The sequence below is a fragment of the Pinus tabuliformis genome, chromosome 5_1 (assembly GCF_031772625.1).
Source record: "Pinus tabuliformis cultivar Carrire ecotype Pingquan chromosome 5_1, CPIR1, whole genome shotgun sequence".
Taxonomy (NCBI): domain Eukaryota; kingdom Viridiplantae; phylum Streptophyta; class Pinopsida; order Pinales; family Pinaceae; genus Pinus; species Pinus tabuliformis.
In genome coordinates this window covers 837,023,708-837,167,886 of record NC_142305.1, presented here as the reverse complement: position 1 = coordinate 837,167,886, position 144,179 = coordinate 837,023,708, and positions in this window count along the sequence as shown.

Sequence of the window (144,179 nt, the reverse complement as noted above, 5' to 3'; positions counted from 1 at the left end):
CTTGCGGTGGGGTACACACCCTCCGAGTTAGACGCAGTGCGTGGGTACGCACTTTGTCTACACGGAAGGTGCGGACCCCGAGCTTTTTCCCAATGGAGAAAAAGTCGGGGTCCGCGGGTCCGCAATGGTAAACCTGCGGACCCCCGCGCGCGGGTTTTGCGCCTAAAAACCCTCCCAAGAAATGAAATGAGGGACTAAATAAAAAAACTAAATAGTTGAAAATGAAGAGTAGGATGATGTGGGTTACCTGGAGAAGACGACGCTCGATTCCGACGGTTGGATTTTCCACAATCTTCACGGGAAGTTTTCTAAGCAAAAGCACTATTTTCTCACCCAAACTCGAATGGTAAAAATGAATTGACAAAGGCCCTTTTTATAAGTTTTTTGAGTAAATAAATCGCAAATTTGTTTATGTTTCACTTTGAAAAGGTATTTTGCAACGCTTTTATCCATTTCAAATAGGTATGAGTAATGTTTGTGTTTCTGTACAGAATAAAGGATTATTCAGGTGAAATCTATCATTTTCAACGAAAAAACAAGTAGAGTCATCTTTAAACCCTTTTCTGACTCCTAAAATACGAAAAGATTGCCGAGCATTTCTTTTACACTCGTTAAAACAGAATTAAAAGACGGTCCACTTACAGCTCTTTTCCGACCGTAAAAACATGAAAAGATTGCTGGATTTTTGTCGTTTCGAATTCGATATTGGTTATAAAACGACGTGTTGTTGATCACTTTTTTACTTTTTCGGATCAGTGACACTAATAACGAAAAGTACTCCTTGGTCGTAAAAGATCAAGCAGTTCTCTCAAGTATTATTTTATACTTTTTCGGACTTGGGAGACACAAATTTACGAAAAAGGTCAACCCTGGAGTCTTCTTAAGTTTTTTCAGACTCTCTAAAAATGAAAAACGCCGAGTTTCTCCTATACTGGACTCGTTAAAATTTCACAGTAAAGGACCTGTTCAATTACAAACAGGAACGAACCACTCCTTCTTAGGGTTCGAATCTAAACTATGTTGGACTCATCCGAAGGATGAGCTTATAATCAAGCAAATGTTATCCTCCTCAAGCTTGTCAAAAATAAAGAGGTACTTGCCAGAAATGGTGGGGGAAAAGAGAGGAAAATGAGTCTGTTTGTCATACCTTTTAACCACTCTTGAACACGACACTTTTATTCACCTGGGTTGGGAAATCCTTTGCCTAACAGTTGATCAAACCACATTGAAAGTCTTCAGCTAGTTTCTGGGTATTAACTTTGGGTCAATTGTCACCAAGCCATCTGTCGTGTTGTTATGTGTTCAAGAGGTCACTGCCAATAAGCCATTCATCTGCAAAATATCTGTCATCCATCTTGACCATCCCTGAGTCAGTCCTTGCAACTAAATTTCTTCAACTTGATCTATGATTTCGTGTTGTGGGCTTGCCTACGACGGATCCCTTTCTATCGACATCAGCTCATTATCTAGAAATATGATCTAGAAATCGTCAGTACCTTGAGATCTGCATGCCTTAATGGCAGGTTTCTCACCTTTGACGACAATTTACATCATTGACTTTCGATCAAAGGATTCCGTGATATGTTCGACATCAACACATTTACTCACATCTCATGGATTGTACTGGGTACTTTGAGAGCCATTGACATCACTGGTGGTTTCTCTCACACTTATTAACAGTTTACATCATTGACTGGTAATCAAGTGGTTTCTACCATGTTTGACATCAACACATTTATTCGCATGGATAGAATCGTACTATTTCGGGAAGTAGAAATGAAGACCCTGGATCTAGTTTCCACCATCCAGGCTGCGAGGAATTTTGTATTCATTATGTTGTGGACTATTCATAAACAAATGGCTGCGTCCATACTGTGTTCACACGAGTCTATACTTATGATGTTACAAGATCATTCCTATATCAGAGCAGTAGATAGTTTTCTAGTTAGTTTTGATCTGAGTATCGGAATGCCTACCTCAACGATGATATGATCTCATATATATATCTTGCATTGAATGTTTTTACAGGTTCTGACCGGGCTCTCCACAAGATGATCCTCGAAATGATAAATTACTTCACTCTTCCTATATGATAAATGAAATCCTCATCTACTACAGACTTCGCACTTTAGGGGGAAATCTGTTACACTAAAATATCGTCACCATGATTATTTGCAGTCAGTATGGGTCTATCATCACTTGTACTGTCCTCCTAAGAAAGTCTAAGACCTCAGCTCTTCAAATCAAGCTTTAGAAGTGGGAGAAAGACATTAAATATCAATGTAACTCTGGTTCCGCACTTTCTCTCATGGTCACCTGCGGTCCCGCACCTTCTGTGTACAAAAGATGTGTACCTACCCGCTTTGTTCCTAACGGTGTAGGTGTGGACCCCTGTGAAAGTCAAAAGGCGCAAGTTTTATCTTAAAAAACTCACTTTGGGTTAATTCTAGAGTTTTCTAGAAGGAATTTTGACGTGGATTGTTTGCTCTGAGGTGGTTCATGCATCCCAAAAGAGAAGGAGCTAATCCCTTGACTAAAGGAGCTATCCCTTTGAAGGAGGGCTTTATCCCTTTGAAGGAGGACCTAGTAACTTCCGTCCATTGCACTATAAATACAGGCATTGGGGTGAGGACTAGAGGGGTTAGAAGCTGAACATTTTGAGGGTAAACGCTGGTGAAATTGAGACTCTTTGGTTGAGCTTGAGAGGAGAGATCACATACCTCTTGGTTCCATTAGAGAGTGAGTGAAACTTGTCAAAGTAGAGGAGACATCTTGTTGGACACTGGGAGGAGCTTGTACAGCGTCAAGGCAAAGGTTGTAAGGTTCTTCTTCTTTTGAATTAATACAATCAAACTCATTTTTCTCAACAAGTATCTTATGTTATTTGTTTCATGGACTCCTTGACTTTCATGTTAAATATGTTTTATGCAATTGGCTTTTCAGGTGCTATTTAATTTGTTTGCCTTGTTTGTGTTTGCAGATTCGCGAAGAGGAGCTCATTTGGATCAAAGGAGCGAGGGCATCCACAAGCTTGCGTTGGACCAAAGGTAGGCCCTAAAAACACTTGTTTTCTATTGTTTATTAAAGCATATTTAGAGAAAGATAGTGTCTGGTTGGTTTGCTTGTCGTTAGGTCTTCTTTAGATTCTAGGAAGGTCTATCTTGTCCACAAGATCGACACTTTCCGTGCGACAAGGGGGGTTCCAAACCACCCCCAAAAGTGGTTTTTTGGGGGCGGTTTGGAACTACCCCAAAAAATATACTTTGGAGGTGGTTTGTATCCCTTAAAAACATACCCCTAAAGGTTTGAAGTTTAGAAGTGATTCTTTTAGGGAGGGGGAGGGGGGAATTCAAAAACCACCCCTAATGCTAAAACCGCTTCGAATTCCCACTTTTAGAGGAAGATAACGACCCCCCCTAAAAGTATTTTTTGTAGTAGTTAGTTATAATTTTTGTCTCCAATTGTCATTTTTTTAATCATTAACTATGCTTTTCTTCTTTCTATGATTTCCTCTCAATAATATGTTTCAACCAATTATCAATTTCATTCTTCAAATTACTTTTATAGCCATTTTTGAGATTTATACTTCTCTGATATTCGATAAGAAAATGTCTTTCATTTTATATAGGCTAGGTGATTCCTTGAGATAGAGGAAAGGAATAACTTTCCCTCACTAGTAAAGGGATTTCCCTATAGAAAAGGAAAAGGATTTCATTTCTTAAGAGAGTGATTGGAAAGAGAATGACATCATTAATATTCTTCCTCATTCATCTCATCATATGCATCATCCAGTTCAGAATTCATGTATACGGGATTCACCATATCATCATCATCATCATCGTCGTCGTTGTCTATATCATCATCTGGAACATTCTCTTGTACATTTGGTTCAACTTCTTCAAGTTCTTCATCCGACACAATTTCAATATCATATAGTTCATCCAAATTAACATTGTCTCGATTAACATATATTCCTTGAACTTCTTTGACATCTTTGTTTGACACTACATGAACCCCTTACTCCTCTACATCATCTTCATCTTCAATTTCATCTTCTTTTGCTACATTATACTTTATGGTCCTTCCTCTAAGATCATATCCAAAAACATATGACCAACTCGTGTTACTTGGAATGTCTACATAAAGTACATGTTCACATTGGCTTGGAAGAACATATTGCTTTGATCCTGGCTCAAGATGTTAGGTCACTATAATACTAATGTATTCCCTTATTATTATTGTAGCACCTTATTGTTATTGTTGTGCCAATATTGTCCCCATATTGTTATTATTGTGCCCCATAGAAACCCACTATTGTTATTGTTGTGCCCTTACATTATTATTGTTATGTCGGCTCTGATTATATTGTGACCCCTTAGACTCCTATATATAGAAAGGAGGTCTTGTCTTTGTATCATCCAAGAATTATTCATTTGTGTAATGTAAAGGAGGTTTCTCCCTCGAATAGGATACTTTTGAAGTCACTGATCTATCTCATTCTTCTATTTTGTGAGCTGGCTGCATAACAATTGGTAAAAAGCTTTAGATTCTAGGGTTTCACTGCTTCAAATAGGCCATCGTGGAATTTTCGCTATAATTTTTTTCTCTGATGCTTCAGAAGCTGAAATTAAAACCCATTTGAGCCAAAATTGTGATGAACCTCAAGACTGAATTTCCGATCTTGTCTTGCTATATTTTTGGAGATATGAACTGAGGAAATTAGGGTTTTTATAGGCTCCCGAATTCGATCTCAAATAGGTCACCTTGGGAAAATTGTCATAACTGAGCATCAGATTGAAATTTCATAAACAATTGTAGAAAGAGGATAGACTTTAGTTTTCTGTGTATCGTTTTCAGGTCTGAAGGTCGAAACAATGACTCGTGGCACTTCATATAAGTTCGCTCTACTGAGCTAGTCTATAATCAAGTCATCGTGGGAGATTTGAAAGAACTATTTCTTGGAGAATAAAATCTAGATTAGTCATGTGGGGTTTGAAGGAGGATGTAGAGGGCTATCACAGGACAAAATTTCAGACCTTGGAGATCCAAAATTACAGATCTACAACAAATTCAATATCGAGCTCCTACAAAGGGAAAAACAATGTGTAGTATTTTTAAAATTTTTGCATAGGTTTGGTTTGAAAAATTTGCTTGAAGTGATTCAAAGGGAACAATGAAGCATTTTTATTATTAATTGATGCCCTGAAGAAAGAAAATGGAAACACCTAGTAAGCAACCTAAAAGCTCTAGCATGACTCATGAAGAAGAGGAAGAAATGCAACATGATATATCAAAATTATGAGACCAAGTGCAACAAATTTCACTCTCACAAAAAATAACAAAAGCTAAGATGGATGGTTTAAAGAAAGGCGTGGAAGCTAAGATGAATGGCGTGGAAGCTAATATGGATGGTGTGGAAGCTAATATGGATGGTTTAGAAGTAAACATTGAATATTTGAAGAAATACATGGAAGGTTTGAAAGGAGGTTTGGAAAAGTTTCTACAAGAAATGCTTCCTAATGGTGAAAAGGTAGTAGAGGAAACTCATGATGAGAACAAAAAATATGTTAGTCATGATTTAATAGACTCTAACATTGGATTAAAGACCCACCATGTTCCAAAGATCAATATAAGGAAGTTTGATGGCAAGGATCCTGTAACATGGATACTACAGATGGATCAATATTTCGATCTCCATAATGTGAAAAACACACAAAAGGTACGCATTTTGAATTTATATTTGGAACCCAATCACTTTGTATGGTATCAATGGATTTTATCTCGTAAATAAATTGTCACTTGGGAAATTTTTACGGAAGAAATGATAGCACATTATGAGGATACAAAAAGCAACACCTTTTTTAGCCAATTGATAAATCTCAAACAAAAGGGTTCAATGGTGGAGCACATTGAGGACTTCCAAAAATTGCATGTAAGGGTAAAATATATTCCAGAGGAACATATGATTGATGTGTTCATAGGTACTTTAAAGGATAACATCCAACATGAGGTTTGCCTTTGGGAACCTGATTCATTGGAGAAGGCATTCAGGTTGGGAAGAAAAAATGAAAGCAAAATTATGGCAACAAGGAAGCCTAGCAATCACAACTATAAAGATGGAAGTGTTGTTGCCCCTAGCCTTCCACAACCTACAAGGCTGACACAACAACAATTGGAAGAAAAAAGAGCAAAAGGGCTTTGTTAAAGTTGTGATAGAAAATACACTAAAGGTCATACGTGTGTTGAGAAGAAATTATTTTACATAGATTGTGAAGAGGAAGAAGAAAAGGAACAAGAAACATCAAACGAAGAGGATACACACCAGGAAAACACCCTAGAGAAAAAATAAATGAATCTGACCATATCTTTTAATGCATTGGTCAGAATTAACACTCCTCAACTATCAAGATAGAAGGACATATCAAGAAGAAAAAGGTAATAGTGTTGGTTGATTCAGGCAGTACCAATAATTTTATTCATTGTAAGATAACGAAGGAATTGAATTGCTTCCTCTATCCAACACCAGAGTGTCGAGTGATGGTTGTAAATGGAGGAACCATAAATTTCTCTGGAAAGTGCCTTAATATCAAGCTATCCATGGGAGAATATGTGTTTAATAGTCCAATTCTTTCCATTCCAATGGGTGGTGCTGATGTTGTACTAGGAGTCCAATGGCTACAATCTTTGGGTACGATAGCTTTTAATTTTCAAGAACTTTTCTTGATTTTTTTTTCATAAGGAAAGGAAGTTGATTTAAGGGGTATCACAGGGAAACTGAGAAAGATAATCAACTCTAACGACATGACAAAGATTCTAAAGAAAGAACAATGTGGCGTAATTGCACAATTATGTTCGCTAGAGGTTCCCATATCGAAATCATCTATTTCTCCAGATCTCCAAAAAGTCTTGGACAATCATTCCAAGGTATTTGAGACTCCCAAAGGCCTCCCACCTATTCATGATCGTGATCATGCTATTCATTTGATTCCAAGAAGTTTTCCTCCAAACATCAAGCCTTACAGATATCCCTATGCCCAAAAGATTGAAATTGAACATATGGTTGCAGAAATGCTAGAGGCTGGTATAATTCAACCTAGTCAAAGTTCTTTCTCTACTCAACTAGTATTTGTGCACAAGAAGGATGGATTGTGGAGTGTGTGTCTAGATTATAGGGAGCTCAACAAGCTCACTATTAAAGATAAATTTCCCATTCCTGTCATTGATGAATTATTGGATGAATTGCATGGAGCAATTTAGTTCACTGAGTTGGACCTTCGTTCAGGATATCATCAAATCAGAATGAAGACTAAAGACATTTTGAAAACAACATTTAGAACTCATGAGGGTCATTATGAGTTTTTGGTCATGCCTTTTGGCCTTACCAATGCACCTTCTACATTTCAAGGTTTGATGAATTCAATTTTCAAACCCTTATAAAATTTGTGTTAGTATTTTTTGATGATATAATAATCTACAACAAATCTTGGAATGATCATGTTCAACATGTTTATAGAGTGCTCAAACTATTGGAGGAGAAACAATTACATGCAAAAACCTCCAAATGCTTCTTTGGAGTACAAGAGGTGGAATATAGGGGTCATATTGTATCTCATGAAGGTGTTAAGGTAGACCCTAGAAAAATTAAAGCCATTAAGGAATGGAAAATCCACACATCCATAAAGAATCTGCGAGGATTTCTCAGGTTGATAGGGTATTATCACAAGTTTGTTAAGAATTATGGGAGAATAGCAACACCTCTAACAATATCACTGAAGAAAGATGCATTTTCTTGGACTCCGAAAGAAACGAAAGCCTTTGAACATCTTAAAGAGGCAATGTGCCAAGCACTGGTCTTAGCTATGCCAGACTTCACAAAAACCTTTATTGTGGAATGTGATGCCTCAAGAAATGGAATTGGTGTTGTTTTAAGGCGAGAATAAAGAGCCATTTATTTTGAAATTCATCTAATCAAAGGAAAGTATTTACATAAAGCTATTTATGAGAAGGAAATGTTGGCAATACTACATGCACTTAAGAAATAGTGACCTTAACTAATGGGAAGACACTTCAAGGTAAAAACAGATCATGATAGCCTTAAATGCTTTTTAGAACAGAGATTATCTTCAGAAGAACAACAAAAATGGGTCACAAAGATGTTGGGTTATGACTTTGAAATCATCTACAAAAAAGGGAAGAAAAATGTGGTTGCAGATGCACTCTCAAGAAAGGATGAGGATGTGGAAGCATTGCTTTGTGCCATTTATATTATCTAACCAGATTCGATAAACCAAGCAAGGGATGAATGGAAGAATGACGAAGAAGTGTGGTAACTCATTCAAAAGTTGTAGCAAGATCCCAATACATGTGGTACATTTAGTTGGAAAAATGATTCATTATGGTACAAAGATCGCTTATACCTCTGTAAGAATTTCCAATTCAAACAAAATATTCTTCTGGAATTACAAACTTGTCCCTTAGGAGGGCATTCAGGATTTTTTAAAACTTAAGATAGGGTTAAGAAGGAATTTTTTCGTATGGCCTTAAATTTTATATTTAAAAGTTTGTGGCGGAATGTTTGTTTTTCCAAAAAAATAAAGTTGAGACAATTAAGAGCCCAGGTCTATTACAACCTTTATCCATTCCAAGTCAATGTTGGGAGGAGGTTTCAATGGATTTTATCACAGGTTTACCCAAGTTCAAAGGAAAGAGTGCCATCATGGTGGTAGTTGATAGACTTACCAAGTATGCACACTTTTGTGCATTATCCCATCCACTTAAAGACAATACAGTTGCTATTGCATTTATGGAAACAATTCGAAAGCTACATGGAAACAAAGGTTATTGTAAGCGGAAGAGATCTTATTTTCACTCTAAAAATTTGGACTGAATTATTTTCTTGTCTAGGTACTCAGTTAGCTCATAACTCATCTTATCATCCTCAATCTAATGGGAAAACTGAGACAGTGAACAAATTTTTGGAAGGATATCTTCGTTGCTTTGTATCTTATAAATAGACACAATGGGTCAAATGGTTGCCTTTGGTTGAATGGCAATATAACACTTCCTTCCATACTGCAGCAAAAATGACCCCATTTATGGCACTTTATGGATATCATCCACCATCCATCACATCATATTTAAGATAAAATTCTAAGGTTCAAGTAGTGTAAGATCACATCGAGCATCAACAAAAAGTTCTCCAACTCTTAAAGGATAACTTGACTTTGGCGTAGAATAGAATGAAACAACAAGAAGATCAACATCGTAGCAAAAGAAGTTTTGATGTAGGTGACTGGGTATTTCTATGACTACAACCATACAAACAAATGTCCCTCAAGCAAGCTAAGAAGGATAATAAATTATCACCAAAGTATTATGGTCCGTACAAGGTGTTGCAAGAGATTGGTACTATGGCATACAAATTAAAACTTCCTGCATCTTCCCGAGTGCACCCAATTTTCCATGTTTCATGCTTAAAGAAGGTTATAGGTGACTAGCTCCCAGTTCAAACAATATTTCCAGAACTTGACGAGGAAGGAAAAATAATATTGGAACCTGAAGCAGTCACTGAAACAATAACTCGACAACTACGAAATTGATCAATTTCAGAGCATCTCATCAAGTGGAAGAAATTACCCGCTGAAGATTCCACATGGGAGGATGATAATTTTATACAGAAGCATCTAGAACTACTCAAGCATTGAGGACAACACTTTTTTTGAAGGAGAGGGGCATGTTAGGTCCATATAATACTAGTGTATTCCCTTATTATTATTGTATCCCCTTATTTTTATTGTTGTGCCCATGTTGTCCCCATATTGTTATTATTATGCCCCATAGAAGCCCACTATTGTTATTGTTGTTCCCTTACATTATTATTGTTATGTCGGCTCTAACTATATTGTGACCCCTTAGACTCTTATATATAGAAAGGAGGTCTTGTCATTTCTATCATCCAATAATTATTCATTTGTGTTATGTAAAGGAGGTTGCCCCCTCGAAGAGGCTACTTTTGAAGTCGTTGATCTATCTCATTTTTCTATTTTGTGAGCTGGTTGCATAACACAAGATTCCTTGTATCAACCATGGTAAATCCATTAGCATGCTCAATAACAGTTCTATTAGGGTCACGTTCATGGATTCGTAGCCTAAACCATTTGACATCGAACACAACTATTTTGAAGGATTCAAAGTCACACTCAATTATATCATGCAGATACCCATAGTATCGATTCTCAGAGAGTTCTGGATGTCTGTCACCTTTAGAGGAAACATTGATAACTTGAAATATTGCAGTTATCCCACTATCATAAGTTTTCATCTTTTCATCCAACCTTTTGATGCGAAATTTGCGGCCATTGCACCACATTTTGTTGTGGTGTTTCAACTGCAATACATAAAACACATAAAAAAATGCATTTTCAATTGATAAGCATGCATATTTACAACTGAAAAATTTGAAAATTAAGAAAAAAATCACACCATATGCATCAATATAATTGTAAAAAAACTTAGTATGGGTGAATATGCTTGCTTGATAATCTTTTAAACCATATGCTAAATCAATTTCCCTCTATGTAAGATTGGTATCTCCACTACATTGAGCTTCTTTGACCAATGAAGACACAACATACCATGATAACCTACCATTATTAGCTTGTTTTCATCGTTGAATCCATACCTTCATTCAATATTTATTGTTCACAATGTATAAATGTATTGCATCCCACTCTCGATCAACTATATTAAAATAAAGTAATTCACACATATATAAGTAGTTACCATGTTATACCTTCATAATAATGGATTATGCAGGAAGACTAAAAATTAAATAAGTATGATACACATAAAAACAAAAAAGTCAAATTTGCTATAAATCTCAACTATCTACATAAATCTCACTTTTCTCATTCTACCTTTCCCCAATATGTTCTCCCCTTCAAAATCGTCTACAGAGTTGACATCCCAAATGTGATTGAATACATTATTACTTTTTGTTATTTCATCGCTATATTAACAAATATAAACCATGGTTTGATATACCATATATCCCTCTACCATAGAACCCTCAGGACGCGCTCTTTGTCTGACCAAAGCCTTCAATGATTTCAAGTGCCTCTCAACCATCCACATTAATCTTGTGTGTACAAGTCTACACTTTTCAACCTCCTCGATTTGGTGTATGAAGTAGTGTTCTTGTGCATTGAAATTTTTTGAAGGTAGATACTTTTTAATTTCACACATTAGACGAGGAAATTGTTTTCTCCAATACCTTATATCTTATTTATCGATTTGTTTAGATGACAACCATCTACAAATGAAGCAAGCAAATCATAGGTTTCAACAAAAGAGAATAATATAGTACATGATGACAAAAAAAACATATGCAGTGAAAAATATGTGACACAACAACTTATTGAACAAATCACACTTTGCACATAAATCTGCACTTACCTCATGTATTTTCCAAGATCACATATAACTTGTTTGAAATTTTTGTCAAAGTTTTCTGGGAGAGAAAAAGGTAGAACAAACTGTAAAAACAATAATGATCGATCATTATTTTTTCCCAAATTAGTAGAAAAAAAACATCAATTAACAAGATGTTTCACCAATGTATGAAATATATATACATCAAAATAATTACCTTAATGAATGTATGCCAATCATGCATTTTTATCCCACTTAATTCACCTTTCTTTGTTAGGATATTATTTATGTTTGAGGAAAATCCAGTTGGATTTTTTTTTTTAATAACCTCTTTAACATGCTTTCTTTGTTGCTCTATCAATAACCATGGAAGGGTGCTTATATTTTGGCCATCTCCACTGCTATTTGAATGAATCACACCTTTCAATGCATGGTCGGTCTCCTTAATGTCATTACAAATCTTGACAATTTTTTCTTTATCTCTCCTTAAATCTAGGATTCGCCTTAAGGTCTATGTTACATTATTCTTATTGTGAATTGTATCAAACAAATGAACAATTTCTATGTGCTCACAGCAGGGGAGTCTATTGAATTTATTAGGATAACTTTTTCATTCCTCGTGGAAGTTCCCTGTTATTAATTCCTTCACAACGTACAACGTGAATCATAGTTAAAGATATTATAACAACAATATAACCTGTCAATTAGTACAATGAAGAAAATGCCATAAAAAGATAAAATAATCCAAACATATCATGTATATTGATACATAGACAATTCGATCCATACCTTGAGAGACTCTATTATATTGCAACTTCCATGCATGAGGTGTCATTCTCCGTGGTCTTAATCTAGTCTCTTCTTTCCCATTGAAAAATATGTTTTTCAGTACTTTAGTACCTATGGTTCTTAGAAAGGAAGCACCTATACTCATCAAACACCTCCTTTCCTAAGCTTCTTGAACAACGAGATTTCATCTTAGGACCACAAATTGGATAAGAAAATTTATCCTTTGTTTGAAGACCTGCAAGAAATGGAATAATTTTTATATCAATTATTTTAAGTATGTACAATGAAGTTCGAACTATTTAAAAAGCGTACTTGAAATGAACTTCGTAAAATTAAACACTATTAAAGTGAAAAGTAACATTATAACGTACCACATAAATGTGTTAGCCTCGGGGCATCGTGAATTGTCCATACAAGCATTGCATGGAATTCAAATTCCCTTTGTGAAACTACTGGTCTAAAGATATCATATTGGCATTATGATATAGGTGTTGTCCTTGATGGCAACTCACTCAGATGAAAGATCATAGTGTAGCATGTCAACAACAAAGAATTATAGATTAGACTATAGAGAATGAAGAAAGAGATGTATATGCAGGTTCACCTTGACCAAGCTGCGTATACACGCAGGTTCACTGAACACAAGTAACGTATACGTACACACGCACTTTCACAGAAGGAAAGGTGCGTATATGTTGGAAAACTAAGTTTTTGGTCTAAGGTATTTGGTCCAAGGTATTTTGATCCATGGTATTGGTCCAAGGTATTTGGTCCGAGTTATTGACCCTAGGTATTTGGTCCAAGGTATTTGTCCTAAGTGGTTTTGATCCATGGTATTGAGAAAGGCCTAAAACTATATAAGGAGGAGAAGATCATTAGGCCAAGGTGTGCACGTATCGAATATCTGATGAAGTGTGAGACCTAGTATGCAGGTTATTGGCTTAAAGTGCTTTGCTTGATCTAAACCAAGGATGAACCTTAGCGGTTGATGAGGGATAAGATCTAATGATGGATCAGGATATTAAGACTTGAAATGAATTATCATTATGTGGTTTTATCTTGTATAGTCTAGATCTGAATACTGACGCATGTGTTATTCTGTAAATGTTATGATCTGGGTATAATTGAAGTCTGGAATAGCTGCAAAATTATGAATTAATATTTATAGATGTGTACGCTGGTTGGCTTTGATAAAAGCGTGTATACACGCTAGTTCGACACATGGAAGTAGCATATACCTTATGAAGTATGTTTCAGTTGTTTCTGTTTGCTGTTGCAGAGTTTTGGGTTCTGGTGACTGGGTTCTGGTGACTGTGTTTTGAATGATCAGATTCAGGTTATGGTGATTGAGTTTCAGTGATTGGTTGATGTAGATGTACTTGATGATTGTTTTGCAGTTATGATGCTGTTCATGGGTCCAGTATGAAAATTGAATGAAACGTGGCCTTAAAATTGTGGTGTTGTGTTCCAGGAGTATCCAGTCTGAAAATTCATGAAATGTGGTCCCTGGTAGAAGAGTGGTATTTTCTGTAGGCTAGCACCTACATACTAGTAAACATATTGGCTAGTACAAGAGCTAGGGGGTTGTAGTTCCTTCCAGTAGTAGCTGGAGAACGAGAGAAGGTTGTAGCCTTCTGTAGGTGGGTGCCTGCGTACTGGTATGAGTCTGCACCAGTACAAGATTGTAAACAGATTTTCTTATTATTAAAAGAAGACAGAGACGACAACAGAAGGTGGTTTTTACCCACATTGGGTTTCCACCTTATATCTTGGTGTTCATGTGTGTTGCTTATGTGTGATGCTTTATTCTGCTTTTACTGCACTGTCTAATACATCTCTGATATACTAGTTAAAGTTCAATACAATATAAACTGGAAAATCAAAAGTTCTCTGCATATACGCTGGTTTCTTTAAGTACAGTCGCGTGTACACGCTAGTTCACTTAGCTGAAGTAGCGTATATAAATTTGTTTGGGAAATTAATTATTGATCTGATAATACTGATTCACCCCCCTCTCAATATTATTTCCAACATATCATACATAGTGACACCGTTCCATAACTCCACTAACTCATTCATAAGAGGCTCGATATATACATTCATACCTTTGACCTTGTACTTACTTAATTGATTTACCATACAATACATAATTACTATATACGAGTAAATAAAAAAAATTATAAGACATAATTATAAGGCATAATTGAACATATATGAGAAAATTAACAAAAAAATATAGGACATAATTATGAAACAAACAAGACAAATGAGATATTATTGTGCTATTTTTTTTTATTCAAAACAAATTAATACCTGGAACAATCATTGTCAACATGATGTCATCCCTCTTTATTGACGTCCACCAAGGAATGCTATTGTTGATAACAAAAACAGACCACACCAAGTAAGTAGATATGGCCTCTCCAAATGGATTGACACCTTCAGCTGCAAATGAAATCCGAAGATTACGAGGTTTTCTTTTAGACTCTGGCAACTTTTCCTTTATATTCCTAAATGCAGATCCATATGTAGGCATTCAAAGAACACCATATTCACTTCTATCCCTTGAATGGTAATCCATAAGTTTTGTTACGCTTTTCCTCCTGAACAATTGTCGCAGACGTGGAATTATGGGAATATACCGAAGAACCTTGTGAGACACCTTTTTTTTACTTTATCAGTTTGATATATACTCTCATCACATTTTGGGAATTTTCCTTTCAACGCATGTTCTTTATAAAAAATAATATCATCATTAGGGCATGCATGAATAACTTGATACTCCATTCCAATATATTTCATAACGACATGTAAATCTCGGTATGTACGAGGTCAAACATTTGATGGTGGTAACAAAAATTCATCTAATAATCTAAAACATAAAAACAATTAGTATTGGTTAATGTACTAAACAATATTAATCATACACATTGCATCCAAATGCTACAAATTAATGAAATGGTGCAGATGAACACACTAACATTAGAAACAACAGAAAAAATAATTGCTTTATCATGTATATAGTACTAAAAGTTACAAAATATATTACATACCTTAGGAGTTGTGTCATACATGTGTTTGACAAACCATTTAGCACCTTTAAGTTGACCAACAACAATACAACAAAGATAAGAGATTTTTTTGAGCCTTCATAAAGAGGTTTAGTTACCATCTCAAGTACAGGTAAATCAAAAGCAAGATCATCATACTAGTTTTCAACATCCATTCCAACATTACTAAATGTCTTATGGATCAATCTGTTTGTCTCATCTTCTTCAACTATGTTATCAACATCATTATCTTCTTCCATAGGATCATTAGCTTGATCCTCAATATTAATCGCCCCATTTTCTTGAACATGTGTTGATACGAATTGGGTCATTATATTGATTGTCATCCATCTCGATGCATTTGGAGTGGAAAAAAGTGGAGGAATCATCTCATGGGACCATTTTTACTGGTGGGACTAGCCACAAAAAAGGGGTTATCCATGTGTTTATGATGTAAAAGACTCTAGAAGAGCCTATTTTGTAACTCTAGTTAAGAGTTGATGTAGTCAAAATTAACCACTAGTAAGCTATCGGGCTGTGTTATAACTGGGCCACTAGGAGGAATAGGCATTCCATTCTTTCGAGAGCATTTTGTTCCATAGTTGAGAAAAGATAGCCAAGAGAGATAGGAGGTAGAGTACACCTGTGCATTGTAGCAGCCCATGGGCCACATGCATTTCACCTTCTAGCTAGGTTTTCTCCCGAAAAGGTTTCCGAGAGAGCATATCTAGTGTCTTGTGTGTGTGTTTATTTTTTTGTTCTCTACTTTTTTGCATAATTTCCATTCACATGCATGCACTAATTACAGTTAAATCCATAGATGTTAAAGTTTAATAAATTGTAATAGTGTAGAATTTTTAGAGTTTTAATATAATATTATTAGATCTGTTGTGATGAACTATCCAGTGGAATATACACGATAGTTTACGGATCAGGCACTTGTACTACAACCACCTCTTCCTCATCGAGCAATACCCTAGGGGGGTGATACTATACAATTACAATCAATAAAATAATATTAGTATATATATCAAAAATTGAAACATCGATATAACAATAGTTTACAAATATAATATAGAAGGAAAACAAAGAAAACAAAGACAAAGAGAAAGATAAGTAATTAGGTGAGATCAAGAAACAAAGAAAACATATCAATGATTTGCAATTTATCAAGATATTGAAGAATATGTTGAAAAAATCTAAGAAAGATGTTACTTTTCTTGACATGTAGGAAGTGAGACACTTTCTGAGATATATAGTCACAACCATGATAAAAAAACATATTGATCTTATTTTTCATTCATCATTATAATGTAATATTCTTTCTCAATGTAATATTTTGCATAATATACTTTAAAAACTTATTAATAGTGCTCCATAAAAACCCATGATTAACCTCTCAATCCTCTAGGTCCAAATTAACTGCCTAAACATACATTAACCCCTTAACCCTATTCCCCTAAGCCCTTAAACCCTAACCCCTATCCATTAACCCCTAACCCCTAAACCCGTAAACATTAATAACCCCTTATCCCTAAGCCCATAAAGTAATTAACCCTAACTTGACCTAACCCCTTAATTGACCCTAATGAAAATAATCAAATAATATTTCTAGTCCACATCAAGAAGACAACATAGTTCAAACACCTCCCAAAACAATATTATAAAATACATTTACAATAGAAAGATAATACAATTTACAATACAAAGACATACAATGTAAAATATAATATACATATTATAAACATTTACAAAACAATCTACAATAAAAAGACATATAATAAAAAACTTATAAATGGATGATATTCATGTCCGTGTTCAACGTGTCCATAGTCTCTACAATGCTTTTTAGCTAATTTTATTAGAATTCTCCTTGGCTTCAAGCCATTGCAGTTTATACAAGGGAAGTAACATTTTCGATCCTCAATAGAAGCCCTTGACGTTGACCCCTGCATGTATTCTTAGTCTCCATGAGGAATGTTATGCGACTTTTTGTCACCAAACTTTTAGTGATGATTTTATTCAAAAATTAACCTCAAAATAAGCCTACAACCTTTCAAAACAATCACAACTAATATATATATATATATATATATATATCAATTATGTCAAACTTATATGATGTTAGGGCCTCTCTGTGTCTGTGTCTCTCTCTCTATATATATATGTTAGGTCCCTATAATATTAGTGATTCCCCCATTACTATTGTCATTGTATCCCTTATTGTTATTATTGTGTCCCTATTGTCCCCATATTGTTATTATTGTGCCCCATAGAATCCCTCTATTGTTATTTTTGTGCCTTTATATTATTATTGTTAGGTCGGCTTGGTTATATTGTGACCTCGTAGACTCCTATATATAGAAAGGAGGTTTTGTCATTTGAATCATCTAAGAATTGTTCATTTGTGTAATGTAAAAGGAACAATTTGTGTAATGTAAAGGAGGTTTCCCCCTCGAAGAGGCTTATTTCAAGGGCGTTGATCTATATTTTCTATCTTTTTGTGAGATGGTTTCATAAGATTTGGTATCAGAGCTTTGGATTCTAGGGTTTCGCTGCTCCAAATAGGTCATTGTGCCATTTTCAATATAGCTTTTTTTCTGCGATGTTTCAAAAGCTAAAAAAAAAAGCCATTTGGGCCGAACTAGTTCTAAACTTCGGATACATATTTCAGAGCTTTTCTCTCTATATTTGTGGAAATATGATCTGAGGAAGTTGGAATTTTTGCAGACTCCCGAATTACATTCCAAACAGGTGACCTAGGGAAAATTGTCATAACTTTTGTTTTGAGCATCAGATTGAAATCTCGTAAGAAGTTTCAGAAAGAGGACAACCTCTAGTTTTCTGTGTATCAGTTTCAGGTACTAAGGTCGAAACAGTGACACGTGGCACGTCGTACAAGTTCTCTCTACTAAACTAGTCTATAATCAGGTCACTGTGGGAGATTTCACATAACTCTTCCTTGGAGAATCCAATTTTGATCAGACTAGTGGCATTGGAAAGAGGACACAGAGGGCTACTGCAGGTCACGATTTCAGAACTGGGAGATCCAAAATTACAGAGGTACATCAAATTCAATATCGAGCTCCTACAAGTGAAAAAAGGTGTGTATTTTTTAAATTTTGCATAAGCTTGGTTTGAAAAATTAGTTTGAAGGAATTAAAAGGGCATAATGAAGCATTATTATCGGTAATTGATGCCTCGAAGAAAGGAAATGGAAACACCTAGTAAGCAACCTAAAAGCTCTAGCATGACTCATGAAGAAGAGGAAGAAATGCAACATGATATATCAATATTACAAAACCAAGTGCAACAAATTTCACTCACACAAAGGTAACAAAAAATAAGATAGATGGTTTAAAGAAAGACGTAGAAGCTAAGATGGATGATTTAAAGAAAGGCGTAGAAGTTAATATGAATGACTTGGAAGCTAAGATGGACGACGTGGAAACTAAGATGGATGGCGTGGAAGCTAAGATGGATGGCATGGTTGCTAAGATGGAAGCTAAGATGAATGGCATAGATGCTAAGATGGAAGCTAAGATGAATGGCATGGACACTAATATGAATGGCATGGACGATAAGATGGAAGAATTGAAGATAAATTTGAATAAGTTGCTACAAGAAATGGTCACTAATGGTGAAAGGGTAGTAAAGGAAACTCATGATGAAAAAAAAATAAATGTTAATCATGATTTCATAGACTCTAATGTTGGATTGAAGACCCACAATGTTCCAAAAATCGATATGAGGAAGTTTGATGGCAAGGATCCCAGAACATGGATACTACAGATGGAGCAATTTTTCGATCTCCATAATGTGAAAAACACACAAAAGGTAAGTATTGCAACTTTATATTTGGAACCAAATCAGTTTGTATGGTATCGATGGCTTTGCTCTCATAAACAAATTGTCACTTGGGAAATTTTTACGGAAGAAATGATAGAACATTATGAGGATACAAAAAGCAACACTTTTTTTAGCCAATTGATAAATCTCAAACAAAAGGATTCAATGATGGAGCACATTGAGGACTTCCAAAAATTGAACATAAGGGTAAACTATATTCCATAGGAGCATAGTATTGATGTGTTCATAGGGACTTTAAAGGATAATATCCAACATGAGGTTCGCCTTTGGGAACCTGATTCATTGGAGAAGGCATTCAAGTTAGCAAGAAAAATGGAAAGCAAAATTATGGCAACTAGGAAGCCTACCACTCACAACTATAAAGATGGAAGTGTTGTTGCCCCTAGCCTTCCACAACCTACAAGGTTGACACCACAACAATTGTAAGAAAAAAGAGAAAAAGGGCTTTGTTACAGTTGTGATAGCAAATACACTAAAGGTCATAAGTGTGTTGAGAAGAAATTATTCTACATAGATTGTGAAGAGGAGGAAGAAAAGGAACAAGAAATGTCAAAAGAAGAGGATATACTCCAGGAACAAACCCTAGATAAAGAAGAAATGAATCTGACCATATCTTGTAATGCATTGGATGGAATTACCACTCCTCAAACTACTAAGATAGAAGGAAATATCAAGAAGAAAAAGGTAATAGTGTTGATTGATTCGGGAAGTACCTATAATTTTATTCATTGTAAGATAGCAAAGGAATTGAATTGCTTCTTATATCCAGCACCGGAGCGTCAAGTGATGGTTGCAAGTGGAGGAACCATAAATTTCTTTGGAAAGTTTCATAATATCAAGTTATCCATGGGAGAATATGTATTGAATAGCCCAATGCTTTCCATTCCAATGGGTGGTGCTGATGTTGTACTAGGAGTCCAATGGCTACAATCCTTGGGTACAAGAGATTTTAATTTTCAAGAAATTTTCATGAAATTTTCTGCTGAAGGAAATGAAGTTGAATTAAGGGGTATTGCAGGGAAACCGGGAAAGATAATTAGCTCTAACTGTATGAAAAAGCTTCTAAAGAAGGAACAACAAGGTGTAATTGCACAATTATGTTCGCTAGAGGTTCCCACATCGAAATCTTCTATTTCTCCAGAACATCCAAAAAGTCTTGGACAATCATTCCAAGGTATTTGAGACTCCCAAAGGTCTCCCACCTATTCGTGATCATGATCATGCTATTCATTTGATTCCAGGAAGTGTTCCTCCAAACATCATGCCGTACAGGTATCCCTATGCCCAAAAGAGTGAAATTGAACGTATGGTTGCAGAAATGCTAGAGGCTGGTATAATTCAACCTAGTCTAATTTCTTTCTCTGCTCCAATAGTATTAGTTCATAAGAAGGATGGATCATGGTGCATGTGTCCAGATTATAGGGAGCTCAATAAGCTCACTATTAAAGATAAATTTCCCATTCCTATCATTGATGAATTATTGGATGAATTGCATGGATCAATTTACTTCACCGAGTTGGATCTTCATTCAGGATATCATCAAATCAAAATGAAGACTGAAGACATTCCAAAAACAACATTTAGAACTCATGAGGGTCATTATGAATTTTTGGTCATGCCTTTTGGCCTTACTAGTGCACCTTCTACATTTCAAGGTTTGATGAATTCCATTTTCAAACCCTTCCTTGGAAAATTTGTGTTAGTATTTTTTGTTGATATACTAATCTACAACAAGTCTTGGAAGGATCATGTCCAACATGTTGACATGGTGCTCAAACTATTGGAGGAGAAACAATTATATGCAAAAATCTCCAAATTTTTCTTTGGAGTACAAGAGGTGGAATACCTGGGTCATATTGTATCTCATTAAGGTGTTAAGGTAGACCCTAGCAAAATTAAAACCATTAAGGAATGGAAAATCCCCACATCCATAAAGCATCTACGAGGATTTCTCAGGTTGATAGGGTATTATCGCAAGTTTGTTAAGAATTATGGGAGAATAACAACACCTCTAACAACATTATTGAAGAAAGATGCATTTTCATGGACTTTAGAAGCAATGAAGGCATTTGAACATCTTAAAGAGGCAATGTGCCAAGCACCAGTCTTAGCTACACCAGACTTCACAAAAACCTTTATTGTGGAATGTGATGCCTCAGGAAATGGAATCGGTGCTGTTTTAATGCAAGAAGAAAGACCCATTGCTTTCGAAAGTCGTCCAATCAAAGGAAAGTATTTACACAAAGATATTTATGAGAAGGAAATGTTGGAAATACTACATGCACTTAAGAAATGGCGACCCTACCTAATGGGAAGACACTTCAAGGTAAAAACAGATCATGATAGTCTTAAATACTTTTTAGAACAAATATTATCTTTAGAAGAGCAGCAAAAATGGGTCACAATGATGTTGGGTTATGACTTTGAAATCATCTACAAAAAAGGGAAGCAAAATGTAGTTGCAGATGCACTCTCAAGAAAGGATGAGGATGTGGAAGCATTTCTTTGCGCCATTTCTATTATCCAACTAGATTGGATAAACGAAGCAAGGGATAAATGGAAGAATGACGAGGAAGTGTGGGCACTCATTCATTATGGTAAATCTGATACATTTATCTGGAAAAATGATTCGTTATGGTACAAGGATCGGGTATACCTATGTAAGAATTCCCAACTCAAACAAAATATTCTTAGGGAATTGCACAACTCTCCCTTATGAGGGCACTCAGGATTTCTAAAAACCTACCACATGTTTAAGAAGGATTTTTTTGGGATGGCCTTAAATTGGATATTCAAAAGTTTGTGGCGGAATGTTTGGTTTGCCAACAAAATAAAGTTGAAACAATTAAGACTCCAGGACTATTACAACCTTTATCCATTCCAAGCCAACGTTCAGAGGAGTTTTCAATGGATTTTATCACAGGTTTACCCAAGTCTGAAGGAAAGAGTGTTATCATGGTGGTAGTGGACAAACTTACCAAGTATGCACACTTTTGTGCATTATCTCATCCATTTAAAGCGAGTACAATTTCTATTGCATTTACGGAAACAATTCAAAAGCTACATGGAAACCCAAAGATTATTGGAAGTGACAGAGATCCTATTTTCACTGGAAATTTTTTGACATAATTATTTTCTTGTCTTGGTACTCAGTTAGCACATAGCTCATCTTATCATCCTCAATTTGATAGGCAAACTGAGATAGTAAACAAATGTTTGGAAGGATATCTTCGTTGCTTTGTATATGATAAATAGACACAATGGGTCAAATGGTTGCCTCTGGCTGAATGGTGGTATAACACTTCCTTCCATATTGCAATAAAAATGACCTCATTTATGGCACTTTCTGGATATCATCCACCATCCATCACATCATATTTAAGAGAAAATTCTAAGATTCAAGCAGTGGAAGATCACATCGAACATCAGCAACAAGTTCTCCAACTCTTAAAGGATAACCTCACCTTGGCACAGAATAGAATGAAACAACAGGCAGATCAACATCGCAGCGAAAGAAGTTTTGATATAGGTGATTGGGTATTCCTACGGCTACAGCCATATAAACAAATGTCCCTCAAGCAAGCTAAGAAGGATAAAAAATTATCACCAAAGTATTATGGTTCATACAAGGTGTTGCAAAAGATAGGTACTATGGCATACAAATTGGAGCTTCCTGCAGCTTCTCGAGTGCACCCAGTTTTCCATGTTTCATGCTTAAAGAAGGTTATAGGTGACAAGCTTCCAGTTCAGACAATATTGCCAGAACTTGATGAGGAAGGAAAAATCATATTGGAACCTGAAGCAGTCAAAGAAACAAGAACTCGACAGCTACGAAATAGATCAATTTCAAAGTATCTCATCAAGTGGAAGAACTTACCCATTGAAGATTCCACATGGGAGGATGAGAATTTTATACAGAAGCATCTAGAACTACTCAAGCGTTGAGGACAACACTTTTTTGAAGGAGAGGGGCATGTTAGGTCCCTATAATATTAGTGATCCCCCCATTACTATTGTTGTTGTATCCCTTATTGTTATTATTGTGCCCCTATTGTCCCCATATTGTTATTATTGTGCCCCATAGAATCCCTCTATTGTTATTTTTGTGCCTTTATATTATTATTGTTAGGTCGGCTTGGTTATATTGTGACCCCGTAGACTCCTATATATAGAAAGGAGGTTTTGTCATTTGAATCATCTAAGAATTGTTCATTTGTGTAATGTAAAGGAGGTTGCCCCCTCGAAGAGGCTTATTTCTAAGGCGTTGATCTATCTTTTCTATCTTTTTGTGAGCTGGTTTCATAACAATATATATATCTATATATATATTAATATATATATATATATATTATAATTATAATAATATATTGATAAATTTCTATATATAATTTATATTATAATCATTTAATATTATATTGATATTAATATATTATAAGATATTAATATTAATTAGATATTAATAATATTATATTTAATTATAATATTATTGTTATATTTATTGTAATTAGCTAAACTGATCAACGTAAAGCAGTCCCATATTATACATTGTCAACAAAAAAATCCATTAATGGTGTAATTGAACATTATGCAATGTTTTTTTTCCATTTATTGGAAATTGGACAACACATTTTCAAATTGGATATAACATCGGATATCCGACGGTAAAATAACGCTCGTCGGATATTCGACAATAGAAAGGATTATAGGAAACCATCGGATAATCAATGGGATAGGGAAATCCGTCAAATATTTGATGGTTAAAGAACTCACGTGAGATATTCTATGAGCATCTAGATTTTAGAAAAAAAAAAGCAAAAAATACATTTAACTTCCGACACTTTTTTCCGATTTTATCTGTTCCGTCGGATTCCGCCATTGGAATTCCTCCCAAAAGTAGTATTGTGTATAGGTCAAAGGAAGAGGAGAACATAATGTTGATATTAGGCAGAGTGGCTGCCAAGTACAAAGAACATTAGTTCCTTATTGAGTGTGAGTAGGAGCCTTCATACATGACGTTGGTGCTTCCATCTCTAGTGGGTGTCTGAGGAAGGCTTGGAGGTTGTTGTCTCCTCCAAGATGGTGCTTGCATAAATCCAAGTAGCTACAAGTTGGTGCTTGCAACAAATACATGAAGGTTGTGCTTCATATGGTGCTTGTGGTAAGATGATCAGGTGTCTACAAAAGGAGGGAGTTGGTGCTTCCTGTGAGTGGTGTTTCACAAACAAAATTTGATGTAATAGAGTAGGTGCTCTTATTTACATCATAACAACAAGCTTTGGTGGTTTTTCTCCCAGAAGGGTTTCCATGTTAAACCTCCGTGTCTCATGTGTTTGTTGCTCATGATGCATATGCTTGTATTGGTTGATATATATGTTGTTATGTTTGGTTAATGGTTGCTCACACAATCATTACCAAGTATGAATGTTAAATATAAATTGGCAGAAAATCTTGAATTAGCCTTAAAAATGATTCACCCCCCTCTCAGTATTAAACATTGTTTCCAACAATTGGTATCAGAGCCAAGTTCCTTCAGGATTAGCTTAATCGTTAGAAGGTAGATCAAAGGAAACAATGGCTAATCAAGTTTGGATAACAACATAAGGAGTTCCATTTTTAAATGGATCAGACTATGAGCTCTGGAAGATTAGAATGGAATCATATTAGATGATAATCAATGAAGACATTTGGTTATATGTGATAGATGGAGACAAGAATGTGTTTAATACAAAATCCAAGGAAATCACCATTAAAGGGTTATCTAAGAGAGATGCTGATAAGATGATGCATTGTGAGACAACAAAGTAAATGTTGAACGGATTGTAATGTCTATATGGAGGAAAAATATACGCAGCAACAAAGGAGGTTGATGAACCCTGTTGCTCAAGTAGTGAACCAAAACCTACAAATTTCATTGGGAATGAAAGAAGGAAGAAGATGTAGAAAGAATATCAGAAAAGAGATGCTGAGAATATTTAAGAATATCCTTCTAACATGCAAGCTCCTGCTCACTAGTCTCGATATGATGATGGAGAATCAGGTGCTAAGCTAATTCTTAGTGATAAATGTATGGACAAAGGTCATTTATCTTCTAGACGTTCATTTGAAGTTTCTAAAGAAAGATATACAAGTTCATCTAGTTGTAGTAATGAAGATAGACCTACTTTAGTAGCAGTAGAAAATGAGGGATCCACTCAAGAAGAAGAGAGTATATCCATAGAAGATAATAATAGAATCCTTGGGAGTGATATAGATGGGATACTTCTGAGGCCTATGTGTAGAAAATCCTGTAGATTCACAAGCTCATGCAATTTACTAAAGCACGGGACAAGAATCTACTTCTACTTTCAAATAGCGGAAGCCAATAGATCGATGAAAACAATATGAACAAGAAGAAGATAAATCAATGGCACATAACACACTATATATATATGAGGAAATCCACTGCTCAAAACCTCGCTATCTGTATTGCATATATCAGAAATATGAGTGAAGATACAAAGCTTGTTCTCACTAGAACAATTCCGCACAAGTATGCTCAACTCTCTCAGCTCACAAGATAGCTCTTGGCCAACACTTAGCCAATTCTGTAGCTCTCCAAGCTCCTAATCTCTTGCGTAATTCCTAGGATGAATAGCCCGTATTTAAAGGGAATTCATGCTTCCAAAACTGCACAATCTAAACATAGGATCAATCTCTGATGCGTGCATGATATTTACACTCCAGTAAATAATACAATTGATAGTACATTGTCCCTACACTCTAGTCTCAATTGGGTCTTTCTCTGAATTGACATGCATGAGTTTCTCATGAAGGAATCTTCAGTTAACTGGAGTAGCACTAGTGGATGCACTAGTGCACCAACTGACTGTTAGTCCTCTATTAGTTCCACAAACAGTTTGGAACTAATTTAACTCAACTTAACTCAGTAAAATGAGTGATCTAATTTGAAACTCAATTTAAACTCATACTAGACCCCTAAAATTTAGGAAGAACATATACATGACTACAGAAAGACTTCCAACTCGAAATTCCTAAGCTAATTAAGTTAATTAAACTTAATTAACTATTTACAAGTTTCTATGAGAATATAATTCGATTTTAATTCTCAGTTTAATTCAAGGACAAATTAAACTAGAATTTCTTGTTTCCATTTCTCAACACTCCCTCTCAACAAGAAAGGGATTATCAGCTACCCCGATCCTGTCTCTGTGAAACTCGAATTTACATCTTGACAATGCCTTTGTCAAAATGTCAACATCTTGCTCCTCCATGGGAATGTACTCTAACAACATAATCCACCTCAATACACAATCTCTAAGATGATGATATCAAATATCAATATGCTTGGACCGATCATGAAAAACTGAATTTTCAGAGAGTTTGATACAACTTTGCTTATCACAGTAAATCACAGTTTGATCCATCTGCTGACCAAACAAACCAACCAGGATCTTCCTCATCCAGATGGCCTCACATGCTGCCTAACTCGTAGTCATGTACTCTGCCTTGACTGAAATGACTGCAACCAATCTCTGTTTCCTGTTGTACCAAGAAACTACTGCTGGCCCAATACTGAATATCCCTCCCGATGTGCTCTTCTGTTCGGATGGACTCCCTACCAAATCTGCATTGGTGAAGCCTTGAAGCTTCACTCCCTCTGTCCGTCTGTACCATAATCCATACTGAGAAGTGCCCTTGAGGTATCTCAACACATGCTTTCCTGCCTTCCAATATAGCTTGGTAGGACTAACCATCACTTGACAAAGCTGGTTAATTGCATAGCACATATCTGGTCATGTGTTCACCAAGTACATGAGTGAACACACAAGTTTCCTGTAAACATTAACTTCCACTACTTCCCTTGAAGTAGCATCCTCCTTCCTCCAGTTACTTGCTAAAGGAGTCTCCATGGGTTTTCTGCTCTCCATGTGGAATCTCATTAGTATCTTGTTGGCATACTTTCCCTGAGACACATATAACTTCCCATCTCCCTACCATACCTCCATGCCAATAAAGTAATGCATGAGCCGCATGTCCTTCATCTAAAAATCTCTTGCAAGGTATTCTTTGCAAGACTTGACCAACTGATCATCACTTGTCAGTATGAGATCATCAACACAAAGTACAATGATCAACAACTTACCTTCCACCACTATGTGGTACAGGTTCACATCCGCTTCACTCTTCGTGAAGCCCAACCCAGTGAAGTAGCTATCTATCCTAGTGTACCAAGCACGGGATGCTTGCTTCAGCCCATACAACTCTCTCTTGAGCCGACACACATGCGACTCACGGTTAAAGGTCTCAAAACCTTTAGGCTGCTCTATGTACACCTTTTCCTCAATAATGCCATTAAGGAAGGTTTTCTTCATGTCCATCTAATGTATCTTCCAACCAATTCGTGCTGATAGTGCCAATATTGATATGATCGACGAGTACCTTGCAATAGGAGCAAAGGTCTCATCATAGTCAATCCCCTCTAACTGTGAAAAGCCACGGGCCACAAATCTAGCCTTATGCTTCTCCACACTACCATCTAAAACTTGATTTACCTTATAAAGCCAACAAGAGCTCACCACTAACTTGTCCTCCGGTCTCGGGACCACATCCCAAACATTGTTATGAACTATGGAGTCACACTCCTCTACCATGGCATCCACCCAAACCAACTGCTACACTACTTCCTTAAAGGAAGATGGCTCTGTCACAACACATTCGCCCATAAGAGCCATGTATCCAGTGTACCTCCCAGGTGACCTCTTCTGCCTGAGCTAAGAAATGGGTGCCCCCACATTATCCCATGCATCATCCAACAATGTGTCAGCCTCTCTGGTGTGCTTTATTCCCTCTCTAGAAGACTCTTCCTGAGTGGATGTCTCCATTCTCGAATTCTCTGCATGTGGCTGCTCCGCATGAATCTGAGGCTCCTCAACCTTAGGAGCTAAAAGCTCCTCAACCGCATGTAGCTAAAGCTCCCTCTTAAGGGAAACTCACATGGCCTTCTCCTCATTGAATCTGACATCCTTGCGAACCACTGTCATCCTGTTGGTCAACTAGTACACCTGATAGTTGTGAGGTGTATCAGTGTAGCCCACAAATATCCCCAAATCTCCTGTTGGATCAAGCTTCTTCGGTGCATCTTCATGTCAAGTATTCGATGTGGGCTACAGTTCTAAACATAAACTGTTTTTTTGCATGCCTTAGCCCACAAGTTTAGAGGTAGGACCTGATCATGAAACATCACCTTCACTGCCCCTACTATGCTTCTATTCTTCCTCTCGTCCACCCCATTCTGCTGAGGGTTATGGGGTGCCTCCAACTCCTGTTTAATTCATTCCGTTGCATAGAAGTTCTTGAACTCGTTTAAGACATACTCACCATTGTTATCACTCCGTAGGGATTTAACCTTATTGCCTGACTCTTTCTCCACCAATGATTTAAACTCACAAAACTTTGTGAAAGTTTGATCCTTTTTCTGCATGAAAAATATCCAACATTTATGAGAATAGTCATCAATAAATATAACATAATACTTGTGTTTGGCCATGGATGCTATCGAGAATGGTCCACACACATCTAAATGGACTCACTCTAGAATACCCTCTGCTTGACTATCTCTGTCTGAAAGGAAGACTTGGTGTATTTTATCAAAGTACACCCCTTGCATGTATCAACTTTCTCAAGCATACCTTTGGGAAGACCGGTAGAGATATGCTACAACATCTTCAAAGCCCCATGATGCAAGTGGCCCAATCGCCTGTGCCACAACTCTCCAATGTTTTGGCTCTGACCCTTTCTTCTTCTGTGCTCAAATCAACACACTCCTTTACCTCCATCTTATAGAGATTCCTCACCCGAATCCCTATCTTCTTTACTTGACCTGTGGATATTTGTCGAAGGAACACCTTTCCTTTCAAGAAGATCACATCATAGCCTTTATCCTCAAGCATGGAAATGGATACCAAGTTCTTCTTCAGCCCAGGCACATACATAAAATTCTTCAAGGTGAGTGGAGCCCCATTCTCCCTCTAAAAAGTAATTGTTCCCAATCCAGTAACACTATACATCCCATCGTCACCCATCTCAATATGCATCTAGAGATATTTCTCCTCCAAGTCATTGAATAACTCTTTGTCACCAGTCATGTGGAATGAAGCTCCACTGTCTAAGTATCATACACTTCCCATCATTAATGACACCATGCATGTAATGAGGGAAAATTCCAATTCAAATTGAGAGGCCAAAGCCTCACCCACTGCTCCTCCTGAGGAATTCTTCTTAGACTTCTTCAGTGGGCAATTTGTAGCAAAATGGCCCAACTCATGACAATGAAAGCACTTAACTTTCGTCATGTCTTTCTTCCCACCTCCAACATAAGAATCTGATTTGGAATGGGAAGCTTTCCATTTCCCCTTCTTCGCCTTAATCGCTAAGGCATAGTTCTCTTCATCATCAATATTTGATGAAGAGCCATCCCTGGCGTTCCTCTTAATCTCCTCCTGCGTCAAATCCGACCACAGTCGTTCCCAATCCAGCAGCTTCTCCCAACCATTGACAAAGTCTTGATAACTATGCCAACTCTTTAGGAGTCCTAGAAGAGCAAGACTCACCATATCATCCTCGGCAATCATGATTCCAAAAATTCCAAGTTCATCACGACATTGAGTGAAGTTGGTTAAGTATTTTGGAATAGTCTTGCCTTTCTCCATTTTGATTTTTCAAAATTTGTCCTTTAGAGCCAATTTCCTTTGGTCACTCCTATTCTGATACAAGTCTGTCAATGTTTTCCACATAGCATACAAAGTTTCCTTTCCATGGAGACTCGAGAAAATGTGGTCTTGAACTCCCTCAAGGATTATCCGCCTCGCCTTCGCCACACACTTCTTCCATTTGGCCAAATTCTGTGCATCCGATGCTGCTAGCTTAGGAATTTCTTGATCAACGAATTCCTTGAAGCTATTATCCTCTAGCACAGCCTCCATTCGGTCCCTCCAAGCTATAAAATTCAAGCTTCCTTCCAAGGCATATTCGAGGCACAAACCGTAGAACGCCATCTTCTGATCCTAAAGTATGTATTGCAAATTCAAATTTCACCTCTAACAAAAAACTAAAAAATTCGAAATCTCCTTTAGTATACTGTCTTCAGCTCTGATACCATGTAGAAAATCCCATAGATTCACAAGCTCATGCAATTTACTAAAGAAAAGGAAAAGAATCTACTTCTACTTTCAACCAGCGGAACCCAATAGATCGATGAAAACAATATGAACAAGAAGAAGATAAATCAATGGCACATAAAACAAGATGTATATGGGGAAAGTGACTGCTCAAAACCCTGCTATATGTATTGCATATATGATCCAGGTGGATATTGGTGGCCACCTGCCAAGTCCACCTGGACCCCCACCATTGTTTCTCTCAGCATTTTCAGTTTCCTTAATTGTAGCACAACTTACTATTTTTAGCAGTTTTTCGGGTCCTAAACTTCCAGAGCCGTTTTGAGGCCCTAAACGACGTTTTTTTGGAAATCTGGGGCAACATGGGTCCATGGACCCATGTTTCCTGTTGCCTCCCAAAGTGGTAGTGCTCGGATAGATCTTTCTAACGAGCTATTGTACGCGTCAAACGGAGATCGTATGCCAAAGTTACGACTCCGGGAAGTTGGTGTACCAATTTACCCAAACGGGGCCCATAATTTGGCGTTTCATCTTCTAGGGTTAGGTTTTGGAATGTTAAGGGTTTTCCATTGTTTCTCAACAATAAATAGGCCTTCGAGCCTCATTGTAACACAGTTCAGAGGCATGTAGCCACCACATCTCTTCTCAGAGATAAGCTACCATCGCCCTAGCTAGTTTATTTCCATTACTGTTTGTAAGCATTTTTAAGTATTTTACATTAATGAAATGAAGTATTATTTCCACTGCATATCTGTGTTTATGGTTATCTCTGTAATTTGTTGCGTTCCTGTTTAAGTCCGGAAAAGTGGTATCAGAGCGGTCTGTTTTTTCTCTGTTTTTCTTCGCATGTCCCCAACAAGGTCGGGATATAAGGAGTTAGGGCTTGAACTGGTCGAACCTTTGCAAGACCAGCCTCGCAAATCCCGACGGCCTCCCATGGCGGATGAGAAGAAAGACGAGGGGGCAGGAGATCCTATCAAAATCTTGCTCGAAGAAGCCCTCGTGCGACAACGGAATGTGATGATGGACAACTTTGCCCAGATCCTTCAGCGGCTACCCAGAAGCGACGCATCGTCTTCCAACAACTACTCTGGAAACGCAACACCCTTTAAGGTACAAGTTAATTTTGAAATCCCCATATTTGAGGGTCAGATAGACGCAGATGCCGTAGATAAATGGTTAAATCAGCTAGAGGGTTATTTTTCTGTTCATGAATTTTCGAGTCGGGAAAAGATTGTTTTCGCTCTTCTCAAAGCAGCCCCCCACGTCAAGGACTGGTGGGAAACCTACTGCGAGCAGAAGGATGAAAGTACTGGCTCACTATTTTCAGCCGCACCCACCTGGAATTCATTCCGGGATGCCATCAAGGAGCAGTACTACCCTGTCGGAAGCTATGAGGATGAATACATAAAGTGGACCACGCTGCGGCAGGGAAGGGACCAAGACGTGTCGGAGTTCACCAATATTTTCCATACCCGTCGCACAAAGTTGGGTATCAAGGATTCAGAGCAGCATTTGATACTCAAATACCGCGACTGCCTGCACAAGTACATCCAAGAAGAAATACAATTCCTGAACATCTCCTCACTCAGCACAGCATACCGATATGCCTTCAAGGTCGAGCAGAAGTTTAAACAAAAGAAGCGAGACTTTGGATCTGCGAATCCAAAGCAGGGGAAGGTGCCCCTAAACCACAGACCAAAGGACAAAGCCAAGGCGGGGCAGCCCAAGACAACCTGTCGAAGCTGCAAGCAAAGAACAGCGCCGCGAAGCCGAAAAAGGACACCGGAAAATGGTGTGAGTTCCATAAGAGCTCCACTCACAACACAAGTGAGTGTCGGGCCAAGCAGTCACTGGTGGCTGAGCTAATGGTTTCAGAATTAGATGCATGTTCCGACTCTGAGTCAGAACCCGACAAGGGGAATGACAAAGGGAAGAAGATCATTGATGCGGATCCCAACGCCACTGTTGCTACCGCCAAGATCCAATAAATGAACCCGAAGATCCAGAGGAGGAGGAGCGTCTCTTCCACTCCCAGATGTGGGTAAAGGGCTCAGCGTTGTAGTTCATTGTTGATAGTAGGAGCCAAAAGAACCTCATTTCGGTAGAGGTCGTGAAGCAGTTGGGCTTACCGACCACAACACATCCACAACCATACACCGTCGGGTGGCTTCACCAAGGACGAGATCTTCACATGAGCTAGCAGTGTCGCCTTCCATACAACATCAAGCCCTTCACGGATGAGGTATTGTGTGACATTGCTCCCCTTGAAGTTTGTGATGTATTATTAGGACAACCATACTTGTGGAAGCGACATGCTGTGTATGAATCAAGGCTCCGTGCTGTTATTATTACATTGGGAAATAAGTTGTACAGGATACCAAAGGTAGCACCACCTACCGCCATCTCTTTGATTACTGCAAAACAATGTAGTAAGCTCATTTCCAAAACCAGGAAATTTGTTTTCCTGATGATATGCCCTCAAGGAAAGAAGAAGACAATGGCCGCGGCCTCCAGACAGCGCCCCTCCGCACGACAATTACAGATGGACAAGGTCGTGGAGGAGTACGAGGACATCTTCACCTCCCCCGCAGGGGTTCCACTGCACTGTCAGGTCAAGCACTCCATCAATCTGACCCCAGGTGCACTGCTACACAATGGACCAATTTATTGCCGCTCTGTTCTAGAGAACGATGAAATCAAGAGGCAGATTCAGGAGCTCCTGCAGAAAGGTCACATTCGTCCGAGTTCATCGCCTTGTGGGAGCCCGATCGTGTTGGTATAGAAGAAGGATGGGACATGGAGACTCTGTATTGACTATCGCGCGCTGAACAAGATCACTGTCCGTAATAGGTACCCGATCTCGCGGATTGATGACCTCCTAGACCAACTATAGGGGGCGAAATATTTCAGCAAGATCGATCTGAAGTCAGGATATCACCAGGTACCAATCGAACCCTCTGATGTGTGGAAGACTGCCTTCAAATCCAAGGAGGGCCTTTTCGAATGGTTGGTTATGCCTTTCAGATTGATGAATGCTCGTGCAACCTTCATGAGGCTAATGGATGACATCTTGCGGCCATTCACCAACTCATTTGTAGTAGTATACTTGGATGACATTCTGATCTTCAGCCAGAGTTGGGAAGAGCACCTCCACCACATCCGACAGGTTCTCCAAACACTGCGGCAACACAAGCTATGTGCTAATTTGGAGAAATGCACTTTTGGCATGACCCAGGTTCAGTATCTGGGATACATCATTGATGAACAGGGGGTGCATGTGGATCCAGCCAAGATCCAAGTCATTCAGGATTTGCCATCTCCAACCACTCTAATAGAGCTCCGCAACTTTCTAGGTCTTGCCAACTTCTACCGCAGGTTTGTGTTGGGGTTTTCTCATATTACTTGGCCCTTGAGTCAAGTCACCAAGGGAGGAGCGAAAGAAAAATTCTTTTCGTCTGAATCTCAACAAAAGGCATTCATAGAGTTGAAGGATCGCCTTTGCACGGCACCAGTGATCGCATTACCAGATTTACAACAACCATTTGAGGTCGAGACAGATGCCTCTGACTATGCGATTGGGGCAGTCCTTACTCAACATGGACATCCAGTGGCATATCACAGTGAAACACTTTCAGACACAGTCTAGAAGTACCCCACTTATGATAAAGAGATGTATTCCATTGTGCAGGCCTGCCGACAATGGAAGCATTACATTTTGGGGAAGGAAACGGTCATCCACACCGACCACCGACCCCTGCAGTTCATACAGACCCAAGGGAAATTGCAGAATGATCGCCATCAGAAGTGGTTTACACACCTGCAATAGTTCCACTTGAATATCAAGTATAAGAAGGGTAGCACCAACAATGTTGCAGATTGCCTCAGTCGACCACCGATCATGGCATTAACCACCGTGCTCAACTCTTGTGGGCACGAGACTTCTGATTGGCCACTTCTCTACAAAAGTGACCCAGAATTCGGCCACACATACCAGACACTCTTGGAGGGTCGGCATGTTCCAGATTTTCACCTCCAGGATGCCCTGTTATGCCACCTGGGTCACCTTTGTGTTCCTTCAAGCGAGCATGCCAAGATGATTTGGGAAGCACACTACAGTCGGGCTGCTGGGCATTTTGGGGTCGAGAAAACAGTGGCAGTACTAAATTATTTGTAGTGGCCGAATCTTCGACAGGATGTTGGGAAGTACATCAGATCATGTACTGCTTGTGCCATCGCCAAACCGACCATCAAGAAGCATGGCCTCTATACCCCGTTGCCTACCCCTAGTCGACCTTGGGAATCCATCTCCATGGATTACATGTCAGGCCTTCCTTCCACTAAGCATGGAAATGACTGTGTTTTTGTGGTCGTCGACAGGTTCTTGAAGATGGCCATTATGGTGGCCTGCAAGAAGAGTATCACAACAGAAGCCACTGCTAAACTCTTCTTTGAACGAGTGTGGGTGCACTTTGGGATCCCACAGTCTATCATCTCAGATCGGGACAGTCGGTTCCTCAGCACATTTTGGTCCAGTCTCTGGTCAATGCTAGAAACCAAACTCACGAAGTCCACAGCCTTCCATCCTCAAACTGATGGCCAGACAGAGCTTGTCAATAGGATGAGTGTGCACATTCTGCGCATATATAACTCAAAGCATCCACGCACATGGGACGAGAGCCTCCCCTATGTTCAGCACAGCTACAACCGAGCTCTTCACAACTCCACTGGCCATAGCCCTTTTCAGGTGGGTTTGGGATTCCAGCCACTATGCCCCATTGATGTGGCCATGCCACTTGCAGCTACTCACATAAATTCAGCTCATGTCCAGTCCGAAATAGATAAGGCCACTAGCTTCATTGAGTGCATCCAACATATTCGCCAGCAGGTCCATGACATTCTGGAGAAATCAAATGCCAAGTACAAGCAGCGACATGATCAACATTGGGTGCCACACAAGTTTCAGGTGGGCGACAAAGTCTGGTTTCATTTGCAAAAGGAACGCCTTACTGGAGCCTATCGGAAACTGAGGCCACTCCGATATGGTCCTTACACCATTACTAAGGCTATGGGAGACAATGCATTTGAGCTCAGCATTCCCCCATTCCTTGGCCTGCACCCAGTGTTCAATGTGGACTGCCTTCGACCATACTTTCCACCATTGCTAGACACATCCGACATTGCAGAACAGCTCACACCCACAGAATTAAATCCAGATTGCATGGAAAAAGCTGCAACTGATCAGATCATGGACACACAGATCAAGAACACTTGCCAACAGAATATCCAACTGTATCGAGTTGTCAAAGCAGGCCAACTCCTTCACCAGGGCAAGTGGCTCACCAGGGAACAAGTTCAGCAAAAGTTTCCTCATCTCATGGAGGAACTCAATGCAATGGGGACCATTGCTTCCTAAGGGGGGAGGAATGATCCAGGTGGATATTGGTGGCCACCTGCCAAGTCCACTTGGACCCCCGCCATTGTTTCTCTCAGCATTTTCAGTTTCCTTAATTGTAGCACAACTTACTATTTTTAGCAATTTTTAGGGTCCTGAACTTCTGGAGCCGTTTTGAAGCCCTAAACGACGTTTTTTAGGAAATCTGGGGCAAAATGGGTCCATGTGTTGGCATTATGAGACAAGTGTTGTCCTTGATGGCAAATCACACTGATGACAAATCATAGTGCATAAGGATAGCAGCAAGGAATTGATGATCAGACTATAAGAAGAAGAGAAAATTCATATACGCAGGTTCATTAAGCCCAAGTCGCGTATACATGCAGGTTCGCTATATACCAAGTCGCGTATACGCAGGTTCGCTATATACAACGTAGGGTATACACGCTGGTTCATGAATGGAAAAGAGCGTACGTGTCGGAAAGCTTACTTTTGGTCCGTGGTAGTTAGTCCTCGGTACTTGAGCCTATGTTTTTGGACCAAAGTATCTCGATAGACGTGTTGATCCCTAGTATTGAGTTGATGGTATTGTTTTACTATGGTTTTGGACCGTGGTATTATGAAAGGCCTAAACCTATATAAGGAGAAGATCATTAGGCCAAATGTGTGAGTGAGTAATGAATATCTGATGAAGTGTGAGACCCAAATGCTGGTTATGGGTTGGTGATCTGAACCATGGTTTCACTCATGTGGAGGATGATGAACTATGGAACGGGATCTCAAGGCTTGGAATGATTATATTCATATGGTTTGACTGTGGATAGACTAGATCTATTGACGCATGTTTATTGTTATGATCTGGGTATGTTTTGATGTCTGATATAGCTGCGGAATTATAAGTTAGGATTTGCAGATCTGTACGCAGGTTGTCTTTGGCAAAAGAGCGTATACACGCAGGTTGGGTTGGTCCAAGTAGCGTATACAATGTGATGTATGATATTTGAAGATGAAGTTGGATCTGGTTATTGTTATGTTGTCTATGTTGTTGACAGGGTTTCAGTGATTCAGTATTGGGTGATTCAGAGATTGATGATGCAGGTTGTTTTATGGATCCAGTATGAAAATGTATGAAACGTGGTCCCGGGAAGATCGTAGAGTTCAGTAGGCTGGTGCCTATGTATTGGTAAACATATCAGCCAGTACAAGAGCCAGGGGGTTGTAGCTCCCTTCCAGGAGCAGCTGGAGAACGAGTAAAGGTTGGAGCATTTTGTAGGCAGGCACCTACGTACTAGTAAATGGATCGGCTAGTACAAGAGCTAAGAGGGTTGTAGCCCTCTGCAGGTTGTAGCCGGCGTGCTGGTAAAGGACTGCACCAGTACATTGTAAAAGAAGTTTCTTATTAAAGGAAGATAGAAACAAATTGCAGCAGGTGGTTTTCACCCACATTGGGTTTCCACCTTATATCATGGTGTTCATGTGTGTGGCTTTTGTGTGATGATCTGTTCTGTTATACTGCACCTGTTTACTGTTAAAATGGTTAATAATGTTCTGATGCATTTACTGAAGATAAGCTAACTAAATCCTAAGATCTCTGGATATACGCTAGTTGCTTTAGACACAGTAGCGTGTACACGCGGGTTCACTTAACTGAAGTAGTGTATATGTTTCTGAGCATGAAATTTGAAAAGTTTTATTGATCTGATAATACTGATTCACCCCCCCCTCTCAGTATTATTTCCAACAATTGGTATCAGAGCCAGGTTCTTTGATAGAAGCTTGATCGCTTGAAGGAGATCCGTGGAACAATGGGAAAGAAGCTTAAGAAGAAAGCTCATAAGAAGAAGAAAACATCTCAGAAGGACTTTGACAGTGGGAGAATCGATTGGGGATTAGGTATAAGAAGATCTTCAGATTCAGAATCATTATCAGGTATGAATGTGTTATCCTCTGATGTTCCAGCTATATTTCCTTGTGAAAGAGATGGAAGTGATAGTGAAACTACTGAACTTTCTCTTATGGGCGAACAAGAAAGATATCAAATAGAGGCAGAATTTAAAAGGCTGACAGACAAAATTAGAGATCAACAAGATCTATTGAACAAAAGGGAATGTGACTTCAAAGAAGAAGCTACCAAACTAAAGGCCCAACTTGAAGAAGGAAACAAGGTAAGAAAACTACTCAAGGACAAGGAAGCCCAATGTCAAAAATTGCAGCATGAAGTGACATCATTAAGAAAAGAAGTCAACGAAAGAAGCACAACCATCAAGAAACTCAAAGATAGATCCAGCTACTATGAAAATCTTGAAGCTACAATCCTCTCACTAAAGGGAGATCTTGAAGAATCAAGGAAGCAGAATGAAGATCTACATCAAGCAATTGAAAAACAAGACAATGAAGTCATCAGCTTAAAATCCCAGCTGGAATGTGCCTTACAAGTTCGTCAAATGCAGCAGGATCTGAATGAAGAACAAGAAAAGGAGATTCTCAAACTAAGGAAACAAATGGAAGAAGGAAGAAAAGCTGAAGAAGATTTGAAAAAGCAATCTCTTGAAAAGGAAGAATAGCTTCAGGATGAGGTAAATATCTTGAAAAGTAAAATAGAAGAAAAGGATAAGCTTTTACGATTTCAAGATAGCTCTAAAGTCTTGGATGATATTCTTAGTAGTCAAAGATCTCCTGCTATAAAGACTGGTCTTGGTTTCCATGAATCTATTGAAGGTGAATCTAGTTCACAAGGTAAGGCAAGGAACTCTAAAGAGAAATCTAAAGTGATCAATGAAGAAATGAAAGATCCATCTCATCATCAACCAAGGAAAGAGATTCTTCAAAGAAAATCTTTTACTTCTCCTATGAATAATGTTGAATGTTATGTATGTCATAATCTTGGACATGTTGCAGCCAGATGTGGAAGAAGAAGAGTTCAAGACCATCATGCAGAAATATCATCACATTCAAGGTACTTTAATGGATATTGCTTTGCTTGCAATAAGTTTGGTCACAAAGCTGCTGATTGCTACAGGAGGAATATGAAACATGTAAGATGTTATGCATGTAACAATCTTGGACATATAGCAAAGGAATGCAGGAACAAAGGACGGACATCACACCAAAAGGAGAAAACATCATCACACTTGAAGATATGGAAGAAGAAGGAAGTTCAGCCAGAAAGATGTGGCACAGCACAAAATACTCAGGTTCAGCACAACACAGACATAATAAACTCAGAGGGAGCTGAAGGTGTAAAACTTCAGTGTCCTGAAACTCATACGCAAGTTTCATAAATTGAAGTCGCGTATATACGCGAGTTATACACTGTAAAGTCACGTATATGTCAGTCTGTGGAAATGCAGTGGGGACAGGCTCAGAAAAGGGGTCTGATATGATTCAATCCAGTATCTGCTCTATTGGTTAATAGTTACAGTCTGCTGAGAATGTCTAGAAATGACTTGATACTTGTAAGATGCTAGAAGTGTTTTTAATCCTAACTTGATGATGATGATGTCTTGATGCTTACTACTGATGTATGTATGTTCAGATCTAACAGAAAACAGATGGCACAGGTTGAGGGGGAGAATATGCCTTTAATATTGCATTGTTGGCATTATGGATTAATAGTCCTTGGTGATGTTACTTATATGGCTAAATGATATATCTTGCTATGATGTGGTTGTGAGTAGTCCATGATAAAATCTCATATGATTCTTTTGGGTTTCATAGTTGATGTTCAGATCAGATTTATGGTTGACTCATTGATGATGCATATATGGTGCTTACATGGTGATCTTCATAAGGATAAGGAGAAGTACAAAGCTTGAATACACATCTTCCTCACTTGATGATGAGTCACTCATATGCTGTTGTCGTCATATGCATAAAGATCATACAGTTATGATGCAGGCACTCATGGGGATAAGGATTGTTGTTGTTGATGATATCAAGAAGTTTTGTCAAAAGAGTTTGAGCTCAAGATACATAGGGCTGATACATGGATGACTCCTCAAAGTCACTTTGTTGGAGACATGATGATGAGCTCATATCTATATGATGATAGGTTGATACTTACATATGTTGGTTGATGCAGATGTTCCCAAGTAATGATACTTGGATCATGTAGAGCTTGATGAAATGGCTATGGTGGTTTCACACATGATATAATGTGAATGACTTTGAATTCTGGTCAAAGGAATGAATTGATGCAGACATACCTTGTTATAGGTTGATGACTTATTCTCTACTGGACATTTACAGGTTGCTGATATGGAAATTTGTGTACGCGAGTTGGATAAGGACTATCCGCGTATATATGCATGTTTATGTAGATACAGTCGTGTATATGATAATTTGAAGGAAATCAGTGGGTCAAACTCAGAATGAGAAGATTCTGATATGGATCTAACAGAGACCATCTGGCACAGGTTCAGGGGGAGCAAATTAACATCTAATAATGCATTGTTGGCTTTTGGTTCTAGTTCACAGCTGTTGCTGGTTTCAGGTGGAACAGAGGTAGATGGAGAACAGAAGGAGAACATGATTGCTGATATATACAGTGATTGACAGATGCTACTAATAGTAGTTATTAATGATTTGCATAGTCTTGATATTTCATCTCTATGTCATATATCTCTTTTATGTGGTATCTCTTTCATGGTGTCAAGGTCATGTAATGGCCTATATTGGTTTCCCCACTATGCCTGGGATGAAGATGTAATGTAATTGGTTGTCATATGTAAACTTCTGATGTATCCCCACTTAGTTGGGAGGTTGATCCCCACTTGGTTGGGTGAAGGATGTATGTATGAGTCTTTGGTGTTAGGAAGGTCACTTATGATGTATAGAGTTGTGTTCTTTCTTGTAGAACATCTTTTTGCAGATCTTGCCTTCAGTCAGGAAGAGCACACTTTAGCAGTACAGAGACTTGGCATGGACAGATTGGTACACTTTGGCATATACAAAGGGGGAGCACATTTGGAGATTTCAGTAGGTACTCAGGGGGAGTATGGACAGCAGAATGTTTATCAAGGAAAGAGAATATCTTGGTCCACCCTTTGCCCTTGATGTCAAAGGCGGAGAGTGATTTGGTGTTGTTGCCATCAAGTCCAAAGGGGGAGATTGTTGGCATTATGAGACAAGTGTTGTACTTGATGGCAACCCTCTCATAGAAGAACATCTCAATTACATATAACTAGATCAATCTACAGATGTGACTAAATGCATGGGATGCAGGACAGCTCAAAGGAACAAGAAGATCAAGTTCTAAGTGTGACAAGTTAGCTTTGCCATCAAGTCCAAAGGGGGAGATTGTTGGCATTATGAGACAAGTGTTGTCCTTGATGGCAAATCACACTGATGACAAATCATAGTGCAGAAGGATAGCAGCAAGGAATTGATGATCAGACTATAAGAAGAAGAGAAAATTCATATACGCAGGTTCATTAAGCCCAAGTCGCGTATACACGCAGGTTCGCTATATACCAAGTCGCGTATACGCAGGTTCGCTATATACCAAGTAGGCTATACACGCTGGTTCATGAATGGAAAAGAGCGTACGTGTTGGAAAGCTTACTTTTGGTCTGTGGTAGTTAGTCCTCGGTACTTGAGCCTATGTTTTTGGACCAAAGTATCTCGACAGACATGTTGATCCCTAGTATTGAGTTGATGGTATTGTTTTACTATGGTTTTGGACCGTGGTATTATGAAAGGCCTAAACCTATATAAGGAGAAGTTCATTAGGCCAAATGTGTGTGTGAGTAATGAATATCTGATGAAGTGTGAGATCCAAATGCTGGTTATGGGTTGGTGATCTGAACCATGGTTTCACTCATGTGGAGGATGATGAACTATGGAACAGGATCTCAAGGCTTGGAATGATTATCTTCATATGGTTTGACTGTGGATAGACTAGATCTATTGACGCATGTTTATTGTTATGATCTGGGTATGTTTTGATGTCTGATATAGCTGCGGAATTATAAGTTAGGATTTGCAGATCTGTACGCAGGTTGTCTTTGGCAAAAGAGCGTATACACGCAGGTTGGGTTGGTCCAAGTAGCGTATACAATGTGATGTATGATATTTGAAGATGAAGTTGGATCTGGTTATTGTTATGTTGTCTATGTTGTTGACAGGGTTTCAGTGATTCAGTATTGGGTGATTCAGAGATTGATGATGCAGGTTGTTTTATGGATCCAGTATGAAAATGTATGAAACGTGGTCCCGGGAAGATCGTAGAGTTCAGTAGGCTGGTGCCTACGTATTGGTAAACATATCAGCCAGTACAAGAGCCAGGGGGTTGTAGCTCCCTTCCAGGAGCAGCTGGAGAACGAGTAAAGGTTGGAGCATTCTGTTATAGACATTTTTGTGCCTTACAGCATGAAGCATGAAATGTCCATAATCTAAGGGATCCAAAGTCCCTAAACATGTTGTTCCTAGCCCTAGAGGAACAAGGTCAGCAAACCACAGCACTGAATAACAGTTCTCCACCTGAAAACACTCAAAAACAAGGCAATTCTGGATCATGTCAACTACTCCACTGTCTACCTGCGTTGAATGTCAACTGCAAAGAAGGCTACCTGCGCTGGGCAAGTTTGGACATGTGGCACAGTCATTCCTCAAGGTGTCAATGCCCAGGAAGCTTCCAAAATGACACTTGGATCAGGGAATTCGACTGGTGATGAGTAAGAGGGTCTAGATCTCCAAGTGGAAGCAAGAACCTCCAAGTGGACTCAAGAACTGAAGAATAACTGAAGTGAGAGAGGACACTAGTCAGCTTCATGCCAGCCTCAAGCTGACTCATCCTTTCTCCAAAACTCCTATATATAGGTCTCTCTCATGAGGTCTAGGGAGGCTGGAATCTTGTGAATGTAAAGAATTGCTGTTGGTTTGAGTTTAGAACTATTGGGTGATTTGCTTTGAAGGAGGTGAAGAGGAGATTTCTTTCTGCTGGGAAGGTGATGCTGGATTGGGCCTCTTATGGTTGTATCACTTCCTGAACTTTACTTCTTCCATTAATAAAGCATTTGAGGTTCTTCTATATGCATGTGTCTCAATGATGTATTGTTATACTTGTGTATTTGATTTATTCTAATCCTTGAATCAATTATGAATGTATGCTTCTTGTAGTTTCCCTCTCTTGCCATTTTGCAGGATCTTGGTGTAGCTGGGGCCAGTGAAAGAGCAAGGAGCTGGGAGCAAGCAGCAAGGAGAGAAGATTGGATCAACCATTAGCGAAAGACATCGGTTAGTGGACCTCTTTCTCCCCTATTTTACTTTCATAAAGAAGAAATCTTAGATAGCTTTGCTTTGATTGTTGCTGAGGTACTATCACCCTTAGAGTGGGATAGGGTCATTCCGTATTGGATACTTTTCCAAACAACAAATTGTTTGTGTTTTTGCTATTCATTTCCTAAACACAGGGAGTACCGAATCGAACTGCATTTGGATCTTTCAAATGCAAAGTAGAGGGCAGCTACTCTAGCTCAGTTTCTGGGCATGTTTATGATTTGAAGAGCTGATCCACAAGGACTCTGAACAGATCTTAGTGATAGATTTTCATCCTCCTTCTCATCCTTTAGTGTGTACTAGATTGATAGCTTTGATTTGGCCAAAAACTGTTGATTTTTGAGCAATCTGTAACCCAGAACCTGAGGGAAACGAGAGTTTCTCTCTTCATTGCAGGCACTGTGAAGGCAGTTTGCATTTCATCGCAGGTCCCGAAGGGGCTACCTGCGCTGAATGTCAAACTGACAGTGTTCTACCTGCGCTGAACCAGTTAGGCCTTGTGCAACTGGGGTTCTCTGCTTTCTGTTGCCCTGTTTTCATCCTTGTTTTTGCAGCCTGTTATCAGTCAATGTACCTATCTGAAACCACCTTTCTTTGCCACTATTCCGCCTCAGTTGTATAAAGAAATTGTATTTGTTCTTTGTGTATTTCTTACATCATTTGCAGTTTCCCATAACGAAAGTGAACTAGTCTTGCTGTGGCCTCTTAGATCTAGACCCGTGATAAGTGTCGTTCTGATCTTAAGAGTTAGTTTGTTTGCTGTTCATAGTTGATTGAGCTTTTGCTTTCGTCATATGGTTTGAATTTATGTATTTCTAGTGTTGAAACAAGTAAATCTTAAGGTGTCTTTTGATTTTGGACAAAAGCTTGTTTGCTTTCACTTGAAATTGAATTCAAAGTTATACAACAGCTTTCTTTTTGTAGTACATCAACATTAAGAAAGAGAAAAGAAATACCTGCATTGTGCATGTGCATTTTGACAGCTTGCATGTTGATTTAGGAAAAAGTGCATTAGTGTGTGCTCTATGATCTGTGTGAAAATATGATGTCTTTCTTTTCCCTCAGTAGTTAAGATTTTCAAAGTTGAAAGATTGAAAAGCTTGCTTATCATCTTAGACTGCATTTAGGAGTTGTACCATACATCTCGTGGTGATCCATAAAGGCAAACTGCTAAACAAGATCAACCTAAAATAAATTGAATTTACATAACAACGCATTGAAACATAACGCAAACACATAGAGGTCTAAGCTAGAGAAGTGTTCTGGCGTCGTTAAACGTGATATCTTAGCGTTGAGTGGTTGGGTGATTCCTCCACGGTGAAGCGATAAGTATCAATACAGACTTGTGCTCCCACGTACCGTCGCGTATATATTGGGAGACCCCTATAGGAACAAAGCCTTTATCCATAGGAAGCCGTGTCGGCCGCCCTACTGATCGCAATGCAGTGAACACAGCATTCACGAAGATCGACCACCCGTACCGTAAAACGTATTCTGTGGTTTTGCGAAAAGTTTGGCACACCCTCTGCCTAGAACTCCAGAGTAGTTTCTTTTGGCCTTTTTCAAACTCTATAACTGAAAAATTCCATCCGAGCATTTGTCACTTCGGGCTCGTTAAAGCATCGAAGGAGACTAGAGTCATCTTTAGCTTTTTCTCGACTCTTAAAAAGTGAAAAAGCAAGTTGTGTCTAAAGCGTCGTTATAAAATTTATTTTAAACAGAACATAATCACCTCCTATTCCTGCGTTGATATGTAGGTTGAGAACATGGAACGCCCCAACCAAGGAATTCCCCATGATGGAAATCCTAGTCCTTTCTCCTCTTGGGGAGAAGTTGGTGCGCCCCACATGGCCACATTGTTGCTTCCAGGACTGACAATTGGCCTGCCAATTTGGCTATTCTCAACCAATGTAGTTCAGAACACCATGGTTCCTGAACAGTCGAGTCAACAGTTAGATCAGTCTAGAGCTACCCACCCGCCTTCTACTTCCTATAACTCTTCCTCCAATCCTTCATCTTCGCAAGGTAGAGCCGGCAAAAGCCAAGCTCCCATGGAGAGGAAGGAGAAGAAGAAAAGAGAGAAGAAGAAGAAGGAGCCTAAGGCGACTGGGGGCAAGCAAAAGACATCTGACAAAAATCCACACACAGCATAGACCGAGCCTAAATCGCCATGTGTCATATGTAGAGGAGACCACTTCCATAGAGATTGTCCCTGTATTCCCCGGATACTAAGGGACTGGTCCCCTCGTTTGCACAATTCGGGAGCATCAACCTCTGATAGCCATGTTGAATGCTTACCGTCAACCAGCGAAAGTGAAGGTTCAAGACAAAGAGGGGGAGCAAGATTCCCCTGCAGACTGTGTGAAGGCGATCACGCCATCCACCGTTGTCCCTTCTTAGACGAAGCGAAGAGAGTTTTGGAAGATCGTCCGATTTCACCGTTGAGACTTCCTCCTGGATACAAAAAACTCGTGCCAAGTCCTTCGTTGGTTGAGAATACAGCTGGCCCGCTCAAGTGGTCAGCTGAAGCGTCAGTCATTGAAAATGAACCTACTGAATCCAGACCGAATGAAAGTCCAAAGGTCGATACGGCAGTTGACCCGGTTCTCCCTTAAGAAGTTTCGTCTTCAAATGGCACCGTCACTGAAGATTCATCTTCAAATGACAGCCTCACTGAAGAGAATAAGGATGACACCATCCAGATTCTTTTCATCAACACAGACTCTGACGAGCGTCAGGGCAATGCGCCCATTCCTTTATCGCAGGAAGGAACATCGTCAGGGTCATATCCGGCCGTGTATTCGGTCCCACCACCAAGCAACCTGGTTGTGTCCTTTGATTGGAACCAACTAGGCAGACCCCGGTTGCCAGCCAGTATACCATTCAGAATTATGGTCCAAATATACATAATGGTAATGGCTGGAACTATCATTGATGAAGGGGCATCTGTGAGTATCCTTTCCTCTATTGCTTGGAAAGCACTGGGTTCCCCGGCGCTTTTGCCTGAGATAAGAAATCTCTCGGGTTTCGATAAAGGAACCAGTCGACCATTAGGGATCCTCCCCAATGTGCCTATTACATTGAAAGGGAAGGCCGTTCAAATGAACGCGATGGTCATTCAAGGACCCTTGGATTATAACCTACTCCTTGGACGAGACTATATATATTGCATGGGAGCAATAGTCTCCTCACTCTTTAGAGTAATGTGTTTTCCACACGAAGGAAGAATGGTCAAGCTCGTAGACTAACTTTCATTTCCGGGATCACGCATCGCAAATAGTCACTTACCAATCCTGAATGGTCTATTCAATCAAGAAATGTCTCCACCCCCAGTCCTCCTTCCCGATGAGTGCGAGTGATTCAGAAAGATGGGACTGGAACCGAGGGGGCATGCATCCTGGTCTGCGTTGGGCAGAAAGAACTCTGGGTATAAGATAGAATTTCCGCGGGAGAATATGACTAGTCCGTACCCCATCCGTGGATGGAAGAGGGGTTGTTCTGGAATAGGATTCTTTTGTCAAAGTTATGTGTTTGACGGAACAGGGTCATTCACCATTGTCTATTTAGGTAGACATCGCCGAAGAAGTGTTCAGTTTGAAAGATTAACAGAACAATCTTTGGGTAACCTGAAAGAGGTAAGCCTCACCCTTTAAAACAAATGTTTTGATGGATAAGTAGGGGCAGCCTTGAAATTGTATTTTATACCTGGGGGCATGCAACCTTTTGGAGTGCAAGCAAGGGGCGACTATTTATTTTTTAAAATTTTTAGGTCCTCCCCTTTAAACCTGTAGGTCTAACCCTTTAAACTCGTAGGATTAGCCGTTTCCGAACTTGCATAAAGAAAGGAGCGGAGCATAGCTTCGTGAGATAAAGCTCCATTAAAAATAGCTATCTCACAGGAGACATTCTTATCTTATGACTGGTATAATCGAGCAGTTTTACCGCGGAATTTATGCTCGTTAAAAAATAGAAAAGCGAAGATCCGAGCAGTTTTAGCACATAGTTCATGCTCGTTAAAAAATAAACATAAGATTGAGCAGTGTTTTGGCGCATTCGAGCTCTTTAAAAAATGAACCCAGTACCGGTAAATAACCATTTGAGACTGTAAATTTATCAGCCATAAAAGCCTTGGTCATATGTGCACCTACTACCTTCACTTTCATTTGGCCGATCGTTCACCTCCATATGATTGTTTACCCATTTTGAGGAACAGCTGCGAAGAGTGATTTCACCTAGCCATCCTTGTGACACTGCCGTGATTGGAAAATTCCAACCTGTACCTGGAATCTGCTGCTATCCCTGTTTATCACTCGTTCCTCAAAAGACGAGTCTTCTTTGAGCTCTTTTCAACTGACTCGTAAAATATGAAAAGTTTGCCGAGTTTTGGCCTTCCAGCTCGTTAAAAGGACCGGAAGAGCTATCCCTCCTCTAGATTTTAATCTTTTTGGACCTGAGGGATTATTGCACAAAAAGGTCGAGCGCTTGTTTTATTCGGCTCGTTAAAGTTATCGAAAACTCATCCCTTTCATATTGTTTTATACTTTTTCGGACTTAAGGGATTAGATGACGAAAAAGGAATTGTGGAGTTGAATTTATGTACCTTTTCAGACTCTCTAAAATTGAAAAGGACCGAGTTTTCCTTGTCGTTAGACTCGTTAAAATGATTAAATAGCGACAAACTTGTCGTTAGACGAGAACGAGTTTCCCTATCGCTAGGCTCGTTAAAACATAGCGATGGGCTTGCCTGAAGGGCAGGTTATAGAACAAGCATATGTTATCCTCATCAAGCTTGACAAAAATAAAGAGGTACTGGTCAGAAATGACTGGGGAAAAATTGGGAGAACCTCAAAGCTTTAATGGTAGCAAGTCGCTCTTGAACATGACACTTTTCCTCCGTACCACATCGGGTTGGGTTGTTTCATTCACCGGTCTCATCACCATGGTCTCGCCAAACCATCCACATTTGGGGTAATGCTACCGATCCATCGTATCAGTGTCGTTATATGTTCAAGAGATGTTGTTCAGAAAGAGTCAACCGTGTCCCATCCACTACCATACATCATCTTTCATCCTTTCATGACCGCCACCCTGAATCATATTTCACAGATTGTTTTCACCTCCATTAAAATCATTAGCTCCGTTCCGTGTCACTGATGTGGGATTCATTAAGGCCCTCCTTTTATGGATCGCTTCTTGTCGACTTCAGCTCATTATCCAAGAAGTTGATCTAGGAACACCCCCCTCAGTACTTTGAAGCTTGCATGCCTCAATGGAAAGTTTCTCACTTCCGGCGACAGGTATACATCAATGACCTTCGACCGAAAGATTTTGCGTGGTGTTCGACGCCAAGTCCCTTATTCACACCACGTGAATTGTACTGCAGTACCTTGAGGGTCATTATCATTATCGGTGATTCCTCTCGCGCTTGTTAACGGTTTACGTCATTGACCAGTAATCAAGCGATGTCTTTCCATGTTCGACTTCAGCGCAATTCTCACATGGATCGACTTGTACTTAGAGTGAAGATCGAACGAGTTTGAAGACCCCGGATCTAGTTTCATCCATCCGGGCTGCGATATATATTCAGGAAATAAAGACATTGACATGTGCAGAAGATGATCATCCTACTCAAAGGATGATAATTTCAGCAGAGAATTATCAGTCTACCATCAGACGATCGTCTGTTCTATGTACAGAAAAATGTATTTATAAAGCTGAGCATGGGAATGCCCGCCTCAGCTAGATCATGAAAGCAGTATGAAAAATAATGTATTGTATTGTATCTTATTACAGGTCACCTCTCAGCGATTGAATGAACTTCGGATCCTCCTGATAAAGCATTTCACCCGATAAACAACCTCATACTTTAGGGGGCAACTGTTATAGACATTTTTTGTGCCTTACAGCATGAAGCATGAAATGTCCATAATATAAGGGATCCAAAGTCCCTAAACATGTTGTTCCTACCCCTAGAGGAACAAGGTCAGCAAACCACAGCACTGAATAACAGTTCTCCACCTGAAAACACTCAAAAACAAGGCAATTCTGGATCATGTCAACTGCTCCACTAAGCATCTGTGCTGAATGTCAACTGCTCCACTGTCTACCTGCGTTGAATGTCAACTGCAAAGAAGGCTACCTGCACTGGGCGAGTTTGGACATGTGGCACAGTCATTCCTCAAGGTGTCAATGCCCAGGAAGCTTCCAAAATGACACTTGGATCAGGGAATTCGACTGGTGATGAGTAAGAGGGTCTAGATCTCCAAGTGGAAGCAAGAACCTCCAAGTGGACTCAAGAACTGAAGAATAACTGAAGTGAGAGAGGACACTAGTTAGCTTCATGCCAGCCTCAAGCTGACTCATCCTTTCTCCAAAACTCCTATATATAGATCTCTCTCATGAGGTCTAGGGAGGCTGGAATCTTGTGAATGTAAAGAATTGCTGTTGGTTTGAGTTTAGAACTATTGGGTGATTTGCTTTGAAGGAGGTGAAGAGGAGATTTCTTTCTGCTGGGAAGGTGATGCTGGATTGGGCCTCTTATGGTTGTATCACTTCCTGAACTTTACTTCTTCCATTAATAAAGCATTTGAGGTTCTTCTATATGCATGTGTCTCAATGATGTATTGTTATACTTGTGTATTTGATTTATTCTAATCCTTGAATCAATTATGAATGTATGCTTCTTGTAGTTTCCCTCTCTTGCCATTTTGCAGGATCTTGGTGTAGCTGGGGCCAGTGAAAGAGCAAGGAGCTGGGAGCAAGCAGCAAGGAGAGAAGATTGGATCAACCATTAGCGAAAGACATCGGTTAGTGGACCTCTTTCTCCCCTATTTTACTTTCATAAAGAAGAAATCTTAGATAGCTTTGCTTTGATTGTTGCTGAGGTACTATCACCCTTAGAGTGGGATAGGGTCATTCCGTATTGGATACTTTTCCCAACAACAAATTGGCAACTTTATGGATCACCACGAGATGTATGGTACAACTCCTAAATGCAGTCTAAGATGATAAGCAAGCTTTTCAATCTTTCAACTTTGAAAATCTTAACTACTGAGGGAAAAGAAAGACATCATCTTTTCACACAGATCATAGAGCACACACTAATGCACTTTTTCCTAAATCAAAATGCAAGCTATCAAAATGCACATGCACAATGCAAGTATTTCTTTTCTCTTTCTTAATGTTGATGTACTACAAAAAGAAAGCTGTTGTATAACTTTGAATTCAATTTCAAGTGAAAGCAAACAAGCTTTTGTCCAAAATCAAAAGACACCTTAAGATTTACTTGTTTCAACACTAGAAATACATAAATTCAAACCATATGACGAAAGCAAAAGCTCAATCAGCTATGAATAGCAAACAAACTAACTCTTAAGATCAGAACGACACTTATCACGGGTCTAGATCTAAGAGGCCACAGCAAGACTAGTTCACTTTCGTTATGGGAAACTGCAAATGATGTAAGAAATACACAAAGAACAAATACAGTTTCTTTATACAACCGAGGTGGAATAGTGGCAAAGAAAGGTGGTTTCAGATAGGTACATTGACTGATAACAGGCTGCAAAAACAAGGATGAAAACAGGGCAACAGAAAGCAGAGAACCCCAGTTGCACAAGGCCTAACTGGTTCAGCGCAGGTAGAACACTGTCAGTTTGACATTCAGCGCAAGTAGCCCCTTCGGGACCTGCGATGAAATGCAGACTGCCTTCACAGTGCCTGCAATGAAGAGAGAAACTCTCGTTTCCCTCAGGTTCTGGGTTACAGATTGCTCAAAAATCAACAGTTTTTGGCCAAATCAAAGCTATCAATCTAGTACACACTAAAGGATGAGAAGGAGGATGAAAAGCTATCACTAAGAGCTGTTCAGAGTCCTTGTGGATCAGCTCTTCAAATCATAAACATGCCCAGAAACTGAGCTAGAGTAGCTGCCCTCTACTTTGCATTTGAAAGATCCAAATGCAGTTCGATTCGGTACTCCCTGTGTTTAGGAAATGAATAGCAAAAACACAAACAACCAACAAGATACGTTCCCCAGCGGAGTCGCCAATTTGTTGTTGGGAAAAGTATCCAATACGGAATGACCCTATCCCACTCTAAGGGTGATAGTACCTCAGCAACAATCAAAGCAAAGCTATCTAAGATTTCTTATTTATGAAAGTAAAATAGGGGAGAAAGAGGTCCACTAACCGATGTCTTTCGCTAATGGTTGATCCAATCTTCTCTCCTTGCTGCTTGCTCCCAGCTCCTTGCTCTTTCACTGGCCCCAGCTACACCAAGATCCTGCAAAATGGCAAGAGAGGGAAACTACAAGAAGCATACATTCATAATTGATTCAAGGATTAGAATAAATCAAATACACAAGTATAACAATACATCATTGAGACACATGCATATAGAAGAACCTCAAATGCTTTATTAATGGAAGAAGTAAAGTTCAGGAAGTGATACAACCATAAGAGGCCCAATCCAGCATCACCTTCCCAGCAGAAAGAAATCTCCTCTTCACCTCCTTCAAAGCAAATCACCCAATAGTTCTAAACTCAAACCAACATCAATTCTTTACATTCACAAGATTCCAGCCTCCCTAGACCTCATGAGAGAGATCTATATATAGGAGTTTTGGAGAAAGGATGAGTCAACTTGAGGCTGGCATGAAGCTGACTAGTGTCCTCTCTCACTTCAGTTATTCTTCAGTTCTTGAGTCCACTTGGAGGTTCTTGCTTCCACTTGGAGATCTGGACCCTCTTACTCATCACCAGTCGAATTCCCTGATCCAAGTGTCATTTTGGAAGCTTCCTGGGCATTGACACCTTCAGGAATGACTGTGCCACATGTCCAAACTCGCCCAGCGCAGGTAGCCTTCTTTGCAGTTGACATTCAACGCAGGTAGACAGTGGAGCAGTTGACATTCAGCGCAGATGCTCAGTGGAGCAGTTGACATGATCCAGAATTGCCTTGTTTTTGAGTGTTTTCAGGTGGAGAACTGTTATTCAGTGCTGTGGTTTGCTGACCTTGTTCCTCTAGGGGTAGGAACAACATGTTTAGGGACTTTGGATCCCTTAGATTATGGACATTTCATGCTTCATGCTGTAAGGCACAAAAATGTCTATAACACATTCTGTAGGCAGGCACCTACGTACTAGTAAATGGATCGGCTAGTACAAGAGCTAAGAGGGTTGTAGCCCTTTGCAGGTTGTAGCCTGCGTGCTGGTAAAGGACTGCACAATAACATTGTAAAAGAAGTTTCTTATTAAAAGAAGATAGAAACAAATTGTACCAGGTGGTTTTCACCCACATTGGGTTTCCACCTTATATCATGGTGTTCATGCGTGTGGCTTTTGTGTGATGATCTGTTCTGTTATACTGCACCTGTTTACTGTTAAAATGGTTAATAATGTTTTGATGCATTTACTGAAGATAAGCTAACTAAATCATAAGATCTCTGGATATACGCTAGTTGCTTTAGACACAGTAGCGTGTACACGCGGGTTCACTTAACTGAAGTAGCGTATATGTTTCTGAGCATGAAATTTGAAAAGTTTTATTGATCTGATAATACTGATTCACCCCCCCCCCTCTCAGTATTATTTCCAACACCATGGACCAATGTTGCCTCCCAAAGTGGTAGTGCTTGGATAGATCTTTCTAACGAGCTATTGTACGCGTCAAACGAAGATCGTATGGCAAAGTTACGACCCCGGGAAGTTGGTGTACCAATTTACCCAAACAGGGCCCACAGTTTGGCATTTCATCTTCTAGGGTTAGGTTTTGGAATGTTAAGGGTTTTCCATTGTTTCTCAACAATAAATAGGCCTTTGAGCCTCATTGTAACACAATTTAGAGGCATGTAGCCACCACATCTCTTCTCAGAGATAAGCTACCATCGCCCTAGCTAGTTTATTTCCATTACTGTTTGTAAGCATTTTTCAGTATTTTACATTAATGAAATGAAGTATTATTTCCGCTGCATATCTGTGTTTATGGTTATCTCTGTAATTTGTTGCGTTCATGTTTAAGTCCGGATCAATATATTAGAAATATGAGTGAAGATACAAAGCTTGTTCTCACTAGAACAATTCTGCACAAGTATGTTCAACTCTCTTAGCTCACAAGCTAGCTCTTGGCCAACACTTAGCCAATTTTGCAGCTCTCCAAGCTCCTAATCTCTTACATATTCCTAGGATGAATAGCCCGTATTTAAAGGGAATTCATGCTTGCAAAACTGCACAATCCAAACATAGGATCAATCTCTGATGCATGCATGATATTTACACCCCAGTAAATAATACAATTGATAGTACTCTGTCCTTGCACACTAGTCTCAATTGGGTCTTTCTCTGAACTGACATGCATGATTTTCTCATGAGGGAATATTTAGTTAACTGGAGTAGCACTAGTGGATGAACTAGTGCACCAACTGATTGTTAGTCCTCTATTAGTTCCACAAACAGTTTGGAACTAATTTAACTCAACTTAACTCAGTAAAATGAGTGATCTAATTTCCAACTCAATTTAAACTCATACTAGACCCCTAAAATTTAGGGAGAACATATACATGACTACAGAAAGACTTCCAACTCGAAATTCCTAAGCTAATCAAGTTAATTAAACTTAATTAATTATTTACAAGTTGCTATGAGAATAGAATTCGATTTTAATTCTTAGTCTAATTCAAGGACAAATTAAATTGGAATTTTTTGTTGCCATTTCTCAACACTGTGGAAGACTCCATGGACACAGAGATAAATCTAGATCTCTGTGGTGGCTCAGCTAACACCTATGATAACAAAGAAAATGATTTGAATGAAAGGAACTACTTTAGAAAGAAGTTAATCTCTACTCTAAAGGAGATCAATGACCTATCAGAGGTAACTCTCAAGCAAGAGGAACAATTAAAAATTTATGAGTTTGAGAATGAAAAGTTGAGCAAGACAGTCATAGATTTAAATTCTCAACAAGAAGAGGTTAGCAGATTGAATGGGAGGTTAACCAATCAGTTGAATGAAAGATAAGCCCTTTGAGAGGGATTACAGGCTGAAGTAGTCTCATTAAGACAAGATCTTGAAAATATAGATAAAATATTATCTCAATACTAGAAGCTTGAGGAGATAAAGAAGGCTTTGGATGAGATGCTTGCTAAGAAAAGATCACCTCTCATCAAGGTTGGTTTGGGCTTCATAGAAGAATCATGCTCCAAGAAAGAAAAGGTTGAAGGGTCAACTACCCAAACAAAGGAAGTTCGAGGTTCCAACAACAACAAAGGAAAATAAGTTGTTGAACTTCATCAACAGAATGGTGAGCAGCAGCGGCAAGGAGAACAATAGAAGATAACCAAACAATAGCAAGAAAGAATGCAAAGCACTAATGCAAACTACCATGGGAGGCACATGAAGAACCGGCAAAGGTCCTTTCCCCATCAAGGAAAAATCCCTTAAAAAAAGGCATTTACAGTCCTCAAAAGCCTTTTTATGGCTATAATTTTTCTTACAACAATTCTGGCCATAAAGTCATGGATTGTAGATGGCTTGCAAGAAAATAGAGTTTATTTAGAAGCAACAAGGGAAAGCATGTTGGTACTAGTAATGGATTTAATAAGAATGTTTTCAGTTATGGCAATTCCTCCGCCCCATTCTTAAGAAAAGTCGAATGCTACAACTATGGTAAGTTTGGGCACAAAATAACGAGCTGTAAATATAAGAAGATGAAGCATGCCTCTCAGCATGTGCATGCAAATATAGCAGCTTAGGCTTTGAAGACAAAAAGGAACAATATAACAAAGGATTATGAGTATGTCTTCAATTGTCTGTGTCAAAAGAGCAAGCTGGAAAAGGAGGAAGAAATCAAAATAAAACTAGGAATAATGATTGTTATCGGGAAAACTAGTGTCCATTCAGAGCTGCTAGTCCCACTAAGACGAGTAGCTATCTTAGAAACAAACAAACTAAAGTTACCTATGTTTTCCTTTATGAGAGATAGATGAGAGAGAAGCAGAGAGTACCAAGCTCAGTCTTTCGCTGGTCTACTTGCTTGTTTCCTCCCCCCTTTGATAGAGCTTTTGCCACTCCTTTCTCACTTGTCCCGCTTCAAAGAACACCTGTAGAGTCAAAGCAGCAAAATACCATCAAAGCATAGAGATCTATAACCATAAACAATGTAGGATCAAATGTACATTAACCATATAAATGCATATACAAATACAAGATTCAGAAATATACAAACATATGGAGAAAAACTCAAACAACTTTATTGATAGAAGTAGTAGAAGAGAGGATTACAACCAAGCTATCTGATCCAACATCATCCTCCCAGCATGAAAGCCCTCTTCACCTCATATAAAGCAAGATCACCCAACAATGTCTTCAAATAGAAACCAACAACACTTCCTTGCAAATCACAAAATTCCAGCCTCTGGATCTCTAGGATGAGGGATCCATATACAGATGTTTGCAGGAGAGTGAGTCAGCTTTTGGGATTTTGATTAGTGTCATTTCGCTAATAGTTCTTGGTTCCACTTGGAGATTTCATGATCTCTTACTCATCCCTGGGCAAATTCAGAGAGGCAAGTGTCATATGAGCAGTTTCTAGAAGATTCTTTGAGTTTCCACCTAGAAAACTGCTTCTGCCATTTGTCTGCTCTCACTCATCGCACCCTACAGAAGGGCTTTTCAGTATGCATCGCATCCCCTATGTGTAACAGGTGAGATGCATCGCACCCTCAGCATGGAGCAGTCTGTATGGTCCAGTTTTGACCAGTTCTAAGCAGTTTTTCAGGGAGAACTTCTGGGAAATGATGTAATCAGCTGACCTTGTTCCTTTAGGGTATGAAACAACACTTTTAGGGGTTTAGAAGCCCTTGGTTTATGGACATATGTGATTGGGGTTGCAGTGCCCAAATATGTCTATAACAGTTGCCCCCTAAAGCATGAGGTCGTAAATCTTCTGATGTCGGGTGAAATGTTTTATAATGAGGATCTGAGGTTTTTCGAACTGGAAGGTGACCTGTAATAAGATACAATACAATACATTATCTTCATAATATTTTCATGATATAGCTGAGGCGGGCATTCCCATGCTCAACTTTATAAATTCATTTTCATGTACATAGGACAGACAATCGTCTGTGTGGCAGACTGATGATTCTGGTAGAGCCATCATCCCTTAGTTTGGATGATTATCTGTGCAGCAATGATGTACATTTGATGTCTTTATTTTCCTGAATATATCGCAGCCCGGATGGATGAAACTAGATCCGGTGTCTTCAAACTCGTTCAATCTTCGCTCGAAGTACAAGTCGATCCATGTGAAAAGATGTTCTGATGTCGAACATGGAAATACATCACTTGATTACTAGCCAATGATGTAAACTGTTAATAGGCACTAGAGGAATCACCGATAATGATAATGACCCTCAAGGTACTGCAGTACAATTCACATGGTGTGAATACATGAGTTGATGTCGAACACCACACAAAATCTTTCGGTCAAAGGCCATTGATGTAAACCTATCGCCGGAAGTGAGAAACTTGCCATTGAGGCATGCAAGCTTCAAAGTACTGAAAGGGTTGTTCCTAAGTCAAAATATTGGATAATGAGCTGATGTCGAAAAGAAGTGACCCATCGCAGGAGGGCCTTAATGAATCCCACATCTACGACACAGAACGGAGCAAATGATTTTGTGGAGGTGAAAACGATATGATGATACAAGGTTCAGGGTGGCGGTCATGAAAAATGGAGAGTGAAGGTATTGCAGCAGATGAGACGTTAGCTGGGTTGGTGAATTCTCTGAGCGACTTCTCTTGAACCGACACACTAGTAGTCTCTTGGTGCTTATACTGATGAGAAGGTTCACCTTCATGCTTAACTTCTGATACTCTTCGTGAAGCTCTGAAGAAGTCACGAGAGATGAAATCATCCCAAGTGATGCCTTGCAATCCAAGCTGATGAACCACCAAAATCTTAATAAGAGCAAAATGATAGACATTGTTAAGTTGCTGCTGAGGGGTTTTATGTTGTATAAAGGTGGTCATCCTCTCTATGTTCCGGCAAATGAAATACGGAATGTTCATCATCCGTACCCTGGTGAAATGCATGAGCAACCTGATGTGATAAGCATAAAGACGAGAGAACCGTCCCTCACAGCTGAAATATTTCATAATCATTAGTGAAGCATATTCATCTTTCAGATACCGGAATGGGAACACTCTCTTGAGCTACCTCAAGAAACTGGTTTTGATGTAGGGCTCATAATGCTGCTGGTCAATATTTTATTTCTTGTGCCATGGTTCACCAATATTCGGTATACTGATTGCTAATGAGACAGATTCTGGTGTAAGTGTGAAGGTGACACCAGCCAAGATAGCTTGATCTCCATGCAAGTGCAGCACAAAAAGACGAGCCAGCTCATGATGAAATTGGACACTAGCCACCTTTTGACAAAACTCATAGCATGACTGATGCTGAAAACACTGCATAGCAAGAGGGCAGGCCTGCAATTCTGTAAGGGTAGTTGGTTCTTCCCTAACATGTTTGCCACTGCTATGAGGTCTACGGGGTGCCTGTTCTTCCAAGGGAGAGTCACTTTGGGTTTCTACCTCATAGTCCGATGAATGCTCAGATGCCATGACTGCTGTACAAAATACCTTGAAGACAAGATGCTACTGTATATAAAATGTACTTGGAATGCTCTTTTTGATGTAAGTAACTGCTGTGTTGTGATTTTGCCACCAAGGGGAAAAACAAATGCAACCAGGGAATGTTAGGAAGGGGAAAAAAGTAGGGGATTAGGGAATATTGAAATAAATTTAATTAGGGAGAGGAGGGGGATTTCATATATGGGAATAAGGTTTAGGGTTTGGGATTAGTTGTATAGGGTTGAGGAGATTTTCATAAGGGCTAGGGTTTTGGGTTTTTGGGATTTAAATGTAATGTAGGATTGATCAGCTTCATGGGGGGGGGGGTAGGAAATGAGGAAACAAGGAAAAAATGGGGAAAAAGGAGAATCCTTGGTGAGAAATCAAAGATTAAAGAACCTACAACAAACTTCCTTTGAAGAAACTTTAGAGGGAGGTTTTGGATTTTTGTTTTGACCGCTACCACCCATAAACCACCAACACTTATCACAAAATTTGAAGCAATGTCAAAATAGCAGCCTTACCTGACAAATTCACGCAAGGAGTGAGGAATTTGGTGAAGTTTCATGTAATAGTGGCCTTTGGACTATATGCGCCGTGCTAAGAACCCAGTGCACTGCTCCCATTCAAATTAACACTGGGCTAAACCTCCCAGTGTGCCGCACGCTTCCAGTGCGCCGCGCCACCTGTTATATGCGCCGCGCTGGTTGGTTGCAATCATTTTCGTCCCAAAACACGCACAACTCACCCAAATTCGTTTTGAAATGTTTTTCTTCGACCATGGCATGCAAAAATGACTTTGATCTTCATAGCAAAAGCTTATAAAGACATTATTTTGATTTTTGGTTCTTCAAAACCCATTTTGTAATGTTATGAATTTGACACTTTTTGACAATTAATAGAACTCTGACTTTTTGTTTCCTCATTGATTTTTGGTTGAAATGATGAATTTCTTGGCAAATTTTTGTAGGAATAGCTGACATGGGATTTGGCAAAGGAGACCAGGGCTGCGCCTAAAGAATTCCAGAACTAAAAATTTTGGAAAATTATTACAAAAAACAAAATGTCGACTTGTCTTCAAAACAGAGTTTTGAAGAAAAGTCATAATCCATCCGTATGACGATAAAGATCTTTGAAATAACAACTTATCAAGAACCTCCCTCTGGCCTGCTGGCTTTATTAGACCTTGTGAAGACACAACTTGACTAACCCTAGACCTAATGACTAAAATAACTGTAATGACCTAGAAACTGAAACAGGACAACAAATGACCTTTAAGATTTGATTTTGATGAACATACCTGAGCCAGTAGTGCAAAGCATGAGGAGAATGAACGGAAAAAGTCTTTCCATCAGATTTATGGCATGCTCCTAACGGGATGCAACTGATCGAGAGAGATGGGACACCTAAACATGAAATGCAAAAAGAGTTTTGATCTCTGACGGAGGGATGACCAGACCGGCTCTAACACAGTGTACTTTGGGTAAATACACCAAGTCTTCCTTTCATGACAAAGATAGTCGAGTAGAGGCTATTATAGAGTGATTCCATTCCGATGTGTGTGGACCATTCTTGACAACATCCACGACCAAACACAGGTATTAGGTTCTATTTGTTGATGACTTTTCTCGTAAATGCTGGATATTTTTCATGTAGAAGAAGGATCAAACTTTCACAAAGTTTTGTGAGTTTAAAGCATTGGTGGAGAAAAATTTAGGTAATAAGGTTAAACCTCTATGGAGTGATAACGGTGGTGAGTATGTCTCAAACAAGTTTAAGAACTTTTGTGCAGTGAAAGGGATTAAACGGGAGTTGACGACACCCCATAACCCTCAGCAGAATGGGGTGGTCGAGAGGAAGAAAATTAGCATAGTATGGGCAGCGAGGGTGATGTTGCATGATCAACGTCTCGCACTACACTTGTGGGTTGAGGCATGCAACACAACAGTTTATGTTCAGAACCGTAGCCCACATCAAATAATTGGGATGAAGACACTAGAGGAGGCTTATTCCGGTAAGAGGCCAAATGTTTGTCACTTCAAGATTTTTGGGTCATCGATATATTGCCATGTGAAGAAAGATGCATAGAAGAACCTTGAGCTGACAGGAGAGTTGGGGATATTTGTGGGGTAGATTGATACACCTCACAACTATCGAGTGTACTTTCCAACCAACAGGATGACAATGGTTTACAGGGATGTCAGATTCGATGAGGAGAAGGCCATGCAAGTTTCCCTTGAGAAGGAGGTTTCAACTACATGTGGTTGAGGAGATTTTAGCTCATAAGGTTGAGGATCCTCAAATTGATGTGGAGCAGCCATATGCAGAGGAACCAGGAGTGGAGACATCCACTTAGGCAGAGTCTTCCAGATATGGGAGAAATTGCACCAGAGAGGCGGATAGATTGCTGTCCGATGCTAGAGAGAATGTGGGAGAACCCACATCATAATGAAAATAGAGGAGGTCACCTAACAGGGACACTGGATACATGGATCTTATGAGCGGATGTGTTGTGACAGAGCCATCTTCCTTTGAGGAAACAATGAAACAACCGATTTAGGTTGATGCCGTGGTGGAGGAGTATGACTCCATAGTTCGTAACCATGTTTGGGATATGGTCCCGAGACCAGAGGATAAGTTCGTGGTGAGCTCCCGTTGGCTTTACAAGGTAAAGCATGTTGCAGATGGTATTGTGGAGAAGAATAAGGCTAGATTTATGGCCTGTGACTTTTCATAGGTAGAGGTGATTGATTATGATGAGACCTTTTCTCCTGTTGCAAGCCACTTGTTGATTAGATCTATATTGGCACTATCAGCGCAAATGGGTTGGAAGATACATCATATGGATGTAAAGACAACCTTCCTTAATGACATGATTGAGAAAGAGGTGTACATAGAGCATACTGAAGGTTTTGAAACCTTCGACCATGAGTTGCATGTGTGCTGACTCAAGAGAGCGTTGTATGGGCTGAAGCAAGCACCTCGTGCTTGGTACACCAGGATAGATAACTACTTCACTGGGTTGGGTTTCACGAAGAGTGAAGCAGATGCAAACCTATACCACATAGTGGTGGAAGGTAAACTGTTGATCATTGTACTTTATGTTGATGATCTCATACTGACAGGTGATGATCAACTGATCAAATCTTGCAAGGAGGACCTTGCAAGAGAGTTTGAGATGAAGGACTTGGGGCTCATGCATTACTTTCTAGGCATGGAAGTATGGCAGGGTGATGGGGAGTTGTTTGTGTCTCAAGGAAAGTATGCCAACGAGATACTCAGGAGGTTCCACATGGAGAGTTGCAAGCCTACAAAGACTCCTCTAGCTGGTAACTAGAGGAAGGAGGATGCTACTTTGGGAGAGGTAGTGGAAGCTACTGTTTACATGCAACTTGTGGGTTCACTCATGTACTTGGTGAACACATGATTAGATTTATGCTATGTAGTTAACCAACTTAGTCAAGCGATGGTTAGGCCTACCAAGTTGTATTGGAAGGCGAAAAAGCATGTATTGAGATACCTCAGGGGCACTACTTAGTACGGATTATGGTACAGAGGGACAGAAGCAGTGGAGCTTGAAGGCTTCTCGGATGCAGATTGAGTGGGGAGTCCATTCGACCAGAAAAGCACATAAGGAGGGATTTTCAGTATTGGGTTAGCAACAATTTATTGGCACAGCAGGAAACAAAGATCGGTTGCACTCAGTTCGGCAGAGGCATAGTACATGGCTGTAAGTCAGGCAACATGTGAGGTAACCTGGATGAGGAAGATCCTGGTTGGTTTGTTTGGTTAGCAAATGGATCCAACAGTGATTTACTGCGATAATCAGAGTTGTATCAAACTCTCTGAAAATATAGTTTTTCATGATAGGTCCAAGAACATTGATATCTGATATCATCATCTTAGAGATTGTGTATTGAGGTAGATCATGTCGTTAGAGTACATTCCCATGGAGGAGCAAGATGCTGACATTTTGACAAAGGCATTATCAAGATGTAAATTCGAGTTTCACAGAGACAAGATTGGGGTAGAAGATAATCCCTTTCTTGTTGAGAGGGAGTGTTGAGAATTGGCAACAAGAAATTCCAGTTTATTTTTTCCTTGAACTGTGAATTAAAATCGAATTCTATTCTCATAGAAACTTGTAAATAGTTAATTAAGTTTAATTAACTTAATTAGATTAGGAATTCCGAGTTGGAAGTCTTTCTATAGTCATGTATATGTTATCCCTAAGTTTTAGGGGTCTAGGATGATTTTATTTGAGTTGTAATTAGATAACTCAATTTACTGAGTTATGGTAAGTTAAATTAGTTCTAACTGTTTGTGGAACTAATAGAGGACTAACAGTCAGTTGGTGCACTGGTGCATCCACAAGTGTTACTCCAGTTAACTGAAGATTCCCTCATGAGAAACTCATGCATGTCAGTTCAGAGAAAGACCCAGTTGAGACTAGAGTGCAGGGACAATGTACTATCAATTGTATGATTTAATGAGCTATAAATATCATGCATGCAATCAGAGAATAACCTATGTTTAGATTCTACAGTTTTGGAAGCATGAATTCCCTTTAAATACAAGTTATTCATCCTAGGAATTGCATAAGGAAATAGGGGCTTGGCAAGCAGTGGAAATTGGATAAGTGTTGGCTAATAGCAGGCTTGTGAGGTAGAGAGTTGAGTATACTTGTGTGAAATTGTTCTAGTGAGAACAAGCTTTGTATCTTCACTCATATTTCTAAATTAATGCAATATAGATAGGTGGGGTTTTGCGCTGTGGCTTTCCCCAGGAAAACTTATTGTGTTTTGTGCCATTGATTTGTCTTCTTCTTGTTCATATTGTTTTCATCCATCTATTGGCTTCCACTGGTTGAAAGTAGAAGTAGATTCTTGTCGTGTGCTTTAGTAAATTGCATGAGCTTGTGAATCTACAGGAAATTCTACATAATTAAGCCCTCAGAGATATAATAAGGAAGAGGTACCCATTGAATTATCTGTGTCAGTTTTTCATGCTTTGTTTACCATAGGCCTTTGGGATAATAACAAAGAGAAATGACATTGTGGGAATATGTTTGATGATATGAACGGGTTGGAATATTTGGGAGAAGTCCTCTATAATTGGCAGTGATGCCAAACATGGCAATATGCCATATTCATGCAGCGCTTTGGGCTTATGATCAAAGGCGTGGAGTTTGGATGAGTCAAAAACTAGTTAGCAATACAACAATGACCACGATGCACATAAGAATTAATGTTAATGGTGTTTGTCAATGGTAAGAGACTGAGATAGAGAGGACCACAATTGCAGAGGAAACAATTGACTCTAGAACAATCATGATTGATCTCCCTTACACGCTGAGAATAATTGAATTGAAAAGATGGCTAGGTGTAGAACCGCCATACCTAAGTGATTCTCACGTCATGAGGATTTAAATGAGAAAATCAAGGAGTAATGGAGACTAAACCAAGCTCAGTAATGCCATGATTAGGTACATTATGGAGAGTTGGGGTGCCATGTTTCTTGTACAAGAAAAAATCAATGAAGGTACTCCTTAAGTGTGCAAGTAATATTGAGATTGAATTCTCGGTATGGAGAAGTGATTAGAGCCCATTCTCCCACTTAATTGTGTTGTAGTGGCAAGTAGCCAGATGTAACAATAGGATGGAGAACCATGCATGAGTATAAACTTGGGAAATGCGAATGGTAGAGTAAGGACAACAAGGATAACATCGATCACTGCGTTTTAGTGAAACAAAACCCAAGATTGTAGTTGATAAAAAAATGGGGGTAGGTAGCATTATTGATTGAGATCTGTGGGTGTGTGCTAATGAGAAGAGGAAAAGTGTGTCTGTGTTGTAGAGAGAGCTCAAGAGTGCATATGAAACAGAAGGGGATGAGAGCTTAAGTGGAAGATTCTATGTATAGAGGGATGAGAACAATGAGTTGTTGCTGTGTGGATAGAGGGTGCTGTGTAGGTCAAAGGTAGAGGAGAACAAAGAGCTGATATCAGGAAGAGTGGTTGCCAAGTATAAAAAACATTATTTCCTTATTGAGTGTGGGTTGGAGCCTACATACAGGAAGTTGGTGCTTCCATCTCTAGGGGGTTTTTAAGGAAGGCTTGGGGGTTGGTGCCTCCTACAAGTTGGTGTTTGCATAAATCCAAGGAGCTACAAGTTGGTGCTTGCAACAAATCGATGAAGTTGTGCTTCATATGGTGCTTCTGATAACTTAATTGTGTGTCTACAAAAGGATGGATTTGGTGATTCTTGCTAGTGGATGCTAGCAAACAACCAAAGGGAGTTAGTGCTTCCTGTGAGTGGTGGATCACAAACAAATTTGATGTAATAGAGCAGGTGTTCTTATTTACATCTTAATAACAAAAAATATTTGGTTATTTTCTCCCAAAAGGGTTTCCACAGTAAACCTTTGTGTCTCATGTGTTTTCTTCTCATGATGCGTATGCTTGGATTGGTTGATATAACTGCTACTATGTTTGGTTAATGGTTGATCACACAATGATTACCAAGTCTGAATGTTAAATATAAATTGGATTTTTTTTTTGAATTAGCCTTAATACTGATTCACCACCTCCTCGGTATTAATAATTGTTTCCAACAGATTGATCCAGGTGGATATTGGTGGCCACCCACATATTCCACTCGCTCACAACACAATTTTCCTATTTTGGTAGTTTTCAGATGTTGAACTTTTGGAGCCATTTTGAGGACCTAAACGACATTTTTTGGGGATATGGGTTGATGATAGGCATAGACCATTATCGACGATTTGAAGTTGTACTTAATTGATATACCTTTCCAATAGGCTAATAGAGATCATATGCCAAAGTTACGGCCCTAGGACGTTGACATTCCTACTTACACCATCGAGGTCCATAAGCCTTTGGTGCTTCATCTCCTAGGGGTTAGGTTTTTTTTATGTTTATGGTTTCTCATTGTTTCTTCATGATAAAAATTCCTTTTAGGCTCATTATAACACAATTTAGGAAAGCACATAATTGTCACATCTCTTCTCAGAGATAAGCTACCACTGTTTGAGCTAGCTTGTTTCATTCTACATGTATATAGTTTCAACAATTTCCATTTATTAATTTAAGTTTAGTTTCACAGCATCTCTATGTTTTGGCTTTAAATTTGTATTTTCATTTCATTCCCTTCATAAATTCGTATCATTCTTGTTCATGGAAGGGACTATTTCATTTATTTTTTGGGGCGAATGATGGTGGTCTTTTTGGGAATACATGCAATTATGCTCATCAACATCTATTTACTCTATGCGAACATGGTTTAAAGGTTGGTTATCTATATGAATACTTGTTTTTACACACCTATGTTGATATTGTGAGTGTTAAATTTTTCTTTGAGAACTACTTAGTAATTTGTGTGCTGAGAAACTATTTTAATGAAGTATTTTCTATGACTTTGATTGGGAATTCTGATGTAGGATTTTTTTTGAGGTTAAATCATGGTGGTGTTAGTGAACTATTTTCCTTTTGTTTTCCTTAGGACTTATTGGTTTGTATGTGTGAATTCCCTTTCCCCACCCTTGAGTTTGTGGTGAATGTCCTTTGGTACGATGATATTTGTATTTTGGTTGAAGGGGGAAATTTGTCCTTGTTGTTTAGTTGTTTTTAGGTTTGGTGGGAATTTGTTAAATACAATGCATATATTGTGTGCTTGTTAGTTGTGTCTACTATGGTGAGGGTCTGAGTGGTATCTGGTTTACTTTGGATTACTCACCACTGTTGTACCTCTGAGATAATAGTGGTCAACTGTCATTTCCAGAGCATCTAAGATAATTGTTTTGGGGTTTTTTTGTTTAAGTTTGAAGGACCAATGAACGAAACATATATAACACTGTAATGCCTAACCTTTTGAATAATATTAATCCCAAAGTATAGGGCCACTATAAAACTTCACACAGTGATAAAGCTTGAATAGTGGTGAGCAGAAACAAAAAATAATATGATTATTATAGTTTTTAGACAGAAAATTAAACAATCATAAGTATGAAAACCTCTGACCGATGTTCAAAAGGTTCAAGAGAATATGCTTATGCTTACAACAAGATGCTGATGATTTATTGATTCAGAGGGAACTAATTAAACAGACAGTTCATTAATCCATTCTCTTTAATGATTATCACTTCAGAAGCTTATAGGAATAGATTGAGACATAATTATTCCTACCTAGGTATCTTTGTAAGACATAAGAATATGAAGAAAAACATAATGTGTTACTAGAAAAACATACACAAACTGTGTAAAATTGAATTCAGAATCCTTTGCTTTGTATTAAGGGTCCAGAAAAGCTAGTACATCAAATGTTTACAAATGCTTCTTCAAGGGTGAACTCTCTTTCAATGGTCAACCTGGTTCAATGGTGAACAATGAACCCTTAATAACTCAAGAAGATAGTTATTTATACAATAGTAGAACTAAGAAAATATCCTAAACTGTTTAAGGATTTATTCTAGGAAAAGGAAATATCTTCATGCAAGAAGATAGAGACAGCTATTGAACTGCTGCTTGCTATCCCTATTATTTAGGTTCTGTTGGCTTTGGTCTTTGATATTTTGCCCTTTAAGCTGCTTGTCTGTTTGATCTTCATGCTAGAAGTCATATTCACTTATGACCTTTCATCTGATACACTTTAATATGATACTCTTTGACCTTATTGACATGTCAATATCCTTTACTATGCCTTTTTACTTTTATTGTACATTTCAAGTTTTTACTGTGTATTGCAACAATAAATCATTTAGTTTTTTCATGTCTCAGTATTAGGTTGTTGGATATTGATCATCTTTCTGTATATTTCATCTGTTTGTCTTTTAACTGTAAGTCTTTATCTGCCTCCTCTGTTTTAACATTTACTATGTAAAATGACTTCTTTCTGCTCTGTCTCTGGTTTAAACTTGATCTTCTGTTTGTACACAAACTTCTGATAAATGAAGCCTTTTGAATAGATTTCCTGAGAATCTTGGAGTAAACAGGTTTTTAACTAGTGTCAAAACTATTTATCCAGTCTCCTAGTCTTCTGCTAATCACCTGCAAAATACAACAATTTATTAAGAAAAACACAAGTTGACAGGGAGGGCCACAATGGCTTCATTTGAGTTGAAAGGTCTATGGATGGCGTCCGAAGCATTTTCGGGAGGTAAACAGTGGTTAAAAAGGTTGTAGAGGCTTAGGGTGGCTTAGGAGGGTTATACAGGTTTTACTGTGTAAACAGAAGAAAAGAGCGAAAGTGAGGGTTTTCGCATTTAAACGGGTAAAGTTAACTTTTTAAAATTTGGTGCAAAGTGAATGGTGGATGGTTTTGTCATATGCGGGGAGTGGTTTCAGAGTCTCATTGCACCACTTTTGGCCGTGGGGTGGTTTTTCTTTGAGGGAATGCGAGTTATTGTGGGAATGACATGTAACCGCAAGGGGCCCAAGCAAAACCATGAATCTTGCTTACTCTCGGGCCTTTAAAGATCGAAGATCGGGAGCGCGCGATATGGCTGTGGATCGTTAGATCTGGGAGCAGGTGATCAGATGGCTATCGCGTGGTCGAGATGCACAGAGGGAGCAGGCGCGGAGATTAGCAGGCCCGGGGAATAATTACAAAGGATTTGTAATTATTTTAATGAATAAAGTGGGTTTAAACACATTGCGATGGGTTTATGGAGTGGGACCAAGGTTAACGGTGGCGAGGTTTATTTAACCACACCAAGGGTGGTGGGTTAAAAGAGTTTTTATATCGAGAAATGGAAATATAATGGAGTCAATGTTAAATAATGTGGGGGGAGACAAAACTTAGACTAGAAGGGTTTTATAGGTTAAATGGGTTTCCTCGGTAAATACATGAGTGGCGGAGTTTATTAGATAAAGCAAAGGGGGGAATTTATACTTAGGGCAAAGGGTTTTTTATGGGTTTTTAGGGAAATCACAAGGGAAATTAATATTTTCAAAGGGGAATGGGTTTCACACTAGGTAAAAAGGGTTTTTAGGTAGGGGAATGAAAGGGAAAGGGTGAAAATGAAGGGAAAAGGTGGAAATGAAGGGATGATGAGGAAATTAGTAAGTATGCAGTGAGGGGTGAAATGAAATGAAGGGAAGTTAACCTAATCAACTTGTGAACATCCTTTCACCTCCATAACTGCTCTTGCACACTGCAACACATGATCAACATGGTAAATGTACTTTTGCAACTTTTCTTCTACCTACCCATTTACTTACCCTAACATTTTCTCTTCACTTAATTGGGTGCATTTAGGCTAGAAAACCCTTTTCTTTCCTTTTTCTTTTGAAAATCAAACTATCTAGTTGTAACCTTATAACATCCAAGGGCTCAGATTAAACTGATGAGCTCCTTATTATTCTCTACCTAAATACTGATCTACCAAGATTAAACAATTTGGCTAGATCTTTATTCTCTAACTATAAACATGAAATTTAAAGCATGAACTAGTCAAGATTAAACTATTTGACTGTCATGGGTTGTGGCATTTATGACAAGCTACACACAACCATTATTTTGCATAATAAAGTAAAAGTAGTGGCATTTGGACTTGCACACTTTCAGAGTTGTTTGCTTTTTGCTTTTCTCTCTAACCTAACATTTTATTTTTTTCCTTCATTTTTAGGGCATCTATTCTAACATTTTCTTTGATATGGACATATTTATCAAAATATTTCCTAACATTTTTATTCAGTATTCTTTTTGTCCATATCCTAGCTTAACATTTTTTAAAAAATATTTTCATTTTTTGACTAATTGATTATAACTTACCAAAACCAAAAAATGCTACAACATTTGCTCCAACTGGGGACTGCTTTCTCCTATAGAATGCAGAGAACCTGCAGATCCATGTGCCTTCTCCTCGGGCTATGGAGTCTTTTGTTGTAAAAAATCACAGTGATAGCTTGAAAAGTAAAAGAAACCAAAATTTTTACAATGGTAGCAATGAAATCTACTTCAACTTCTCAGTTCTGAATGTAATGTTTGAGAAACCTTCCATTTACATGATAAGTGGAATATAGCCCCTCAAGATTTTGTAGCAAAAAAGTGTTGTTTCCCTTTACTTCAGCAATTGCTAAAGGTCCAAACCACAGGTTGTCAAACTTGCCATGTTTTCCCTTTTCTTCTCTCCTAGAATCCCATCTTAGAACTAGGTCACCTTCCTTGAAGTCCCTTTCCCTGGCTCTTCTGTTAAACAGGATTTTCATCTTATTCTGATACTTTTTCAATTTGTATTGAACTTCATCTCTATTTTCATTTAGTTCAATAATCTGATTTATTCTTGAAAAATCATCAGGTTCATCTATTGAATCCTGCAAGAATTTTAAAACAGGGAAGGCCAAATTGGTAGGGAAGATTGCATCTTTCCCATAAACTAACTGGAAAGGATATTTTCCAGTAGATCTCTTTGGAGTAATTCTGTTTGCCCATACTGCATAAATTAAATGAGAGTCCTAGCTCTTTTTATGATCTGCTAGAGTCTTTTTGATTACCTTTACCAGACTTTTATTTGAAGATTCAGCAAGGCCATTACCTTGTGGGTAATATGGAGTTGAATGATGTAACAAAATATGATATTTCTGGAAAAACTCAATCATTTTAACACTAGAAAAAGCTGCTGCATTATCAGTGACAATTTGAGTTGGGCAACCAAATCTAGATAAGATGTTCTCTTCAATAAATTTGATTACTATTGAATCAGTAGCATTTCTCACTGGAATTGCTTCCACCCATTTAGTGAAGTAGTCTGTTGCAGTAAGGATCCATCTATGTTGATTACTTGAAGTGGGATGAATCTCTCCAATAAAATCTAATCCCCATTGGCTAAAAGGTTTTGAGACTATTGATGGAACCAGTGGAAGAGCTACTAGTTTTTGCTTACCAGCAAACATTTGACAAGGAACACAACCTCTGACCTTTGCTCCTACTTGTAAGAACAATGTTGGCCAATAAAATCCTCCCCTTAGTATCTTATATGTTGTTTCTCTCCAAGCATAATGTCCTCCACAAAATCCTGTATGAAACTGGTCAATGATTCCTTCAGTTTCTAATTCTGTTAAACATAATAACAAAATATTTAGTGGATCCTTCCAGTACAAATTTGCATTTATGATACAGTACTTGACTACTTTCAGTTTGAGAGTTTTACACTGGCTTTTGGAGAATGATGCTGGACATTCAAAATGGATCAAGAAATTTACAATATCTTGGTACCAATCTGACAACAAAAATTTTTCATCAATGTGTAAAGGGTTGATCTGATCTGAAGGTAAAGGTTCTTGTGGATTCTTTTCTTCAGGATGAAGGGAAGGTTCTTATGGATTCTCCTCTTCTACAAGGACAAAAGGTTCTTTTGTATTCTTCTTTTTTGAAGTTTGAGAAGGTTCTTGTGGATTCTTCCCTTGTATCTCTAAAACAGAATTGATTCCGAGCACTTTACAGTTGGATTCAGCTAGAAGCTTAGCTAATCCTTGGCCTTTTACTAGCTTTGTAGTTTTGATAGTTAGATCAAACTCCAGTATTTGAGTGATCCATCTACCTCTCTTTCCATCAGTGGCTGGTTGGGTTAAAACAATTTTCAAAACACTGTTAGGAACATAAGCAGTAATAGGAGAATGTAGGACATACATCCTAAATGATTTCAGGGCTTGAATAAGGGCATAGGCTTGCTTCTTAATTATGTCATACTTAAGCTCAACATCTCTCATAACCTTGCTGAAAAAGGCTATGGTTTGGTCATGAGAATCTTCATTCTTTTGTAGTAGAACAACAACAAGGGTTGTTTCTGAGGCAAAAGAAAAGATACTGAATGGTTTAGTGTAATCAGGGCTGGCTAAGGTGGGAGCTTCAGAGATAGCTTTCTTGATCTGATCAAAGGCATGCCTGGAAGAGACAGTCCATTTAACTTCATGATCCTTTCAGAGCATGTTAGTTATATCTTTTACAATCTCAGCATAATTTGGGATGAATCTCCTTAAAAAATTAATCTTGCCTAGAAAAGCTTTAATCTCCTTCTTGTTTCTAGGTAAGGTCAATGTTTCAATGGCAGACACACGCTTGGGATAAATCAATACTCCTTATTTTGAAATTATATGGCCAACAATTTTCCTTATTTGATAGCAAACAAAGACTTTTTAGGATTCGATGATATTCTAAATTTTCTAAACCTGTCAAAAACCTTCATCAAGTGCTTTAGATGTTTCTGATCAGATTTAGAAAAAACAGTTATGTCATCAAGATAAATGACCACAAATTTATTTACCTGGCCCACAAAAGCTACATCCATAGCTCTCTAAAATGTTGCTCCAACAATGGTTAAGCCAAATGGAATTCTAGCATACATGAATGTACCCCAAGGTGTAGTAAAGGCTGTCTTCTCTCTGTCTGTTGAATCAACATTTACCTGATTATAGCCTGAAAATCCATCAAGCATAGAAAGTCTTTGTGCTCCTGAAACCATTTGAAGTAACTAATCCATTTTGGGTAAAGGATATTTATCCTTTATGGATGCTCTATTCAAATTTCTAAAGTCCACACAAAGTCTAATTTCTCCATTCTTCTTTTGAACAGGAACTAAATTTGCAACCCAATTAGAATATCTAAGAGGGAGAATGATATGGGCATCTAGAATTTTCTTAATTTCCTTTTCTACAGTTGGTAGAAGAGCTGGATTGATCCTCCTAAGTTTCTGTTGATAAGGAACTGCTTCTGGCTTTAAAGGAACCTTATGCTGTATTAATGAAGTATCATAGGTTTTTAGATCATCATAGGTCCATGCAAAAACATACTTATAATTTTGAAGCAACTTAAGATATTGAGCTTTGATCTCAGGATCTAGAGATACACATATTTTAATGTTTTTAATATGATCATTTGTTCCAATATTAATTTCTTCTATGTCATCTTGTGAAGAAATGGACTGAGGGTTTCGAAGGACATCATTTTGATCAAACAATTTTTCTAAAGGAATGAGGCCTTTGGGAATAAAATTGTTAGATAATTTAATAATGTCATGATCAACAATTTTTGAATTGAAATTTAAAATATCATTTTCATTTATTTCTATTCTATCTTCATCAATTTGGAGAACTAAAAAATCATCTATAACCTGCAGAAAAGATTTCAAATTTTCATCATCTTCAAATATCTTCCAGTGTTTTAGATTATCTAGGATGGATGGTCTATATTTGACTTGTATTTGATAGAGTACATTGGTCTAATCAGGAATTTTTGTAGAAATTTTGAATAATAAACACTTATTCACAGAGATTATCCTGATTATACACTATTGTGGAATACATGCATAATACATAACCTCCTCTGCGTTGATCATCAATTTAGCAGCATTAAAAACAATGAAACATCAATAGCATGCGCACATTAACACAGTATGTAACCCGGGGAAAGCATACAGCTGAAAACCCCCAACTATCTGTATATTATAATGATTGCGAACATGTAACAATACATAGTACAATACTCCTCACAAGTACTCAGTACTATCTCCACCTGTTACACACAAAACTAGCTCAGATCCGAACAAGTCACAGGTTCAAATCTCCTCCGCTGCTTTGCCTGCCTCCATTGCACAATGCCAAGTGAAAATCATGTGAGCACAGGCTACAATTTCCTTGGTATTGGCCCACACTACACAGTCCTCATTGGCATAACTCAATCCCATTGATTGTGCAAGATCTCATGCACAACTGATAGTCACAACTCACCCTTTCACTTACCTCTAACACCTGTCTCTGTTGAACTGTCCATGCACTGAGTTAACTGATGTATTCTTTAGTTTCTTTATGAGTTAATAATTAGTGAATTAATTAATAATTAATTCACACAACTCATCACTAGTGTATTCTTTAGTTAGACTAAATACAACTAGTTCAACTAAGTCAAACTGAACACAACTCCATCAACTCCACATCCAACTCCACAGAACTCACATGCATGAGTTCTAACTGAAGTCCTCCATGCAATAGCTCAACTAACACATAAGAAACCACGTGATTCCTTCTGTCAGCTACATGTGCCACATCCGTAGCTCGAAATGAAGTGCTCCAAGAGAATAAGATAATGTTTAGAGTCCAAATATTACTAAGGGCTAATAATATTTGATTGTTTCTATTTTTAGCCTGGCAGTCTAAAAATAGACTCTGATCACTCCACTGTGAACCAAAAATAGAAGTCCATCTATTTTTTCCTGACATGACCAATCATCCATAAACAACATCCTTCAACTCATAGACCATGATCCATATGTCTAAAAATAGACATAGTCTAAAAATAGACATAGTCTAAAAATAGACTTTGCGCCATAATTTGCCTGCGGGCCCACTTAGTGAAGGCGACTCCTTTCCACTAAGCTCCATCATCTTGTTGCATTCTCAACACTCCCTCTCAACAAGATATGGATTATTAGCAACCCCTATCCTACCTCGGTGGTATTCGAATTTGCTCCTGGCTCGCCTTCGTCAAGATATCAACATCCTGATCCTCCGTTGGAATGTATGAAAGCAACATGATTCTGGTGCACACAATCTCTGATATGATGGTACCTGATGTCAATGTGCTTAGATCTATCATGAAATACTGGATTAGCCGAAAGTTTAATGCAACTCTGGTTATCACAATAAATCACAGTAGGATCCAAGTGAGAACCAAACAATCTGACAAGGATCTTCCTCATCCATATAGCCTCGCATGCAGCCAAACTTGCTGCCATATACTCGGCCTCTGCTGAACTGAGTGCCACGGATCTCTACTTCCTGATGTACCAAGAAACTGCTATCGACCCGATACTAAAGAGCCCTCATGATGTGCTCTTTCTGTCCGTTGGGCTCCCTGCCCAATCTGCATCCGTGAAGCCACATAGCTTCACCTCATCCTCCTGTCTGTACCACAAACCATATCCCGATGTGCCTCTGAGATAACGCAATACATGCTTGCCTGCCTTCCAAAAGAGCTTGGTTGGCTTAACCATAGCTTGTGAAAGCTGGTTAATAGCATAGCATATATCGGGTCATGTATTGACCAGATACATAAGCGACCCCACCAGCTGTCTATAAACAGTGGCATCCACTTCTTCTGTTGAAGTGGCATCCTCCTTCCTCCAACCTCTAGGAAGAGGAGTATCAACAGGCTTGCAGCCATGCATGTTGAACTTCTCTAGGATCTCCTGAGCATACTTACCCTGAGAAACAAATAGTCCATCATTGCGCTGCCAGATTTCTAATCCCAGGAAATAATGAAGGAGGCCCAAGTCATTCATCTCAAACTCCTTAGCAAGATCATCCTTGCATGAAAGTATCAATAACGCATCACCCGTTAGAATCAAATCATCTACATAAAGTACAATGACAAGCAACTTACCCTCCACCACAATCTGGTATAGGTTAGGATCTGCCTCACTCTTGGAGAATCCAAGTCCAGTGAAATAGCTGTCTATTCGTGTGTACCAAGCACGTGGTGCTTGTTTCAACCCATGCAGCACTCTCTTGAGCCTACACACATGCGACTCACTGCTGAAGATCTTGAAACCTTCGAGCTGCTCTATGTACACCTCCTCCTCAATGACTCCATTGAGGAACACAGTCTTCACATCCATCTGATGAATGTGCCACCCCATCTGCGCTGAGAGAGCAAGAATCTTCCGTATGGAAGAATACCTTGCGACAGGTGCAAAGGTCTCCTCATAATCGATCCCCTCTATCTGTGAAAAGCCTCAGGCAACAAATCTTGCCTTGTACTTCTCCACACTCCCGTTAGCTGCCTGCTTAACTTTGTAGATCCATCTCAAACCCACCACTGATTTCCCTTTCGGTCTTGGGACAATCTCCCATGCACTGTTTCTGACAATCGAATCATACTCTTCCACCATGGCATCTACCCATGTGGCATCGAGTCACAACACATTTTCTCACAAGAGCCATGTATCCAATGTACTGATCAGGTGACTGTCTCTGCCTGTGTTGAACTGTAGGTGGTCCTACAACCTTCTCTGCATCTTGAGCCAGTCGCTCAGCTTTTGTCAAGCGCTTTCACCCTTTGATGGTTGGCACTGCATGAGTGGTTTCTTCCACTCCATGAACTTCGTCCTGTGGCTGATCCACATCCTGAAGCCCATCTTTAGGAACTAATAGCTCCTCATCTGCATGCAAGTGTGGCTCCCTCTCAAGCGAACACTTCATGGCTTTCTCCTCCTGAAATTTTATATCCAGTCACACAACAGTCTTACCACTGTTTGGAAAATACACACGATAGTTGTGGGGCATATCAGTGTACCCCACAAATATCCCAACCTCTGCGGTCGGCTCCAACTTCTTCCTGGCATCCTTCATCACATGCATGTAAACGTCAGCACCAAAAATCGTCAAATGAGAAAGATCAGGCTTCTTACCAGAATAAGCCTCCTCGGGTGTACTCATGCCAAGTATCCTGTGAGGACAACGGTTCTGCACATATACTGTAGTATTGCATGCTTCCGCCCACAAGTGAAGGGGTAGGCCATGATCATGCAACATCGCCCATGCAGCACCCACGATCATTCTGTTCTTCCGCTCAGCAACCCCGTTCTGTTGTGGGTTATGGGGAGCTATGAGCTCTCTTCGAATCCCTTCTACACTGCAGAAATCCTTGAACTCACCAGAGATGTATCACCACCATTGTCGCTCCTAAGAGCCTTCACCTTCTTCCCTGACTCCTTCTCAAACAGTGCTTTGAACTCACAAAACTTTGAGTATGTCTCGCTCTTCTTCTGCATGAAGAAGATCCAGCACTTATGAGACAAATCATCAACAAAAATCACATAATACCTGTGCTTTGCTGTCGAAGCTACTGAGAAAGGTCCACACACATCTGTGTGAATTCTCTCAAGGATCGTCATGGCTTGACTATCATTCTCGTGAAAGGTGGCTTTCACAAACTTTCCCAAAGTACACTCCTTGCACTGATCTGAATGCGCAAGAGTGCCTTTAGGAAGCCCCGTAGTGATCTGCTGCAGTATCTTCAAGGCTCCATGGTGAAGGTGACCCAATCTCCTGTGCCACAGCTCGCCATCATCCTGGATCACCAATCTTTCTGCCTTGCATGCCATTGCTGCATAGCCATCTACATGCAACTGATAAAGGTTCCTCACTTGAACCCCTATCTTTCGGGTTTCTCCAGTTGTCTTGTTGTGCAGGAAAGCCTTTCCCTCACTGAAAACAACATCATATCCCTTGTCTTCTAACATCGCCACAGAGATAAGATTCTTCTTCAATCCTGGTGTTATCACTTAGAACCATAGTTCATGTATGTAATGTTGTCCACAAGGTTCATATAAAGGTTTTCAGTTTTGTGAATAGGTTTATATGAGTGTGTCACTTTGAAATGTGAATTTCAAAAGGTATTGATGTAAGTTCGTGTAAGAAAAAACTGTTAGGTACCCTCCATCATTGTCAGTTAAGACATGTCATGTCATTAGTACTTTGCGCAGTTTCGCAGCGCATGTTTGTTTGGTCCATTTAGCTGCGCAATGATGATTCTGTCTTTTCGCAGCATACTGTTTAGCAGCCATTTCGTAGCGCGTTTTGTTAAATTTGAACTGTCCGCGCTACGAAATCGGGGTTTCGGGGTTTTTGTAACGTTTTCTCTTGCAATGTCAAATCTGGGAGGGGTTAGTCATAGGTCCGGTCATGTTTGTCAGTTGATGTCCTCTCTAGGTCATGATAAATCATCATTCCGCCATAAGGTCTAGAGTCATGCATATGAATGTCAGCTTAAGGGATTTTAATGAGGTATGGTTATGTCATAATGTGTTTTCATAATGTGAAAACATGTTTGCTGTATGAGAAGCCCAAGTTTTCATTTAAAGGGATCATTGCAAGCGAGCCTGCACTCCAAAGTCGAGATTGTTTTCACGCTGTAGCTGCCATTAGTTTCCTGTGCGAAAATATCTGAAGCAAGATGGAAAAGAGGGAACATCGATCCGGTAAGTGTTTGAGGACAGAGCCGGAGGGGTTAGATGTTACTCTCGGGGATGAAGGTGTAGCAAGAGCCTTTCGAAATGCCGGTTGCTGGAGGTTCTGCGAGAAATTAAAGGGGGGACATGCAGAGGTAACGAAGGCTTTCGCATTGAATTTTACTGGACTGAATTCAAAGGTGTCAATGTTAGAGTTTCCTGTGTCTCCTGAAGCTATTTCCACTGTCACTGAAATTCCGAGGGGTGGTCATGAATGGTTCAAAAACTTTAAGTTCGACATGAGTCCCTGTAAAGAGTTTTTGAAGGAGCCTTATGTAAATGAGGACCTCACCAAAGCGGTGCCAAGGAGTTACATAAAGGAACATTATGCTACGCTCCTCACATGCATCCAGAAATACCTAACATGCGAGGGAAGGTACAACAAAGTTTACTCCTACCACTTCAAACTTTTGTTGCATTTCACAGGTAAGGTTTCAATAGACATACCTTTCTATTTGTTCAGAAGCATTAGTAAAATGTGTGATAAAATCCAGTTAAAGAAAGATGGTTGTGAAACATCCCTGTTTCATCATGGTTTAGTAAAGTTGCTGGTGTTGGATGCTTTACAAAAGATTGGCAGAGATTGGGATTCATTTGTGTTTATGGCCGGCTTCCCAAGCAAAACAGGCCTCACTCCATTGCCTGTGAGGGAAAGGGAAGAAAGGAGTGAAGAACCCACTCTGGCTGAGCTTAGGAAAAAGGTGACTGACCAAAAGAAGCCTAAAACCAAGTTAAGGAAATCAGAGAAGTCTGTGGCAGCAAAAGAGACACCTAAATCATCAGCGCAGGAAACTCCTAAGCCATCATCTAAAGAGACACCTAAATCATCAGTGAAGGAAACTCCTAAGTCATCATCTAAGGAAACACCTCAGTCATCAAAGCAGAAGATTCAGAAAAAGAAGGATGAAGCTAAATCAAGTGAAGTTGAAAAAATTTCAAGGGTGAGAACCAGAGGTCAACTAAACAAAGAGAAAGGTAAGTCAATTACTGTGGAAGAAAGCCCTATTTCAAAAGGTAGTTTAAATGACTTACTTGAAGCCATTGAACTAGAGCAAGATCAGCCAATACAGATTGAACCAATAGAATTTGAGCAAGATCACCCGGTGCAGCCAATGCATATTGACCTCACTCAGTCTTCACCCGAAAGTTCTAAAAAATCAAGGGCTTCTAAAAGGTTGAAATTTGAAGAGCCTAGTAAAGAATATGCTTTTAAGCCACGTAGACCAGTCACAAGAAGGCAAATCAAAGAAGTGGAGAAAGCGCAGAAAGAGAAGGCACCTTTAAAAGTGCCTAGGACAGAGGTACTTGAGGTTTTGACTGGAATAGTTCAAGCAGCCAAAAGTAAGAACAAGGGTAATAGGGTTATCATCAGTCAAGGTGGAAATGTTATTGCTATCAAGAAACAAGCTGGAACAACAAAAGAAGAAATACCTCAGATTAAAAATGTTTCTAAGGAAAGGGCAGTAAGATATGCAAATTATAAAAAGGCTGTAATGAAAGGCAGAACAAGTTTGATAAGTCAAACTGACTCAGTCTCTGATGCATATGTGTGGACGGTGCCAGCTCTGAAGCAGGCAAAAATCATGAAACAGATGAATACAAGCTTAAGAGCAGAAAACAAGGTTTTAAAGGAAGAAGTTAGCAGTTTGAAGAGGAAGCTAGGCAAACTAGCTAATTAATCCAAGGGAAAATATGCCTTCCAAATTTTGGTAAATTTTGGTTATCATCGTTTTGAAACTTTTTGAAACTTTTTGAAGTCCTTACACCTGTGTAAAATAGCTGAAGAAATCACAGAGTTAAGTCATTATTGCTTTAAGATTCATATGCTTAGTTTTGATTACCTACAGCAGTTTCGTAGCGCGCTACGCAACTGCTGTAGATGACTGTTTATGTGAAAAATTTGAGATTGATGCTGAGGTCAGCGAATCTTAAAGGGATGACTCGAGGCTAGCATGGAGATTATATAAAGCCATTCAGATGTTTAAAAGGTGACAGGTGTGAGTATTTAAGGAAAAGGTGAAATTTTTGTCTTTTGTTAAAGTCTTCACTTTATATCCGAATTTTTAGGGTTCTGGTAGGGTTACCGAGATTTTGAGTGGTACACCTGTTCAGTTTACAAGGTGGCCAGATCATAAGGTTTTTTCTATCATGCGTGATTATTAAAGGATTAAATGGCTTGAAGCATAATCTTTAATGCATAAAGACTAATGGGAGGCAGAGACCGTGAACATAGGGCACAGATTCTTATCAGTTGATGAATCATCCACATATCAGGCATCCGAAACTGCTCATTCAGTGAATGTTCTTCCAGCATGGCTCGGCTATCAGTGAAGTGATACAGGTGTCAAATTTCAAGAAAGCATCAATGCACACGAGGAGATAGACTTGAAGTTTCAATGGGAATGGAACCCTCTGTTTTCACAGCGCAATACCTTTGTAATTAATTAGTTTGTTTAGATATGGATAAGATAATTAATGATAGGATTTCGAGCTCCCTTCATGCTTGTTGAGGAGTCTCAGGTAGTAGTATTTTGGTTTTGCTATATATAGAAATGACTCTGATGTAAAAAAGGTTGGACATTTTATACAAAAACAGAGTTATTTGGGCCAATGTAAGACTTGTTACAGTAATAGTAAAACAGTGTTGATTTCTTCTCAAGATTCTCGATGGATTATTTTGTTCAAATATAATGGTGGTGTTTTATATTATATGTTCTTTTACAGCCTTGTTATAGCACAATCACTCAGAATTCATATCTTATGCTCTGACTTCCTGTGTGTTTGGCAAGCTGTGGTTTTTGTGGAGTATGTTTGAACATTTAATGCAAAGAGCCTTGACTTCCATGAAATGACTATGTTTTTCTTGTTTACTTAGTGTATGAGACTCCATAGCCCAATGAGGACCAGTTTGATATGTATCCAACCAGCTTTTGTTTTCATGAATGAGTAAAAAGTTAGCCATCTGTTGTAGTGAAGGATTTTTATCAAGAGTCTGTGAGAGAGCCCTCTCTGACCAAAGAGGCTAATCTTTGGTCTAAAGTCTGGTTGAAAGAGTTACATGAAATCTTGCTTGGTTGCAGCCCTTAGTAGTGATTTTGTGATAACACCTGGAACATGCATCAATTCCTTCAATACGAAGGGTTTACCAGACTCCCTCTCAAAGGAAATGGTACCGATACCGGTCGCACTGTATCTATCATCATCACCCATCTCGATGTGCACTCCAAGATCTTTCTCCTCCAGATCAGAAAACAAATCTCGATCTCCTGTCATGTGAAAAGACGCACCACTATCCAAGAACCATACCGATCCCATCAAACTTGATACCAAGCATGCGATCAATGAAAAATCAAGCTCAAACTGCGAGGCTAGAGCCTCTCCTGCTGTAGATCCAACAGCTTGCTTGTTCTTCTTCTTCTGCGGACAATTAGTGGCATAGTGTCTGTGGTGGTGACAGTGAAAGCACTTCACCTTGGACATGTCCTGCTTCTTGCCTTTCGCACTAGAATGAGAAGATTTCTTACTCTTCCCCTTCTTTTCTTTGGCAGCGAAAGTGCAATTTTCTTCATCAGTTGCCTTTGATGAAGATCCGTCCCTGGTATTTCGCCTGATCTCCTCCTGCACAAGATCTGATCAAAGTCTCTCCCATCCTGGAAATTTCTCTCGACCATTGACAGAGTCCTGATAGGAATGCCAACACTTCGGAAGACCAAGGAGAGCCAAGCTCACCAAGTCCTCATCATCGACAGTCACCCCCACACTTCCTAGCTCATCCCTGCATTGGGTGAACTTCGTGAGATACTTGGGCATACTGTCTCCCTTCTCACACTTAATGTTTCTAAGTTTATCCTTGAGCACTAGCTTCCTCTGATCGCTCTTGCTTTGGAATAGATCTGTCAACACTTTCCACATCAAGTATGGAGAAGCCTTCCCATGCAGGCTCGACACAATGTGATCCTTCACGCCCTCCAACAGAATCCTTCGACACTTTGCTGTCTTATTTTGCCAAACCTCAGCTTTGGCAGCATCAGTAGGCTTTGGGACCTCAGCCTCTATGAACTCCTTCAGCCCATTATCATCCAACATGGCCTCCATCCTGTCCTTCCATGCAATATAGTTTGAGCTGCCCTCAACAGCATACTCCAATCGCAATCCGTTGAAAGACATTGCAACGTTGACACCAACAAAACACTGCTGCAAATTCGAATTCCACCAGCTCAAAAACTCAACTGCCTCGGATCTAAAATTCGTGAGAACAAATTATTTCTCGTACATAGATTGACTGTATGGGCTTTTACAAGATATTTCACCTTCCAAAGGAAGGATGAATCCAGAAGCTACCTGGCCCGATTACAGACTCTGCCCGAAGAAATAAAATGTAAACACTTACTGGATAATAGATCTGATGATCAACTACTCTGATACCATGTAGAAATTTTGAATAATAAACACTTATTCACAAAGATTATTCCTATTATACACTATTGCGGAATACATGCATAATACATAACCTCCTCTACGTTGATCATCAATTTAGCAGCATTAAAAACAATGAAACATCAATCGCATGCGCACATTAACACAATATGTAACCTGGGGAAAGCATACAACTGAAAACCCCCAACTATCTGTATATTATAATGATTGAGAACATGTAACAATATATAGTACAATACTCCTCACAAGTACTCATTATTGAGAACACGTAACAATACATAGTACAATACTCCTCACAAGTACTCAGTACTATCTCCACCTGTTACACACAAAACTAGCTCAAACCCGAACAAGTCATAGGTTCAAATCTCCTCTGCTGCTTTGCCTGCCTCCATTGCACAATGCCAAGTGAAAATCACGTGAGCACAGGCTACAATTGCCTTGGTATTGGCCCACACTGCACATTCCTCATTGGCATAACTCAATCCCATTGATTGTGCAAGATCTGATGCACAACTGATAGTCACAACTCACCCTTTCACTTATCTCTAACACCTGTCTCTGTTGAACTGTCCATGCACTGAGTTAACTGATGTATTCTTTAGTTTCTTTATGAGTTAATAATTAGTGAATTAATTAATAATTAATTCACACAACTCATCACTAGTGTATTCTTTAGTTAGACTAAATACAACTAGTTCAACTAAGTCAAACTGAACACAACTCCATCAACTCCACATCCAACTCCACAGAACTCACATGCATGAGTTCTAACTGAAGTCCTCCATGCAATAGCTCAACTAACACATAAGAAACCACGTGATTCCTTCTGTCAGCTACATGTGCCACATTCGTAGCTCGAACTGAAGTGCTCCAAGAGAATAAGATAATGTTTAGAGTCCAAATATTACTAAGGGCTAATAATATTTGACTGTTTCTATTTTTAGCCTGGCAGTCCAAAAATAGACTCTGATCACTCCGCTGTGAACCAAAAATAGAATTCCATCTATTTTTTCCTGACATGACCAATCATCCATAAACAACATCCTGCAACTCATAGACCATGATCCATATGTCTAAAAATAGACTTTGCGCCATAATTTGCCTGCGGGCCCACTTAGTGAAGGTGACTCCTTTCCACTAAGTTCCATCATCTTGTTGCATTCTCAACACTCCCTCTCAACAAGATATGGATTATCAGCAACCCCTATCCTACCTTGGTGGTATTTGAATTTGCTCCTGGATCGCCTTCGTCAAGATATCAACATCCTGATCCTCTGTTGGAATGTATGAAAGTAACATGATTCTCCGCTGCACACAATCTCTGATATGATGGTACTTGATGTCAATGTGCTTAGATCTACCATGAAATACTGGATTAGCTGAGAGTTTAATGCAACTCTGCTTATCACAGTAAATCACAGTAGGCTCCAAGTATGAACCGAACAACCCGACCAGGATCTTCCTCATCCATATAGCCTCGCATGCAGCCAAACTTGCTGCCATATACTCGACCTCTGCTGAAATGAGTGCCACGGATCTCTGCTTCCTGCTGTACCAAGAAACTGCTGTCGACCTGATACTAAAGAGCCCTCCTGATGTGCTCTTTTTGTCCGTTGGGCTCCCTGCCCAATCTGCATCCGTGAAGCCACATAGCTTCACCTCATCCTCCTGTCTGTACCACAATCCATATCCCGATGTGCCTCTGAGATAATGCAATACATGCTTGCTTGCCTTCCAGAAGAGCTTGGTTGGCTTAACCATAGCTTGTGAAAGCTAGTTAACAGCATAGCATATATCGAGTCGTGTATTGACCAGATACATAAGCGACCCCACCAACTGTCGATAAATAGTGGCATCCACTTCTTCTGCTGAAGTGGCATCCTCCTTCCTCCAACCTTCAGGAAGAGGAGTATCAATAGGCTTACAGCCATGCATGTTGAACTTCTCCAATATCTCCCGAGCATACTTACCCTGAGAAACAAATAGTCCATCACTGCGCTACCAGATTTCCAATCCCAGGAAATAATGAAGGAGGCCCAAGTCCTTCATCTCAAACTCCTTAGCAAGATCATCCTTGCATGAATGTATCAACAGCTCATCACCTGTTAGAATCAAATCATCTACATAAAGTACAATGATAAGCAACTTACCCTCCAGCACAATCTGATATAGGTTAGGATCCGCCTCACTCTTGGAGAATCCAAGTCTGATAAAATAACTGTCTATCCTGTGTACCAAGCATGTGGTGCTTGTTTCAACCCATACAACACTCTCTTGAGCCTGCACACATGCGACTCGCTGCTGAAGATCTTGAAACCTTCGGGCTGTTCTATGTACACCTCCTCCTCAATGACTCCGTTGAGGAACGCAGTCTTCACATCCATCTGATGAATGTGCCACCCCATCTACGCTGAGAGAGCAAAAATCATACGTATGGAAGAATACCTTGCGACAGGTGCAAAGGTCTCCTCATAATCGATCCCCTCTATTTGTGAAAAGCCTCGGGCAACAAATCTTTCCTTGTACTTCTCCACACTCCCGTCAGCTGCCTGCTTAACTTTGTAGATCCATCTCGAACCCACCACTGATTTCCCTTCCGGTCTTGGGACAATCTCCCATGCACTTTTTCTAACGATCGAATCATACTCTTCCACCATGGCATCTACCCATGCAGGATCCTCCACAGCTTCGTCGAAAGAGGATGGCTTAGTCACAACACATTTTCTCACAAGAGCCATGTATCCAATGTACCGATCAGGTGACTGTCTCTGCCTGCGTTGAACTGTAGGTGGTCCTACAACCTTCTCTGCATCTTGAGCCAGTCGCTCAGCTTCTGTCAAGTGCTTTCGCCCTCTGATGGTTGGCGCTGCATGAGTGGTTTCTTCCACTCCATGAACTTCATCCTGTGGCTGATCCACGTCCTGAAGCCCATCTTTAGGAACTAATAGCTCCTCATCTACATGCAAGTGTGGCTCCCTCTCAAGCGAACACTTCATGGCTTTCTCCTCCTGAAATTTTATATCTCGTCACACAACAGTCTTACCACTGTTTGGCAAATACACACGATAGTTGTGGGGCATATCAGTGTACCCCACAAATATCCCAACCTCTGCGGTCGGCTCCAGCTTCTTCCTGGCATCCTTCGTCACATGCATGTAAACGTTAGCACCAAAAATCCTCAAATGAGAAAGATCAGGCTTCTTACCAGAATAAGCCTCCTCAGGTGTACTCATGCCAAGTATCCTGTGAGGACAACGGTTCTGCACATATACTGCAGTATTGCATGCTTCCACCCACAAGTGAAGGGGTAGGCCCTGATCATGCAACATCGCCCGTGCAGCACCCACGATCGTTCTGTTCTTCCGCTCAGCAACCCCGTTCTGCTGTGGGTTATGGGGAGCTATGAGCTCTCTTCGAATCCCTTCTGCGCTACAGAAGTCCTTGAACTCGCCAAAGATGTATTCACCACCATTGTCGCTCCTAAGAGCCTTCACCTTCTTCCCCGACTCCTTCTCGACCAGTGCTTTGAACTCACAGAACTTTGAGTATTTCTCACTCTTCTTCTGCATGAAGAAGATCCAGCACTTTCGAGAGAAATCATCAACAAAGATTACATAATACCTGTGCTTTGTTGTCGAAGCTACTGAGAAAGGTCCACACACGTCTGTATGAATTCTCTCAAGGATCGTCTTGGCGTGACTATCCTTCTCATGAAAGGTGGCTTTCACAAACTTTCCCAAAGTACACCCCTTGCACTGATCTGACTACGCAAGAGTTCCTTTAGGAAGCCCAATAGTGATCTGCTGCAGTATCTTCAAGGCTCCATGGTGAAGGTGACCCGATCTCCTGTGCCACAGCTCGCCATCATCTCGGCTCACCAATCCTTTTGCCTTGCATGCCATTGCTGCGCAGCCATCTACATGCAACTGTAAAGGTTCCTCACTCAAACCCCTATCTTCCGGGTTTCTCCAGTTGTCTTGCTGTGCAGGAAAGCCTTTCCCTCGCTGAAAACAACATCATATCCCTTGTCTTCTAACATCGCCACAGAGATAAGATTATTCTTCAATCCTGGAACATGCATCACTTCCTTCAACACGAAGGGTTTACCAGACTCCCTCTCAAAAGAAATGGTACCGATATCGGTCGCACTGTATCTACCATATTGCCCATCTCGATGTGCACTCCAAGATCTTTCTCCTCCAGATCAGAAAACAAATCTCGATCTCCTGTCATGTGAAAAGACGCACCACTGTCCAAGAACCACACCGATCCCATCACACTTGAAACCAAGCATGCGATCAATGAAAAATCAAGCTCAAACTGTGAGGCTAGAGCCTCTCTTGCTGCAGATCCAATAGCTTGCTTGTTATTCTTCTTCAGCGGACAATTAGTGGCATAATGTCCGTGCTGGTGATAGTGAAAGCACTTCACCTTGGACATGTCCTGCTTCTTGCCTTTCACATTGGAATGAGAAGCTTTATTGTTCTTCCCCTTCTTTGCTTTGGTAGCCAAAGCACAATTTTCTTCATCAGGTCCCTTTGATGAAGATCTGTCCCTGGTATTCCGCCTGATCTCCTCCTACACAAGGTCTGACCAAAGTCTCTCCCATCCTAGCAATTTCTCCCGACCATTGACAGAGTCCTGATAGGAATGCCAACTCTTCGGAAGACCAAGGAGAGCCAAGCTCACCAAGTCCTCATCATCGATAGCCACCCCCACACTTCCCAGCTCATCCTTGCACTGAGTGAACTTCGTGAGATACTTGGGCATACTGTCTCCCTTCTCGCGTTTAATGTTTTTGAGTTTATCCTTGAGTGCCAGCTTCCTCTAATCGCTCTTGCTTTGGAATAGATCTGTCAACACTTTCCACATCAAGTATGGAGAAGCCTTTCCATGCAGGCTGGACACAATGTGATCCTTCATGCCCTCCAACAGAATCCTTCGACACTTTGCTGTCTTCTTTTGCCAAGCATCAACTTGCGCAGTATCAATAGGCTTTGGGACCTTAGCCTCTATGAACTCCTTCAGCCCATTATCATCTAACACCGCCTCCATCCTGTCCTTCCATGCAATATAATTCGAGCTGCCCTCAAGAGCATACTCCAATTGCAATCCGTTGAAAGACATTGCCACGTTGACACCAAGAAAACACTGCTGCAAATTCGAATTCCACCAGCTCAAAACTCAACCGCCTCTGATCTAAAATTCATGAGAACAAATTATTTCTTGTACAGAGATTGACTGTATGGGCTTTTATCGGATATCTCACCTTCCAAAGGAAGGATGAATCCAGAGGCTACCTGGCCCGATTACAGACTCTGCTTGAAGAAATTAAATGTAAACACTTTCTGAATAATAAATCTGATGATCAACTGCTCTGATACCATGTAGAAATTTTGAATAATATGACACTTATTCATAGAGATTATCCTGATTATACACTATTGCGGAATACATGCATAATACATAACCTCCTCTACGTTGATCATCAATTTAGCAGCATTAAAAAAAACAATGAAACATCAATCACATGCGCACATTAACACAGTATGTAACCCGTGGAAAGCATACAACTGAAAACCCCACACTATCTGTATATTATATTGATTGAGAACATGTAACAATACATAGTACAATACTCCTCACAAGTACTCAGTACTATCTCCACCTGTTACACACAAAACTAGCTCAGATCTGAATCAATCACAGGTTCAAATCTCCTCCACTACTTTGCCTGCCTCCACTGCGCAATCCTGCATGAGAATCAATCACTCTGTGAATTTGAATTCCCTTGGTTATACTACGCAAGCCTCATGGGTAATCTCCATCCATGCATGTGCAAATATCATGCACAAATATAGTCACAACTGATAGTAATCTCAACCTCTAACACCTGTCTCCACTAAACTGTACATGCACTGAGTTAACTGATGTATTCTTTAGTTGCTTTATGAGTTAATAATTAGTGAATTAATTAATATTTAATTCACACAACTCATCACTAGTGTATTCTTTAGTTAGACTAAAATACAACTAGTTCAACCAAGTCAAACTGAACACAACTCCATCAACTCCACAATCAACTCCACCAAAACTCAACCACATGAGTTCTAACTGAAGTCCTGCATGCAATAGCTCAACTGACCCACAAGAAAAAGTGTATTTCCTTCTGACAGCTGCATGTGCCACATCTGTAGCTCAAACTGAAGTGCTCCAAGAGGATAAGATAATGTTTATAGTCCAAATATTATTATGAGACAATAATATTTGACTGTTCTATTTTTAGCCTGGCAGTCTAAAAATAGAAACCGCCCATATGTCTAAAAATAGAATTCCATCTATTTTTACCGACATGACCAATCATCCACAAATAACATCCTGCAACTCATAGACCATGATCCATATGTCTAAAAATAGACTTTGCGCCAAAAATAGCCTGTGGGCCCACTTAGTGAAGGCGACTTCTTTCCACTAAGCTCCATCATCTTGTTGCATTCTCAACATTTACTACCCCTCCATTCGAATATTCCTCCATCATCTCAGAGTGCAAACAACGAAATCATGAGGACTAGAAGGTAGCTGAGTAAGTGAAAGACAAAGCACCAGTTTATCTCGAGTTTGGGAGCCAAGCCTCCCTAATTTTAAGGAAGTCGTTGGAGACTTTAGATGTATAAGTAGAGAGAACTAAGACCTCAGTAGGATTTGGATTTTTGATTGTAAAAATCTACTCTATTTTCGAGCTGCAAGACTTGTGACAATTTTGATGTAATCCATTGTTTTGATAATAAGAATGAGTTTTGTTTTGAGCCAGCACTGAGTTAACTCAGAGGGCTGAAGCTCTTGGGTTAGGGCCCAACCCCAGCAGCCAAGGCTCCTCTTTATTGTACATGTATGTTAGCATAGATTCATAGTTTCATTGTTCATTTACTTAGTACCTACATTTCCATTACAATAGTGTAGATTAGATTGGTTGTATGTTAGTTTTCTTCCATTTGTGCCTTCTTTCAGTTAGCAGGTTATCAAGGAGAAAAAGGATCACCATAAGGTTGTTAGCAGGTGCCTCAGCCTCACTTCCTCCCTCTCGGACCATGACTTGAGGAAGAGACCCTTGAGCAGCCCCAAAAACACAGATTTCTAGTTCTTGCATGAGCTTTGGAGTTTGTTGTCTTGATTCAGCATTTGGTTCATTTCATTGTCATCTTTTTCCATTACTCCATTTTTGCAATAACATCTCACTCATGTTTTCATTCCCTTCAACACTCTCTCCATGCATAATATAGGCAATTGATTCATGCTTTTCTAGTTTATGAAAATATATCTTGTTGAATAGTTCTTGGAAAACACACATGTTTTAAGCATAGTAAGTACTTTAGGAGGAAACCCAAACGTCATCACCATTAGCTACCTTCCACTTCATCCACCCTAACCATCTCTTGTTCCACCATCACCCTCACTATTTTTTTTGTCATTTTTTCATTGAAATTCCCCTAGATACATTGAGTGAATCTAGCCATCTTTGATCTTGGATATTGACTCTTGAGTGTTCCTAGACCTTATGAGAGATTAGTGGATCCCCATTAATGAGTTAGTTGCTTAAATTTTTGTATAAATAGGAGCACCTCCTCCATTCCAAAGAGAGGACTCTTGGAGCATGTATCCAACTTATGATGGAATAGAATAAAACTTCATTTTACATAAATCTCCATTCCATAGTTTTAGATATAAATTGTCTTAATGTAGTATATGGAATAATTTGTCACTTTGTTCTTAAGAGAATTGAGCTCACTCTAAAAGGATCAAAGAAACATTTTATTTCATAATAGATCTTATTTCATTTAATTGCCTAGATGTTTGAGGATTTGTTTGTGATTGATGAATGAGTTTTAAATTAAAATCTTATCAGCATATGAGGGGACAACCAAGGGTCTAAGTTGGTCTCTCTCTCTATTTGATTTGCATGATAATTGAAATTCATTCTTTTGCTTTTAGGTTTCAAGTTATTTCATTTCTTACGCTTATGAATGAATCTTATTTTAGTTTGGATCAGTATATGAGGGGACAATCAAGGGAATAAGTTAGTCTCTCTCTCTATTTGAATCTAAACAACAATTAAAATTCATTCTCTTGTCTTTATTTCCAGTTTCTAGTTTTATGTAATCAATGATCTCTTTTCAATCTATAATACTGTAGGGAAGGACAACCAGGACCTCCTCAATTAGGAGCCTCTTCCCTTGCATATTATATTGAATCATAAATCATTTAGTTAGACATAGAGTTAGTTGCCTACTCCTGCATATATTTTGCTGGCATCATCACAAGCTTACGAGTATCCCTGGTTGATAATTTAATGAAAGCAATTTAAGCAATTAAATTGCCCAACATTTTGGCGCCATTGCCGGGGATGGTGCTAAGGGATTAGGCATTAGGAATTTAATTCAGTTCTAGTATTTTTCTTTGGAAAAGCTAACTCATGTTGAAAGGATGACTTGGTGACAGCAAAATCTTAGTAACATGGGGAAGTATACATAGGGGTTAGCTTTGAATCTCATTTTTAGTTGCATATATAAATCATGATAAATAGGATGCATATATTTCAATCAATATTTTCACTATAAGGGTGTTGAACTAATCCATCCATTTATGGATAGGAGATCTCGAGTGATGTTCAAGCATTTGGAGGAGAGTCAGGAGCATGAGGACTACATTGAAGATTGATTTGAAAAGGTGATTAGGCCACAAAATTCTTCCATTCTTCAATGAATCCTAACATTTAATCCAAATGTGCAATTGATTTCTCATATCCTTGTAAACATTCAAGTATATTTTTCAAATTTGGATGTGAGCATACTAGAGACTTTGATCCGTAAATGGCTTCACTGGAAATACTCCTACACTTGAAAATAAAAATAAAAGTCTCTTTCTCAAAAGGGAGTAGGATAGAATAGGAAAATAAAACCAAGCTTGGAAAGTTTTTTTAAAGTTTTTGATTTTAAAATTTGATTTCATTTATTTCTTGGAAATTTTGGTGGTGCAGTAAGAGCCACCTCATTCACTAACCATTGACAGGAAGATCTACAATCAAAGAGATAATTGTGAAGAAGGAAAACAAGTAGAGTTTAGAGCTCTAAAATTTGAGGTTTGAGATCAATTCTTCTTACTATGTTTTTCAAATTCAAAATTTCAAATGTATAAAGAATTGAAAAAACTCCAAAGTATGCTCTCTTCTTGCACCTTGTGCAACCTGGAAGATCAGAAAGGAAATTGAATAAGTTATCTTTGAAATTTTGCAATAAAAAAAAAACATAAATTTGAAAAAAATGACTAGGAAATCTAAATTCACAATTTATTCTAAAATTGATTTAAATTTTGATCTTCAAATTTCAAACAAAATTTTCTCAAATCCATTTTTATTTATTTTTGTATTAAGAAAATAGAAAACTAAAATATAAAAACAAAACATAACTCAAGAATACAAAAAAAAAAAAACCAAAATGAATGCATTACATATGAAAATTAAAAATAAAACAATACATTAAAAAAACCATGGAAACATGAATGAATTAAACGATGGTTCATATGAAACAAATCGAAATCGATTTATTGCATAATGTTATGATATGTGAATGTGCAGGTTGAGCCGTGGGTCTGGAATTTTTCATGGGGCTTTGTCCTTGAATAAACTCCAACACAACCTAAAAATTAAAAAAATGTCTTTACACACAAACTCTCTGACGGTTTGATCAACAATTAAAATCGTAATATGTAGAATTTCGATCTGTTTTTTTCTTGGGGTGGACAAGTTCGAATTGAATAAATATTTTGTTGGACTATTGTTAACTAGACGCATGTACCGCAATCACTGGATCATTTAGATTCTTTGGCAAAGATCATGGGTTCAATCACAACCGCTGCCATGTGTTTTTTTTAAACACATTTGAAATTAAGTTGTAATTTACAAATCCCTTGAATCACAACATTTGAGTTTAATTGGGAATTAAAATAAGTTAGTTTTTAAACAGCTGTCAGCGTAGATATAAAATCAAAATTGAGGTGCGTTGTTGGCAGCCTAAACGAGCATTTGAAACTCCAAGTTACAACGTAAAAATCGAGCTCTTAGGGTTATGAACAGAGTGTGAGCCAAAACAGAACTCAAGCTATTCAAGTCAGCAAGCTGTTCCTAATACATATGACCACCTTGCCCCAGATCCCATTAGGAGTGGCACTGAATCCTATTCCTCTATCAATCCGAGTAGAAGTGATTACTATAATACCGATCTGGGAGACAGTTCTTACTCATCAATCTCTCTTGCAGCGATTACATGGCAAGAAACGTGCTGCAATATTTAAAGGCACCTGCTGATATTGCTCATTTTGCTGATGTTTCACGCTCTTGGATGCAATTTGTTGTTGAATTTGGATGTCTGGTAAAGGTACGATTTATTTTGGGTTTGGTATCCAATATTCATCCCTCCAGTATTCATCCCAACAAGATGGGTGCCAAAGATGGATGTAAGCTGACGTGGAGTGAACTATCAAAATTTCTTGGTAAGCAGGTCACCTCATATATATTTCTACTGAAAAATGAGTGTAAATCTTATGTAGCTAAAAATGTAATTTTCAAGATCCGCCCTAAAAATCTTGATGATGGATATACACCAAAGCTTTCCATTGTGTCTGATCCTATTTTACCAGGAACCTTGAGAGATGCCTTCACGACCCTTCCTACAACATTTCAAATGTGTGTTTCACTGTTAAACATAGCTTAGTTGAAACAGTGAACTCCATAAGTGAAGAGAAATTATAATCTGCAGATACATATACACAATGAGTGAGTGTCAAACTGTGTATAGTTTTATTGGTGTGAAGAAGATGGAAAAACTAGGTGTCACCAACTCTAAAACGCTGAACCTATGGATGACAATCCTTCTGTTAGTGTTCATGGCAGTGGAGGCAGCGACGCTGCGTGGTAGGATGAACCTTAAAAGACGCATGAGTTCTTGATCGGTGGTTGCTACCGCATACGGGAAGTCATTGATTGATCCTTTTTGTCGACGAGAAGAAGAAACATGAGTTTAGATTTATCAAAGTTTTACGAGAGTCTGTAATTTGTTTTAACTAAAACGTCCTCTCTTATACAAACGATTCTGGCACAAGTATTTTTAAACAGAATGATCATGTCTCTTTGAGTCTTGCAAGTACAAAAGCCGATGGTATCACAAACTGAATGGAAAATCTTATGCCATGGCTCAACCAAAGAAGATTGACAAGATTTTTTTTTAGATGCAGGAAGGGCGCAATCCTGCAGCCTAGAAACCTCTTGACAATTTTCAATGTTTCACCCAAATTTCAAATAAGCACAACTTTCTCATACGACATCGGATTTCGACGATTCAAGCATCATTGGAAATATCTCAGAGAGATATACACAATGAGAAAGCTTTCAAAAGAGTTTGAAACAGTTCAAGAATGAAGAAATTGTTGACAAGACATAACAGGTAAAATGAGGCACTAGTTTCAAGACAGGTAAAAATTCTTTTGGTTTTTCTTTCATGAATTTGTTTCATTAGTACCAATTCTTAGTTTCTTTTTGTCAATGTCATAAATATAGAGATTGATAACCTCTCTATTATGATAAACTTACATTTCATTGCAGAAAAGGTACTAAGTTTTTCTAGGTTCGAGGAAGATAAACAAATGACCACAAGCAAACAATGTCTTTTAAAAACCCCATTTCAAGCATGAGGACATGCTTTTGAGTAAGCCAAGGGGGAGAATGTCATCATATCCATCACATTAGCCTCTCAAAGATGACATTTCTTTCATAAGAAAATGATCAAAGCAGCAACAAAGATGAAACATCAATGCATGAGCACATGATATCAAATCAGATCCATCACTTGCAAGCCTTTCAGATGCCAGTGTCTCCATTGCATCCGTGCTTCTTTAGTTAATAAACATTTGCCTCATTTCCCTTTAAATTCACTATTAGATTTCTACTCCTTTTCAGTAAATAAAAACTTCATTGCATTCCCACTTCATTAGTCAATAAATTTTCCATTCCATTTTCCTTTTCATGTTTTCAAATAAAACCTTGATCCATTGTTCATTTTCCTTCACAGTCATTTTCCTGTCTCTTTCACTAACCTTTAGCCCATGAATAAAGTCATTCAGCTCCCTTACAAAGCTGAGTCACCCCATTTTCCTTTTCTTCCAAATAAACCCTGCTTCAATGCAAATTTTCCATTTATGGTCCTTCAAAATCATTATTTCATACTCGTGTTAGATGATGGAGGATTCCTTAAAGCCTCCCTTATAACAAGTCTTGACCCATCGACCTCAGCACCTTACCTGGGATAAAGACTAGAGTCATTATTAGTACCTTGAGGCTTGTATGCCTTAATGACAAACTCTCTCACCAGCAATCATGGGAATACACCAATGTCCCTTGATCGTTGGATCTTGCAAGTGGCTTGACATCAGCTCATCTATTCGCACTTCGCAAGATGTACTTAGGTACCTTGGCACTCATTGACATTAATGGTGAGTTTGCCTTGTATTGGTTAACGACATTCATCAATGGTCGATAATCCAATGACTTCTTTCCATGTTCGACATCGACACATTTATTCACATGGAAAGAATTGTGCCACGATATGGAACGACATGAAGACTATATGGTTCAGTAGTAGATTCAAAAATAATAAAGGATCCACATTTATGACTTCATCCATCATGTATGCAACCAAGACACAGATCACATTATTGTATTCTTCATTCCATGATTCAACAGCAGGAGCTACACTTTTTCTACATATACATAGTTTGTCCACTTAGGTAAGTAAAGGTATGTTCTTTTCTAGCCTTTTATCATACAATTCCTTTAATACTAAAATTATAATTTTTGGAAAATGTTTCACCATGTTCATTCACATTCACATTCACCATGTTCATATACACATTCATACTCCATTATCACCTTCCATATGTCATATATGTCCTTTCTACACATATCATCCTAACCAACATACTTTCTCCAAACAATTACTATTACATTATGATTCAAATGTTACATGTTTTACAAATAATGATTGAAGAATGAATGGTTGATTAAATGTTTTCAAAGTCTTTTGATGCAACATAAAAACAATGAAAGTATTGTTACACAATAACCAATACTAATCAAATTTTGGTTGTCACACAAGAACCAACTAAAATAATAGGTTGCAATCAAATGTTTTTCAAGAAAGAATACTTTTCAAAAAGGAACAAAGTTGTCAAAAAGAAAATTATGTGAAGTTAAAAAAATCGATATCAGCCGAATTTCATGTAAAAGCAAGACAATTTAAAAGATCAAATCATGATCAATGTAATAGATTGCATGAGGACATGCAATAACTTAAGTTGGGGGGTATGTTGGGCTGCCAAATTAACATACATTTTCACTCCATTTTCACCTTTATCCTCATTTTGTCACCTCATTTCATCACATTATTATTACATACCCCTATATTTCCATTACCATATGGGTTTATATTTTCATTTTCCAAAGTTATTAATTTCAAGTATTTAAAGTGAATTTATGATTAAAAGTTAGAAAAATAACATGTATTTGCTTATACCTAAAGGTGGAATGAGTTTGGTGACATTTGTAGGTGATTTGGAAGGTTCCAAGATACACTTATGTGGCCTCCAAGACTCAATTTCGAATTCTCTTGAAGATTTGAAGGAGATTTGGAATAGGGGTCAAGCATATCTCATGGAGAAAAATCATGGATAAAGGAACATGTGTCTCATATTGGTTGTAACCATATGAGGGATTAGTGGATCCCCATTAATGAGTTAGTTGCTTAAATTTTTGTATAAATAGGAGCACCTCCTCCATTCCAAAGAGAGGACTCTTGGAGCATGTATCCAACTTATGATGGAATAGAATAAAACTTCATTTTATATAAATTTCCATTCCATAGTTTTAGATATAAATTGTCTTAATGTAGTATATGGAATAATTTGTCACTTTGTTCTTAAGAGAATTGAGCTCACTCTAAAAGGATAAAAAAAACATTTTATTTCATAATAGATCTTATTTCATTTAATTTCCTATATGTTTGAGGATTTGTTTGTGATTGATGAATGAGTTTTAAATTAAAATCTTATTAGCATATGAGGGGACAACCAAGGGTCTAAGTCGGGCTCTCTCTCTATTTGATTTGCATGATAATTGAAATTCATTCTTTTGCTTTTAAGTTTCAAGTTATTTCATTTCTTACACTTATGAATGAATCTTAGTTTAGTTTGGATCAGTATACGAGGGGAGAATCAAGGGACTAAGTTAGTCTCTCTCTCTATTTGAATCTAAACAACAATTAAAATTCATTCTCTTGTCTTTATTTCAAGTTTCTAGTTTTATGTAATCAATGATTTCTTTTCAATCTATAATACTATAGGGAAGGACAACCAGGACCTCCTCAATTAGGAGCCTCTTCCCTTGCATATTATATTGAATCATAAATCATTTAGTTAGACATAGAGTTAGTTGCCTATTCCTGCATATATTTTACTGGCATCATCACAAGCTTACGAGTATCCCTGGTTGATAATTTAATGAAAGAAATTTAAGCAATTAAATTGCCCAACAATTATCTCTTGGTCGTATCCTGTAGGTTTCCTCTAATTCCTACAGGATCATCCTGTAGGTTTCTAGTACATCCTTTAGGTTTTCCTGAAACGGCTTGTTCTGAGGCCAAACTGACGGGGAACCTTTAGGAAGTCACAAAAAAGACTCCTAGGACCCTTCCACACCATCTAACCACTCCATAATCCTTTTAGCCATCCTCAATCACCTTCCATCCACCTGTCACATCCACAAGAACAATTAATTTGCATACTTGATTTTGCCTACAAAAAATAAAAAAAGTGAAAATAGATTTAGTTTAGTTTTCTTGCTTACACATTAGTATGGTTTTATGCTCTTTACTTCTATAGCTTTGATAGCAGCATTACGTTGGTGCTGATTTATTAATTCTGCTTAGCATAGTTGCTTAAATGGTTAATTAAAATATGGTGTGATTTAGCATTACATGTTGTTTTCTTCATTACTACAGTAGTCTAGCTCTCTTAGAATAGATTTTCTCTTCTTCCATCAAATAATCAAGCTTCTTCTAGCTCTATAGAAGTCTAGCTTAGAACCCCTGGGGTCTCTCACCGGATGAACAAATGACAACAGGCAAGACCTTCAATTTTACTTGTGCATATAGCACTGTCACGTCCAAATTTGTACGAACCCCGGGTTGATAAGTAAAGCTGGTAGCCCAGGAGTTGCAACATCCTTGCTGCAATACTGGTGTTCATCACTTTATGGCGCCGTTTCCAGGGAGGTGTCTGAGTAGAATGTGATTACTACTTTCTTTTCTTCTACTTCTTGTCTTCAATTTTCTGCCATTAGTTTATTTCTGCAAAAGTAATCTAGTAGCTTCCTTTATTTGTTTGCTTTCCTTTCCATTCTGCAAGTAGAATTTCAATTCAGCAAGTAGCTTTTTCATTCTGTAAGTGATTTTCATTCAATCAACAATTTCATTTCTGCAGAGTACTTTCTAGCTTTAATTTTTTTTTTTTACAAAATCAACCTAGAAACATTTCCTTTCATCCCTCGTAGGAAAAGGGACAATTTAGGGAAATTTTTGCCAAATACCCCCATTGCATCCAACAACCAACCTTCTCTCTTCTTCCGTGGCTATGAACTGGAGGAACCTTTAGGTGAGCAACTTGACATATTTGAAGAACCTCCAGGGGAAGAAGAAGAAGAGGAACCCATTCCTACTGATCCAATGGCTGAAAACTGAAATGACAGAGGGAATAGAGAGAGATTTTAGGGTGCCTTCCCCATCAAGGAAACCAACAGGGATACTAAGATGAAGAATATAAGCCTCTCTGCCCTACCTCATTTCCATGGCCTGACCATAGAAGACCCCGACACTTTCCTATTTGAGTTTGTTGTTATATGCTGAACCTATGACTATACGGATGACTAGGAAAAGTTAAAACTATTTCCATATACCCTCAAGGATGCAACATTGCGCTGGTTCATGGCTTACCTGGAGATAGAATCACAACCTCGGCTCAGATGCAGCAGGCTTTTAACAACAAATATTGGGACTACTGAAAGGTCAAAGGATACTAAAGAATAAATTTTCAGGATGACCATAGGCTAGGATGAATCCTTAGAAGACTACGAAGAAATATTCCAGCTCAGTTACAAAAGGGCGAGGTGCACACTTGACCCTGAGTCACTAAAGCTGGTCCTGCTCAGGGGAGTAAGAGAAGACCTTCTGGATCCCTTACACTTGTTAGCAGGAGGAGATATCTACCAATTACCCTATGAGGATATCAAGACTGGCTTTAGAAACCATTCTAGGGCAGCCATGAAAAAGGGTAGGGGTAGTCAACCTATGGCCAGTACATCATATTCCAACTCATCCATCAAGGGTGAAATTGGAAATATGTTGGAAGATTTCAAAAGTGAGATGCTGCAAACCCTTGCCTTGCAAATGGACACCATGAACATCAGAAGGAAGCAAGAGGAAGCAAAGAGAGCCTTGGCCATCTTTTGTCCTAGATGCACCATGAGGCATCCTAGGAACGAATGTCCATTGAACTATATTGAAATTTACTCGGTTTGTGAAGAGAACCACTCCATAGACAAGTGCCCTTCATTACCTAGACTCAAAGCTATATATCAAGGAGTTGAAGGGGTCACTGAGTAGCTTTGCTACATTAACCAAAGGAGGCCTCCTGGGCCTAGACCATACCAACAGGGCATGCAAGGTTCATCCCATGCATATTACAACCCCAACCAAAACACAACTATACTTTCTTGGGGACCCCCTGCTCATCCTTCCTGGTCTACACCCCCTCCTTGCTCCTATGCATCTTAGTATCATTCCCAGCCAGCCAACCAGTGATTTCAACCTTACGCTCCACCACAACCTTAGTGGAATACACCAATCTAGGGGTGGAGGCCTCAATACAACAATGCTCCAGCTCTATTTCCTCCACCACCTGCCTAACCACAAATTCTACACTCTGCTCCACCCAAGCAACCCTAGATGCTTGCCCAGCCGAATCCGAACCCAAACAATAGGTAGGCTCAACAAGTATACAGTGGAGAGACATCATATCCAACTTATGTTGTGGAAATCCAGGAGATTAACCTAAGATCCAGTAGAGTCCTACCGGATAACCAACTTCCCCCTCCACAGAGGGAGGTGGAGGAAGAAAGAGAGGAAAGTAACCTTAAAGTAAATCCACCCTTTCTTGAGAGATTAACCCAACCACTCTAGCCTACCCCAGAAGAAACTGAACTTCTGGGAGAATTGAAAAATCTATGTGTAAAGATCCCCCTTCTCTAGGCAATAAAAGATGTTCCCATTTACAATAAGTTGATTAAGGAGAAATGCTTCAAGCATCTAGGAAGAAGAAAAAGGGATGCCCCTACCCCAGCTCCTGCCCCATCTTTTGTACAAGAACCATCAAAAAATAGTTTCCATACATCAATTTGATTTGGTTCAAGACTTTCAATTACATCTTCTATTTTAACTTGAGTTTCATGTATTTGGTTTGAAGAGAGTTGAAAGCAACCAAAATCCTGATCAATTGCATAAATGGGATGGTTCCTTAGCTGGTCTATTTTGCAAACAGTGTGCACAAATCTTACCTCTCTATATAACCTTAGTTGTTCTCCCCCATAAACTAGAATAGTGGCATAAGACATATCCATATGAAGAGTTCCCCCTAATTTGGCACAACAAGACCTAGAAAGGAGCATTCCAAATTTGGGAGGGATATCTGTGACAACTATATCAAGCACTACACTTTTCACTGGAATTTGGGAAAGGGTGACTACTAAATCCTTAATCAATCCTAAGCAGGGCACCCTTTTAGAATCAAAGGTGTACAAGTCATGATAGGATCTAGTTATGTCAAGTTTCAAATGGTCCATGATAGTTTTTGGCATGAGGTTATGTGATGCTCCAGAATCAAGCATACAATTATATAACATGGAATCATTTGTCTTAAGAGTTACATAGAAAGGAGGCACTATTTCATCTATCATATTTGAGCTAGGACCAAAGACAACTGTTGGTTTTTCATCTTGCAGACTAATGATATCACTTTCAACATCAATCAAGGTGTTTTGTATCCATTTGGAGACTTGATTTTTATACCCAGGGTTTTTGGAAAGTTCTGAAAGTGGAATTGGGATTTTAACTCTTTCTAACTCTTTTTCAACATTAAATGTAGTCAAAGCATTTTTATCATTTTGAGCAATATCAGTTGACTGATTTAATGGTCGAATAACAGTTGTTTGAGTTTCAACAGCTTTGGTACGAGGTTCAATTATTGGAGTCTCCTTAGGAGGTCTTCCAGGGCTAGGTCTAGGCCTAAGATCATATCTCTTATTCAACTCTGCAATTAAAAATTCAGAGAAGGCATGGTATTTAGAAACTTGTGAGGATTCTTGATCTTCTTGAACCTGATTTTGTTGTGAGAGAGGAATCATAACTATTTGATTAGAAGAAGTATCCATGTTATTGATATCTTTAGTAATAGTCATAGTATTTTCATCAGGTTGCTGGTCATCTATCAAAAAATGAGTGGGAACCTGCTGATCATTACTAGGTCTCTGAAGAATTTGTAATTGTGGATTCCTTCTATACTAACCTTCATTTTGATTTTGGGGTCTAGTAACTGTTTGTTGAACTATCCTAGGTTGATTCTCAATCTTGGAAATTCTATTAGATATATTTCTAAGAAGAGAAGTTATTTCATCTATTTTAGAATCTTCAGTTTTAGTCTTAGAAGAACTAGAGGAACTAGAGGCTTCTTGAAAAGATTTGAGTTGTCTTTGGGCCTTTTCCTCTTTAGCTTTCAAGGAAGTCGAAGCAGCCCTATTTGCTTCCACCTCTATAGCATTTGTTTTCATATCTTCAAGAGTTCTTGAAGTTCTCTCTCTTAGCATTACAAAAAAATCATCATCAAAGGCTTTAGAAAACCTAGACTTAGCTGCTGCTACAGGGGGTTTGCAAGCAGGGAGCATCTTATGATAAAGTTTATTGATCCTTTTGATAAAATTTGATACAGATTCACCAAATTTTCTTTTAAGTTATTCAAACTTAGTCAGAAAGTAAAGAGGATCTTTCTTTACACCCCATTGATTTTTAAACATGTTTGTAAGCTCTTCCCAATTTCTAATGGAAATTACAGGTAACTGCCTAAACTAGATTCTTACATTTCCTTCAAGTGACTGTACAAACAATATCATGTAAACATTTTCTTGTTCAATATTCATATTGTCTGCAAAGTCTAGAAAAGCTTGAAGATGGTCCTCAGCTGTGGGACCAGTTTCTCCATTATACCTAGGAAGGTATTTCAAATACCCAGCTGGGAATGCATCGAGGTTAGAAGGTAAGACTAAAGCTGCATATCTAGCCTGTACAATAGGTTGGAATGCCATAGTAGAAGGTGGTGTATGAGGTGTTTGTGTGGATGAAGAAGAAGAAGATGAAGAAGAGGAAGAAGAAGGTGATTGAGGGGGTGTGTGACTATGTGGAGGTGAAGAAGGAGGGGATCTCCTGAATAACTTTAAAGGAGTCTTAAGAACTAACTTTGGGACCTGTGAATGAATACCCTCTTTTGTTTCAAAGAGTGGATTTGTATATACAGAGATGGTCTCTTCAGTTGTTCATAAGTAGAAGCTTCAAGTCGTTCAGAAGTGGAAGGAAATGAATAAATGGTAGGGGATATGAAATCTGTGGGTTTTTATTCAGGTAAATGAAAACCCAAGTCAAACTTAGTTTTAGGCGATCTTGGCAGTAGAGGGGGTTCTTGATGCTTTTCAAAAGAATGAATGAGGAAAGCTAAATCTAAATAAACTCCCCTATCTAATAGTTCAGAAACCCTGGGAGGTATTTGTGTCAAATCAGGATCAGATGGAATATTACTAAAAGGATCAAATGATACTAACTCTTCAGACTGCAAGGTGGAAGAGGAAGAAAAATATGGTTGTTGTCTTCTTTTAGAACTAGCTTTTCTCAGAAGTTTTTCAGGATCTGACAGAGGATTAACTAAGTCAAATTTCGAATGAGATCTGGTGTGCTTAAAAGGTGCCTAGTGGAGTCGCGAGGTGAAAGATTTTAACCTTTCTAGACCTTTAATCACCTTAAATGAATAGAATGAATATTGTTGTCCCAGGAAAACTTAATGGAATTCGAATCCCCGGCAACGACGCCAGACTGATGTTGTACCTCTGAGATAATAATGGTCAGCTATCAATGCTAGAGCATCTAAGATAATTGTTTTGGGGGTTTTTGTTTAAGTTTGGAGGACCAATGAATGAAACAGATATAACACTGTAATGCCTAACCTTTTGAATAATATTAATCCCAAAGTAGAGGGATGCTATAAAACTTCACACAATGATAAAGCTTGAATAGTGGTGAGCAGAAACAAAAAATAATATGATTATTACAGTTTTCAGACAAAAAATTAAACAATCATAAGTATGAAAACCTCTGACCGATGTTCAGAAGGTTCAAGAGAATATGCTTATGCTTACAACAAGATGCTGATGATTTATTGATTCAGAGGGAACTAATTAAACAGATAGTTCATTAATCCATTCTCTTTAATGATTATCACTTCAGAAGCTTATAGGAATAGATTGAGACACAATTATTCCTACCTAGGTATCTCTGTAAGACATAAGAATATGAAGAAAAACATAATGTGTTACTGGAAAAACTTACAGGAAACACAAACTGTGTAAAACTGAATTCAGAATCCTTTGCTTTGTATTAAGGGTCCAGAAAAGCTAGTACATCAAATGTTTACAAATGCTTCTTCAAGGGTGAACTCTCTTTCAATGGTCAACCTGGTTCAATGGTGAACAATGAACCCTTAATAACTCGAGAAGAGAGTTATTTATACAATAGTAGAACTAAGAAAATATCCTAAACTGTTTAAGGATTTATTCTAGGAAAAGGAAATATCTTCATGCAAGAAGATAGAGACAACTATTGAATTGCTGCTTGTTGTCCCTGTTATTTAGGTTCTGCTGGCTTTGGTCTTTGATATTTTTCCCTTTAAGCTGCTTGTCTATTTGATCTTCACGCTGGAAGTCATATTCACTTATGACATTTCATCTGATACACTTTAATCTGATACTCTTTGACCTTATTGACCTGTCAATATCCTTTACTGTGCCTTTTTACTTTTACTGTACATTTCAAGTTTTTACTGTGTATTGCAACAATAAATCATTTAGTTTTTTCATGTCCCAGTATTAGGTTGTTGGATATTGATCATCTTTCTATATATTTCATCTGTTTGTCTTTTAACTGTAAGTCTTTATCTGCCTCCTTTATTTAACATTTATTGTGTAAAATGACTTCTTTCTGCTCTGTCTCTGGTTTAAACTTGATCTTCTGCTTGTACACAAAATTATGATAAATGAAGACTTTTGAATAGATTTCCTGAGAATATTGAAGTAAACAGGTTTTTAACTAGTGTCAAAACTGTTTATCCAGTCCTACTCTTCTGCTAATCACCTGCAAAATACAACAATTTATTAAGAAAAACATAGGTTGATAGGGAGGGCCACAATGGCTTCATTTGAGTTGAAAGTTCTGTGGATGGAGTCCAGAGCATTTTGGGAACTTAATAGTAGTTAAATCGGTTACATAGGATTAGGGTGGCGCAGGAGGGTTATACATGTTTTACTGTGTAAATAGACGAAAAGAGCAACAATGAGGGTTTTCGCGTTTAAACGGGTAAACAGTTAACTTTTTAAAATTTGGCGCAAAGTGAATAGTGGATGGTTTTGTTGTATGCGGGGAGTGGTTTCAAAGGCTCATCGCACCGCTTTTGGCCGTGGGGTGGTTTTTATTCGAGGGCATGTGAGTTATCATGGGAATGAAACGTAACCACAAGGGGCCTGAGCAAAACCATGAATCTCACGTGCTCTTGGGCCTTTAAAGATTGAAGATCAGGAGCGCGCGATATGGCTATGGATCGTTAGATCTGGGAGAAGGTGATCGGACCACTATCGTGTAGTCGAGATGCACAGAGGGAGCAGGCGCAGAGATTAGTGGGCCCAGGGAATAATTACAAAGGATTTGTAATTATTTTAATGAATAAAGTGGGTTTAAACACATTGCGATGGGTTTGCGGAGTGGGACCAAAGTTAACGGCGACGAAGTTTATTTAACCACACCAATGGTGGTGGGTTAAAAGAGTTTTTATATCGGGAAATGGCAATATAGTGGAGTTAATGTTAAATAATGCGGGGGGAGACAAAACTTAGAATAGAAAGGTTTTATAGGTTAAATGGGTTTCATCGGTAAATACATGAGTGGCGGAGTTATATTAGATAAAGTGAAGGGGGGAATTTATACTTAGGGTAAAGGGTTTTTTATAGGTTTTTAGGGAAATCACATGGGAAATTAATATTTTCAAAGGGGAATGGGTTTCACACTAGGGAAAAGGGGTTTTTAGGTAGGGGAATGAAAGGGAAAGGGTGAAAATGAAGGGAAAAGGTGGAAATGAAGGGATGATGAGGAAATTAGTAAGTATGTAGTGAGGGGTGGAATGAAATGAAGGGAAGTTAACGTAATCAACTTGTGAAAATCTTTTCACCTTCATAACTACTCCTGCACACTGCAACATATGATCAAGCATGGTAAATGTACTTCTGTAACTTTTCTTCTACCTACCCATTTACTTACCCTAACATTTTCTCTTCACTTAATTGGATAAATTTAGGCTAGCAAACCCTTTTCTTTCCTTTTTCTTTTGAAAATCAAATTATCTAATTCTAACCTTATAACATCCAAGGGCTCAAATTAAACTGATGAGCTCCTTATTATTCTCTACCTAACTACTGATCTGCCAAGATTAAACAGTTTGGCTAGATATTTATTCTCTAACTATAAACATGAAATTTAAAGCATGAACTAGTCAAGATTAAACTATTTGACTGTCATGGGTTGTGGCATTTATGACAAGCTGCACACAACCATTATTTTGCATAATAAAGTAAAAGTAGTGGCATTTGGACTTGAAAATTTCAAAGTTTATTGCTTTTTGATTTTCTCTCTAACGTAACATTTTATTTTTGCCTTCATTTTTTAGGGCATCTATTCTAACATTTTCTTTGATATGGACATATTTATCAAAATATTTCCTAACATTTTTATTCAGTATTCTTTTTGTCCATATCCTAGCTTAACATTTTTTTAAAAATATTTTCATTTTTTGACTAATTGATTCTAACTTACCAAAACCAAAAAATGCTACAACAACCACTATAGTCTTTGTTGTTTTGGTTTCACTATGAAGTATCCTAAGATTGGTGGTCAAGAGTGAAAAATAGTAAAGGTGTGCAATCACAAAGTGACACCAACATAGCTTGTAGAGTAATTTGATGCTCTTCAGTTGGACATTTTTACCATCAAATTGAAACAAAATGATCACTTAGCCTCAACCTTGGGTGGATTGGATGATATCCAAGGATTGAATATAACAGTAACTAGACATGAAGATCAAATGGATGCATTGAGAAGGAAGATTCATGAGATTAAAGAATAATTCAAGAATATTACTCTCAGCTTAAGTAATACTGGAAGTTCAAGCACACAAAAAATTTTCAATTGGTTAGACATGAATGAACCTCTCTAGGGATGGAACAATTTTAATCACGGAAGACTTTATAATCAATCAATAGTGAAATGTGGTGTAAGTTCTACTTTTTGTTAGGGAAATTTTGTAAAGTATATAGCTACAAAACCCCTCTTTTTTTTGCTTAGAAATATTCTCCTCAAGATAAAATTATAATCCTCTTGGAAAGGAGAGATTAGTTGGAAATTTCGATGAACCAGAGATGTAATACCTAATGTATTTGCTACAAACGAGGTGCAAACTTGAATATAGTACAAATACTCATTTGGCTTAAAGAAAAAAGAAAAATATCGTAGGATTGTTCCATAGTATGATAATATAATTCTGATTGGAAACTAAAAGATGAGGCATATAGAGATAGATTGTCAAAGTTCATACAAACATGTTTAGTTGAACATTATGAAATTTCTTTAATTTAATTAATAAAATTGTTAAATTTTTAATACTTTTATTAAAATATAAAAATAAATTATCAAATTTATTTATTGTAATTATTTTAAATAGATAATTATAATTTTTTCATTTTTCTTAACTTGATGGTGTACTCTTACACACCATCCTTTTTCCTACAAAAAATAATGCTAGTGGATCCATTAATCATGTTCATATTTAATAGGCTACTATTGGGACTTAATGATCATTTTAAATACCACCCACTTAGTTGTTGGGGGATCATCCTCTAGCATAACAATATACGTGTGACTTTCTAACCAAGTTTGTTATGGCCTTCTAACTTTAATTGGGAAAATGAAATATACTTCTCTTTTGTGATGTAATTAACATTGTCATGAACCTCTATTTGTTGCAGCCATTAAATCAAGTTAACAACATCAATCTCACCTTGGTAAGTGATGAAACTTCAAATTTGAAGCGATGAGCCCCATAAATGGGTAATTATATGGGCTCATTTTTCCGCCTAACTTAGTTTAATCCACCATTCTCTTAGCTTATTGCATGTTTTTTGATTATATTTATGCTTCTAGAGTGAGATGGGTTGGTTATTATGCCATGGAGTCTAATGTGTGTTTAATGCAGATTTTTGTTGAATTTTGGAGAAAAAATCAAAGATTTAATGGACAATTAGCAACAAATATTCAAAGAAGACAAGGGAGAGGATTTATAGGAGGGTTTCCCCCTCATTTATGACTCCCCACTTTGAATTCTCCTTCAGGAAGCTCGGAGCACAAACAACCAAATCAATGCATTAGGAGGCAACCGAGCAAGTGGAGGATAACTTCTGTTTATCTCAAGTTTTGGGAGCCAAGCCTCCCTGATTTTAAGGAAGCTATTGGAAGCTTTAGTTGTATAAGTAGAGAGGCCTAGGGCCTCATTAGGAAGTTGGTCAAATTTTCGAATTTTTGTTGCAGCTTTGCTCTGCTCAACTTCGAGCTTACTTTTGTTGACAGTTTTATGTAATCCTATTATTATTTTGATAATGAAGATGAGATCCTTTTTGAGCTAGCACTGAGTTACCTCAGAGGGCTGAAGCTCTTGGGTTAGGGCCCAATCCAAGCAGCCAAGCTCCTCTTGTTTGTATTTATATGCTTTGTTTCAGTTTATGAATTAGTTGCAGTTAGATAAATTTCTTTCTTGGTTAAGAATAGGTTGCTTTTGGTGATTTAGAAGGTTGTTTCCATTTCAGTTCTCTGTAGCAGGTTGAACAGTGATAGAAAGAAGATACAAAAAGGCCAACAACAGAGCCTTAGCTTCCTTTCATCCCGTTGGGACCATGAACTGAGGCCAAGACCCTCTTGCTGCTACAAAACACAGATTTTCCTTCTCCATAGGATTTCTAGTGTTGTAGTTTGTTAGAAGGTTAATGCTTTGCTTTAAGATCTATTTCGCCATGCTCATTTCTATCTTTGAAATAAATTTCCTTCCATGCTTTCTTTCCATGTAGCATTTTTCAGCATTTACTTTCCTAAATCAAAGTTTAGATTAGCTTGATGAAAATTCTGTTTTTTTTGATGTAGCTAGTTTCTTTGCTTGCTTAATCTCATTGTTTGATTTTCAGTTCTCTTGCAGCAAATCTCTTCTTACAATAATTCAGCCAATTAGCCATCACCATCTCTCTTTGATCTACATTCCACAGGTCGCCCAAAGTCCCTCACAAATCTGCCTTAGTTTTCTGCACTTTTCTCATAAACTTTCGTCTCTTTCCTTGAACAAATCTGGCCATCTTTCTCTCTCCTAATCATTCTTGATGAACCCCAGACACCTTAACACATCATCCTATCCTTCAGCTACCCTTTCCACCCACTTTCCCACCTTCAAAACCTCCAAAACTGCTCTCGGCATCCTCCTGTAGACCTCCTATAAATCTCCTGCAACCTCCTGTAGATTTTCCTGTAGGTGTCTTTTTGAAGTCCAATTGTAGGAAAAGCCTCCAAAAGGCCACCTGAGACCTCCTAGGACCCATCCACACCTTCATACACCTCTGCAAATTCCAAAGTCATCCTCCATCGCCACCTAATCACTGCCACACACACAAACAAATAAATTACATGCAAGACCATTTCCCCTAAAAATACATAAAAATCCAAAAAGATGTTTTTTTGCTCATTTGCTTCTAGAAATAGCTTGAGGAGATGTTGTTTACTTCTTGAGTAGGTAATGGAATTCATTTCATGATTTTTCATCTCTCTTTCTGCAAAAGTAGGATTAGTTGGTTAAGTAGGGTTTGCTAGGTTTACTTCACATTTCAGTCTTCTTTCTCTTTATGCAAATAGAGTAGCCTCTATAGAGTAAGCTTTCCTTTCTTTCATCACATATAAAGCTTCTTTTGGAACTCATAGAAGTTGGTTTGAGCTCCTAGTGATCTTGCGACAGCTGACCAAGTGACAGCCTGCAGTAAGAACTAGTACTTGTGCATACAACACCGTCGCTTCCAAGTTTGTTATGAACTATCGGGTTGATAAAAGTAAAGTAGGAAGCCTAGGAGTTGCAGCATTATTGCTGCAATACTGGAGCTCACCACTTTTTGGCGCTGTTGCCGGGGAAGCGTCAGAGTATTTTGTGATTACTGCTTTCTTCTATTTTCTACTACGACATTCTGCTAAGTAGTTTATTTCAGTAAAAGTAGATTAGTCATTTCTTTGCTTTTCTTTCAAATTCTGCAATTTCCATTTCAGCAAAAGTAGATTAGTCATTTCCTTGCTTTCCTTTCAATTCTGCAATTTCCATTTCAGCAAAAGTAGATTAGTCATTTCCTTGCTTTCAGTTCTGCAATTTCATTTCAGCAAGTTCATTTCAGTTAGTTGCAATTTGTTTGTTCAATCAATTTTAGTTTTGTAGGTAGATGCAGAAAAAAACAAAAATCAACCAAAAGATTTCTTTTCATGCCTTCTAGGAATAGAGATAATTCAGGAAAATTCTTGCCCAACACCCCCACCACATCACATAGCCACCCTTCCCTCTTCTTCGGTGTTAGTGACCAGGAAGAACCTTTAGGTGAACAACGAGAGATATTTGAAGAACCTATAGAGGAAGAAGAAGAAGAAAACATCCCTCTTTAGACAATGGCTAAAAACAGAAATGCTAGGGGGAATGGAGAAAGAGTAGAGGGTACCTTTCCCATCCGAGAGACCAATGGGGACACCAAAATGAATAACATAAGCCCTTCAGCCCTACCTCACTTCCATGGGTTGACTACAGAAGATCCCGACACCTTTTTGTTTGAGTTTGTTGTTATCTGTCGAACCTATGACTATGCAGAAGACGAGCAAAAGTTGAAACTATTTCCTTCTACCCTCAAGGATGCAACATTGTGCTGGTTCATGGGGTTACCTGGCAATAGCATCACAACTTGGGCTCAGATGCAATAGGCCTTTAATAACAAATATCGAGACTACTGTAGGTAAAAAGATACCAAGGAAGAAATCTTCCGAATGACCATGGGAAGTGATGAATCTTTTGAAGATTATGAAGAGAGGTTCTAGCTCAGTTATAAAAGGGCCAGGTGCACACTTGACCCCAAATCTTTGAAGTTGGTCCTGCTCAGGGGAATTTCGGAAGACCTTCTAGACACCCTCCATCTACTAGCTGGGGGAGACATCTACCAACTACCTTATGAGGACATAAAGACTGTTTTTAGAAACCATTCTAGAGCAGCCAAAAAGAGAGGTAGGGGGAGTCAACTCATAGCCAGTACCTCCTCATCTAGTTCATCCATCAAAGGTGAACTTGGACACATGCTGGAAGACTTCAAGAGTGAGATGCTGCAGACTCTTGCCATGCAAGTGGATACCTTGCATATCAAAAGGAAACAAGAGGAAGCAGTGAGGACTTTGGCGATTTTCTGTCCTAGGTGCACGAGAAGGCATCCTAGGAACAGATGTCCATTGAACTCTATAGAGGTTTGTTCAGTCTGTGAAGAAGATCCTTCTACAGATAAGTGCCCTTCCTTGCCCGGATTTAAAGCTGTATACCAGGGGGCCGAAGGAGCCACTGAACCACTCTATTTCATGAACCAAAGGAGACCACATGGACCTAGACCATACTAGCAGGGGATGCAAGGGACATCTCAGCATACTACAACCCCAACCAAGCCACTTCCATACCTTCTTGGGGCCCTCTTGCTCATCCTTCCTGGTCCACGCCTCCTCCTTGGTCCTATCCATCTCAATATCATGCCCAAACAACTTCTCATTCATTTCAATCCTATGCTCAGCCACAACCTCAATGGAATTCATCTCATCAGGGGTGGAGGCCCCAGTACAACTCTCCTCCCGCTCCTTTGCCTCCACCACCTACTCAACCACAACCATTACCACCTGCTCCACCAAGGCAACCCTAAATGCCTGCCAAACCGAACTTGAACCCGAACAATAGACAGAACCAACAAGTATATAGTGGGGAACCATCATGACCAACCTATGCTGTGGAGATTCAGGAGATTAACCTGCGATCTGGGAAGGTTCTCCCAGATAGCCAGCCTCCCCCTAAGGAGGTTGAGGAAAATAAAGAGGAAAGTGAACCTAAAGCAATTCCACCCTTTCCTTAGAGACTATCCGGGATAACACAGCCGACCCCAGAAGAAACTGAACTTCTGGGAGAGTTGAAACAGTTATGTGCAAAGATACCACTTCTCCAAGTCATAAACGATGTGCCTATATATAATAGAATGATGAAAGAGAAGTGCTTTAGGCATCCAGGCAGGCACAAGAGAGATGCCCCAACCATCAATGTCATAGGAAAACTATCCGACCTGATGTTGGGACAGGTAATCTGTCTGAAATATCAAGACCCTAGAAGCCCAGTAGTTGATGTCCACATCAATGGAACCATGATCCCACACACCTTGATTGATCTGGGAGCTGCCATTAATGTGATGACAAAGGACACCATGCTCAAACTTAACCTCTAGGGCTCCTTGAGGAAGACCACGACAGTACTGCAGCTAGCAAACCGCTCCACTGTGACCCCTGAAGGGATCATGGAGGATGTGATGGTCTCCATTAATTCTTGGGAGTATCCTGCTGATTTCTTAGTTCTCCAGCTGAAGGAAAAGCTCACTGGGTATCCTCTCATCTTGGGAAGACCCTGGTTGGCCACTGTCGATGCTTACATCAGTTGTCGGGCTGGGAACATGACCATCAAGAACGGGCATATGTCCAAGCAGCTAATCCTATACCCTCCTGCCCAACCCTTGCTAGAACATGATATACCTCTCTGGTTGGAGGAGGAGGATGAGGATGAAGTCTATTTTGCACCACTATGTGCAGTAGAAACTGTCATGGGGGGGAACCACAAAATGAGGATGATATCGTTGAAAATTTAATTCAGAATCCACCCCCAAATATTTTTCCATTAGAAGATCTAGTGAAAGAAACCCAAGACAATCCCTTAACCGACCTCTGTGTGGCCAAACCAACCTCTCTTCGTGTTAAGAATATAGAGTTCGGCGCAGAAAGAACCATGAAAATCAACTCATTCCTATCCATTTCCCAGGAGAAGGAACTGTGCAGCTTATTAAGAAAACGTTTAGATGCCTTTTCCTGGAGTTATAAGGAGATGAAGGGAGTGCACCCTTCAGTATGTACTCATCATATATACATTAAGGAAGTTTGCAAACCAGTCAGGCAACCTCAAAGGAGGATGAATCCAGCCCTTAAAGACATTGTTAAGGAAGAATTGCAAAAATTACTTGATGCAGGATTCATCTACCCCATCTCTGACAGTGAATGGGTCTATTCTTTGGTGCTAGTGCCAAAGAAAAATGGTAAGTGGAGAATCTGTGTCGATTATTGGAAACTAAACAAAGCCGCTGAAAAGGACCATTTTCCTTTGCCTTTCATAGATCAAGTGTTAGATGGTCTGGTGGGGAAAACGTTTTTCTCCTTCCGAGATGGGTTTAGCAGGTACAATCAGATTCAAATCAGCCCGGAAGACCAAGATAAGACCACTTTCACTTGTCCTTGGGGTACCTTCGCATATCGGGTCCTTCCTTTTGGTTTGTGCAACGCTCCAGCCACTTTCCAGAGAGCAGTATTGAGTATATTTTATGAACTGGTTCATGATGCAGTGGAGATATATATGGATGATTTTACTCCTTATGGTTCTAACTTTTAGGAAGCTTTATCTAACCTAGGAAAAAATTTGGACAAGTGTATTGAAATGAACCTGTCCCTCAGTCTGGAAAAATGTGAATTTTTTATGACTGAAGGGATCGTGCTAGGTCATGCAATATCTCAACAAGGATTGCAGGTGGACCCCAACAAAGTTTCCATCATCCAAAGGGTCCCACCTCCTCAAAAGGTGAGACATGTCTAAGGTTTCCTAGGCTTAGCTGAATATTACAGAAGATTCATTAAAGATTTCAGTAAGTTAGCCTTTCTGTTGTTTGGTCTTTTAGGAAAAGATGTTGAGTTCATATGGACTGAAAACTGTCAAGAAGCCCTAGATACCTTGAAAAGAAAACTTGTGACTGCCCCAATTTTGAGAGACCCAAAATGGGCCCTACCTTTCCACATTCACACAGATGCCTTGAACAAAGAAATAGGAGCAGCCTTGGGACAAATTGATGAAAAGCTACCTTATGCCATATACTTTATAAGTAAAAATTTGTAAAAGGCAGAGTTAAACTACACGATAACCGAGAAGGAACTCCTAGCTGTTGTGCATTCCTTAAACAAATTCAGACATTACATCACAGGCTATCAAACCTTTGTACACATTGATCATGCTGCAATTAGGTATTTAATGAACAAACCAGATGTAAATGCTCGCATTATTAGATGGTTGCTTTTACTGCAGTAGTTTGATTTAACCATTGTTGATAACCCTGGTAAAGAAAATGTTGTTGCTGACTTTTTGTCTAGAGTAAATTTGCTTGCAGGTGAAGAAGGAATGGTGGATGATCAAATGCCAGATGAACACCTATTAACTATATCAGTACTCTCTCCATGGTTTGCTAATATAGCAAATTACTTGGTTTCAGCATAGTTCCCACCACACCTGTCCTCAAAAGAGAAGAGCAAGATCGTAATGAAAAGCACCCCTTTCACCTGGATTAGGGGCAATCTCTTCAAAATTTGCCCAGATCAGATCTTGAGAAGATGTGTCAGGGAGGAGGAAGTTTTTGACATTCTCCTGACCTGTCATGACAGGCCTTGTGGAGGTCATTTTGCAGCAAAGAGGACTGCCTTCAAAATACTGCAGGAAGGCTACTATTGGCCCAGTCTTCATCAATATGTGAGGAGATATACCATCCAATGTGATCGGTGTCAAAGGATGGGGAAACCTACTCCAAAGGATGAGATGCCCATGCAACCTCAAGTGACCTTTGAGCCATTTGAGAAGTGGGGCATGGACTTTGTGGGTCCTAACAACCCTCCTTCAAAACAGAAGCAATACATCATTGTGTGCACCGATTATCTGGCAAAATGGGCAGAGACTAATGCCATCAAGGCAGCAACAGAGGAAAAAGTAGCTGAGTTTTTAAGAAAAAACATATTCGATAAGTTCAGGTATCCAAGAGAACTGGTCACAGATCAAGGCAGTCAGTTCACTTCCAATTTGATTGAAGACCTGCTCATGCATCATAAAATCAAGCACAGGACTTCCACCCCTTACCATCCACAAGCCAATAGGCAGGTGGAAGTCACTAACAGAGCTTTGGAAGGAATTCTGACCAAGGTAGTGAGCAGCAGTAGAAAATATTGGGCGGATAGACTAGTTGAGGCCACCTGAGCCTACAACACAACATAGAAGACCACTATAGGGTTCACACCTTATGAACTGGTCTATGGGAAGAAGGCTTTGCTGTCAATAGAATTTGAATACAATACACTAAGGATGGAAGCTCAGTTGGACCTAGACCTCAGCCATGCATAGAGGGAAAGACTACTCTAGCTCAATGGATTGGATGAACAAAGATTGCAGGCCCTTCTCCACACAGAGGTAGTTCAACTTCAGAAGAAGATATGGCATGACAAAAACATCAAGGAGAAGTAATTCCAGGAGGAAGATTAGGCACTGCTCTATGACTCAAGGTATAAAGACTTCAAAGGCAAGCCGAGGACAAGATGAATGGGACCCTACACTGTGGAAAAATGCAATGACAATAGTTCAGTTATGATCAGAACCATTGATGAGGAAGCCATCCCCATGCTTGTCAATGGACATAGGTTGAAAATTTACAAGAAGCCCCTCTCCAAGTGAGAGGTTATTGAAGAGCTGAATAAGATAGTGTTGGTGGTGGAGCAAGTCTTAGCCTCCACTTCACTCACTCACTGAAGAAGCAGAGAAAAAAGAAAAAATAATAAGGAATCAAGTGAAAACCTCCATGAGGTGCTTGAGTCCCATCATTGGGTTGAAAACCTCTTTTGAGGCGCCCCAATGATGACAAAAATAAAAAAGAGAGAGAATAAGATCCCTGGGTGAAAACCTCCCTTGGAGGGGCCTAGGGTAGGAAATTAGGTTGAAAACCTCCCTTGGAGGCGCCCATGGTAGGAAATTAGGGTGAAAACCTCCCTTCGAGGTGCCCAGGGTAGGCAATTAGGGTGAAAACCTCCTTGAGGTGCCCCAGTTGTCTTTCAAAAAAAAAAAAAAAAGAAAAAACAAAGAAAAGAAGGAAGAGAAAATTGACTCTGAATGTGCATTGCAGGTTACAGGTGGACCACAGGGAGCAAGAGAAGATGCCACAAAGCCTATTTCATCTCCTCTACACTCTTCTCCATCATTTCTGACCTTTCTTCCACCTCACTGTGTTTTTTTCCAAAGATTGTGTGTTTTATAGGAGGCCCTATGTATTCTACAAGAGGCTCATGTAGAAATCACAGAGAGCCATAAATAGTTCCAGAAAGCAATTTGAGGGGCTGGGAAGTTTCATGAAGAGCATGTAGACTCTCCTACAACTATCCACCCTCCTAGCCATCCATCCCACACCTGCACCACCTCATAATCATCATTTCCTTTCCTCCCTGTCGAAAAACAGAGAAACCAATTTTTTAAGGAAAAAAACAAAAAAATAAAGGGAGCGGCACCTCCAAATATCACCTGCAGCTTACCAAATACCTCTCCATCTCCATCAACATCTTTGGTATCATCCTCATAGCTCCTAGCACAAAAATCAACTAAGAATTTTAAAGGGAGAAGCAACTACAGGAGCTCCTGTAGGATTTCTTGTAGCAGCCGATCCCCTTAAAATCAAGCCACAATAGCAAAAGAAGTGAAACCAGGGGATTGAAGGGGATATCTGAAGCCAGATCTAGCTAGAGGATACCTACAAGAAGAAAACAAGCCATACAACAGACAATAGGAAGCATGCAACAAAGGAAATACAAGCATGCAACAACAAAAGGAACCAAAATGCCTCACAACACGTACATTCGACTCCCAGGTAAGTGACTAACCCTCTCCTCTGTTGCATCTGTGTAATTGAAAAATATGCATAAGTGAATGAGATGGTTAGGGTTGAATGAGAAAAGGTGGCCAGTTAACTGGCCACCCTCATCCAGTTGACTGCACTCATCCGAAGATGCCACCACACGTGTGCCTAGTCAACTCACAGAAAAATCCAAAGGACAGGTAGTGGAGGGTATGCAAACTCTGATGCAATGATGGGAAGTGATTGTGGGAAAGAGCCATGATGACAAGGCAATGGGGACCAACGGTCCAAATATGGCAACGTACATTTTTGCCAGCTCACCCCATCACTGGAAATATCTAAAAGAAGAAATAAGTATTCCTCCTCGAAACTCCTTCACCACCTTTTCTTTCATTTCACCCTCATCCACTTAGCTGCAGCAAGCTCTCTGTCACCACCATAGCCTCAAAACCATCGTTCTCCATCACTTTCATCCATCCTCCTGCTATCGGCGTTCTACAAGAGCAGTAACAGGTTCTACAGGAGCACCTACAACCAGTTCTACAGGAGGGGCAGTAAGCAGTTTTTAAGGAGAAAACACGGGGTTTTTGCTCGAATTATGGCTTGAAGAGGTAGGTTCTGTGCATACCCACCTTGATTATCAATATGTACAAGGAATGATACAATTTTAAGGAGGAATTGAGTCTGTAGAAGACGAGGAATTCCATAATTTTTTTTTGCCTGTTTTCTTAAAAAAAAAACACAGTTTTTCTATGTTTTCCTGTTTCTTAAAAATTCTTGTCTCCATCTCTACCTTGGGTGTTCCAAAGGGGTATAAGCACAATGACAGGGGGATTCATGAGGAAGGAGCCCACAAATTCAGTCAGGCTCCATGAACATCCCGAAGTAGTAACCATTTTCACCAGAGCAAATTAGATGCCATTTTTTGAAAAATTCTGAGGGTTTGATGAAGAAGTGGCTCAGGAGTTTGCCCTTTCTTTAGTCCCTCACTCAAGGACCCATGCCACTGTTACTTTTAGAGGTCTCTCCATGGAAATCACCCCAGAATTTATCAGTAGGGTTACCACCCTTCCTCTTGGATTACCTTGGAGAAAAGATGAAAAGCTAATTAGACAATCTGCCAAGGAAAACTTCTTCCAACCAAATGAACATCCTGTATAAGACAAAAATGGAATTAGAAGAACAAGAAAACCTTACCCTTGGGATGAGGTCAGTTACCAAATTATCAAATATATTTCCTATGAAGGGAGGTATATCATAGTTTATGGCTATCATTTTAGACTCCTCCATGAGCTGAGATATGGCCTGGACACTCCAACACCCCAAAAACTCAGTATCCCCTATTTTCTCCTGTAGTCCCTCATAGAATCCAACATTAAGTTGAAGGCAGGAGGTCCAGATCAGTTGACTCACCATGGGTTGATTAAACTGTTAGTAGAAGAAGCCCACCACACCTTCACCATCCCCATAGCATGGGAAATATTCAGAAACATGACAGAAGAAGATGATATAAAGGCCCTCACATATGATCTCAGTCCTTCTGATAGTGAGGAGGAAGAGCAGCAAGGGGGAGAAGGGGAGGAAACTGAGGAACAAGAAGGGGAGAAGGAGGAAACCAAAACAGAGGAGGAAGAAACCAAAACAGAACAAAAGGAAACAAAACCAGCAGAGACAGAGAAAAAGACAAAAGGAGAGGAAAAAGGGGCAGAAAAGACAGAAGTGTCTCTTGAGACCCTAGAAAGAGAGGCAGTGGTTTCCCTCAATTCCCTCAGCACCCCAATTAAACCAAAACAAAAGAGGAAGTGGCAGACATCAATGTATTTCAGGGCTCAGAAAAGTACAAGGATAAAAAGAGGAAAACCACAGCCATCTTCAATAGTTCCTATTATAATTGAAGATTCATCCACTGTCAAAGGGGAAGAATCTCCCTCTGCAACCCCCATCACATATGAAAGAGGAAGTCCGAGATCTTCCACCTGGAAGGAAAGAGTGCAACTACAGGACTCAAAAACAGCTCTACAGGAGGCACATAATGTTCTACAGGAGACCCTGACAAAGCTACAGGAGACCGCAAAACTTGAGAAAAGGGTAGAAGAATAGCTAAGGGGAAAGGAGGAAACAGTAGAGGCACAAGAACCTGACCCCCATCCTAGTTTGGGCTCTTACTACAATCTTCTTGGGGGGGAAAAATCATTCCACAAAAATTTGTAGTCCCACTTTTCTTTGAGTTGGAGAAATAAAGGATAAGGAGCCATAGATGGATGCAAATCACCAAATCCAAGGGGGTAGAGGATATTGGCCACATGGAGAACAAGCTTAGATAAATGGGCAACGAGTTAAGTGCTGTAAGACATAGAGAGGTAATCACAAGAACTCACTTGGAAACAGAAAATGAGTTGCTAAGAATACCGCTGCAAGAAAAGGAGACACAATTGGCATGCATAGCCTGCTGGTCTATGGAGGCACTGTAGTGCAGGACACCAACAAAATCATATGGATTATACCTCAAAGACCAATGGCTACAGTTTCAGATCAAGACTTTGGCATAGAAAGGCACAATGCCTTTTCAAGATTACAGACAGTTGATGGGCCTATGTGACCAAAGCTCTTCAGAAGACAAGGCAAAAATAGTAGAGTTCTATTTGCATAACATGGCCCTCAAAAACATGAATGTGTGGGACCCCAATGCTAGGCTAGGGGACCTGCAGCTAATGGCCATGGCCTCATGGATGAATCATGAGGAGAAAAGGGCAACAGAAATCAAAAAGTTGATGGCAAAAGAGCAAAATGAACCCCTAATGATCAGAGCTAAGCCATCAGACCCCATGGCTCTCATTAGCACACACCAACTGCTTGCAAATAATCCTCAAATTTCCCCTAAGTATATCAATGATCAGGCTCAGGCCATTGCACATTTTGAGGATATGGAAAGATTACTTGGGGATGACTGCATTCATGCTTGTATGAGGAGGTGGAACACACTACCACACAACTTGCAGATCAGGGAGTATCACTCCCCAACAAGGATGAAAGAAGCATTAAGGAGAGTGCCACTATACAAGCACTCTATGCAGAGTTTGAAGGTCAATTGGATTGGCCTCAAACTAAGTCCCCCACTACTGCTAGGACTGCTAGAGGGCAGAAAAGAGGAAGAAGAGCAACAACAGTGGGAAGAGGTGGACAGAAAGGCAGGATTCCATGACAAAGAAGAGGACCTCACATCAGAAGCATGGGATGTCAGGGAGGCCATCAGGGCCATCAAGGATGAGGAGATGGACTAGTTGCTCAGAGGATGAGCAACACCTTCAGTAGGGGGGTGATGATGAGCCCCAGAAATGGGTAATTATATGGGCTCATTTTGCCTCCTAACTTAGTTTAATCCACCATTCTCTTAGCTTATTGCATGTTTTTTTATTATATTTATGCTTCTAGAGTGAGATGGGTTGGTTATTATGCCATGGAGTCTAATGTGTGTTTAATGTAGATTTTTGTTGAATTTTGGAGAAAAAGTCAAAGATTTAATGGAAAATTGGCAGCAAATATTTGAAGAAGACAAGGGAGAGGATTTATAGGAGGGTGTCCCCCTCATTTATGACTCCCCACTTCGAATTATCCTTCAGGAAGCTCGGAGCACAAACAACCAAATCAATGCACTAGGAGGCAGCCGAGCAAGTGGAGGATAACTTCTGTTTATCTCAAGTTTTGGGAGCCAAGCCTCCCTGATTTTAAGGAAGTTGTTGGAAGCTTTAGTTGTATAAGTAGAGAGGCCTAGGGCCTCATTAGGAAGTTGGTCAAATTTTTGAATTTTTGTTGCAGCTTTGCTCTGCTCAACTTCGAGCTTACTTTTGTTGACAGTTTTATGTAATCCTATTATTATTTTGATAATGAAGATGAGATCCTTTTTGAGCTAGCACTGAGTTACCTCAGAGGGTTGAAGCTCTTGGGTTAGGGCCCAATCCAAGAAACCAAGCTCCTCTTGTTTGTATTTATATGCTTTGTTTTAGTTTATGAATTAGTTGCAGTTAGATAAATTTCTTTCTTGGTTAAGAATAGGTCGCTTTTGGTGATTTAGAAGGCTGTTTCCATTTCAGTTTTTTGTAACAGGTTGAACAGTGATAGAAAGAAGATACAAAAAGGCCATCAACAGAGCCTTGGCTTCGTTTCATCCCCTTGGGACCATGAATTGAGGCCAAGACCTTCTTGCTGCCACAAAAACCCAGATTATCCTTCTCCATAGCATTTCTAGTGTTGCAGTTTGTTAGAAGGTTAATGCTTTGCTTTAAGATCTATTTCACCATGCTCATTTCTATCTTTGCAATACATTTCCTTCCATGCTTTCTTTCCATGTAGCATTTTTCAACATTTACTTTCCTAGATCAAAGTTTAGATTAGCTTGATGAAAATTTTGTTTTTTTGATGTAGCTAGTTTCTTTGCTTGCTTAATCTCATTGTTTTATTTTCAGTTCTCTTGCAGAAAATCTCTTCTCACAATAATTCAGCCAATCAGCCATCACAATCTCTCTTTGATCTACGTTCCATAGGTCGCCCAAAGTCCCTCACAAATCTGCCTTAGTTTTCTGCACTTTTCTCATAAACTTTCCTCTCTTTCCTTAAACAAATCCGAACATCTTTCTCTCTCCTAATCATTCTTTTTGAACCCTAGACACCTTAACACATCATCCTAGCCTTCATCTACCCTTTCCACCCACTTTCCCACCTTCAAAACCTCCAAAACTGCTCTCGTCAGCCTCCTATAGACCTCCTGTAGATCCCCTGCAGCGTTCTGTAGATTTTCCTGTAGGTGTCTTTTTGAAGTTTGATTGTAGGAAATGCCTCTAGAAGGCCACCTGAGACCTCCTAGGACCCATCCACACATTCCTACACCTCTGAAAATTCCAAAGTCATCCTCCATCGCCACCTAATCGCTGCCACACACACAAACAAATAAATTACATGCAAGACCATTTCCCTTAAAAATACATAAAAATCCGAAAAGATGTTTTTTTTCTCATTTGCTTCTAGAAATAGCTTGAGTAGATGTTGTTTACTTCCTGAGTAGGTAATGGCATTCATCTCATGGTTTTTCATCTCTCTTTCTGCAAAAGTACGATTAGTTGGTTAAGTAGGGTTTGCTAGGTTTACTTCACATTTCAGTCTTCTTTCTCTTTCTGCAAGTAGAGTAGCCTCTGTAGAGTAAGCTTTCCTTTCTTTCATCACATATAAAGCTTCTTCTGGAATTCATAGAAGTTGGCTTGAGCTCCTAGTGATCTTGTGCCAGCTGACCAAGTGACAGCCTAAAGTAAGAATTAGTACTTGTCCAAGTTTGTTACGAACTACCGGGTTGATAAAAGTAAAGTAGGAAGACCAGGAGTTGCTGCATTATTGCTGCAATACTGGAGCTCACCATGAAGAAGTGATGAAACTCCAAATTTGAAGAAGTGATGAAACTCCAAATTTGAAGAAGTGATGAAACTCCAAATTTTTTTCTTCCATCTAACCCTTTTCCAACTCCTTTTTTATTTCTCTTATTACATATTTCTCATTTGATCCATTTCTTAAGTTAGAGCCACCAAACTCCTTGAAAAATCCAAACTTTTTCTTTAGAGCCACCATGAGAATGTTGATGTTGTGAGACATTTAGAAATTTGTTCTTTCATTTTTGAACATCCTTATTTGAGCTGATCATTGGGATTAATACTATATTCATTCAATATGGATAGTGTTTCCAAGATTGATATCAATTCCTAGATCTTGCAACTTCCCACAAAACACCAAAGAAATTTGTTTTGATACTAATATTATTTGTAACTACTCTTGGAATTACACTAAAACAATTCATCACAACAAATATTATAATGTTGTACAACCATTTACTATGTATTATATTATATCAAATTGCAGACCTTTAATATTACTAGTTTAATAAAGAATTGACTAATATAAGTTGGAATTGGAATGAAAGTAACAAGCAAAACAAATTATCCAAAAAAAGAAGAAGATGTGTGACTAGGAAATCCTAATATAAGAAAATCCCAAGGCCTATGATTTTCTCTCTTCTTCTCTATCCCGAAATCAAATACAAAGAAATGGTTACTCACCATGGAGATTCCATGAACATCATGGCCAATATGAGATCTTATACTTTATTTTCCTTCAATATCCAACTATTTTACTTTCTCTCCTATGCGACAAATACATAATAGAACAAGAATGGAATGATTTCCTTTATTAACAACCTAGTGTTTAACATAGCCTAATAGACATCTAGGGTTATGGGTATTGTTTTTGCAATGTGATTCCAGTCAATGTTAAGGATTTGGATCCTCCAAAATCCTTTTGAAAGTCCACACATAAATAGTTCCACATTGTCAGTAGTAGAAGCTAGTGTGACATCCACTAGATACCATGTTGGTTAACAAGATAAACCAACTTATGGAAGATATAGATTCTCCATATACACTCTAATTCAGGTGATCTTGATTCAAATGAATTTTTTGTAAATTTATCCATTATCCTCTTTTATTTATTAAAAAAAATTATTTATTCGTCATTCTCTTTTTATTAGTGCAAAAAGAGTAGGTTTTTTTTTTTGGTTTCTAATTGAAGTTTACTTTTTATTTAATATAATTGTTTATATTAATAAAACAAACGAGTAAAAGGAGAAAATTTTAACAAGTGATTCATTTTAATATGTTTATGTTTGTTTAAAATGATTATAAAGTTTAATGAAAAAATATTACTATTTCTTTTATGTAAGAAAGTGGGACATTTTCTTAATTAAGTTTAAAATATAATGGTGAGTGAATTAAAAATATTAGAAAGTAGTAAAAATAATAGATTAATTCAATTCAATTTGTTATATTGTAATTTTATTTTTATTAATAAAAAAAAATTCATAATACACATACCACATTGCACTAATTATAAATTGAACTTGTATCACAATACAATAATATTTACTTTTATTTACCTTACTTTCCACTTTTTGATGTTTGATTTAACTTTACTATGTATCATATTGTTTCTATTTTAGAGTAGCATGTTCCCATCCAAATTAATTTGACACCATTAGATCTAATAAACCTACGTTGTAAGATTTATGGTATGTGTAGGTAATTGATAACTATAATGTAATTTTAAACTTAACAAACAACACAAGAAATTAATCTATACCTTGTGATCCATTAGATCCTTCTAGCTTAAAAGTTATTCCTTAGCCTCAAAAATACGATAAACAAAAGCTATTCAATTATTTAGAATTAATAACAAATATCGCTAACAATAATTCCAAATATATATCTCCAACGTTTAGTTTTTCACTTCAAAATGTTAAGAGTATAGATTATAGTCTTATTAACTTCTCTTTGTGTTTTAAAACCATAATCTTATTAACTTCTCTTATCTTTTTAAAACCATAATCTTATTAACTTCTCTTATCATTTTAAAACCATAATAATCATGAATGCAAACTAGATGTTTTCCTAATAAAAATTTCCATTGTTAAGAAAATAAATATATAGAATAAATAGTTAAAAATGAGTTGTCATGTATGGAACAATTGAAAAACATTCCTAAAGATGATAGTTTTCCAATTATTCTCATTTGCAAGTTAATGTTATACTTGGACGATATGTTTAGTTATATATATATATATATATATATATTCAATCAAGATGCTTTCATTAGATTATCAAAAAGATGCTGAGCACAAAATTCATCTTAACAGTCCCCTTTTCTTCATTCCAACCAGACTTATTGAGATTGGGATCTGGAGGAAAACATAGGCAAACGATGACATGCTTTATTTCCCATAGGCCTATTAGCCTTGTCATACATAGACAAAACAAAAGAGAACCATGAATAGGAGGCAACATATTAAGGAGGTGGGTTAGGAGGAATGACAGGAGGAGCAACAAAGTAGTCCACGTGTTCATGCATGTGACAATTAATATTCTCCATCCTCGCTTCCAAGTTGTAGAGGTGGTCGTTGGTGTGTCGATGCTGGCGTCGAAGATTGTCCAAATGTTCCAGAATTTTTTTCTGACTATACTGGATGTCGTTGATGTAGGATACCATCTTGTTACGATCCTCATATTTATGCTCCCTCAAAATGTCCATGTTCACCTGGACATTGCGCAACTGGGCCGTAATGGGCTCAAGGATGGCTGGAGAGATAGCAGTTTCCTCCTCTGTTTCTCGACTCTTAGATGTGTTAGTGGGCCACTGATTACCTGGGTTTGACCACTCAACATGGTGGTGATTTCCTCCCCCTCGGCGAGGACATCCCCTTTAACGCGACATGAAGTCGAGCTGAGGCTTCTAGGGGAAGGTAGAGGCTGGAAAACAAGAACCACAAGAACCGTGTATGACCAAATAATCAAACATGTAGAAAAACCACTACCGAGATATATAACACCATGCGATACAACCAAACACAAGAATCCTGGTGGATGACACGGGGTTGTAGTCCCAGGGCGCGACTAAGTGTGGGGCTTTCCTCCACACCCAAAACTAGCCGATAAAATCACCCCAACCCATGGACACAAAGAATTCCCACCATCGGTGTGACACCATGCTCTTAGATTCGCCTTCATAATTTCTAAGGGGCATTGTGGGACTATGGACCACCCCTAATCTTTCAGTGTTGAAAGGAGTAGCACCCCAACAAGCCCGTAGCCTGAGACGAGCCCAACTACATAGCCGAGCACTGCAACACTTGAAACACAAATGGCAGGGGGTAAAAACTAGCTTACCTCAAGGACTAGGTGTCTCCTCTGTCACCGACACTAACTCTTCATCCCTCGAGCATAGGTTCTAGGCGGAAATATAGATAGATTCAACATTAGCACTCGTACTAGGATCCCATAGATAGTCCCTGGCCTCAGTGCTGTGCCACCCGAGCTATCCCATACAATTGTCGCTCTGTGCACCCATTGCCTTGACCTTGACAGGGCGTTTGAATATTGATTACCACTACCCTCTACACCCTCCCAATTCATCGCCTGAAACATACAACTGGAGAATTTGCCTCTGTGCCCTGGGTATTTATCAACAATGCGTGTAAGCAAGGTGTCTGCCTGTGGGCAATTAGAGCATGCCAGACTCTTCATGAAAGATTAGTGGAGCGCATGGAGGCTGGACAGGCTCCGTATTCGGCCCACTTTCCAAGTGGTGATTTGGATGTACACCCTCATCGGGGATATTTAATATATATTTAAATTCTATCGAGCATGATTAAATTATTTTCATTTACAATTTTAAAATTATTGTTGAATTTCCATTTGAGAAATGGTGGGACGCTGGTTGATAATTTTAAAATTTGAATACGGAAGAATTTGCGGTGGGAAGATGGTTGATAGTTTTAAAATTTGAATATGGAAACATGACAATCATGATAGTTAGCATAACTTATTATAGTTAGTTTAAATTGGTTCTCTATCCTATTTAATCAAACAAGAGTTCTTGATATTCAAAGTTCAACTTCATTTCTATATATTTAGGGTTCATGCTCTTTTTCAACTCAAACCAATGTGGACACAAACCATCCTGCTTCTTTTATTCAAACCAGAATCCACTCTTTTCTCTCTCACTCGATGTATCCCTAATGTGTCCTTCACCCACTCATTACAACAATTTATAATTTCTTGCATGATCTTATTTCCTCCTCACCAAAATTTGATCTCATCACTTTCTTTCATTTTTTAAAATGTAAATATTAATTTCAAAAGTTATAAACTTTACAAATATGAGTTACAAAACCAATATAACTAGCTAAATTATTTATCATGATTTTCTTAAGTTTGGACTTAGGAAGAATTAAAAAATGCCAAAAAAAGTAAAAATTTAAGATATCTTTTGCATGCATGGACACAAGGTCTATGCAGAGATACCTATATGAGCTACAATTTTAATAGATTCCATGAACATCATGGCCAATATGATCACTATGAGATATTATACATTATTTTTATTCAATATCCAACTCGGAAATATTTTCTCTCCTGCGGAACAAATATGTGATAAAATAAGAATGAGACCCCTTCTTTTATTAACAACATAGCCTAATAGACATCTAAGGTTAGAGCTAGGGTTTTCACATGTGATTCCAATCAATGTTAAGGATTTTGACCCTCTAGAATAATTTTGAAAGTCCACACATGAATAACTTGACGTTATCAATAATGGAAGCTAATGTTACATTGACTAGATGCCATGGTGATTAAAAAGATATGTCAACTTGTGAAACATATAGATTCTCCATAAGAGCTCTAGTTCAAGTGATATTAATGTCATTAGAAATCCATTGAAGTGTAGAATGATTTCAAGGCATTTTTGACAATACTCATAAGATTTTGACTCTAAAAATGATCCTTTAGGGCCACAAATGGGCCCTAGAACAATGTAGACCCCAAATATCCAAAACAAGACTTTCCCAAATGGAACCTACAAGCAAATGACTCTATTTTTTCTAGCCCGAAAGTATCAAAGTAAATGTAAAATTATAAAAATGATCCATTCTTGAATATACATCCCCATTTATAGAGGCTATTGGTTCCCAAAATATTTTACTCAAGGAGATGAGGAGATTTTTACTTTTTCTTCTCCTTATGGGCACCATTTAGTATTTGCCTAAATGTTATCCAATTATCCAAAATTTATAAATTTCATACTAGCCTCAATTGATTGTTCTAGACTTATTTTATAAAACTATATTTTCTACCAACTCTAATTAAGATTTTGGTGCTAAGCCCTCTACTATAGGAAATAATTGCTTATTATCTTTTAGAATCAACATGGAAGGCCTATAGATTTTAAAATTCTCCACATCGTTAATAATTAAATGCACATATATGGGGGTAGAGTAAGTTTGTAGGCATTATCACTCACCTTCTCCACCACTTCACGTCGAACATACCACAAAGCCTTCATCTTCTTATGGGGACTATGTAGCCTTTATTCCAAATAAAACCTAACCCCATCTCTCACCTCAAGTTTTTTCTCAATCCTACATTGATCATGTTAGGTCTTAAATTTCTATTGTTTCTTCTTATTTGTCTCCTCTACATTCCACCTTGAATGGTTATACTTACCACATCATGTCTTAATCTTGTCCTATGAATTTTACAATGTATCCTCTAACTTTAATCTTCAATGATTCTCTTTTAGTGTCACATCACTCCTCTTAGTTGTTCATATAGAACATAGAAGAGTAAGGGTGGAAAATACCCCAAGAAAGTTTGATAAGGGTACTTACTAGTAGAGTCTAGGTCGCTTTGTTATAAGAGCATTGAATATGAACCAAAATAAACTTAATACATAACATGAAATCAAATGATAAAATGTCTACAATTTAAATTTTTGATTGGTATCAATGCTTGATAAACCAAAGTTTATGATTTACATAAACTAATTTTAAATATTAACAAATACATATTTATCTATGCAATTTTTTTTATTTTACTTTTCTAAACTTATTTGTTATCCTCTTTTATTTAAAAGGAAAAATAATAGAATTATTTACTCATAATTCTCTTAATTGAAAATTTATTTTTATTTAATATATTATTTTACATTAATAAAATAAATAGATAAATTTTATATTAATACAGTAAAAGAGAAATCCCCGAGGATTAGATCAAGTGGTTTAGATATGAATGTGAAGCTTATTGATATTGTTGTTAGTTGTTGCTGGTTCAAATCTGTTCAATTCCCTTGGGGCTTGGCCCCATAATCAAGGATGAATTCTTTCTGGGCTACCATCCACGAAATATGGGGAAATACATTTGGGTTTCAAGTAAACTAGACTAGATTCATCTTAACACTTCTGTGTTTCAAATAAACTAGCTTAGATTCATATTAACTTGGGATCTACCAAGCACAGAGAGGGAGTCCAAGTAAAATAACTGTTGATGGTGCTGGACCCGCCAACATGTCAGGGGATCTCCCCGGTAAGAAGTCCCAACTATACCTCATACCGTTTGGTGTAGGAGTCCCGACAGTGGGTTGTACGGTATCGCCTTGACCATGGTTGTGCACAAAGGCAAGTAAGATGTCCCTACTGGTAACAAAGGTGTGACATATGTAGCAAGTCAAGGAAGGTGCATGAACGGTTCTAACACATGGACGGTGAGGTGAGTGCACCCCTTGGAAACCTGTGAAAGCACGGAGTTAGGAAGGGAACACACGAGCTAAGATGCATCACAAACTAGAAGGAAAGTAAGCTAGCAATCCAAAATGATGGTTAAAACAACAATAGATTTCAGTAAGTGTTGTTGGGAAAAGTATCCAATATGGAATGACCCTATCCCACTCTAAGGGTGATAGTACCTCAGCAACAATCAAAGCAAAGCTATCTAAGATTTCTTCTTTATGAAAGTAAAATAGGGGAGAAAGAGGTCCACTAACCGATGTCTTTCGCTAATGGTTGATCCAATCTTCTCTCCTTGCTGCTTGCTCCCAGCTCCTTGCTCTTTCACTGGCCCAGCTACACCAAGATCCTGCAAAATGGCAAGAGAGGGAAACTACAAGAAGCATACATTCATAATTGATTCAAGGATTAGAATAAATCAAATACACAAGTATAACAATACATCATTGAGACACATGCATATAGAAGAACCTCAAATGCTTTATTAATGGAAGAAGTAAAGTCCAGGAAGTGATACAACCATAAGAGGCCCAATCCAGCATCACCTTCCCAGCAGAAAGAAATCTCCTCTTCACCTCCTTCAAAGCAAATCACCCAATAGTTCTAAACTCAAACCAACAGCAATTCTTTACATTCACAAGATTCCAGCCTCCCTAGACCTCCTGAGAGAGATCTATATATAGGAGTTTTGGAGAAAGGATGAGTCAGCTTGAGGCTGGCATGAAGCTGACTAGTGTCCTCTCTCACTTCAGTTATTCTTCAGTTCTTGAGTCCACTTGGAGGTTCTTGCTTCCACTTGGAGATCTAGACCCTCTTACTCATCACCAGTCGAATTCCTTGATCCAAGTGTCATTTTGGAAGCTTCCTGGGCATTGACACCTTGAGGAATGACTGTGCCACATGTCCAAACTCGCCCAGCGCAGGTAGCCTTCTTTGCAGTTGACATTCAACGCAGGTAGACAGTGGAGCACTTGACATTCAGCGCAGATGCTCAGTGGAGCAGTTGACATGATCCAGAATTGCCTTGTTTTTGAGTGTTTTTAGGTGGAGAACTTTTATTCAGTGCTGTGGTTTGCTGACCTTGTTCCTCTAGGGGTAGGAACAACATGTTTAGGGACTTTGGATCCCTTAAATTATGGACATTTCATGCTTCATGCTGTAAGGCACAAAAATGTCTATAACAGTTGCCCCCTAAAGTATGAGGTCGTTTATCGGGTGAAATGCTTTATCAGGAGGATCCGAAGTTCATTCAATCGCTGAGAGGTAACCTGTAATAAAATACAATACAATACATTATTTTTCATTCTGCTTTCATGATCTAGCTGAGGCGGGCATTCCCATGCTCAGCTTTATAAATTCATTTTGGTACATAGAACAGACGATCGTCTGATGGTAGACTGATAATTCTCTGCTGAAATTATCATCCTTTGAGTAGGATGATCATCTGCTGAAATGATGTACATGTCAAATGTCTTTATATTTCCTGAATATTTATCGCAGCCCGGATGGATGAAACTAGATCCGGGGTCTTCAAACTCGTTCGATCTTCACTCTAAGTACAAGTCGATCCATGTGAGAATTGCGCTGAAGTCGAACATGGAAAGACATCGCTTGATTACCGGTCAATGATGTAAACCGTTAACAAGCGCGAGAGGAATCACCGATAATGATAATGACCCTCAAGGTACTGCAGTACAATTCACGTGGTGTGAATAAAGGACTTGGCGTCGAACACCACGCAAAATCTTTCGGTCAAAGGTCATTGATGTATACCTGTCGCCGGAAGTGAGAAACTTGCCATTGAGGCATGCAAGCTTCAAAGTACTGAGGGGGTTGTTCCTAGATCAACTTCTTGGATAATGAGCTGAAGTCGACAAGAAGCGATCCGTCAAAGGAGGGCCTTAATGAATCCCACATCAGTGACATAGAACGGAGCTAATGATTTTAATGGAGGTGAAAACAATCTGTGACATATGATTTAGGGTGGCGATCATGGATGGATGAAGGATAATGTATGGCAGTGGATGGGACACGGTTGACTCTTTCTGAACAACATCTCTTGAACATATAACGACACTGATGCGATGGATCGGTAGCATTACCCCAAATGTGGATGGTTTGGCGAGACCATGGTGATGAGACCGGTGAATGAAACAACCCAACCCGATGTGATACGGAGGAAAAGTGTCATGTTCAAGAGCGACTTGCTACCATTAAAGCTTTGAGGTTCTCCCAATTTTCCCCCAGTCATTTCTGACCAATACCTCTTTATTTTTGTCAAGCTTGAGGAGGATAACATATGCTTGTTCTATAACCTGCCCTTCGGGCAAGCCCATCGCTATGTTTTAACGAGCCTAGCGATAGGGAAACTCGTTCTCGTCTAAAGACAAGTTTGTCGCTATCTAATCATTTTAACGAGTCTAACGACAAGGAAAACTCGGTCCTTTTCATTTTTAGAGAGTCTGAAAAGGTACAAAAAGTTAACTCCAAAATTCCTTTTTCGTCATCTAATCCCTTAAGTCCGAAAAAGTATAAAACAATACAGAAGGGATGAATTTTCGATAACTTTAACGAGCCGAATAAAACAAGCGCTCGACCTTATTGTGCAATAATCCCTTAGGTCCAAAAAGATTAAAATCTAGAGGAGGGATAGCTCTTCCGGTCACTTTAACGAGCTGGAAGGCCAAAACTCGGCGAACTTTTCATATTTTACGAGTCAGATGAAAAGAGCTTAAAGAAGACTCGTCTTTTGAGGAACGAGTGATAAACAGGGATAGCAACTGATTCCAGGTACAGGTTGGAATTTTCCAATCACGGCAGTGTCACAAGAATGGCTAGGTGAAATCACTCTTCGCAGCTGTTCCTCAAAATGGGTAAACAATCATATGGGGGTGAACGATCGGCCAAATGAAAAGTGGAGGTGGCAGGTGCAAACACGACCAAGGCTTTTATGGCTGATAAATTTACGATCACAGTGGTTATTTACTGGGATAGGTTCATTTTTTATTTAAAAATGAGCTTAAACTCTGGAGGAAACATTGCTCACTGCTTTTATTTATTTTTTAACGAGCATGAAGACCGCGTTAAAACTGCTCGGATCTTGCGTTTATTTTTTAACGAGCATGAACTTTATGCTAAAACTGCTCGATTATACCAGTCATAAGATAAGAAATGTCCCCTGTGAGATCTCTATTTTTTAAGGAGTTTCATCTTCACTAAGCTTTACTCCATATCCTTTCTTTATGCAAGTTCGGAAACGGCTAATCCCAAAAACAGATAAATAACCGCTCTTAGCTTGCACTCCAAAAGGTTTGCATGCCCCCAGGTATAAAATACAATTTCAAGGTTGCCCCTCCTCTCCCCCACCTCTACTTTTCTTTGGGTGCTCACAGCTACTTGTCGTCTTGCTAGTCTAATGTTAACGATACTTGTCTTCTCGTTATTTTTAACGGGTCTTATGCGATACTTGTCTTCTCGTCAGCCCAACTTTTAACAGATCTTTCGCAAGATCGCAAGAGAACAGCTACTTGCGACAAGAGAGCAGCTACTTGCGACAAGAGAAGAACACTACTCAAAGACAAAACATTGGTGTTATTGAGGGAGGCTTACCTCTTTCTGGTTACCCAAAGATTGTCTCGTTAATCTTTCAAACAAAACATTTCCTCGGCACTGTCTACCGAAATAGACAAGGGTGAATGACTCTTGTCAAACACGTAACCTTGACAAAAGAATCCTATTCCAGAACAACCCCTCTTCCATCCACGGACGGGGTACGGACTAGTCATATTCTCTCGCGGAAATTCTATCTTATACCCAAAGTTTCCTCTGCCCTAAGCAGACCAGGATGCATGCCCCCTGGGTTCCAGTCCCATCTTTCCGAATCACTCGCACTCATCGGGAAGGAGGACTGGGGGTGGAGACATTTCTTGATTGAATAGACCATTCAGGGTTGGTATGTGACTATTTGCGATGCGTGATCCCGGAAATGAAAGTTGGTCTACGAGCTTGACCATTCTTCCTTCGTGTGGAAAACACATTACTCTAAAGAGTGAGGAGACTACAACTCCCATGCAATATATATAGTCTCGTCCAAGGAGTAGGTTATAATCCAAGGGTCCTTGAACGACCATCACGTTCATTTGAACGGTCTTCCCTTTCAATGTAACAGGCACATTGGGGAGGATCCCTAATGGTCGACTGGTTCCTTTATCGAAACCCGAGAGATTTCTTATCTCAGGCAAAAGCGCCGGGGAACCCAGTGCTTTCCAAGCAACAGAGGAAAGGATACTCACAAATGCCCCTTCATCAATGATAGTGCCAGCCATTACCATTCTGTATATTTGGACTATGATTCTGAATGGTATACTGGCTGGCAACCGGGGTCTGCCTAGTTGGTTCCAATCAAAGGACACAACCAGGTTGCTTGGTGGTGGGACCGAATACACGGCCGGATATGACCCTGACGATGTTCCTTCCTGCGATAAAGGAATGGGCGCATTGCCCTGACGCTCGTCAGAGTCTGTGTTGATGAAAAGAATCTGGATGGTGTCATCCTTATTCTCTTCAGTGAGGGTGTCATTTGAAGGTGAATCTTCAGTGACGGTGTCATTTGAAGATGAAACTTCTGAAGGAAGAACCGGGTCAACTGCCGTTTCGACCTTTGGACTTTCGTCCGGTCTGGATTCAGTAGGTTCATTTTCAATGACTGATGCTTCAGCTGACCACTTGAGCGGGCCAGCTGTATTCTCAACCAACGAAGGACTTGGCACGAGTTTTTTGTATCCAGGAGGAAGTCTCAACGGTGAAACCGGGCGATCTTCCAAAACTCTCTTCGCTTCGTCTAAGAAGGGACAACGGTGGATGGCGTGATCGCCTTCACACAGTCTGCAGGGGGATCTTGCTCCCCCTCTTTGTCTTGAACCTTCACTTTCGCTGGTTGATGGTAAGCATTCAACATGGCTATCAGAGGTTGATGCTCCCGAACTGTGCAAACGAGGGGACCAGTCCCTTAGTATCCGGGGAATACAGGGACAATCTCTATGGAAGTGGTCTCCTCTACATATGATACATGGCGATTTAGGCCCGGTCTGTGCTGTGTGTGGATTTTTGTCAGATGTCTTTTGCTTGCCCCCAGTCGCCTTAGGCTCCTTCTTCTTCTTCTTCTCCTTCTTCTCCATGGGAGATTGGCTTTTGCCGGCTCTACCTGGCGAAGATGAAGGATTGGAGGAAGAGTTATAGGAAGTAGAAGGCTGGTGGGCAGCTCTAGACTGATCTAACTGTTGACTTGACTGTTCAGGAACCATGGTGTTCTGAACTACATTGGTTGAGAATAGCCAAATTGGCAGGCCAATTTTCAGTCCTGGAAGCGAAAATGTGGCCATGTGGGGTGCACCAACTTCTCCCCAAGAGGAGAAAAGACTAGGATTTCCATCATGGGGAATTCCTTGGTTGGGGCGTTCCATGTTCTCAACTTACAGATCAACGCAGGAATAGGAGGTGATTATGTTCCGTTTAAAATAAATTTTATAACGACGCTTTAGACACAACTTGCTTTTTCACTTTTTAAGAGTCGAGAAAAAGCTAAAGATGACTCTAGTCTCCTTCGATGTTTTAACGAGCCCGAAGTGACAAATGCTCGGATGGACTTTTTCAGTTATAGAGTTTGAAAAAGGCCAAAAGAAACTACTCTGGAGTTCTAGGCAGAGGGTGTGCCAAACTTTTCGCAAAACCACAGAATACGTTTTACGGTACGGGTGGTCGATCTTCGTGAATGCTGTGTTCACTGCATTGCGATCAGTAGGGCGGCCGACACGGCTTCCTATGGATAAAGGCTTTGTTCCTATAGGGGTCTCCCAATATATACGCGACGGTACGTGGGAGCACAAGTCCGTATTGATACTTATCGCTTCACCGTGGAGGAATCACCCAACCACTCAATGCTAAGATATCACGTTTAACGACGCCGGAACACGTCTCTAGCTTAGACCTCTATGTGTTTGCGTTATGTTTCAATGCGTTGTTATGTAAATTCAATTTATTTTAAGTTGATCTTGTTTAGCAGTTTGCCTTTATGGATCACCACGAGATGTATAATACAACTTCCTAAATGCAGTCTAAGATGATAAGCAAGCTTTTCAATCTTTCAATTTATGAAAATCTTAACTACTGAGGGAAAAGAAAGACATCATCTTTTCACACAGATCATAGAGCACACACTAATGCACTTTTTCCTAAATCAACATGCAAGCTGTCAAAATGCTCATGCACAATGCAGGTATTTCTTTTCTCTTTCTTAATGTTGATGTACTACAAAAAGAAAGCTGTTGTATAACTTTGAATTCAATTCCGAGTGAAAGTAAACAAGCTTTTGTCCAAAATCAAAAGAAACCTTAAGATTTACTTGTTTCAACACTAGAAATACATAAATTCAAACCATATGACGAAAGCAAAAGCCCAATCAGCTATGAACAGCAAACAAACTAACTCTTAAGATCAGAACGACACTTATCACAGGTCTAGATCTAAGAGGTCACAGCAAGACTAGTTCACTTTCGTTATGGGAAACTGCAAATGATATAAGAAATACACAAAGAAAAAACACAGTTTCTTTATACAACCGAGGCGGAATAGCGGTAAAGAAAAGTGGTTTCAGATAGGTACATTGACTGATAACAGGCTGCAAAAACAGGGATGAAAACAGGGCAACAAACAACAGGGAACCCCAGTTGCACAAGGCAAAACTGGTTCAGCGCAGGTAGTACACTGTCAGTTTGACATTCAGCGTAGGTAGCCCCTTCGGGACCTGCGATGAAATGCAGACTGCCTTCACAGTGCCTGCAATGAACAGAGAAACTCTCGTTTCTCTTGGTTTCCGGGTTACAGATTGCTAAAAAATCCACAGTTTTTGGCCAAATCAAAGCTATCAATCTAGTACACACTAAAGGATGAAAAGGAGGATGAAAAGCTATCACTAAGAGCTGTTCAGAGTCCTTGTGGATCAGCTCTTCAAATCATAAACATGCCCAGAAACTGAGCTAGAGTAGCTGCCTTCTACTTTGCATTTGAAAGATCCAAATGCAGTTCGATTCGGTACTCTCTGTGTTTAGGAAATGAATAGCAAAAACACAAACAACCAACAAGATACGATCCCCAGTGGAGTCGCCAATTTGTTGTTGGGAAAAGCATCCAATACGGAATGACCCTATCCCACTCTAAGGGTGATAGTACCTCAGCAACAATCAAAGCAAAGCTATCTAAGATTTCTTCTTTATGAAAGTAAAATAGGGGAGAAAGAGGTCCACTAACCGATGTATTTCACTAATGGTTGATCCAATCTTCTCTCCTTGTTGCTTGCTCCCAGCTCCTTGCTCTTTCACTGGCCCAGCTACACCAAGATCCTGCAAAATGGCAAGAGAGGGAAACTACAAGAAGCATACATTCATAATTGATTCAAGGATTAGAATAAATCAAATACACAAGTATAACAATACATCATTGAGACACATGCATATAGAAGAACCTCAAATGCTTTATTAATGGAAGAAGTAAAGTTCAGGAAGTGATACAACCATAAGAGGCCCAATCCAGCATCACCTTCCCAGCAGAAAGAAGTCTCCTCTTCACCTCCTTCAAAGCAAATCACCCAATAGTTCTAAACTCAAACCAACAACAATTCTTTACATTCACAAGATTCCAGCCTCCCTAGACCTCCTGAGAGAGATCTATATATAGGAGTTTTGGAGAAAGGATGAGTCAGCTTGAGGCTGGCATGAAGCTGACTAGTGTCCTCTCTCACTTCAGTTATTCTTCAGTTCTTGAGTCCACTTGGAGGTTCTTGCTTCCACTTGGAGATCTAGACCCTCTTACTCATCACCAGTGGAATTCCTTGATCCAAGTGTCATTTTGGAAGCTTCCTGGGCATTGACACCTTGAGGAATGACTGTGCCACATGTCCAAACTCGCCCAGCGCAGGTAGCCTTCTTTGCAGTTGACATTCAGCGCAGGTAGACAGTGGAGCACTTGACATTCAGCGTAGATGCTCAGTGGAGCAGTTGACATGATCCAGAATTGCCTTGTTTTTGAGTGTTTTTAGGTGGAGAACTTTTATTCAGTGCTGTGGTTTGCTGACCTTGTTCCTCTAGGGGTAGGAACAACATGTTTAGGGACTTTGGATCCCTTAAATTATGGACATTTCATGCTTCATGCTGTAAGGCACAAAAATGTCTATAACAGTAAGATTCATACATACATATATAGAAAATAGCTACACATGCATGCGTAAGAAAAAAGATACATATATCATTTAGAGTAAAAAAGAAAGCTGAAATACAATACGACATATGCATGAAACGTGTTGGCTCTGTTATATTAAGAAGTGTAAGTTCCAGTCATATAATACAACCATGACCAACCACTAATTCCAATAGCATAATGTTACGGTCACTGCTGCCTGCTCCTCCAAAGAGATATACTAGCTCTGCATAGTGGAGAAGCCAAGGGTCGTTACAATACTGTCCAAGCTTTCTCTAAGATACTCCTATCATAAGCTTGGCTGACCAAAAGCCTTTACAACGAGTTATGAGGTTCTATTTATAGCAAAGGGTGGGGTGACCCTTGACATTCCCCTTTGTGACAGTTTGTTTATCCTCATGACTCTTCAACTACTCTATGACTGTTACATTCAACTATCGACACTTGAACTTCCACTTGACAAGACATTACATACAATTTTCACATGTACCCATGTGAGACAAAATGGCTTGAGCAAGCCATGCAAGACATCACTAACACTTGGACCGTTGTGGTGAGACCAACTCTTTGACATCCTTGTGATGGTCGATGGTGGAAAACTGATGCCAATCTTGGTCGTCCATGATGGTGTCCGTGCGCTCAATGGTGACATCCTGCTGAAAGCGAACTCTTGCCTCCATTGCATCTAGGTACACTGATATGGCTCCTCTATCCAACTTGTTTGATAGCATGCACATCATTGTCTTGAGTGTGGCTAGACCAGCAACATACTGATGCATAGTGTCTATGCTGATCTCCAAGTGTGTGCTAGTGACCATGCTTATCAACTTGTCGAAGTAAATGTTCAACTCCAGTCGAACTTGTTTCTTATATTCACCTTGGTGAGTGTGCCAAATGGGTGGGATCGCATGCGTGCACACAATGACATAAATGCTGCTGAATTCCCTTGCATGCGATCAACAGCACTACTCACCTTGTTTACTCCGTGCCAGCTGCTGGGATGGATCTATAACTTGTGTGGGTGTAGTTTCATCCTTCTGTGCATGCTGCGCCCCCTGCTGTACCTGTTCCTGCTGCAACTCATTCTCTCGTGTGTGCAACTCATGTTCTTCCTTGAGTTTCCGCTTCAGCACATGCAAATCCTTCTCTGTTTCTTTCTCTACCTTTGTATGATCTTTGTGTCACGCCTTCACCTCATAGCCTTAGTCTGCAAAGTTTCTTTCATCACAATTAGATCTATTTTGAGCTTGCAACTTTGTTCCGCCTCTGTGTTGTCAACAACCTTCCTCTTGCATTCGTTGCGTGCAGGTGTGCTGCCTTCTGCTGCTACTGATGGTGTTGCTTATTGTGATATTGCTGCCATATTATCTTGATGTCCTTGTCTACGAACAACTTAATGTCTTCATAGGTAGAAAAGGTCATAGACACTTGCTTGGATGCAACCCCTGTTGTGCTCTCAACAATGTCCTTTGAGTCTGCTCTCCTAAAGGCCATTATACTTGCGCTACTGAGAGACAGATGAGAGACATTGCGATGGGTTTATGGAGTGGGACCAAAGTTAACGACGACGAGGTTTATTTAACCACACCAATGGTGGTGGGTTAAAAGAGTTTTTATATCGAGAAACGATAATATAGCGGAGTTAATGTTAAATAATGCGGGGGGAGACAAAACTTAGACTAGAAAGGTTTTATAGGTTAAATGGGTTTCATCGGTAAATACATGAGTGGCATAGTTTAATTAGATAAAGCGAAGGGGGGAATTTATACTTAGGGTAAAGGGGTTTTTATGGGTTTTTAGGGAAATCACAAGGGACATTAATATTTTCAAAGGGGAATTGGTTTCACACTAGGGAAAAGGGGTTTTTAGGTAGGGGAATGAAAGGGAAAGGGTGAAAATGAAGGGAAAAGGTGGAACTGAAGGGATGATGAGGAAATTAGTAAGTATGTAGTGAGGGGTGAAATGAAATGAAGGGAAGTTAACCAAATCAACTTGTGAACATCTTTTCACCTTCATAACTGCTCCTGCACACTGCAACACATGATCAAGCATGGTAAATGTACTTCTGTAACTTTTCTTCTACCTACCCATTTACTTACCCTAACATTTTCTCTTCACTTAATTGGGTGCATTTAGGCTAGCAAACCCTTTTCTTTCCTTTTTTTCTATTGAAAAGAAAACTATCTAATTCTAACCTTATAACATCCAAGGGCTCAAATTAAATTAATGAGCTCCTTATTATTCTCTACCTAACTACTGATCTGCCAAGATTAAACAGTTTGGCTAGATCTTTATTCTCTAACTATAAACATGAAATTTAAAGCATGAACTAGTCAAGATTAAACTATTTGACAGTCATGGGTTGTGGCATTTATGACAAGTTGCACACAACCATTATTTTGCATAATAAAGTAAAAGAAGTGGCATCTGGACTTGCACACTTTCAAAGTTTATTGCTTTTTGCTTTTTTCTCTAACGTAACATTTTATTTTTGCCTTCATATTTTAGGGCATCTATTCTAACATTTTCTTTGATATGGACATATTTATCAAAATATCTCCTAACATTTTTATTCAGTATTCTTTTTGTCCATATCTTAGCTTAACATTTTTTAAAAAATATTTTCATTTTTTGACTAATTGATTCTAACTTACCAAAACCAAAAAATGCTACAACAACCACTATAGTCTTTGTTGTTTTGGTTTCACTATGAAGTATCCTAAGATTGGTGGTCAAGAGTGCAAAATAGTAAAGGTGTGCAATCACAAATTGACACCAACATAGCTTGTATATTAATTTGATGCTCTTCAGTTGGACATTTTTACCATCAAATTGAAACAAAATGATCACTTAGCCTCAACCTTAGGTGGATGGGATGATATCCAAGGGTTGAATATAACAGTAACTAGACATGAAGATAAAATGGATGCATTGAGAAGGAAGATTCAAGAGATTAAAGAATAGTTCAAGAATATCACTCTCACCGTAAGTAATACTGGAAGTTCAAGCACACCAAAAATTTTCAATTGGTTAGACATGAATGAACCTCTCTAGGGATGGAACAATTTTAATCATGGAAGACTTTATAATCAATCAATAGTGAAATGTGGTGTAAGTTCTACTTTTTGTTAGGGAAATTTTGTATAGTATATAGCTACAAAACCCCTCTTTTTTTTGCTTAGAAATATTCTCCTCAAGATAAAGTTATAATCCTCTTGGAAAGGAGAGATTAGTTGGAAATTTCGATGAACCAGAGATGTAATACCATGTATTTTCTACAGACGAGGTGCAAACTTGAATATAGTACAAATACTCATTTGGCTTAAAGAAAAAATAAAAATATCGTAGGATTGTTCCATAGTATGATAATATAGTTCTGATTGGAAACTAAAAGATGAGGCATATAGAGATAGATTGTCAAAGTTCATACAAACATGTTTATTTGAACATTATGAAATTTCTTTAATTTAATTAATAAAATTGTTAAATTTTTAATACTTTTATTAAAATATAAAAATAGATTATCAAATTTATTTATTGTAATTATTTTAAATAGATAATTATAATTTTTTCATTTTTCTTAACTTGATGGTGTACTCTTACACACCATCCCTTTTCCTACAAAAAACAATGCTAGTGGATCGATTAATCATGTTCATACTTAATAGGCTACTATTGGGACTTAATGATCATTTTAAATACCACCCACTTAGTTGTTGGGGGATCATCCTCTAGCATAACAATATACGTGTGACTTTCTAACCAAGTTTGTTATGGCCTTCTAACTTTAATTGGGAAAATGAAATATACTTCTCTTTTGTGATGTAATTAACATTGTCATGAACCTCTATTTGTTGCAGCCATTAAATCAAATTAACAACATCAATCTCACCTTGGTAAGTAATGAAACTCCAAATTTGAGGTGATGAGCCCCAGAAATGGGTAATTATATGGGCTCATTTTTCCTCCTAACTTAGTTTAATCCACCATTCTCTTAGCTTATTGCATGTTTTTTGATTATATTTATGCTTCTAAAGTGAGATGGGTTGGTTATTATGCCATGGAGTCTAATGTGTGTTTAATGCAGATTTTTGTTGAATTTTGGAGAAAAAGTCAAAGATTTAATGGACAATTGGCAGCAAATATTCAAAGAAGACAAGGGAGAGGATTTATAGGAGGGTGTCCCCCTCATTTATGACTCCCCACTTCGAATTCTCCTTCAGGAAGCTCAGAGCACAAACAACCAAATTAATGCATTAGGAGGCAGCCGAGCAAGTGGAGGATAACTTCTGTTTATCTAAAGTTTTGGGAGCCAAGCCTCTCTGATTTTAAGGAAGCTATTGGAAGCTTCAATTGTATAAGTAGAGAGGCCTAGGGCCTCATTAGGAAGTTGGTCAAATTTTCTAATTTTTGTTGCAGCTTTGCTCTGCTCAACTTCGAGCTTACTTTTGTTGACAGTTTTATGTAATCCTATGATTATTTTGATAATGAAGATGAGATCCTTTTTGAGCTAGCATTGAGTTACCTCAGAGGGCTGAAGCTCTTGGGTTAGGGCCCAATATAAGCAACCAAGCTCCTCTTGTTTGTATTTATATGCTTTGTTTCAGTTTATGAATTAGTTGCAGTGAGATAAATTTCTTTCTTGGTTAAGAATAGATCGCTTTTGGTGATTTAGAAGGTTGTTTCCATTTCAGTTTTCTGTAGCAGGTTGAACAGTGATAAAAAGAAGATACAAAAAGGCCATCAACAGAGCCTTGGCTTCCTTTCATCCCCTTGCGACCATGAACTGAGGCCAAGACCCTCTTGCTGCTACAAAAACACAGATTTTCCTTCTCCATAGGATTTCTAGTGTTGCAGTTTGTTAGAAGGTTAATGCTTTGCTTTAAGATCTATTTCACCATGCTCATTTATGTCTTTGCAATAAATTTCCTTCCATGCTTTCTTTCCATGTAGCATTTTTCAACATTTACTTTCCTAGATCAATGTTTAGATTAGCTTGATGAAAATTCTGTTTTTTGATGTAGCTAGTCTTTTGCTTGCTTAATCTCATCGTTTGATTTTTAGTTCTCTTGCAGCAAATCTCTTCTCACAATAATTCAGCCAATTAGCCATCACCATCTCTCTTTGATCTACGTTCCACAGGTCGCCCAAAGTCCCTCACAAATCTGCCTTAGTTTTCTGCACTTTTCTCATAAACTTTCCTCTCTTTCCTTGAACAAATCCGACCATATTTCTCTCTCCTAATCATTCTTGATGAACCCTAGACACCTTAACACATCATCCTAGCCTTTAGCTACCCTTTCCACCCACTTTCCCACCTTCAAAACCTCCAAAACTTCTCTCGGCATCCTCCTGTAGACCTCCTGTAGATCCCCTGCAGCCTCCTGTAGATTTTCCTGTAGGTGTCTTTTTGAAGTCTGATTGTAGGAAAAGCCTCCAAAAGGCCACCTGAGACCTCCTAGGACCCATCCACACCTTCCTACACCTCTGCAAATTCCAAAGTCATCCTCCATTGCCACCTAATCGCTGCCACACACACAAACAAATAAATTACATGCAAGACCATTTCCCCTAAAAATACATAAAAATCCAAAAAGATGTTTTTTTGCTCATTTGCTTCTAGAAATAGCTTCAGTAGATGTTGTTTACTTCCTGAGTAGGCAATGGCATTCATTTCATGGTTTTTCATCTCTCTTTCTGCAAAAGTAGGATTAGTTGGTTAAGTAGAGTTTGCTAGGTTTACTTCACATTTCAGTCTTCTTTCTCTTTTTGCAAGTAGAGTAGCCTCTGTAGAGTAAGCTTTCCTTTCTTTCACCACATATAAAGCTTCTTCTGGAATTCATAGAAGTTGGCTTGAGCTCCTAGTGATCTTGCGCCAGCTGACCAAGTGACAGCCTAAAGTAAGAACTAGTACTTGTGCATACAACACCGTCGCTTCCAAGTTTGTTATGAACTACCGGGTTGATAAAAGTAAAGTAGGAAGCCCAGGAGTTGCAGCATTATTGCTGCAATACTGGAGCTCACCACTTTTTGGTGCCGTTGCCAGGGAAGCGTCAGAGTATTTTGTGATTACTGCTTTCTTCTATTTTCTACTGCAACATTCTGCTAAGTAGTTTATTTCAGTAAAAGTAGATTAGTCATTTCTTTGCTTTCCTTTCAAATTCTGCAATTTCCATTTTAGCAAAATTAGATTAGCCATTTCCTTGCTTTCCTTTCAATCCTGCAATTTCCATTTCAGCAAAAGTAGATAAGTCATTTGCTTGCTTTCCTTTGAATTCTGCAATTTCCATTTCAACAAAAGTAGATTAGTCATTTCCTTGCTTTCCTTTGAATTCTGCAATTTCCATTTCAGCAAAAGCAGATTAGTCATTTCCTTGATTTTAGTTCTGCATTTTATTTTCTTTCCTTTTCAGTTCTGCAATTTCATTTTAGCAAGTTCATTTAAGTTAGTTGCAATTTGTTTGTTCAATCAATTTCAGTTTTGCAGGTACAAGCAGAAAAAAACAAAATTCAACCAAAAGATTTCTTTTCATGCCTCGTAGGAACATAGATAATTTAGGAAAATTATTGCCCAACACCCCCACCACATCACATAGCCACCCTTCTCTCTTCTTCAGTGGCAGTGACCAGGAAGAAACTTTAGGTGAACAACCAGAGATATTTGAAGAACCTATAGGGGAAGAAGAAGAAGAAAACATCCCTCCTGAGGCAATGGTTGAAAACAGAAATGATAGGGGGAATGGAGAAAGAGTAGAGGGTACCTTTCCCATCCGAGAGACTAATGGGGACACAAAAATTAAGAACATAAGCCCTTCAGCCCTACCTCACTTCCATGGGTTGAATATAGAAGATACCGACACCTTTTTGTTTGAGTTTGTTGTTATCTGTCGAACCTATGACTATGCAAAAGACGAGAAAAAGTTGAAACTATTTCCTTCTACCCTGAAGGATGCAGCATTGTGCTGGTTCATGGGATTACCTGGCAATAGCATCACAACTTGGGCTCAGATGCAACAGGCCTTTAGTAACCAATATCGAGACTACTGTAGGTCAAAAGATACCAAGGAAGAAATCTTCTTAATGACCATGGGAAGTGATGAATCTTTAGATGATTATGAAGAGAGGTTCCAGCTCAGTTATAAAAGGGTTAGGTGCACACTTGACCCCGAATCTATGAAGTTGGTCCTGCTCAGGGGAATTTCGAAATACCTTCTAGACACCCTCCATCTACTAGTTGGGGGAGACATCTACCAACTACCTTATGAGGACATAAAGACTGTTTTTAGAAACCATTCTAGAGTAGCCAGAAAGAGAGGTAGGGGGTGTCAACCCATAGCCAGTGCCTCCTCATCCAGCTCATCCATCAAAGGTGAACTTGGACACATGCTGGAAGGCTTCAAGAGTGAGATGCTGCAGACTCTTTCCATGCAAATGGATACCTTGCATATCAAAAGGAAACAAGAGGAAGCAGAGAGTGCTTTGGCCATTTTCTATCCTAGGTGCACCAGAAGGCATCCTAGGAACGAATGTCCATTGAACTCTATAGAGGTTTGTTCAGTCTGTAAATAAGATCCTTCTACAGATAAGTGCCCTTCCTTGCCCGAACTAAAAGTGGTATACCAGGGGGCCGAAGGAGCCACAGAACCGCTCTATTTCATGAACCAAAGGAGACCGCATGGACCTAGACCATACCAGTAGGGATGGAAGGGACATCTCAGGCATACTACAACCCCAACCAAGCCACTTCCATACCTTCTTGGGGCCCTCTTACTCATCCTTCCTGGTCCATGCCTCCTCCTTGGTCCTATCCATCTCAATATCATGCCCAACAAACCGCTCATTCATTTCAATCCTATGCTCAGCCAAAACCTCAGTGGAATGCATCTCATCAGGGGTGGAGACCCCAGTACAACTCTCCTCCTATTCTTTTGCCTCCACCACCTACTCAACCGCAACCATTGCCTTCTACTCCACCAAGGCAACCCAAAATTCCTGCCCAACCGAACCCGAACCTGAACAATAGACAGACCCAACAAGTATATAGTGGGGAACCATCATGCCCAAACTATGTTGTGGAGATTCAGGAGATTAACCTGTGATTTGGGAAGGTTCTCCCAGATAGCCAACCTCCCCCTAAGGAGGTTGAGGAAGATAAAGAGGAAAGTGAACCTAAAGCAATTCCACCCTTTCCTGAGAGACTATTCAGGACAACACATCCAACCCCAGAAGAAACTGAACTTCAGAGTTGAAATAGTTATGTGTAAAGATACCACTTCTCCAAGCCATAAAGGATGTTCCTATATATAATAGAATGGTGAAATAGAAGTGTTTTAGGCATCTAGGCAGGCACAAGAGAGATGCCCCAACCATCAATGTCATAGGACAATTGTCCGACCTGATGTTGGGGCAAGTAATCTGTCCGAAATATCTAGACCCTGGAAGTCCAGTAGTTGATGTCCACATCAATGGCATTGTGATACCACACACCTTGATTGATCTGGAAGCTACCATTAATGTGATGACAAAGGACACCATGCTCAAAATTAACCTCCAGGGCTCCTTGAAGAAGACCACGACAGTACTGCAGCTAGCAGATCGCTCCACCGTGACCCCTGAAGGGATCGTGGAGGATGTGATGGTCTCCATTGATTCTTGGGAGTACCTTACTGATTTCTTAGTTCTCCAGCTGAAGGAAAAGCTCATTGGGTATCCTCTCATCCTGGGAAGACCCTGGTTGGCCACTGCCGATGCTTACATCAGTTGTCGGGCTGGGAACATGACCATCAAGAATGGGCATATATCCAAGCAGCTAATCCTATACCCTCCTGTCCAACCCTTGCTAGAACATGATATACCTCTCTGGTTGGAGGAGGAGGATGAGGATGAAGTCTATTCTGCACCACTATGTGCAGTAGAAACTGTCATGGGGGGGAAACCGCAAAATGAGGATGATATCATTGAAAATTTAATTCAGAATCCACCCCCCAATATTTTGCCATTAGAAGATCTAGTGAAAGAAACCCAAGACAATCCCTTAACTGACCTCTGTGTGGCCAACCCAACCTCTCTTCGTGTTAAGAATATAGAGTTCAGCCCAGAAAGAACCTTGAAAATCAACTCATCCCTATCCATTTCCC